The sequence below is a fragment of the Arachis ipaensis genome, chromosome B4 (genome assembly GCF_059453495.1).
Source record: "Arachis ipaensis isolate K30076 ecotype BB chromosome B4, ASM5945349v1, whole genome shotgun sequence".
In the NCBI taxonomy this organism is placed as follows: Eukaryota; Viridiplantae; Streptophyta; class Magnoliopsida; order Fabales; family Fabaceae; genus Arachis; species Arachis ipaensis.
This window is the reverse complement of record NC_142439.1, coordinates 37,592,161-37,736,339: the sequence shown is the minus strand read 5'-3', so window position 1 is coordinate 37,736,339 and position 144,179 is coordinate 37,592,161. Positions and strand designations below refer to the sequence as shown.

At 35.9% G+C, this 144,179-nt stretch overlaps 6 protein-coding genes and 1 pseudogene across 14 annotated transcripts; 3 read left to right on the top strand and 4 right to left on the bottom strand.

Annotated features, from left to right (window-relative positions):
- The first annotated feature begins 71,545 nt into the window (after nt 1-71,545).
- LOC148567222 (uncharacterized) lies at nt 71,546-72,591 on the top strand. The gene is made up of 2 exons (XM_088484538.1): nt 71,546-72,059; nt 72,176-72,591. Exons 1-2 carry the CDS (start codon nt 71,546-71,548, stop codon nt 72,589-72,591), a joined length of 930 nt encoding a protein of 309 aa, XP_088340664.1.
- An 8,625-nt stretch (nt 72,592-81,216) lies between these two features.
- On the bottom strand, nt 81,217-87,715 carry LOC107639259 (uncharacterized). 9 transcript variants are annotated; one of them, XM_088483309.1, is made up of 7 exons: nt 87,128-87,644; nt 86,840-86,969; nt 86,279-86,473; nt 85,922-86,192; nt 84,987-85,821; nt 83,490-83,625; nt 81,217-81,714 (listed from the first exon to the last, which is right to left on the bottom strand). In XM_088483309.1, the coding sequence occupies exons 5-7, from the start codon at nt 85,127-85,129 to the stop codon at nt 81,433-81,435; spliced, it is 561 nt and encodes a 186-aa protein (XP_088339435.1). In that variant the 5' UTR covers nt 85,130-85,821; nt 85,922-86,192; nt 86,279-86,473; nt 86,840-86,969; nt 87,128-87,644; the 3' UTR covers nt 81,217-81,432. The 9 variants fall into 9 exon arrangements, with proteins under 9 accessions (XP_088339435.1, XP_088339434.1, XP_020976782.1 ...); XM_088483308.1 differs by having other exon boundaries at nt 86,840-87,675; XM_021121123.2 differs by having other exon boundaries at nt 85,922-86,969; nt 87,128-87,715.
- On the bottom strand, nt 85,718-87,250 carry LOC148567221 (uncharacterized). Its single transcript, XM_088484537.1, has 4 exons — nt 87,128-87,250; nt 86,279-86,377; nt 85,922-86,192; nt 85,718-85,821 (listed from the first exon to the last, which is right to left on the bottom strand). Exons 1-4 carry the CDS (start codon nt 87,248-87,250, stop codon nt 85,718-85,720), a joined length of 597 nt encoding a protein of 198 aa, XP_088340663.1.
- A 2,310-nt stretch (nt 87,716-90,025) lies between the features above and the next one.
- LOC107639260 (phosphoglucomutase, putative / glucose phosphomutase) lies at nt 90,026-93,643 on the bottom strand. Its single transcript, XM_016342742.3, has 7 exons — nt 92,816-93,643; nt 92,260-92,523; nt 91,317-91,833; nt 91,034-91,239; nt 90,841-90,953; nt 90,467-90,607; nt 90,026-90,339 (listed from the first exon to the last, which is right to left on the bottom strand). Exons 1-7 carry the CDS (start codon nt 93,350-93,352, stop codon nt 90,258-90,260), a joined length of 1,860 nt encoding a protein of 619 aa, XP_016198228.1. The 5' UTR covers nt 93,353-93,643; the 3' UTR covers nt 90,026-90,257.
- Nucleotides 93,644-94,131: 488 nt separating this feature from the next.
- On the bottom strand, nt 94,132-95,897 carry LOC107639261 (protein C2-DOMAIN ABA-RELATED 7). Its single transcript, XM_016342743.3, has 3 exons — nt 95,640-95,897; nt 95,100-95,195; nt 94,132-94,653 (listed from the first exon to the last, which is right to left on the bottom strand). The coding sequence occupies exons 1-3, from the start codon at nt 95,748-95,750 to the stop codon at nt 94,348-94,350; spliced, it is 513 nt and encodes a 170-aa protein (XP_016198229.1). The 5' UTR covers nt 95,751-95,897; the 3' UTR covers nt 94,132-94,347.
- Nucleotides 95,898-119,374: 23,477 nt separating this feature from the next.
- On the top strand, nt 119,375-122,462 carry LOC107636411 (uncharacterized; annotated as a pseudogene).
- A 2,358-nt stretch (nt 122,463-124,820) lies between these two features.
- Nucleotides 124,821-130,048, top strand: LOC107636413 (uncharacterized). The gene is made up of 8 exons (XM_021122431.2): nt 124,821-124,973; nt 126,735-126,823; nt 127,070-127,177; nt 127,262-127,394; nt 128,810-128,939; nt 129,025-129,348; nt 129,416-129,517; nt 129,592-130,048. The coding sequence occupies exons 2-8, from the start codon at nt 126,745-126,747 to the stop codon at nt 129,946-129,948; spliced, it is 1,233 nt and encodes a 410-aa protein (XP_020978090.2). The 5' UTR covers nt 124,821-124,973; nt 126,735-126,744; the 3' UTR covers nt 129,949-130,048.
- The last annotated feature ends 14,131 nt before the right edge of the window (nt 130,049-144,179 follow it).

Sequence of the window (144,179 nt, the reverse complement as noted above, 5' to 3'; positions counted from 1 at the left end):
GTTGTACAGAGTGTGGGAATCCGTGCACCATGGCTCTTTACACATGAAGAAGACTCTAGAGGAGGCCAACGAACTTATTGAGATGGTGGCTAACAACCAATACCTATACTCATCAAAGAAGACCTTAATGAAAAGGGAGGACAACAGAGTCTCAACCAAATTTTCTATCAATAAACAACATGAATCGTTAGTCCAGCAGCTGAACATTTCACACAACAAGTGTTGAGCCTATAAAGTTCAGTTAACAACCCTCCTCCTCAGCCTCCACAACCTTGGAGTACTCTTGACCTGGTACCTGCAATAGCAGAACTTGTAAAGAGCTAGCAAGGCTTCTTGCAGGAGATCAAAGCCTCCATAAGGAATATGGAAGCATGGTTGAACCAGGCTAAACAACACTTGTCTGAACAAATAAGAGAAGAGTGCCAAGCTCTTCAATTAAGGAGTACTCTAAACACCCAGCCTCAAAACAGTAAGAGTTAGGGAGAAGAGCTGGAAGAAGATGAACAAGCTGTAGTTCAAGGCATTCATGAGAGCATTGAATGCCCAATAGGGGGCAGCCCAGGCGTCCAACGCCCAGAAAGGGATAGCCCAGGCATTAAACGCCAGTCCAGGGAGGCTAGACATGTGTAAGTGCTGAGAACACCTCTCCTAAGCGAGCTGGTAACCCTTCTATAGGCACTATAGACACTCACCCTGCACCACTCATGGCCCTTGAGTACAAGGCCAAGTTACCATACCCTCAAAGACTCCATAAAGTAGAAAACGATTGGCAATTTGCTAAATTCTTAGAAGCTTTCATGAAACTGGAGATCAAAATTCCCTTTCCAGAGGCTCTTCAACAAATGCCTTCACATTCTAGTTCATGAAGGAAATCCTGAATAACAAGAAGGATTGGAGGGAAGTAAAAATAGTGGTGCTTACTAAGGAGTGCAGTGCAGTCATTCAGAGGAACCTTCCCCAGAAACTTCAGAGACCCCCTAACACTCTTCCTAGAAACACAGAAGTGAATCTAAGAAAAGAGTGTAAGGCCCTCATTAGGACTAAGGAGATTGAGCCTAAGGTGGTATACACTGTTGAGAAACTAAATAAAGAAGAAGCTCAAGAAGAGGCTGGAAGCACACTATTACACGCCCGTCTTATGGGAAGAAATTCTGAAGTACCACACCCTCAGATGTCCTAAAAGGAGACCAAGGACAAGCACTGCTCACAATCCTTGGAAGGCTCTACAAAAATGTAAATCAATATTCCTTTTGCTAAGGTTTTGGAGCAATGGTCTCTATCTACTGGAAGAAACCTCTTTGATGCTGAGAGAGGCGAATTGGTGATGAGGTTACAAAAGGATTACATGATTAACAAGGTCCTTAAACCTCTACTACCCCTTGACAAAGGAGATACTTTCATGCAGAGTACAATACTAAAGCCTGCTCCCTTGGTGAAAAGTCATACAGTTTCCCCATACATCAAACTTAAGTTTGGTGTTGGGCAGTCACCACCCACCAAGGAGGAAGGTCCCAAGAGGAAGATGCATAGGGGATGGAGAAACAATATAACTCCTACCCTAACAAGCAAGGAGAATCAAGTTAATAACAATAGAAGAAAGCTTGTTAAGAGGAATTCAAATCCGAGGGCAGTGATCTTCTCATTTTCCCCCTTGGAGTCAGTTTTGCTAGCCAACTAGAAGAAGAGGAAGAAAGTCAGCATTCAAGTGTCAAGCTAATGACATTAAAGAAGCGCTTGTTGGGAGGCAACCCAACCATGAGTAGAGTATTTTTGTCCTTATTTCTTCTGTTTATTCTCATTTGAGTTTATTTTAGTTTATTTTCAGAATTTTTCCTTGCTTTTTAATGTTTGTGATCATGTCTAGTACTGAGAACAGTGATAGAGACAGTTAGAACTGAAAACAGAACACCCTGGAATGAGCCTCTTGCTGGCGTTGAACGCCAGACAGGGAGGCAAAAGAGCATTCAACGCCAGGGAAGGAGCACTCTGGGCGTTCAACGCCCAGCAAGGAGCAGCATTGCTGGCGTTGAACGCTAGGGAAGGAGTCCCTGGGCATTTAAACGCTCTACATGGAGCAGAAACTGGCGTTGAACGCCAGCCAGGGAACAAGGCTGGGCGTTCAACACCCACAAAGGGGCCAGGAAACTCGAAGTTTGGAGCCTCCTCAGCCAGTGGGTCCCACCCAACACCCCACCCACTTCAAATTCAAACCTGTCCCACTCATTCTTCCCTCCCATATTCTCTTTGCTTGAGGACAAGCATACTTTTTAAGTTTGGTATTGCAGAACAAGCTCTGGTTATCCTATCATCAATAGCACCAAAGGAAGGTGAATCATCTTTATGAAAGATTAGCAGCTGTGATAATTGAGGTGGTTAAGTTTCATTACCCCTTCCTTTACCTTATTTCCTGTTTTCTATTTCTGGTGCATGATCATGTTTAATAGGTTGTCCTTTCCTAGTTTTGTTTTGTCTTAAGCTATAAAATATCCTATGTATCCTTCACCATGCTTAAAAGAAAATTTTTCTTGAAAAAGAATAGTGAGATACATAAGCTCGAGTTATATAATAAGAATAGTCTAATTAATTGATGTGGTGGCTTTGCTTTTCTTTCTGAATGCATGAATTAACAATGCATATTTGATATTGGAGTTGAGTATACTGTCTCTTGAAAGAATGATGAAAAAGGAGAAATATTATTAGTAATCTGAAAAATAAAAAAAAATTGATTCTTGAAGCAAGAAAAAGCAGGAAAAAGAAAAAGAAAGAAAAAGAGAAAGAAAAAAGCAAAAAAAAAAAGCCAATAGCTCTTTAAATCAAAAGGCAAGAGCAAGGATCCAAGGCTTTGAGCATGAATGGTTAGGAGGGTCTAAAGAAATAAAATCTTGGCCTAAAAAGTTCAAATGAGCTACTTCCCCTAACTAAATGCTTGTGGTATGAAGGTGTCAAGTGAAAAGCTTGAAACTGAGCAGTTAAAGTCGTGATCCCAAAAACAAAAGAGTGTGCCTAAGAACTCTGGGTACCACTGTCTGGGGATTCTAGCAAAGCTGAATCACAATCCAATTGGGTTCACCCAGTTAAGTGCCTGTGGCGTTTATATATCTGGTGGTAATACTGGAAAACAAAATGCTTAGGGTCACGGCCAGGCTCATCCGGATTCTGAGTTCCTAAAGATGTCAATGCTTCTGAGCTTCAAAGGAAAGTCAGATGCCAAAACTGTTCAGAAGTAAATGGCTACTAGCCCCGCTCATCAATTGGAATTGAGCTTCATTGAAAACTCTGAGATTTATCATATCCTTCTCTTCTTTTTAATCCTACTTTGTTTTTGGTTACTTGGGGACAAGCAACAGTTTAAGTTTGATATTCTGATGAGCGGATATTTTATACGCTTTTTGGCATTATTTTCAGAGAGTTTAGTTATGTTTTGTTAAGTTTTATCATGTTTTAGTAGGTTTTAGTGCAAAAATAACTTTTTGGATGCTACTTTGAGTCATTGTGGTTTTTCTATGATTTTAGGTGATTTTTGGGTGATTCTGGCAAGTTTTGGAAAAGTCTGATTCAGAGATAGAGAAAGGACTGCAGATGTTGTCAGATTCTGACCTCTATGCATTCAAACAAGCATTTTTGGAGCTACAAAGGTCCAAATGACACGCTCTCAATGGCGTTGGAAAGCTAACTTCTAGAGCTTTTCAACAATATTAATAGTTTATACTTATCTTTGGAAATGATGGCCCAAAACGGGCGTTGAACGCTCAAAACACAATATTTTTGGCGTTCAACGCCCCAAAGGGAACAAGTTGGGGTTTGGACGCCCAAAAGGGATCAAAATCAGCGTCCAACACCCCAAGAGGAGCACTAGGACGTGGATTCACTAAAAGCTCAGCCCAAACACTCACCGAGTGGTCTCGGAAGTGGATTTTTGCACCCTTTAGCTTAGTTTATCACATTTTTGTAATTTTTAATTATGAGTAACATCTTTTAGGTCTAGTATTTTATTATAAATAAGAGACTTCCTTCCTCCTGAGGATTATGCGTCCCAGGAGGGGAGAAACACAGACACATTACTCCTATTACTTCTGTAAAGTATGAGTAACTAAACCTCCTAGGTTAAGGTTAGGAGCTCTGCTGATTCTCATGGATTAATAATATTACTGTTTCTATTTCAATCTATGTTTGATTCCATTCTAAGATGTATCTTCGTTCTGCAAACTAATGAAACCGGGTGGAACGAGAGTATGACCCATTTTCTACATGGGTTCTTGCGAGTCCCTAGCGGGATAGCATTGAATCACAAGCTTGATTATACATCTCTTAGATGGCTAATTCACGACTTTGTTGGGGACATGGGAACATCTGTTCAGCCGAGGTACAGGGCGATTAGGGCCTTTGTGGTACCGACTAGAATCATAAAGCTTCATTCTCCGATCCGGAAGATCCGACCATGTCTGTGGTGTTTTGAGTAGGATCACCAGGGATTGAATTGCTAGAGCTTCACCCTCGTTCAGATTGGATGATCATTAGCACCGGTGTGTGATCTGAAGCAGAGGAGATTAATGACCACTAGCCCCGGTGTTAATCGCTTACAGTTTGCCATGGAATGATTCATCCATTGTTGGAGTAGACAGGAAGAAAATTTGATTCAGAAAGAAGAAGCATCTCCGAAGCCTCAACCGATTTCTTATCACTGTTTTCACACCAATTCAATAATTCTTTCCTTATTCTGTTTTTATGCGTTTTTCACAACCACTATCTTTTCTATCCGCCTGACTAAGATTTACAAGATAGTCATTGCTTGCTCAATCTAACAATCTCCGTGGGATTCGACCGTCACTCACATGAGGTATTACTTGGACGACCCGGTGTACTTACCGGTTCATCTGTGCGAAGTTTGCAGAGTTCAATTTCGCGCACTAGGGATTGAATTACAAAATTTAATTTTATTTAGGGACCTAATTATAAATTTTTAAAATATAGGAACTAATTTGCAATTTTAGCGAAAGTATAGGGACCAACTATGTAATTTAACCTTTAATAAATGTCGGGAAGGAAATACGCACGCAACCCGACCTAGTTTGATAGGTCTATTTTTAAAAATCTAAATTTATTATCATATTAGGTTTAAATTTACAAATTAATCTAATTAGTCAGTTAAGTTTTAATGTGGTCTCTGAAATTGTATTCAAAGTTCAAAATAGTCCCTGATATTAATAGTTACTTAAATTTGTCCTCACACTTACATTCTGGAACTCATTGTAGTCCCTAAAATACTTTCTGTCATCGAAAAGCTGATTTAGACTTATTTCTATCAAAATGACGTTGTTTTGTATTTATAAAACAAAAAAAAAGGAAAAAACCATTAGCATTTGATACCCCCTCCCCAACTCCCTTCCCTCCTTCATTCTGACCATATCCCCAAACCATACTCCAAGTGGCTTTCCCATTGGAACTCTATTTTGCCACCCAAGCTCTTCAACAAGATCTTCAACTGCCTCAACTTCACACGCTCCATCAACTCCTCCGCTTTCACCCTCAGCCTCACCAACAATGACACCATCTCCAACACCTTCAACAGCGCCACCGTCTTTTGGGAACACATCATCACCCACAAAACCTTCTCCCCCATCTCATCGCTTTGAGGGACCACTTTAAGGCTTAACACTTAATTAAATCAGACTCAAATTAATTAACTATATTTTAAACCTAATCTATTACAAAAAAAACTATATTATAAAACTCTCTCTCTCTCTCTCTCTCTATATATATATATATATATAGAGAGAGAGAGAGAGGGGGAGAGAGTTTTGGGATGGTACCAAACAAAGCACTTTTTGTTTTGTATATTAGATTGATAATTGTGTTTGTTTTTTGGATTATAGATTATCAGGGTGTTAAATTCAAATGTGGCATCGTTTAATTTGGATACAGAAATTGGACCCTCCGATTTTTGAGAAATACAAAAATCAGACCATCCGACTTCTAGAGGACAAAAATTGGACCCTCCGAATTCTACTTCAAAAAATTTAAAAAAATTGAGGTATAGAAATTGGACCCACTAATTTCTGTACCTTCCACAGTTTTGAAAAACTCTCAAAATTATGATGATAAAGGAAATCACCCATCTCACGTCCACCCAAAAAAAATTATCCTTAAACAAAGCTAAGATAATGTCGCCTCCATAACCTGTCCCCGTCCCTGCTCCGTCCCCGCGACAGGAAATGGGGACCTCGTATCCGCCGGAGACCGAGTCTCTGCGGATTTAAAAAAAATAAAAAAAATTGAAAAAAATTAATAAAAAAGATAATCTTCAAAGACTTAAATAGCAACAACTAGCAAATATTATCTCCATTCAAATACTAAACATATTCATAAAACAACCAAACATCCAAAAACTAAAAAACATAATTCATCACATTGTAAAAAAAATTAAATTCTCTAGCCTTCCTTCATCATATAATGGTAGTGATGGTAGATTTCGATTTGTTTGAATCCGACATCAAAAGAAGAAACCAATCAAAAGTTAAAATTATATAACAAATCACAATAATATGAAAAAATAGTATCAAGTTCATTCCAAAGCCTATGTATATAGTTTACTTACATTAATTTCCTCTTTTGAATACCACTTGTAAAGTTTGTTGTTGCTTTATTGGTAGTTGTCGTATTGGTTTGGGGTTCCTGTGGTTGAGATTGAGGAGGCTCTTGAGTATTTTGATCATTAGTGGCGGCTATAGGTTCTTGCTATCGTGCACTTTTTTCAAGAGTATTACTCAAAGCATCGAAGAAGACATTTTGTCACATAATCTCAGATTCTCAATAAACTTGCAAACATTCAAAAATAAATACTATAGCTTCAATTAAAACAGAGACAATGATAAAAGCAAATCAATAAAATTCAAACATTCAAAGCAAATTCACAAAATTCTATAATAATTAACAAATGACAGCAAAATTACAGAAATCACATGAATAGTTCAAAAAATCACAGCAAAATTTAAAACAAATCCATAAGTCATAGAAAATCACAGCAAAATCAAATAAAACACATGAATAGTTCAAAAAATCACAGCAAAATCATAGAAATCACAAAAATTACAACAATGCTATAATCATTAACAAATTCTTTAAGGTAAAAGAAAATCACAGAGGCTGACTTATCGGATGGAAGAGTGACCAAGGCTGAAGGGCTGATAATGGCAACGTTCACGGAGACGATATCTAACGTGTAAGGACTGCAAGTTGGCGACGATCTTTGACGCATGAAGACGGTGAGTCGGCGACTTTCTCTGACGTATGAAGACGGCGATGCTCTCGTGAAGGCGGTGACGATGTTCTCTATCTCCTCAGCAGGTAATCTCGAGGAGAGCGGTGACCTTCAAGGGGAGGGGGAGAGGTGAAGGGAGTGTGACACTGTCACTATTAGAATGTCATGCTTCCAGCTACGCCACTCTAATAGTGAAAATATTACAATGACTCCCATATATTTAATAATAAGATATAGGCCTTTAACTCGAAACTGTATCGCTGTTTTCTCTGAAAAAATCGAAAATACTTTTTTTTTTATTTCAAATCACAATTTCATAAGATATATTAGGGGTGTTCAATACTGATCCAATCTGAACAAAATTGACCAAACAAACTAAAAAAATCAATAACCGAACAAACCGAAAACCAAAAAAATAAAAAAAAATGAGATTTTACATTTTTTTCTGTAATTCGGTTCGGTTTTGGTTCTGATAAGAAAAGCCCTAATCAAACCAGTTTTTTAAAAAATACTAAATTAAACCAACCCCCAAATGACCTAACAGCCGCAGCAACAACATATCCCTAACTCTTTTTTCCCCTTTGCCTCTAATCCTCTCAACTCTCAGCACCTTTTGCTCTCTCTTTCTCCCTTCCTCGTCCTCACTCTGATCCACGCCTCTGCCATTGCTGCTGGCCTACCGCTGGACAAAACCAACCCTGACTCACGTCCCGCGACCCTGTTCTCTTCCTCTAACTTCCTCGTAGCACCACTCTCTCTCTGTCGTCCTCCCCGGCACGGCTCAATGCAGCACGCCGTTGATAATGAGAATTCGTCGTGTTGGTCTAGAATTTCTCTTATAGAAATGAGAACTTCGTTGTAAGCATAGCTCCAAACTAACAAATAATTCTCACATAAAAAATTTGAGTTGTCACAAGTACAAACCCCAATAAAAATTAATCGAAGTATTTAAACCTCGGGTCGTCTCACAAAGAATTGCAATGAAGTGATCAATTATTGGCTATGAAGATGGAAGGGGGGTTTGATTTGGAAATTGACAAGAAAACATAAATGACAAGAACTAATAAAATAAAGGAAAGAACTCTTGGCTAGACATAGGTAATTAAGATCACCATCCTTATCTACAAACCATACATTGATAATTATGAGGGACCAACCCATTAAGTCTACTCCTATGCTTGAAGTAAGTGTAGTGTCTACCTCAAAGCATTAAGTATGTCAAATAGGCTTGATCAACATCAACCATAAGTCCCAACCTAGCTATTAATTAGCTTAATAGTAGGTTAGTGTCAATGGACATCAAATTGACCACATAGGGTTCTCAAATCACCAATTCAATGAGACTCAATGACTCAAGGTCACTCAATTCCCTTAGCCTAGGCCAAGAGTAAGAAAAACTACTCAAAAACTAGAGAAACCATTTCATCAAACACCTAAAGTGCAATAAAAGTAATCACAAAATGCAAGAATTAACAAAACCCATAACCATCATAAGCAAGAAATCACCAATAGTAATGAAGGTAAACATAAAAGACATAGAAATATAAAATTTCATGAGAAGAAATTGAGATCAAACAATTGTTCATAAACATAAAAGAGAGCAAAACAAGAAATTAACAAGAGAAACTAAGAAGATTAAGACAATAGAACACTAAAATATAAAGAGAATTGAAATCAAAACAAGAATTGAAAGATAAATTTGAGAGAGATTAACCTAACTTTACCCTAATTTCTATCCTAAATCTAGAGAGAGGAGAGAGCCTCTCTCTCTAGAATTCTATCCTAAAACATGATGAAAACTCAATTATGACTACTTGGTTCATTCTCCCTCCAATCCTTGGGTTCAATATATATATATTGTTTCTTTTATTTTTTCTATTTTTTTCTACATTTTTTTTCACATTTTTTCCGAAGTACATACAAACGTATCAATGCATATGGTTTTACATATTTAATGCATAAGCATGTACCCAATCCCATGATTTTCAAGAAAAATACAAAATACACTTTTATCTCAACCAATGTCCTAAGTTTTCCATACCCAAATGATACACACTCTCACTAGCCTAAGCTAATCAAAGATCCAAATTAAGGGACATTTATTATTTTTCACTTAGGGGTAGTGATGTGCTAAAATTAAGAACAAAAGGGATTAAATAGGCTCAAAATTGGCTAACAATGGTTGACGAAAGGTAGGCTATTTTGGTAAGTAAGCTAAATGAAATGATGGCCTCTATCATATAAATGCATTCATACATAGAATAATGGACATATAGAATCAAACAAATCAAAGATTACAATCATAGAAAGAGAATAATGCATACAAGAATGACAATAAGTCGTTATATGATGTAACCACGCAATTGGGCTCAAAACTCACATGCTTGTGTTCTTAGCTCAAAAATCATGTTCCAAAATAAATTCTTCAAGCAAGTTCAATAGAATTTTTTTTTAAATTGGTAGGGTACCCTAAAAACAGTTTTCTTGGAAAAGAAATCATCACCCTAACCAAGTAGTCCTAACATAAAAAGAAGTGGTAAAATATATACAATTTCTAACTAACATGCAACCTAACATGCAATGCAATAACTAACTACAAAGAAAATTAAGAATTGGTGTTGAAAAAGGAAATTGTTACCCATGGAGATCGGTCGGACGACCTCCCCACACTTGAAGATTGCACCGTCCTCGGTGCATGCAAAGAAGAGCAAGATGGACGGGTTGCTACAACTGATGAGCTTCCTCAAAGGATTGTGTGGGTAGACTTGTTTGTTGCCCCATTTAGAAGCTTTTTCTTTTCCTCTTTTGGTGGCCAACCTAAAAGGAAAGAAAAAGAAAGAAAATTAAGCCTACAACAAAGATATCAAAGCAAATGGAACATAGGCGGGGGCTAATGCCAAATAAGAGTAAGGTTCTCTACTACATAATAGCTACAACATGTGAGTGAGAAAATAATATAAGCTAAGGCATATTAACTAACACTTGATGCAAGAGTAAAGTCAAAGCATAAAGAGCACTCAGAAGCATCAAATTCAGATAGAAAGAGTGGGTCATGAAAGGCATGCAAGGTCATATCAATGCACAAAGAATATAAGAGTCATACAAGATTAAGCATTAATTTAAAAGTTTCATCACCCAAAAATATCAAACAAGTCAAGAAGTACCAAGATTAATCAAGAAATTCTCAACAATTTAGTAAGAGAATTCAACACCATTATTAAAATAAGAAACTTAGAAAAGAAAATAAGAACAAGCTATAAAAAAATTAAAATGCAATGAATAAAAGTATGCAAATGCAATAAACAAAAGAAAATGAAATATGAGAAAAAAAAATAGAAAGTGAAAAAATTTCTTTTTTTTTTGGAACATAAAAAAGAAGAAAGGAAGAAGAAAGAAGAAGAAAAGAAAAAGGAAGAAGAAAAAAAAAACAGGGTGCGAAGGGATGCATAAGCGTCGCCCATGCTTAAGCATAGATTGCAGGAAGAACAATCGACGCTTACGCGTCACCCACGCTTATGCGTGGATTGCGGCAGGGACAATCGACGCTTAAGCGTCACCTACGCTTACGCGTGGGTTGTGCTTTTCGCACAGTGCTCGCGCGATGTTCGCGCAACTCTTGGGAAAATGTACCAAGAGTTGCAAATGCACAATTGATGCGCACGCGTTCGTCATGCTTAAGCGTGGGTTGACCACTTTTTTTTAAAGAAGCCTAAAACAGAATTAAACACTCTCCTAACCTATGAACATTCTAAATCACCCAAAATTCAAATTTAACAATAGATCTTTTGGTTTTTGAAAAATTTTCAAATACAAAATAAACAAAAATTACACTTCAAGCAAAATACAATTTAACAACAACTAACCTACAACTCAAGGCATAAATCTAATCATACAAACTAGCAACCAAAAATACTAGAACAAGAGTATGCAAAGAAGAAAACTACCTAACAATGACAACTCAATTCATTCATTCATTATATATACAAGAGAATGGAAAGAGTTTACCATGGTGGGGTGTCTCCCACCTAGTAGTTTTAGTTTAAGTCCTTAAGTTGGACATTCGAGAAGCTCCTTATCATGGCGGCTTATGCTTGAACTCATCTTGAAACTTCCACCAATGCTTGGACTTCAAGTAAGCTCCAAAATTCAAAATCAATGGCACCAAGCTTTGATGAAGTTCCACACAAGCTAAGGGCTCCCAAAATTGATCCTCATATATTCCCGGATCCCAAATCTTGATTTTGCACTCATCTTCAAGTTGATCATCATGATTCCACTTGGGTGGTAGGTGATCCGAATTCTCACGTAAGCGCCAAAGCATCCTCCTAGACCCTTTCAATTGAGAACTATACCACCCATTGCACTTGAAATTTGAGTTTCCAACCATAAGGGACCTTGATTGGCATTTTCACCCACTACTAAATTCTCTTTTGCTCTTAACCCCAAAATAGCTCTAAGTTGCCCATCCGTCTCAATCAAACCATATTCAAGTGGGAAGGTAAAGATTAGAGATAAGAATTTTACCCACTCGAATGTTATGTTGGATGGTGACTTAGGAAGGGACGTCTCCAATGGTCTTGTAAGTTCCATTCCCTTGTGCTCTTCTTGGATTACCTCCACCTCTTGGCAAGCTTCTTCCATGTCCTCTTCTTGACAAAGTTTTTCATGTTCAACCACTTCTTCACCAACTTCTTCTAGCTCTTCTCCACTCTTCACGTCACCACTTGGAGGTAATGTGGAACTTACCTCAGCATTTACCTTAATTTCAATAGGAGAAGATTCCTCAAATACCCTTATCTTCAAGAGGACGATTTGTTATTTGCTCACATTCTTCCAATTCTCCATCATTCTTTATATGCCTAAGAGGTTGCGCATTATCCTCCTCAACATCATCTTCAAGTTCAATGGAAGAAAGTTCAACAACTTCCATAAAATCATCAACAACACCACTTGGTGTGGGAGTGTTTCCCAAACTTGAAATCTACCTCTTGTTCAACTTCGCCTAGCTTTTTAACCACTTCTTCTTCATTAACAATCTCTTCACTCTCCACTTGTTGCAAGACATACCCCATCTCCTTGTCCTCATGTCGAGATTCTAAAATCTCCTTCATGCTCCTTTCTTCGGTTGATTTCTCACATTCATCCATGGAGATACTTTGCTTGTTGCATGAGTCCCATGATTCCAAGGTAGCAGTAATTTTAACAAGCTGAGCCATGATTTTTTCAAATATGGGAGGTGATTCATCTTGTAGTTGAGAGTTCTCATACATTGGAGGTGGCTCATCTTGGTAATAACATGGAGGTAGTGGTTCTTGAGGGTATTGGGGGTTGAATTAGGGTGGTTCTTCATATGGTTCATAAGGTTCACAAGGTGGTTGGTATGGTGGATATGGGTTGGGGTCATATGGGGGTGTTTGGTGGTAAGGGACTTGTGAGTATGGTGGATAGCGATGTTGAGGAGGGGGTTCATAAGCATAGGTCGGTGGTGATTGTGATTGATAACTACAATAAGGATTATCACACACACTAGATCGATATGCATTAGGAGTGGGGTTATACCTATAAGTGTCCGGAGGAGATTGTTGCCAAGAAGGTTGATCAATCCCTTGAGGCTCCTCCAATCTTTGATCGTTCCATCCTTGATGCACATCCTCATTGAAGTTTCTATTCCCTACAACATCATTGCAACCAAACTCATAGCCAAAGGGATGAGAATTCATAGTAGCAAAGAGAAACAAAAACTAACAAAAATGAGAAGCAAAGTCCTAAACCTAACAAATACCAACAAACAAGCAAAAGACAAACATATTCACATATTCACAATAGCCAATAATATAACACCATTGCAATTCCCCGGCAACGGCGCCATTTTTATAATGAGAATTCGTCATGTCGGTCTAGAATTTCTCTTATAGAAATGAGAACTTCGTTGTAAGCATAGCTCCAAACTAACAAACAATTCTCACATAAAAAATTTGAGTTGTCACAAGTACAAACCCCAATAAAAATTAATTGAAGTATTTAAACATCGGGTCATCTCATAAGGAATTGCAATGAAGTGATCAATTATTGGCTATGAAGATGCAAGGGGGGTTTGATTTGGAAATTGACAAGAAAAAATAAATGACAAGAAATTAAATGAGAAGAACTAATAAAATAAAGGAAAGAACTCTTGGCTAGACATAGGTAATTAAGATCACCATCCTTGTCTACAAACCATACATTGATAATTATGAGGGACCAACCCATTAAGTCTACTCCTATGCTTGAAGTAAGTGTAGTGTCTACCTCAAAGCATTAAGTATGTCAAATAGGCTTGATCAACATCAACCATAAGTCCCAACCTAACTATTAATTAGCTTAATAGTAGGTTAGTGTCAATGGACATCAAATTGACCACATAGGGTTCTCAAATCACCAATTCAATGAGACCCAATGACTCAAGGTCACTCAATTCCCTTAGCCTAGGCCAAGAGTAAGGAAAACTAATAAAAAACTAGAGAAACCATTTTATCAAATACCTAGAGTGCAATAAAAGTAAACATCACAAAATACAAGAATTAACAAAACCCATAACCATCATAAGCAAGAAATCACCAATAGCAATAAAGGTAAATATAAAAGACATAGAAATATAAAATTTCATGAGAAGAAATTGAGATCCAACAATTCTTCATAAACAAAAAAGAGAGAAAATAAGAAATTAACAAGAGAAACTAAGAAGATTAAGACAACAGAACACTAAAATATAAAGAGAATTGAAATCAAAACAAGAATTGAAAGATAAATTTGAAAGAGATTAACCTAACTTTACCCTAATTTCTATCCTAAATCTAGAGAGAGGAGAAAGCCTCTCTCTCTAGAATTCTATCCTAAAACATGATGAAAATTCAATTATGACTACTTGGTTCATTCTCCCTCCAATCCTTGGATTCAATAGCATCAGAAATGAGTTGGATTGGGCCTAAAATGCTTCAGAAATCGCTGGCCACATTTTTCCCAAAAGGGTCCACGCTGGTCCTGCGACGCGTGCGCGTCACCTAACTCTAAGGCAACTATGGAAAATTTTATCTCATTTTGAAGACCTAGATGTTAGCTTTCCAACGCAACTGGAACTGCCTCATTTGGATCTTCGTAGCTTAAGTTATGATCGATTTAGTACGAAGAGGTCAGGATTGACAGCTTTGCAGTTCCTTTATTTCTTCATGAGTTCTCCCACTTTGCATGCTTTTTCTTCATTCCTTCAATCCAATCCTTGCCTTCTAAACTTGATATCACTTAACAAACATATCAAGGGATCGAATGGAATTAAAGTGAATTAAATTTAGCTATTTTAAGGCCTAAAAAGCATGTTTTTACACTTAAGTACAAATTAAGGGAGAATTACAAAACTATGCTATTTCATTGAATAAATGTGAGAAAAGTTGATAAAATTCCCTAAATTAAGCACAAGATAAACCATAAAATTGGGGTTTATTAGCCGTCGTCCTCTCCCTGCAGCACGCCATCGTCCTCCATAGCTCCACGAAGGCCACAGCAACACGCCGTCGTCCTTGTAGCGCCTCTCTCTCCGTCGTCCTCCCTGCACTCTGCCACTCTGTCTACATCAGCAAATAATCAAGAATGGAGCCTGAGTTAGGTTGATTCTTCTACTTTTGATCCAGTCTCTTGCTATTTTTGACTTCTTGATTTTCTCTGTCGTTCTATTATTTTTTACTTCTTGATTTACTGTTCTCTCTTCTTCTAATTTTTGTTGGCTGCTACTACTATTATCTATTTTTTTAATTTATTGATTTTAATTTGTTAATAAATCATTATTATTGCTACTGCTACTGTTAACTGTTATTGTTAACTGTTTATTTTTATTATTACTGCTGCTAAATTGATTTGAATTTGAATTTGTTAATCTGTTAATTAAAAAGTGGAGACTCCAAATGTGGTTTTGGTGGTATTTGTGTTGTTTTAATGGATTGGTGGTGTGATGAGGTTGATAATAAATATCCGCTGTTATTATGAAAAGTTTCACGGGTGGAATAATTCTAAATCTTTTTTTGAAACCTTTGAATATGGAGCAAATGGTACAATGAACATGACAAGTCTTCTTGCCTTATTGGTTTGATGGCTGCTGCTATTTTTTGCTTTTAACTTGTTATTGATTCAATAATTTATTGTTATTTTGTTTTTGGTTTTGATTCACTATTGTGTTGATATTTAATGTTGTATCTGTGATATTTTTGTAGTTTTATCATAGTATGAAGGATAACATTGGTGAAACTGAAGATGGAACTGGTGGACATGTAATGCTCCTCTAAACAAATCCGTAAATATAAGATCACCAACAAATTGATTGATTGAATCATTTTTTCATTAATCTATTTTTATTTTATAAATATTATTTGTTATAAGTGTTCATTGTTTTATAGAAGTTGCATCCACTCTTCATCCTAAAATTTTTTTATATCTTTTATATGATTCTTCCTTTTTTAAATTTTGTATCATTATGATGAGCTATGTGCTCATATTGTTCATTGTTTTTGTTTGAATTAATTAAAAAACCGAACAAACCGAACCAAAACAAACTAATTTTAATTGGTTTGGTTTGGTTCGGATGATCTTGACATAAAATCGAACCAAACCGAACTGCAGTTTTAATAAACCATAGGATCGGATGGCTTTTTCTTAAATAACCAGACCAAACCGCACTGCGAACACCCCTAACATATATACATATACAAACAAAACTTCTTATACAAGTAACTTATAAATATACATATATACATATCATTAGAACTCCTATCCCTCTTACAAATATAATAATAAAGGCGAGGAAAAACTATAACTGTACACACAATAACATAGAATCCAATCAGATGCTTGAAAGAAACTCCTTAAAATCTTCGTCCGTCCTAAAAAGGAAAACCTATAGGGGTTTGAGAACATTGTCCTCACCGGTTCTCAATATAGGATTTTTAAGAATTGTCATAAGAGGATATTTGAAAGAAAACTATTTTTTTATTGTAGTGATCATCACTCGTCTTATGAATCTTTTTGAAAATCAACTGTTCATCATAAAAAACCCAAACCTTTTTTAAAAAAACATTAGTTAATTACCCAAAATCATAATTCATATTTTTTGAATTTATAAAAACTCCGATTAAACACAATATCTCGTAACCTTTCACTACGTGTACCAAAGAAGCAATTTCATCAAACTTGTAAAACTCGGTTAATTAACGGCTAATTAATCCATAAATGAGAATTTATTCTAGAAAGCCAAAAATATGATTTTTATGGCTAAAGATGATAGAGGAGATTGAGACGAGAATTTCGGTACCAATTTTATAGAAATCGGACCAAGATTGGACCGAACGGGCCAAACCGGGCCAACCGGACCCAAAGTGGGCCCTTGACCCAACTAAACTAAGCCAAAACCCTAGTTTTCAGCACTCCCTCTCCTCATTTATTACACACACACGCTAAAATGGAGTAAGGGAGGGGAAGAACACTCTCTCAAACTTATATCTCTCACTTGATCTTCAAACTATCATAACTTTTGATCTAGAGCTCCGATCACCGCACTGTTTGCGGCCACGCGTTCATCGCGAAGAGCTTTATAAAACCCATATAATTAATCTTGAGGTAAATTACGTTTCGCTCTTCGAATTTCCAGCCTTGATTTCGAGTTTCATGAGCAAAAATGTTGAGATTTTGGGCTCTTTGATGTTATAGGACCCAACTTTCTTGAAGGAGAAGGTTAATCTTGTCTCTTTGGATCTTGGGTGTGGTAAGATTCTCAACCCTAGTGTAATTTGTTGTTCTATGATGTTTGGGTATTGAGATGTTGTGTATGAGTATGATGATTGTGGCTTAGGTTGTGTATATTGAATATTGGGGCTTGATTGAGACCTTGGAAAGCTTGAAAAGGGATTTTTGGTGGTAAAAATCTATTCTTGGAGGTGTTGAGACCTAGAGGACTTATGGACAAGTGGTTTGGAAGTACTCCGGTTGAGCTTGGAAAATCGGTTAAGGTATGGTCTCAGTTTCTCGTATCTAATATGTAATGTGGTAGGAAATACTTAGGCTAGAGGCCTTAAGATAGGCATTGAATTGATGATGTTGTTGAATGGTTGAGATATATGATGTGATCATATATGTGATTATGAATATTGATGCCTTTATTGTGTGATATATGAGAAACTGCATGTTGTGATATATGCTTGATGAATGATTGAGGTTGAATTGGTGGGTGGTACCATGTTGATGGTGAGTATGATGATGATTATGTATAATGATGTTTGATTTGGAAATGGTATTATCAGAAATTGGGATGAGAAATTATGTGTGATATGATATTGTGTTTGCCCTGTAGCCATTTGATTGAGAAGTGTTAAAATGGTTGGACGGTGGTTTTGAAAATTTTGGTAAAGTATCAATGTGTGAGTTGAGGATGGCTTGATGTTGATTTTGGTACATTTTGATTGATTTCGAAAAAGGCAAAATTGGCATGTTTTGGTTGATTTTGAAAAGAGTTGAAAATGGTTTGTATTGAAAATGGCACCTTGTGGTTTTGTATGAAAACATAGTTTTCGGGCATGTTTTGACGGGACATAACTTGGACTACGGATTCCCGTTTTGTACCAAACTTATTTAGAAATGAAATTGGATCCGGGATGTCCACGCTGCTGGAGGAACGGGCGAAAAACGATTTAAAATGAGAAAGTTATGTCCGTCGAAAGATTGGGGGTTGAATCTGTGAATTCTGCAGCTTTTAACTTAGAAAATTTTTAGCAGAATGATCCTCCGCGCGTAGGCGCACTTGGCGCGTACGCGCAGTTCTTCAAGAAAGCACTATCCACGCGTGCGCATGGTGTGCGCGGGCGCGTCGATGTGCTGCACCAAATGCCCAGCTATTTTCCCGAGAGTTGTGCCAGAGTTGTGCCAGTTTTGTGCCTGGGGCGCAAGAGCACCCACGCGTACGCGTGGCTGACACTTGCGTGTCGTTTGGCTATTTTTCAATCCGCGCGTCTGCGCGTATGACGCTTGCGCGTCGATGAGTTTTGTGGCCATCCACGCGTGCGCGTGGAGTGCACGTACGCGTGGCCCTGTTTTCATCCCAAAGTTGATTTTTGAGTTTTAAAGGCCAAATTTCATACTTCTAAGCCTCCGATCTCACCACTTATGTCTTAAATCATTATGATATGCCTAGCAATGAGACAAAGAGCTAGTGAATGTGGTAACTTGCGAGTGAAGCAAGGGAAAAATGAATGATCAATGAGGATCAAAGATGATTATGTGAGATGCGGAGGATGGCGGTGGAAGTGCTTGTTATGTCATGGGTTGAAGGGCCGTAATTGTTAATGAATTGGCTGGTTATGGATTTAACCGTGAGCCGGATGGCTGGATCATTGCCGTGTTACGGCGGAGCCATGATTATGGCTAAGTATAAATGCATATATGCTGTTGAATGAATTGTGAATGTTTGCACTTCTACTATTGGAGATGAGGGTTTCCCTGGGAGGAAGCAGTGGCTAGCCACCACGTGCTCCAGGTTGAGACTCGAAGCTCTTTTGACCTTATGTCGTCAGGGTGGCCGGGCACTGTGATAGCCCCGGATGAGCTCACCCCCATAAATATTCACCAGTGAGGGTGATGGATATGGATCATGATTATGATCACGATTTGTTGAGTATAACTCGAGTTGGGGAGACACGACAGAGGGACAGTCCAATGGTTAGCTACCAGGACTTGTCGGGTTGGCTCTATAACCGACAGATGATATCATCAGCCACTAGGGACAGGCATTCATCATATGCATACTATATGAATTGTTTGAGATTGCCTATTCGACTGCATATTACTTGCTAATTGTCTAAATGCCTTATTAGTACACGGAATCGTGATTACACTTTAATTATGTAAAATTCATCGCTCTTTCTTTCCCTGTCAATGGCTCCAAAAACGTGGTGCCAGTACCATGGTTCACAACTCCGTGTAACTGACCAGCAAGTGCACTGGGTCGTCCAAGTAATACCTTACGTGAGTAAGGGTCGAATCCCACGGAGATTGTCGGTATGAAGCAAGCTATGGTCACCTTGCAAATCTCAGTTAGGCAGATATAAATTGATGATGGTGTTTTCGAATAATAAATAATAGAATATGGATAGAGGTACTTATGTAAATCATTGGTAGGAATTTCAGATAAGCGAATGGAGATGCTTTTCGTTCCTCTGAACCTCTGCTTTCCTGCTATCTTCATCCAATCAGTCTTACTCCTTTCCATGGCTGGCTTTATGTGATACATCACCATTGTCAACGGCTACTTTCGGTCATCTCTCGGGAAAATGATCCAATGCCCTGTCATGGCACGGCTAATCGTCTGGAGGCATCACCCTTGTCAATGGCTTCATCTTATCCTCTCAGTGAAAATGATCAATGCACCCTGTCACGGCACGGCTATTCATCTGTCGGTTCTCGATCATGCTGGAATAGGATTTACTATCCTTTTGCGTCTGTCACTAACGCCCTGCAATCGCGAGTTTGGAGCTCGTCACAGTCATTCATTCATCGAATCCTACTCGGAATACCACAGACAAGGTTTAGACTTTCCGGATTCTCTTGAATGCCGCCATCATTCTAGCTTACGCCACGAAGATTCTGATTAAGAGATCTAAGAGATACTCATTCAATCTAATGTAGAACGGAAGTGGTTGTCAGGCACGCATTCATAGGGAATGATGATGATTGTCACGTTCATCACATTCAGGTTGAAGAGCGAATGAATATCTTAGAAGGGAAAAAAGATGAATTGAATATAAAACAGTAGTACTTTGTATTAGTCTTTGAGGAACAGCAGAGCTCCACACCTTAATCTATGGAGTGTAGAAACTCTACCGTTAAAATTACATAAGTGAAAGTCCAGGCATGGCCGAGAGGCCAGCCCTCAAATGTGATCTAAGATAGCATACAACTGATCAAAGATAGTCAAAAAGACTTATAAAAGGTCCTATTTATAATAAACTAGTTACTAGGGTTTACATGAGTAAGTAATTGATGCATAAATCCATTTCCGGGGCCCACTTGGTGTGTGCTTGGGCTGAGCTTGAGTGTTGCACGTGTAGAGGTCCTTCTTTGAGTTGAACGCCAGTATTTGTGCCAGTTTGGGCGTTCAACTCTGGTTTTGGCTCCTTTTCTGGCGCTGGACGCCAGATTTGGGCAGAGAGCTGGCGTTGAACGCCAGTTTACGTCATCTATTCTTGGCCAAAGTATGGACTATTATATATTGCTGGAAAGCCCTGGATATCTACTTTCCAACGCAATTGGAAGCGCGCCATTTCGAGTTCTTTAGCTCTAGAAAATCTACTTTGAGTGCAGGGAGGTCAGAATTCAACAGCATCAGCAGTCCTTCTTCAACCTCTGAATCTGATTTCTGCTCAAGTCCCTCAATTTCAGTCAGAAAATACCTGAAATCACAGAAAAACACACAATCTCATAGTAAAGTCCAGAAATGTGAATTTAACATAAAAACTAATGAAAACATCCCTAAAAGTAACTAGATCCTACTAAAAATAATGCCAAAAAGCGTATAAATTATCCGCTCATCACTTATCTATTCCTATTTGTATGTCTCTTGTTTGATTTAGCTGTGTTTGCTACATTATACTCCTGCTGGTGGTTGGGAGGTCTGAAGGAATTGGAAAGGGAAGTATTAGTTAGACTGAAGGATCTTTAGTCAGTTGCCACTTATGGTTTAGCTTATTTATAAGCTTTGATATTATCTGGAGGAAGTCCTAGGATTGCCTTCGGCTTTCCTCTATTATTACATGTTATATATGGGGAACTGTTACCATGCTGGGGACCTCTGGTTCTCACCCATGCGGATTTTGTGGTTTTCAGATGCAGGACGCGAGGCTTCTCGTTGAGGCATGCTGGAGACTTCTGGATTAGCGAAGATCCTTGTTCTCGGGACTTTGTTTTGATTTTATGATTTCTCTTAGATACTTTTATCCCCATTGAATAATACAAACTGTGATGACTCCTCTTAAAGGGGATTTTGGAGACTAGGTTCTCTGTTTTTGTGTCCCTTTGGGTTTTCTTTGGGGTTTCCTTATTTTATTATATGTATATATTGCTATGCTCAGACCGGTTATCTTCACATCCGGATTTGAGTTTTGATATTCCTGTTTTTGACACTCTTTTGTATATATATAATCTCGCATTAGCTTATCCCTGTTCGTTATCGATCGGAGTGTTGCGCTTTCGAGTTACGGTTTTTGTTTACCCTATTTTCTACAAAGGCTCCTAGTTATAATCAATCATTCATACTACTATACGTACTAAATTTTAATTCTAGAGGTCGTAATACCTTGCCATCTCAAAATTATGACTTAAGCATAAGACCCTGTATGGTAGGGTGTTACATTATGGTATCAGAGCAGTTCGTTCCTGTAGAGCCTGAGGGACGGACTGACTATGCTTCTGTGCATTCTCTGTATGTGTGTTATGTGCTGTTAGTATATCTACTTGATACAGTTGGCATAAACGTTCATGAGCATGCATTTGGGACTTTGAAGCACTAAACTTCTGATATTGAGACTGATCAACTTAATATCGATTGTTTGGTGTGTATAGGAACCAGATGGTGCCTCATGGACGCGGTAGAGGCCGTGGGAGAGGTCATACAAACGCTCGTGCGCCAGAGATTAACCCTAATGACCCGGTGAACTTTATGACTGCGTTGGAGAACATGGCTGCTGCTATGCAAGCCACTGCTGAGGCTCTTGGTCAACAGATGAACAACCATGGTAATGATAGAGGTGGAGTTCAGGGCCCGATGACACTGGCAAACTTTTTGAAGGTTAATCCACCTAAGTTCAAGGGAACCACTAGCCCGACTGAGGCCGATACATGGTTTCAGGCCATGAAACGAGCACTGCAAGCGCAAGTGGTACCTGAAGGGCAGCGTGTGGAGTTTGCTACCTATTTGCTCACTGGGGAAGCGTCGCATTGGTGGCAAGGAATCTGACGCCTCCTACAGCAGGGTGACGATTATATCACCTGGGATGTCTTCCAAGAGGAGTTCTATAAGAAGTACTTTCCGACTTCTGCTAGGACGGCCAAGGAGCTTGAATTATTGTAGCTGAAGCAGGGTACTATGTCCGTATCTAAGTATACTGACAAGTTTGAGGAGCTGTTTAGATTCTCTCGTATGTGTCAAGGGACTCCGGTGGAATATGAGGAATGGAAGTGCGTTAAGTATGAAGGAGAACTCCGGAGTGATATTTTCAGCTCAGTGAGACCAATGGAGATCAGAACTTTCTCCGAGTTGGTGAACAAGTGTAGAGTTGCTGAAGAGTGCGTGAAGAAGGCGGCTGCTGAGAGAGAGAGTCACAAAGGATCATTCCCACAGAACCGAGGGAAGAGCTTTGCACCTAGAGGTCCACCTTTCAAGAGGGGAGGTTCTTTTAGGAGGCCAACAACAACAACTCCCAAGGAAAAAGGTTTCGGATGCAGCCTCAGAATGATCAAACTTGTACTAGGTGTGGAAGTCACCATCCGGGAGCACCATGCAAGGCCGGATGGGGTTTGTGCTACAATTATGGAAAGGCGGGGCATAAAGCCGCAAATTGTCCGGAGAAGCAGAAACAAGGTGCTGAGAAAGCACAGCAGACTGGTCGGGTGTTCACCACTTCAGCTATAGGTGCTGAGGGATCTGAGGCACTTATCCGAGGTAACTGTGAAATAGCTGATCAAACTTTAAATGCTTTATTTGATTCGGGAGCATCGCATTCATTCATTGCATTTGAGAAAGCCCATGAGTTAGGATTGAAGATCGTAACCTTAGGTTATGACCTAAAAGTGTATAATACTACCCATAAGGCCATGGTAACTAGGCTAGGATGACCGAAAGTTTTGTTTAGGTTCAAGCAGCATGATTTTGTCCATAATTTAATCTGCTTACCGATGATCGGTCTTGACCTTATCTTGGGATTGGACTGGTTATCTGAGAACCATGTCCTGCTTGATTGTTCTACAAAGTCGGTGTACTTTATGCCGGAAGATACAGGAGGACCGGTCGTGGTGAATAATTATTACTTGAATTCGATGATGGTGAACTGTTCCGAAATCGAATGTCAGGGTATCCTGTTGTTAACCGCTGGTGTTTCGGGTGATGATCAAAGGTTGGAAAAGATTCCAGTGGTGTGTGAGTTTCCGGAAGTGTTTTCCGATGACATTGATGAATTTCCACCTAACCGAGAGGTCAAGTTTGCTATTGAATTGGTGTCTGGGGCGGGACCAATCTCAAGTGCTCCTTACAGAATGTCACCGTTAGAGATGGCCGAGCTAAAGTCTCAGTTAGAGGATTTGTTGGGTAAGAACTTTATCCGACCAAGTGTTTTCCCGTGGGGTGCTCCAATGTTACTGGTAAAGAAGAAAGATGGGAGTATGCGGCTCTGTGTGGATTACAGGCAGCTGAACAAGGTCACGATAAAGAATAAGTATCCATTGCCGAGAATTGATGATCTCATGGATCAATTACAAGGAGTTGGGGTTTTCTCCAAGATCGATTTGCGATCCGGTTATCACCAGATAAGGGTGAGAGGTGAGGATATCCCTAAGACCACTTTCAGGACTCGTTATGGTCATTACGCGTACACTGTAATGTCTTTTGGGTTGACAAACGCTCCTGCAGTATTCATGGATTATATGAACAAAGTGTTCCGTCCGTTTCTGGATAAATTCGTTGTTGTCTTCATTGACAACATACTAATTTATTCCAAGACTAAAGAAGAGCATGCGGAGTACTTGAGGATCATGTTGCAGATCCTAAAGGAGAAGAAACTCTATGTGAAACTGTCTAAGTGTGAGTTTTGGAAGAGTGAGGTGAAGTTTTTGGATCACGTGGTGAGTAAGAAGGGGATAGCTGTAGATCCAGCTAAGGTGGAGGCTGTGATAGATTGGAAGCAACCAACCACATTAACTGAGATAAGGAGTTTTTTGGGCTTAGCTGGCTATTATCGAAGGTTCATCAAAGGCTTTTCACAATTAGCCTTGCCGTTGACAAAGTTAACCCGCAAAGACACTCCGTTCGTTTGGACTCCTGAGTGCGAGGAGAGCTTTCAGGCATTGAAGAAAAAGTTGACCACTGCACCTGTGTTAGTGTTACCTGAGCCGAACGAGCCTTTTGAGGTGTACTGTGATGCCTCATTAAAGGGTCTAGGGTGCGTGCTGATGCAGCATCATAATATGGTGGCATATGCCTCATGACAGTTGAGACCTCATGAAGTTAGTTACCTTACGCACGATTTGGAACTCGCTGCGGTCGTGTTTGCCTTGAAGGTGTGGAGGCATTATCTCTATGGGGTAAGTTCTAAGTCTTCTCCGATCACAAGAGCTTGAAATATCTCTTTGATCAGAAAGAGCTTAATATGAGGCAGAGAAGGTGGATGGAATTATTGAAGGACTACAATTTTGAGTTGAATTACCATCCGGGAAAGGCGAATGTAGTGGCCGATGCGTTAAGTCGGAAGTCGTTATATGCGGCTTGGATGATGCTTCAAGAGGAGAAGTTGCTCAAGGGATTCGAGAGTCTAAAAATTGGTGCTCAAGAAGTATCTGAAACTTTGTGTTTGAGCCGATTAGAAATCTCAAGTGACTTTAAGTCCGAACTCCTAAAGGCCCATGAGAATGATGAAGCGTTATGGAAGGTGTTACCGGCTATTGAGCAAGGGAAACAGTGGAGAGTGTCGGAAGAAAAAGATGGGTTATGGAGATTCAAGGGTAAAATCATTGTGCCGGATATTGGCACTTTGAGGCAAGATATCTTAAAGAAGGCACACAAAAGCAGATTCTCCATTCACCCGGGAAGTACTATGATGTACCATGATTTAAAGGCGATGTTTTGGTGGTCGGGTATGAAGAATGATGTGGCGGAATATGTTTCAAAGTGCTTAACCTGTCAAAAGGTAAAGATTGAACATCAAAGACCTTCCGGAATGTTGCAACCTTTAGAGGTTCCGCAATGGAAGTGGGAAAGTATTACAATGGACTTTGTGTCAGGATTGCCAAGGACTAGGACTGGTTTTGATGCTATCTGGGTGATTGTGGACCGACTGACGAAATCAGCCCACTTCTTACCCATTCGGATGACTTACACCCTTGAGGAACTAGCACGGTTGTACATAACAGAGATTGTGAGACTTCATGGTGTACCGGCTACTATAATCTCTGATAGAGATCCTCGCTTCACTTCGAGGTTTTGGGGTGCATTTTAGAAAGCTTTCGGAACCCGACTAAGCTTGAGTACGGCTTACCATCCTCAAACAGATGGTCAATCCGAAAGGACAATCCAAACACTAGAAGATATGTTGAGAGCTTGTGTTCTGGACCAGCCGGCGAGTTGGGATCGATATATGCCGTTAGTGGAGTTTGCATACAATAATAGTTACCATGCGAGTATCGGAATGGCTCCGTATGAGGCTTTGTATGGGAGAAAATGTCAATCTCCGCTATGTTGGTATGAAGCTAGAGAGAAAGGCTTGTTGGGCCCGGAGATGATAGCTCAGACCACTGAACAAGTCAAGAAAATCCGAGATAGGATGCTTACGGCGCAGAGTCACCAGAAGAGTTACGCCGATCAGAGGCGGAAGCCCTTGAAATTTGAGGAAGGAGATCATATTTTTCTTAAGGTTACTCCAACCACGGGAGTAGGTAGGGCGATTAAAGCAAAGAAGTTGAATCCTCGGTACATCGGTCCATTTCAGATCCTGGAAAGGGTTGGACCAGTGGCATATCGGATGGCTCTACCACCTCATCTTTCGAACCTGCACGACGTGTTTCACGTGTCGCAGCTTCGAAAGTACACTCCTGATGCTAGCCATGTGTTAGAACCTAAATCGGTTCAGTTAAGGGAAGATTTGACGCTTCCAGTGGCTCCAGTCAGAATTGATGATACTAGTATCAAACGGTTGTGTAGAAAAGAGGTTTCATTAGTCAAAGTGGCATGGAGTCGAGGTGGTGTTGAGGAACACACTTGGGAACTTGAGTCGAAGATGCGATCGGATTATCCGCACTTATTCTCAGGTAATTTAATTTGAATTTTGTGGGCAAAATTCCCAATTAGGTGGGTAGAATGTAAAACCCGGTTAATTAACGGCTAATTAACCCATAAATGAGAATTTATTCTAGAAAGCCAAAAATGTGATTTTTATGGCTAAAGATGATAGAGGAGATTGAGACGAGAATTTCGGTATCAATTTTATAGAAATCAGACCAAAATTGGACCGAACGGGCCAAACCGGGCCAACCGGACCCAAAGTGGGCCCTTGGCCCAACTAAACTAAGCCAAAACCCTAGTTTTCAGCACTCTCTCTCCTCATTTGTTACACACACACGCTGAAATGGAGTAAGGGAGGGGAAGAACACTCTCTCAAACTTCTATCTCTCACTTGATTTTCAAACTTCTATAACTTTTGATCTAGAGCTCCGATCGCCGCACCGTTTGTGGCCACGCGTTCATCGCGGAGAGTTCTACAAAACTCATACAATCAATCTTGAGGTAAATCACGTTTTACTCTTCGAATTTCCAGTCTTGATTTCGAGTTTCATGAGCAAAAATGTTGAGATTTTGGACTCTTTGATGTTATAGGACCCAACTCTCTTGAAGGAGAAGGTTAATCTTGTCTCCTTGGACCTTGGGTGTGGTAGGATTCTCATCCCTAGTGTAATTTGTTGTTCTATGATGTTTGGGTATTGAGATGTTGTGTATGGGTATGATGATTGTGGCTTAGGTTGTGTATATGTGAATATTGGGGCTTGATTGAGACCTTGGAAAGCTTGAAAATAGATTTTTGGTGGTAAAAATCTGTTCTTAGAGGTGTTGAGACCTAGAGGACTTGTGGACAAGTGATTTGGAAGTACTCCGGTTGAGCTTGGGAAATCGGTTAAGGTATGGTCTCGATTTCTCGTATCTAATATGTAATGTGGTAGGAAATACTTAGGCTAGAGGCCCTAAGATAGGCATTGAATTGATCATGTTGTTGAATGGTTGAGATATATGATGTGATCATATATGTGATTATGAATATTGATGCCTTGATTGTGTGATATATGAGAAACTGCATGTTGTGATATATGCTTGATGAATGATTGAGGTTGAATTGGTGGGTGGTACCATGTTGATAGTGAGTATGATGATAATTATGTATAATGATGTTTGATTTGGAAATGGTATTATCAAAAATTGGGATGACAAAGGATGTGTGATATGATATTGTGTTTGCCCTGTAGCCATTTGATTGAGAAGTGTTAAAATGGTTGGACGGTGGTTTTGGGAATTTTGGTAAAGTGTCAATGTGTGAGTTGAGGATGGCTTGATGTTGATTTTGGTACATTTTGATTGATTTTGAAAAAAGCGAAATTGGCATGTTTTGGTTGATTTTGAAAAGAGTTGAAAATGGTTTGTTTTGAAAATGGCACCTTGTGGTTTTGTATGAAAACATGGTTTTCGGGCATGTTTTGATGGGACATAACTTGGACTACGGATCCCCGTTTTGTACCAAACTTATTTAGAAATGAAATTGGATCTGGGATGTCCACGCCGCTAGAAGAACGGGCGGAAAACGATTTAAAATGAGAAAGTTATGTTCGTCGAAAGATTGGGGGTTGAATCTGTGAATTCTGCAGCTTTTAACTTAGAAAATTTTTAGCAGAATGACCCTCCGCGTGTAGGCGCACTTGGCGCGTACGCACCGTTCTTCAAGAAAGCACCATCCACGCGTGCGCGTGGTGTGTGCGGGCGCGTCGATGCGCTGCACCAAATGCCTAGCTATTTTCCTGAGAGTTGTGCCAGAGTTGTTCCAGTTTTGTGCCTGGGACACAAGAGCACCCACGCGTACGCGTGGCTGACGCTTGCACGTCGTTTGGCTATTTTTCAATCCGCGCGTCTGCGCGTATGATGCTTGCGCGTCGATGAGTTTTGTGGCCATCCACGCGTGCGCGTGGAGTGCGCGTACGCGTGGCCCTGTTTTCATCCCAAAGTTGATTTTTGAGTTTTAAAGGCCAAATTTCATACTTCTAAGCCTCCGATCTCACCACTTATGTCTTAAATCATTATGATATGCCTAGCAATGAGACAAGGAGCTAGTGAATGTGGTAACTTGCGAGTGAAGCAAGGGAAAAATGAATGATCAATGAGGATCAAAGATGATTATGTGAGATGCGGAGGATGGCGGTGGAAGTGCTTGTTATGCCATGGGCCGAAGGGCCATAATTGTTAATGAATTAGCTGGTTATGGATTTAACCGTGAGCCGGATGGCTGGATCATTGTCGTGTTACGGCGGAGCCATGATTATGGCTAAGTATAAATGCATATATGCTGTTGAATGAATTGTGAATGTTTGCACTTCCACTATCGGAGATGAGGGTTTCCCTGGGAGGAAGCAGTGGCTAGCCACCACGTGCTCCAGGTTGAGACTCAAAGCTCTTTTGACCCTATGTCGTCAGGGTGGCCGGGCACTGTGAAAGCCCCGGATGAGCTCACCCCCATAAATATTTACCAGTGAGGGTGATGGATATGGATCATGATTATGGTCATGATTTGTTGAGTATAACTCGAGTTGGGGAGACACGACAGAGGGACAGTCCAATGGTTAGCTACCAGGACTTGTCGGGTTGGCTCTATAACCGACAGATGATATCATCAGCCACTAGGGACAAGCATTCATCATATGCATACTATATGAATTGTTTGAGATTGCCTATTTGACTGCATATTACTTGCTAATTGTCTAAATGCCTTATCTATTCCTATTTGTATATCTCTTATTTGATTTAGCTGTGTGTGCTACATTATACTCCTGCTGGTGGTTGGGAGGTCTGAAGGAATTGGAAAGGGAAGTATTAGTTAGACTGAAGGATCTTTAGTCAGTTGCCACTTATGGTTTAGCTTGTTTATAAGCTTTGATATTATCTGGAGGAAGTCCTAGGATTGCCTTCGGCTTTCCTCTATCATTACATGTTATATATGGGGAACTGTTACCATGCTGGGGACCTCTGGTTCTCACCCATGCAGATTTTGTGGTTTTCAGATGCAGGACGCGAGGCTTCTCGTTGAGGCATGCTGGAGACTTCTGGATTAGCGAAGATCCTTGTTCTCGGGACTCTGTTTTGATTTTATGATTTCTCTTAGATACTTTTATCCCCATTGAATAATATAAACTGTGATGACTCCTCTTAGAGGGGATTTTGGAGACTAGGTTCTCTGTTTTTGTGTCCCTTTGGGTTTCCTTTGGGGTTTCCTTATTTTATTATATGTATATATTGCTATGCTCGGACCGGTTATCTTCGCATCCAGATTTGAGTTTTGATATCCCCATTTTTGACACTCTTTTGTATATATATAATCTCGCGTTAGCTTATCCCTTTTCATTACGTTATCGATCGGAGTGTTGCGCTTTCGAGTTATGATTTTTGTTTACCACTTTTTCTACAAAGGCTCCTAGTTATAATCAATCATTCATACTACTATACGTACTAAATTTTAATTCTAGAGGTCGTAATACCTTGCCATCTCGAAATTATGACTTAAGCATAAGACCCTGTATGGTAGGTGATAAACCCCATTTTGACGGTTTATCCTGTATTGATTTTAAGAGATTTTATCACTTTTTACCCACATTTATTCAATGAAATAGCATGGTTTTGTGATTGTCTCCTTATTTGTGCTTAGATGTGAAAACAAGCTTTTAGACCCTTAATTTGATGGTTTTAATCCCCCTTTGATTCCACTAGATGCCTTGATATGTTTGTTAGTAATTTCAGATTGAAAAGGCTAGGAATGGATCAAAGGAGTGAAGAGGAAAGCATGCAAAGTGGAGAAATCATGAAAAGTCAAAGAAGTTGAACTCGACCATGGACGCGCGCGCGCACCTGGCGCTTGCGCGCACATGCGAATCACCCCATGGACGCGTACGCGCACAGTGCGTGTACGCGTCGGTGCTGGTTTATGATTTTTTAATGAAAACGTGACCAACGAATTCTCAAGGGTTGTGGGGCCCAATCCCAACCAACTTTGGCGCCAAAGATGCTATTTAAAGCCAAGGATTGAAGAGCAATGGGGATGGCAATCATACACACTCATTAGGATTAGTTTAGAGTTAGTTTCTAGAGAGAGAAGCTCTCTCTTCTCTCTAGAATTAGGATTAGGATTAGGTTTAGTTCTTAGATCTAGGTTTTAATCTTTGCTTTCTTCCACTTCTGTCTCTCAATTCTTTGTTGCTACATTCATCTTCTTCTATTCTTTTGTTATAATTTCCTTTATGTTGTTCTTATATTTTGTTGTAGATCTAGTATTGTTCCTTCTACATTCTTCCAATTCAATAAGAGGTAATTCATAATAATTGTTCTTCTTTGCTTTTCTATTGTTGATCTCTTGCCTTTGTAGTTGTAGATTCCTTTAATTCCTGCAATTAATAATGTTTACTTCTATTGCACTCTATGTGTTTGTTGAAATGCCTCTTCTAAATGTAGTGTAGATTTTGTTCCTCTTGGCCTAGGTAGAGTAATTAGTGACACTTGAGTTATCTAATCCCTTTGTTGATTGATAATTGGAGAGATTGCTAATTGGTTTGGAGTGCACTAAAGCTAGTCTTTCCTTGGGAGTTGGCTAGGACTTGTGGCTCAAGTCAATTCATCCACTTGACTTTCCTTTAATTAGTAAGGGTTAACTAAGTGGTAGCAATGAACAATTCTCATCACAATTGAGAAGGATAACTAGGATAGGACTTCTAATTTTCATACCAAACCAAGAGCCTTTATAGTTGTTAGTTTATTTTCATTTCCATTTACTTTTCATGCTTCTTATCCAAAACCCCAAAATAACTCATAACCAATAACAAGACACTTTATTGTAATTCCTAGGGAGAACGACCCGAGGTTTGAATACTTCGGTTATTAATTTTAGGGGTTTGTTTTAGTGACAAACAACTTTTTGTATGAAAGGATTAGTGCTTGGTTTAGAAACTATACTTTACAACGAGATTTTATTTGAGAAATTCTAAACCGTCAAGAATCCGTTCATCAAAATGGCGCCGTTGCCGGGGATTTGCAATGGTGTTATGTTATTGGTTATTGTATATATGTGAATACTGTGAATATGTTTGCTTTTGTTAGCTCTTGCTAGTTTTAGGATTTAATTTTCTTGCTTCTTATTTGATTTTGTTTTCATTTTCTTCTTGCTATCATGAATTCTCACCTTGGCTATGAGTTTGGTTCTCAACATGTTGTAGGAAATGAGGACTATAATGAAGATGTGTATCAACAATGGGATGACCAAAGGTGGGAGGAGTCATATGCATATGATCAATCCTCATGGCAACAACCCCCACCAATGCACTATGAAGAAGAGTCATTCTATGATGCATATCAATCCAATGGCTATGGTGAATCACCTTGTGACTTTCAAGAACCACCACCATATGCCTATGAAGCATGTCCTCAACATAACTCTCAACCATACTCACAAGCCCCTTCTTACCAACCACCTTCATATGACCCTAATCTATATCCATCCTACCAACAACCATATGAGCCATATGAACCACATATAGAGCCACCACATTCCAACATCAATATTTTCGTGAGCCACCTCCTCCACATTATTACCAAGATGAACCACCTCCAATATATGAAAATTTTCAACCACAAGAGGAATTCTACCTTCCACCACAACCTCACATGGAAGAATATTCATGTCCATCGATCCAAGACCCATATGATCCCTATCATGATATCCAAGCGGAACAAGAGTCAAGGAATCGTCTCAAGGAAGCATTGGATCAATTTCAAGCAACCATGGAGTGTGTTGTGCAACAAGTGGAAAGAGTGGAAAACATAGAACCACCACAACTCTACCAAGAAGAACCACCTTCCTACTATGAACCCTCCCCCCAATTTAATGAACCCTTCCACCCACCCCAATCTCTAATGGATGAAACCTTTGGTGTTCTTGTTCAAGGGCAAGAAGAGATGAGAAGGGATGTGCAAAATTTCATGGCCACCTTGGATGCGGTAACAAATCAATTAGCCTCCCAATGCTTGAACACTCAAGGAACTCCCATGGCTACATGTGGAGAATCGAATGAAGGACATAGCATGAAGGAGAGATTAGAAACTCCGGTGGGAAATGACAGAAGTTGCTTTGTATTGGAACAATTGGAGGAAGCTTTAATTATTGAAGACAAGGAAGAAGTGGTAGAAGACTTAGGAGATGCGGAGCCTCCATGGGAACAAAACCCCTCCAAGATTATTGAAATTGATGCTAGGGAGGAAAGTGCACACCTTCCAAGGCATATCCCATATGAAGACTTGGATGGGATAGAGAAAGAATTGAGTTCCCTTGGTGATGAAGATCAAGCATCAAGTCTTAGTGGTGAAGAATCCTTTAAACATGAAGAACCTTCTCCGGTTGGATTTGAAAGCGTTGAGGAGGTAAATTTCTCTCACCCTCCCTATTATGATTTGAGTAAAGGAAAAAGTTTAGATAAAATTGTTGAACAAAGGATTGAGATTAAGAGATCTTGTGAAGAGGTGGAAGTCCCTAGAAATAGAAGAACGAGGGTTGGTTATGCTTTGTCAAGATCTTTGGAAGCATCCTTGCCTAGGTTGTCATCTACTCCTTCACTTGAGCGGGTAAAATTCATTTCTATTAGCTTTATTGTCCCACTTGAGTATGGCTTACTTGAAACGGATGGTCAACTTAGGATCCTTTGTGGGATGAAGCGTAAGCGAAAGATGTTTCGTGGTTGGCGTTGCAAATCAAGGCTCATTATGGTTGATGCATCAAACATGAGATATAAAGGTTGGAGTAGTGCTCAAATAGATGGGTCTAGGAGGATTGTTGGCCACTATATAGAGAATTCATCTTGTTCACCACCCGGATGGATTAATAATGATGATCAACTTCAAGACGGGTGTGAAAATAAAGTGTGAGATCCCGGATTACAAGAAGAGGATCAACTTTGGGAGCCCCAAGCTTGTGAAGAACTCCATCAAGACTTGGCTCAATCCATGAAGAATCTTGGGGCACAATGGAGAACCAAGCATTGGTGGGAGTTCCAAGATGAATACGAGCACATGCCACCTTGATGAGGAGCTCCCCATCAGTCCAACTTAAGGACAATAAACAAAAGTGCTAGGTGGGAGACAACCCACCATGGTAAAATCCTTTCATTTTCCCTTTTGTACATATTGATAGAATTAGTTTAATTTCATGTTTTGTTTAGATAGTTGAGTTTAATTGGTAGTTTAGTATGGTAAATAAGGTTTTATGGTATTTTGGTAGCTGTTTGGAGGTTTGGAATGCTTGTATTGGTGCAAAAACATAGCAAAAACTTTTTGAAAAACAGAGCACCATCCACGCGCACGCGTACATGGCGCGTACGCGCACTTCAAGCATTTTCGACCATTTACGCGTCCGCGTACATGGCGCGCGCGCGTAGATGCAGAAGTTCCACTCCCAGCTAGCAAACCCGAGAGTTAGGCCTTCACTGTGCGAATGTTGAGCCCCCGGCCCAACACCATCCGCGCGTCCGCGCACCTGGCGCGCACGCGCCCATCATGCTGAATTCGCAACACACGCGCAAGCGCACATGCCGCGCGCGCGTCGATTAGGCCACTTGCACTTCTGGTACTTTTACCAGAGAGTTGTGCCAATTCTGGGCCAACAGTAGGCGGCCGGCCTGGCTAGCCATTCATGCAGATGCGCAAGGTACGCGTCCGCGCCCATGCCCACAACCCCATCTACGCGTGAGCGCAGAGTACGCGTCCGCGCCTCCCTCTCTATTCCACCACCTGCGTGCGCGCGCCATGTGTGCGTACGCGCGGATTTCTTTCTCCTATCCACTTTTCTTTTCTTCTCCTCTTTCCAATTCTTTCCTTCTCCTTTCTTCTTCCCTTCTCCTACCCCTCATCCAACACTTCCAAACACCATGGATAACCATTTATTTTAGTTAGTTAATTAGTTAGTTGGTTAGTTAATTAGTTAGTTTTAGTTTAGCTTTCATTTTATTTTCTCTCTTTTCATTATATGTGTTGGATTATTGACTTTGTTTATTATATGTTGCTGCCCTTATTGCCTAAATACTATTTTAGCATGAATGTTTTTAGATCATCTTTGTTGGATTCTATGATTGAGGTTATATTTTGTTACTTGGTTTTGAGTTCTTCATGCTTACCTTTTGAAAAATACCAAGTGATGAGAATTGTTTTCGAGCTTATAACTCTTGTGAATTACATGTTGTAGCTAGCCATCATGTGATTTGAACAGTATTCTTTGATTAGGCAATCTCTTGATGGATGATGTTGAGCATTTACCTTAATGCATTGTATTTCATGATTATATCCATCCATATGTTTGACTTGAATGCTTTCATGCTTCTCTAATGCTTGTCTTACCTTACAAGCTTACTTAAAGCATCTCAAGCACACTAGGATAAGTAACGTGCATTCTTCTTTTGTGACATAGCTCTTTATACTAATGTGTGTTCTAAACCGCGCAATTTAGAATTCACACACCTAATATTTCTTAATGTCACACTAATTCACTCACTCAATTCTAGTGATTTACCTCATTCCAACAATGTATGCTTCCTTGCTTTTATATCTTCACATCTTATGGTGTTGTATTTTTGTTTTTCATGATAAATGCACCACAAGCAAACATGGAAGCAAGACTAAGAACACTCAGCAATCCAGAGACTCGCCGTACCCCCTTGCTCATCTTTGAGTGCACCGAGGACGGTGCAAACTTTTAAGTGTGGGGAGGTCGTCCGACCGGTCGGCGATTTTGGGTGACAAATTTCTAATCCCAACACTTTTGCATTTCATTTTAGGTTTTTAGGATTTTTACTTTCATTTTCTTATTTTTTGCATATGTATACACAATAAGCTTAGTCAAAATAATGAAATTTTTCAAATAATGAAATTTTCCAAGATTTCTATCTATAGGGCATCTCAATTGATTTGAGTGAAAACTTTTCATAGAACTTGCTTGAATTATATATTTTGTAGAACATGATTTATGAGCTAAGAACACAAGCTTGTGAGATTTGAGCCTAATGGTGTGGTTACATCTTATAATCATTTATTTTTTCTTCTTGTGTGCATTATTCTCTTTCTATGATTGTAATCTTTGATTTGTTTGATCCTTTATGTCCATTATTTTGTGTATTCATGCATTTATATGATTGAGGCCATCATTTCATTAGCTCACTTACCCAAATGGCCTTACCTTTTATCTTCCTTTGTTAGCCAAATTTGAGCCTACGCTTAACCCACTTATTCTTTAATTTAGCACATTACTAGCCTTAAAGCGAAAAACAATAAATGTCCTTAATTTGGATCTTTGATTAGCTTAGGCTAGTGTGTGTGAGTATCATTCAAGTGTGGGAACCTTGGGACATTGGGTGAATAAAAGGGTAGTTTTGTAATGTTATTGGAAATATTGGGAATTGGGTACACACTCATGTATTGATCAAATGTAAAACCTTATGCATTGAGGTTCTTGTATATAAAAAGAAAAAAAAATAAGAAAAACAAAAGAAAAAAGAAAAGAAAAATAATATAGAAAAGAAAAAAATAGAAAAAAAAAAAGAAAAAAAAGAAGAAGAAAAAAATAATAAAAAGGGGATAAAATGCCCCAAAGCAAGGTCCAATAAACTCAATGCATAAGTGTTGCGAAATGAAAAGAAAATGCATGAGTATGTGAAAAAGTGAAGAATGGGTAGTTAGGTTAGAACTTAATTGTATAGGATGTCATAGGTTAGGTGGGAAGTCTAAGCTTATCAAAGATTCAAACTTCAAGCTCACTTGACCATATATGCATCCTACCTTGACCCTAACCCCATTACAACCTAAAGAAAATACATCATGATACTTGTATGCATGCATGAAATGTATGTCGATTGTTAGAAGAAAAACAAATCTTGGAAAGCATGATTAGGGGAGAATTGAGAAAATCGACCCTAAACACTTGAGCGAATAGAGTGCAAACACTACCGGTGAGGGTTTGATGCTCAATTACATGTTTTCACCTATGATCATCTCTTTTCATACAAGTTTGTAAAAATATTTAATAACTCAATTCAATTGTGGATTAGGCTTGCTGGTCCTTAGCCCTTGTGCATATATACTTCTTGGGAATTGATTTATTTTGACCAAGCAATTGCATTCATTTAGATAGTTGCATATAGGTAGATTGCATTTAATTAGTTTCCATTGAATAAATGCCATGCCCTTTGCTTTATTCTTGGTTTAAGCATGAGGACATGCTTGGTTTAAGTGTGGGGAGGTTGATAAACCCCATTTTGACGGTTTATCCTGTATTGATTTTAAGAGATTTTATCACCTTTTACCCACATTTATTCAATGAAATAGCATGGTTTTGTGATTGTCTCCTTATTTGTGCTTAGATGTGAAAACATGCTTTTAGACCCTTAATTTGATGGTTTTAATCCCCCTTTGATTCCACTAGATGCCTGGATATGTTTGTTAGTGATTTCAGATTGAAAAGACTAGGAATGGATCAAAGGAGTGAAGAGGAAAGCATGCAAAGTGGAGAAATCATGAAAAGTCAAAGAAGTTGAACTCGCCCATGGACGCGCGCGCGCACCAGGCGCTTGCGCGCACCTGCGAATCACCCCATGGACGCGTACGCGTGCTGTGCGCGTACGCGTCGGTGCTGGTTTATGATTTTTTAATGAAAACGTGACCAACGAATTCTCAAGGGTTGTGGGGCCCAATCCCAACCAACTTTGGCGCCAAGGATGCTATTTAAAGCCAAGGATTGAAGAGCAATGGGGATGGCAATCATACACACTCATTAGGATTAGTTTAGAGTTAGTTTCTAGAGAGAGAAGCTCTCTCTTCTCTCTAGAATTAGGATTAGGATTAGGTTTAGTTCTTAGATCTAGGTTTTAATCTTTGCTTTCTTCCACTTCTGTCTCTCAATTCTTTGTTGCTACATTCATCTTCTTCTATTCTTTTGTTATAATTTCCTTTATGTTGTTCTTATATTTTGTTGTAGATCTAGTATTGTTCCTTCTACATTCTTCCAATTCAATAAGAGGTAATTCATAATAATTGTTCTTCTTTGCTTTTCTATTGTTGATCTCTTACCTTTGTAGTTGTAGATTCCTTTAATTCTTGCAATTAATAATGTTTACTTCTATTGCACTCTATGTGTTTGTTGAAATGCCTCTTCTAGATATAGTGTAGATTTTGTTCCTCTTGGCCTAGGTAGAGTAATTAGTGACACTTAAGTTATCTAATCCCTTTGTTGATTGATAATTGGAGAGATTGCTAATTAGTTTGGAGTGCACTAAAGCTAGTCTTTCCTTGGGAGTTGGCTAGGACTTGTGGCTCAAGTCAATTCATCCACTTGACTTTTCTTTAATTAGTGAGGGTTAACTAAGTGGTAGCAATGAACAATTCTCATCACAATTGAGAAGGATAACTAGGATAGGACTTCTAATTTTCATACCAAACCAAGAGCCTTTTATAGTTGTTAGTTTATTTTCATTTCCATTTACTTTTCATGCTTCTTATCCAAAACCCCAAAATAACTCATAACCAATAACAAGACACTTTATTGTAATTCCTAGGGAGAACGACCCGAGGTTTGAATACTTCGGTTATTAATTTTAGGGGTTTGTTTTAGTGACAAACAACTTTTTGTATGAAAGGATTAGTGCTTGGTTTAGAAACTATACTTTACAACGAGATTTTATTTGAGAAATTCTAAACCGTCAAGAATCCGTTCATTTGTAGGGTGTTACAAAACTTACCACTGGTTCATTTGATCATGGCCTCCAGCCCAAACATAACCAAACACGGCCTCAAGCCCAACATAATACATAATATCAAATCACACTCGAACCACCATAATCTGAAACAACTGTCACAATCATAAGTAATGCAATTCAAACACAATCAAGAGCAATTACATCAAGTATAGCAATTTGCAGTTAAACAAAATTATTCACATAGGCAAACCAAGTACAATATACACACGTAAACAATGTCATATAGATGCATATGATGCATGCTTGTCCTACTGGCTGTGATATCACATTGTTAGCTCAAAGTTGCCAACCTGACACATCCTTTCGGATGTAGTCTTTCTACCACGCCCAGGGATATAGTGCCCTGATCACTCTTGTGCACCCAAGGATAGAGTGTCCGACTCACTTTCATGCGCATCCCAGGGATATAGTGCCATGCATACTCTTGCGGCAGAGAAGGTTATGTGAGCAGGATACTACCTTACTCCTCACATCTGAACGTAGGCAGGAGACTGCCACACCTCCTACGCCGGCCCTACTACCTCAACAAGCAAGATTCACCACTGTCCTTGCTCAAGGCGCATAGCGACTTACCAAAACAATTTATCATCATAATTCAACCCAGGAATATAATGCCCTGCACACTATCGTTCGAAGGATATAGTGCCTGGCACACTAACAACTCATCATAGTCATCCTCATATCTCAAGTTCTTTCAAGCTCATAAACCATTTTCCAATTTAAATCTCTTTCAAACGACTCAAAAGATCATTTATTTTAAATTCACTAAATACTTTTCAAAACAGAATCTTTTCATATTGAATCGGATTCAAAACATAATTTCTTTCTTAGACAATTCAAACTCAAAACATAAACTTTTCCTTGGTAAATCAAATTCAAAATAGTATAATCCCTTTCTTAACTAAATACAACTCAAAACATAATTCATTTGCTTTTCTTAATAAATTGAAATCAAATAATATAATTCTTGAATACAAACTATTCTAAATAACACTTCAAACCAAATCTCCAATTTTTGTAGAAATTTCGGCAGTAATTTCTCTAAAACTCGGACTATTGCAATCCTTCAAGGGCCCCAACCAAATCATTTCTCGACCTTTTTCCAACGGGTTCAAAACCCAACCATTCCCAAATCTCAAATTATTTTGCAAAATCAAACCAATTCTAACATCAAATCATTTCCAAATCTCAATTCATTTCCAAAACCAAATTATTTTCCAATCAAATCATTCTTTAATAAAACATATGAATCAGATTTCCAAATCAATCTTTCATTCACTACCACAAGGCTAACTCAATAATCAGAAATAACCACAATCCAATCATCACCATAACAACCTTAAATCAATTACAAAACCCAACTAAACATCTTTAATCGATCAATAAACCAACCAAGCAAGCAATCACATTCATTCAAGGCAACTCAGTTCAATCCATAAGACTCACATAATTACCAAAAATATATTATTTGCATCAATATCAATTTATAACAATTCTTGAGAATAAAATGGGTATAATGAAAGCACCCCTACCTCGTTCGCGACTTAACTACGCGACAAAACCCTTAAAACTCTGATTTCGCAGCGGCGGCGTCAAATCCGACCATCTCCACTGTCAGTAACAGTCATCAAACGTGTTGTGCAAAAACTGGAACTCGACCTAACATTACCAAAACCTCAGAAAGAAATACAGAAAAGCGAGTAAAAGAGTTTTCAAAGCGAAAGCAACTTACTGCATAAAAAGAAACTAAGACTGGAGCAGCCGCAGCTCTGGTGACGATTTTCAGAGAGCAGAACGACAACTGAGCTCCGGCAGAGGTGCTTACACCTGAGGCAGATGCAACCATCAGCAGGGAACAACCCTATGCGGCGGTGCATAGCTCGATGGCGGCTTGGTAGTGGCGAGGAATGACGATGAAGGTGGCTGGCTCCAGCGACGGTGACAGGTCACGATGAGGACGATGATGGCGACAGCGGCTTCCCTCGGCGGTGAGCTTTCTGTAGACGCGATGCCTCTCCCTCTCTCCGGCTGGTTCTCCCTCATCGTCGTGCTCTTACTGTCTGAATGCTCGTGACAACGACGGTGACCCTCCAGCACGACGATGACAATGCGAACTGCTTCCCTCTCCCTCGTCGTATTCGTCCCCCTCTCTTCCACCATTGGCAACAAAGACGGCAAGCTGGACGTGGCTGGGCATGACGGGGTGCGGTGGCGACACGACTCCTCCTCTTTCTTCTCTCTTCTCCTCCCTCACAGCGCAGCTCTGCTCCATTTTTCCCTTTCCTGGTTCGTGTGTGTGTGGGTTTGGAAGGGGGTGGCGGCTGTTGATGGAAAAAAGGGGAGGTGTGATGTGTTGTGTTTAGTTTTATTCGGGGTTAGGATTAAAATTAGGATTTTTTTTTGGAGAAAAAAGGCTAAGGCTAGTGTAGGTATTTTTAACAAAATTAGGAATAATAGTGTAATTGAAAAATCAATTTTTAATGCAACACTAATATGCATAAAAAAATACTATTTAATTATCAACTTACAAATTATTTTAAAATAAATACTCTAATTCAATAATTAGAGATAATCGAATTAATTACTTTTAAAATTATGAAATAAAATTTAAAATCTAATTATTAAAATTTAAGGCATATAAAATCCTCATTATTTTTCAATCGCTAAATCTTTAAACTGATAATAAGCGTAATATAAAAATTTCTGAAAATAATATCTCAAATAAGTGAAATAAATCATAAATAATTTATTATTTAATTTCCAAAAATATGGGTCTTACATCCTACCCCACTTATAAAAATTTTCATCATCGAAAATTAATATAATACACAAAACATTATAAAGTCTCAACACTTTACTTTTAAACATCTTATGGAAGAACAAAAAGTCTTATATATATACAGTTTCAAATACTAATATATTCATATGGCATAAAACATTTATAGGAAAAAAGTATGGTACAAAGCAGAAGATACAAGATAGGCTCAATGCAAAACAGTTACAAGGCAAACTAGTATTAAAACGACGGGTATATCGTCTGTACACCAAACTCGTACCAACTTCAGAGCTTTAACTTCCCAAACTTTAACTCCTAACATTTTCCCAAACCCCTCGATATGCGTTATTGGTGTACGGAATTGTGATCACACTTTTTACAACTCCGGTACAACTAACCAGCAAGTGCACTGGGTCGTCCAAGTAATACATTACGTGAGTAAGGGTCGATCCCACGGAGATTGCCGGCTTGAAGCAAGCTATGGTCATCCTGTAAATCTTAGTCAGGCGGATTCACATGGTTATGAGGTTTTGATAATTAAAAGATAAATAAAACATAAAATAAAATAAGATACTTATGTAATTCATTGGTGGGAGTTTCAGATAAGCATTTGGAGATGCTTTGTTGCTTCTGAACCTCTACTTTCCTATTGTCTTCATCCAATCATGCGTGCTCCCTTCCATGGCAAGCTGTATGATCCTCTCAGTGAAAATGGTCCAAGTACGGTTTCTGCACGGCTAATCAACTGTCAGATTTCTCGTCTCGGATGAAAAATACCAGGTACAACTACCGCACGGCTAATCATCTGTCGATTCTCACTTGTGTCGGAATAGGATCTCTCTATCCTTTTGCACACTGTCACTACGCCTAACATTCGCAAGTTTGAAACTCGTCACAGTCATCCCTTCCCAGATCCTACTCGGAATACCACAGACAAGGTTTAGCCTTTTTGGATCTCAGAAATGCTGCCAATTGGTTCTAGCCTCTACCACGAAGGTTCTAATCTCATGGACTCGGTCCGTGGATTAGAGACCAAGAGATTATACTCCGGCTGTCATCCAATGACTACGTTGAACATTATGTAGACCGCTTGTGGTTGTCAGGCACACGGATCTTGGCTAAGTGAGTAACGAAGATAGTGGGTGATTGTCACGGTCACCCCTTCATTCTGACTTAACTGAATTAAGTACGAGAGTATATCTTGGAGAAGAAGTAAGCGAGAATTGAAAGAAAAACAATAGTACTTCCATTAATTCATGAAGAACAGCAGAGCTCCGCACCTTAATCTATGAGGTATAGAAACTCCACCGTTGAAAATACATAAGAGAAAAATGTCTAGGCATGGCCGAATGGCCAGCCTCCCAGAATGTGAACATAAAAGTCCCAAGTGTTAAATTCTATATATGATAAAAGGTAAAAAGTGCTATTATACTAAACTAGTTACTAAGGATTACAAAAAATAAGTAACTAAGTGCAGATAGTGCAGAAATCCACTTCCGGGGCCCACTTGGTGTGTGCTTTGGCTGAGCATTGAGCTTTACACGTGCATAGGCCTTTTCTAGAGTTAAACGCTAGCTTGGATGCCAGTTTAGGTATTTAACTCCAGTTCTGGTGCCAGTTCTAGCGTTTTACGCCAGAAAAGGGTCTCTGGTGGGCGTTTACACGCCAGTTTAGGCCATCAAATCTCGGGCAAAGTATGGACTATTATACATTTCTGTAAAACCCAAGATGTCTACTTTCCAACGCAATTGAGAGCGTGCCAATTGGGCTTCTATAGCTCCAGAAAATCCACTTCGAGTGCAGGAGGGTCAGAATCCAACAACATCTGTAGTCCTTTCTCAGCCTCTGAATCAGACTTTTGCTCAGGTCCCTCAATTTCATCTAGAAAATACCTGAAATTACAGAAAAACACACAAACTTGTAGTAAAGTCCAGAAATGTGATTTTTGCATAAAAACTAATAAAAATATAATAAAAAGTAACTAAAACATACTAAAAACTACCTAAAAACAATGCCAAAAAGCGTATAAATTATCCGCTCATCAGTTATCTATGAGTTCTATCTTGTATATGATAACCCGTTAGTGCTCTCATGTACATAAACTATTAGCGTTAAGCTGGCCAAACTTAATACCATGAAGTATGCAATGATAGACTAACAGCATTAATCAATAGACAGTCATATGCATAAAGCTCTAACTCATCATTAGGACAAGACCTACAACATGACAGACACCCGGCCCAAAGTATGCTACTGAAGCATAATCAGTCCATTTATCAGGCTCTATAGGAAAGACTACTCTGATACCATAATGTAACACCCTCACTATCAGAATGTCACACTTCCGGCTGCGCCACTCTGATAGCGAGAATATTACGACGACTCCCATATATTTAATAATAAGTTATGAGCCTTTAACTCGAAATTGTATCACTGTTTTTTTTTGTTTTTTTTTTGAAAAACCGAAAATTCTTTTATTTTTATTTCAAATCACAATTTCATAAGATATATACATATACATACAAAACTTCTTATACAAGTAAATTACAAATATACATACAAATATATCATTACAACTCCTATTCCTCTTACAAAATATAACAATAAAGGCGAGCGAAAACTATAACTGTACACACAATAACATAGAATATAATTAGATGCTTGAAAGAAACTCCTTAAACTCTTTGTCCGTCCTAAAATGGAAAATCTGTAGGGGGTGAGAACATCATCCTCGCTGGTTCTCAGTGGAGGGTTTTTAAGAATTATCATAAGAGGATATTTAAAAGAAAACTATTTTTTTATTGTAGTGATCATTGCTCGTCTTATGAATCTTTTTGAAAACCAACTGTTCATCATAAAAAAAAACCCCAAATATTTTATAAAAAAACCATTAGTTAATTACCCAAAATCTGAATTCAATATTTTGAATTTATAAAAACTCCAATTAAACACAATATCTCGTAACCTTTCACTGCGTGTATCAAATAAGTAATTTCAACTACCTCACCACTGGTTCATCCGATCACGGCCTCACCCAAACATAACCAAACACAGCCTTCGGTCCAACACAATATCAAATCACACTCCAACCACCATAATCTGAAACAACAGCCACAATCACAAGTAATTCAATTCAAACCCAACCAAGAGCAATTACATCAAGTATAGCAATTAGTAGTTAAACAGAATTATTCACATAGGCAAACTAAGTACAATATACACACCCAAACAATGTCATATAGATGCATATGATGCATGCCTGTCCTACTGACTATGATATCACATTGTTGATTCAAAGTTGCCAACCCGACACATCCTTTTGGATGTAGCTTTTCTGTCATGCCCAGGGATATAGTACCCTGCTCGCTCTTGTGTACCCAGGGATATAGTGCCTTGCATACTATTAATCCAGGGATATAGGGCCTGGCTCACTTTCATGCGCATCCCAGGGATATAGTGCCCTGCACACTCTTGGGCAGAGAAGGTTATGTGAGCGAAATACTACCTCATCCCTCACATCTGAACGTAGGAGGGAGACTGCCACAGCTCCTATACCGACGCCGCTACCTCGACAAACGAGATTCACCACCGTCTTTGTTCGAGACGAATAGCAACTTGCCAAAACAATATATCATCATAATTCAACCCAGGGATATAGTGTCTGGCACACTATCGTTATAAGGATATATTGCTTAGAACACTAACAATTCATCAGAGTCATCGTCATATCTCAAGTTCTTTCAAGCTCATAAACTATTTTTCAGTTTAAATTTCTTTCAAACGACTCAAAAAATCATTTATTTTAAATTCACTAAATACCTTTTTCAAACAGAACCTTTTCATATTGAATCAGACTCAAAACATAATTTCTTTCTTAGATAATTCAAACTCGAAACATAAACCTTTTCTTGGTAAATTAAATTTAAAATAGTATAATTCCTTTCTTAACTAAATATAACTCAAAACATAATTCATTTAATTTTCTTAATAAATCAAAATCAATCCATAAGACTAACATAATCACCAAAAATATATTATTTGCATCAGTATCAATTTATAACAATTTTTTAGAATAAAATGAGTTTAATGAAAGTGTCCCTACCTCATTCAGACTTAACTATGTGACAAAACCCTTAAAATTCTGATTTCACAGCGGCAGCATCAAATCCGACCATCCCCGCAGTCAGTAACAGTCATCAAACGTGCCATGCAACAACCAGAACTCGACCATACGTTACCAAAACGTCATAAACATTTATAGAAAAGCAAGTAAAAGAGTTTTCAAAGCAAAAACAACATACTGCACACAAAAAAACAAGAGCAGAGCAGCCGCAGCTCTGGTGACAACTTTCGGAGAGTAGAACGGCAACTGAGCTCCGACGGAGGTACTTACACCTAAAGCAGATGCAACCACCAGCCACGGCGCTAGCAGGGAACGGCCCTACGCGGTGGTGCACAGGTTGCGATGAGGACGACGATGGCGACGGTGGCTTCCCTCAGCGGCGAGCTTGCAGCAGACCCTATGCCTCTCCATCTCTCCAGCTGGTTCTCCTTCAGCGCCGTGCTCTCACCATCTTAACACTCGTGATGATGACGGCGACCCTCCAGCTTGACGATGACAATGCGAACGATTTTCCTCTCTCACCTCGCATTCGTCCCTCTCTCCTCCACTGTTGGCGACGATGATGATGACGAGCTGGACGCGGCTGGGCGTGATGGGGTGCAGTGGCGGCGTGGCTTCTCCCTCTTCCTTCTCTCTTCTTCTCTCTCGCAAAGCAACTCTCCTTCATTTTTCCCTTTCCTGGTTCGTGGGTGTGTGGGTTTGGAAGGGAGGCGGTGGCGACTGTTGATGGAAAAAAGGGGAGGTGTTGTGTGTTATGTTTAGTTGTATTAAGGTTAGAGTTAAAAATTAGGGTTTTGTTTTGGGAAAAAATGGCTAAGGCTAGTGTAAGTATTTTTAACAAAATTAGGGATAGAGTAATTGAAAAATCAATTTTTAATGCAACACTAATATTCATAAAAAACCTATTTAATTATCAACTTAAAAATTACTTTTAAATAAATACTCTAATTCAAGAATTAGAAATAATCGAATTAATTCCTTTTAAATTATGAAATAAAGTTTAAAATCTAATTATTCAAATTTAAGGCATATAAAATCATTATTTTTCAATCGCTAAATCTTTAAACTGATAATAAGAAAATACTCAATTAATATAAAGATCTCTAAAAATAATATCTTAAATAAATAAAATAAATTATAAATAATTTATTATTTAATTTTCAAAAATATGGGGTCTTACAGGGAGCGCGACGGTTAGGAAATTTAGGGGACGGTGGACGACGTTGAGTAGGAGAGGTGGACTGGAGTTTGTAGAGGTTAGGGTTTCTGAACTTGGAAGAAGAGAGGGAGAGATTAGGCCATTAGGGTATTCATTGAATCACTGATGGCTTAGGTTTTTCCAATATGTCATGATCATACTAGAAGTAACATGTTACTAACTTGTTTACCTTAAAATTTTAATATAACATATATGCCTGTGTCATTGTTAGAATCTGTGTGCATTTTTCGAGTAATATTTTTTGTATATTTATTTATTTATTTAAAAAAATTATTGAAAAGATGAGGTAGACCATACAAAACAATTAACATCATACTACCAAAGAAAATGAATACAAGTATTAAATAAATACAATCCACACACACACAGAGAGTGCAACAGTTCACAAATTCGTTAACTAGATTCAGGTACATACACACATGTATATTACAGAGTACCGTTATTCACAAATTCGTTAACCAGATTTACGTACTCTACATCCTTTCATAATAGATATGTAATACATACATATATGTACATCCGGCATCCCAAGGCCTGGCCTATCCAAAAAGCCTCTAAGTTGGCGCCCAGACTAACCTAGCCGTCTAAGTATCTCTAGTCCCTCCTATATTCTAACAAAAGTAGGGGTAAATCTTTTAAGATTCTCAAGTCGTGCCTAATCGGATGCCATCAAATAAAAGTGTGGTGCCATCATGGTCTGACTCCAAGATCACACATTACCATTGGGCAGGTTTGCAGGTGGCTCGCCCACTGGCTGTACATCTTCCTCAACCCATCCAAGGTCCTCTTTTGGATCTTTCTCCTTCTCCTCCTCTAGGACCTCCTTACTAGCAGAGTTGCCAATGTCTCCATTCACATGAATGGGTCCATTAGCATAGGCTGGTGCAAGGGCCTTACCCAGTGGCCCATACTGGGCGACTAACTGATCCACAGGAGAAAGTGGAGGCTATGGCTTCGGAGGTGTAGCTACCTTAGGTGGAGGCTCAGGAATATGCACACCATCTTGGTCGGGCTCAGGTGAAGCCTCATGTGCTAGATGAGTAGAAAACGCGTGTGCAGGTCCGTCCGGATGTAACCATGATAAAGGGAAGTCGTACATCATATCTGGGTCAAAATCGGGACTATCTAGGGGTGCAGAAACAGTCTGTTATGTAGTATATAAAATCTAATATGAGGTATCGCACAGATAAAATAACTCCCAAATATAGGATCCTCGTAAATGAACGACTCATATATCTCATAGAACACGGTGCCCATCTCCATCTATGGGGGAAAAGAGAATAAGGGGTGAGAACTTGGGATTCTCAGCAAGGGTTTCACACAATAATATTTCTTTTACTTTCTTTGAGATTGACAATTTATTTCTTCTCATTTCTAATAAAACGCATTTAAAATCGTCTATTCCAGACATATTATAGAATATTACAAAATCTCAAACAAACAGAGAGAAACATGAACACACACATAGTAGTATCATCAGAGAAGTTATGCAGCAAACAAATATGATGCATGTCTATCCTTATATAGGCCATGAGCTCACGTGTCAGTTGATTGCTTGTAGCCCGACAAAATTTTTAAGATTGGCGTTACGTACCGCCATCCTCATAGAGAAACCATCCTTCCGGTCTCAAGTGGGAGATACGTATCACTGTCCCTACTGAGCCTTATCCTTTGGGTCTCAAGTGGGAGTTACAAATCGCCGTTCCCACTGAGCCTCATGCACAATATCTCAATTGAGTATTATGTTTTGCCTTCCTCACCAGATTGTTCTCAAAATCAAATTCTTTAATTCAATTTATTCTGTATTTCTCAATCTTTTACTTAACATCTATTCCTTAAACCTTAAATCTTATTCTCCTAAACTTTAAACTTTAATTCCATAAACCTTAAATCTTTAAACCTTAAACCTTAGACCTTAATTTTTTAAACCTTACTATTTTTTTTTAAACTTAAACTTTTATTCCTTATAACATAATTATAAAATAAACATGTTAATCACATTTTATAAAGTACCATTTAAACCCAAAATATTATTTACCTAAATTAAATTGTACAAGTTTTCATTATTTTTCATCACTAGAACTTTAATTTCAATTATAGAAAATAACTAATTATAATAGAAATTTTACAAAAATATTAATTGACTTAAACTCAAAGTATTCATAAATTATATATCCAAAATACAATTCACATAAGTTAATTTAATTAAACTCTTATCTTTTCTTAAGTTTAAAATTGGTTTTCTTCTTGGAACTTCAACACTAATTTCTTACCTAGTTTTCAATCAAAATAGTCAAAAAAAATCAAATTTTCTCTATACATTACTTCAGAACCAAAACTATTAAGGAGAAAAGAAAGAAACAATAATCCTACGTCAAATTCCTTCAAAAAAAATTGGTATGAAATTGAAGAGGAAGATGAGAGGAACACTTTAATCAATTTAAAATTTTATTAAAAAATTTGGTTGTGAAGTCAACCGAACATCGGATTGGGAACCATGAAAGTTTTTGGTGTAGACATTCTATCCTGTTTTAATTTTCTTAACTTTCATTAAGAAGATGAGTTTATTTAAGGAGGACATGACTTTTACTATGAAGCTGTGGCATTTAAATAGGAGTTAAAAGGATTGTTTTATTATTAAAATATTATTTGGTAGATAATTAGTAAAGCTAGCTAGATATATTAAATCACATGTATTTATTTTATTAGATTAAATATGAGTTATTAATATATTTAAAACTAGAAACATAATTATCTCGACCACGAAGGATTTATTTGAGTGTCTTAGTATAGCTGAGTTCATCGGAGAGTGCTGACCTTACTCCGTATCGATAGATTTCGGACTCGATTATTATATTAATAAACTTATCTCAACTTGTATTAAACCAGGTAAAATAATAACATAATAATAATATTATATTATTATTAGTTTAGATGCCTGCTCCACTATATTTTCAGTAAAAAGTTGCTTCGTCGCAAAATCTAGATGTTACACCCACAGGGGAAAATGATCCCCAAATCCGTTCCTCGGCAGAAAAATCCCCGCAGGTATCCGCTCGCCGGAAAAAATTGCCATCCCTATGAATTCGGAGCTTTTTCATCAAAGAAAGTGTCATTAAGTTGATACTGACCCCAAGATCACATAGAGCTCATTCAATAGTAACTTCTCCAATGGTACAAGGGATCAAGAAGCTCCCAGGATCTTTCAGTTTCTGGGATATCTTTTTTGAGTTATTGCACTACACGCCTTGGTAAGCACCATTGTCTCATCCTCCTTTCAGTTCCTCTTCTTTGCCAATAATTTATTCATGAACTTTGCATAAAAGGACATTTGCTCTAAATCCTCTACGGAAGGAATATTAATTTGAAGCTTTTTGAAAACCTCTAAGAACTTTGAGAATTGATTGTCCTTGACTTCTTTTTGCAACCTTTGAAGATATGGAATTATGAGCTTGTATTCTGGCATTTCAACCTTCTCCTTGGATTGCTCTTTTGAAGCTTAAATTGGTGGTACTTGAGGGGTTGTGGTCACGTTCTCCTCTTGAGGATTGACTTCCTCTTGGGCTTCTTTCTCTTGGTTGTCAGTGACATCTTCCTTGACTTCTTTTCCTAATACCTTTCCTATTCTCAAACTGATAACTTTGCACTCTTCTTTTAGATTCAGAATTGTGTCACTAGAAAGGGCCATTTGTAGAATTATGAGCACCTTGATTTGTTAACTATCCCAATTGAATTTTTAAGTTTCTAATGGAGGTTTGGGCTTCATGCATGAAAGTAGAGGTTTGCTAGAAAAGTTTTTCTATAGCAATTTCCATCGAGAAAGGCTTTTGAGGAATTTGGGTTGGTTATTCTGTCTGTGGTGGTTGTTTGATTGTGAGAATTGGTGGTTGTAAGGATGTTTGTTGAGTTGATGATAGGGTTAAAGTTATTTAGGTGATGGTTGTTGTTGAAATTATTTTGCCTCTGTCCTTGATTACATTATCCAAAATTGGAATTATTTCTCCATCTGAAATTATAAGTCTCAGAGAAAGGATCATTCTTAGGTGGCCTAAAATAATTCTCCATATAATTCACTTGCTCCAGAGGAGATTGGCCATACTCAAAGCTTTCAAATTGAGGTCTTCCACCACTCATGTCATAGGAAACATCTTCGGTTTCATGGCTGAGACTTGCATGCCTCCTAATTGTTGAGTAATAGCATTGATTTATTTGGACATGACCTTGTTTTGGGCTAAAAGGGTATCCAGGGCATCAAATCATGACTCCCTTCCTCATTGTTCTTTCGAAAGAATATAGATACTAATTGTTAGCCACCATCTCAATCAACTCCAATGCTTCATTAGTGGTCTTCTTCATGTACAAAGAACCTCCTGCTGAATTATCCAATGAGATCCTTGAAGTGGGGGTAATTCCATTATAAAATATCTGGAGTTGCACCCAGTCAGAGAATATGTCCGGAGGGTACTTTTGCAGCATCTCCTTGTACCTCTCCCAAGCCTCATAAAGAGACTCTCCTTCTTGCTATCTGAATGTTAGTTCTCAGCTTTGTCAACCTTTGAGGTGGGAAGAATTTAGTTAAAAATTTACTCACCAAATCCTTCCAAGTTACTATACTCTCCTTAGGTTGTGTTTCAAGCCACAAAAATGGGAACAACAATAGCCGGTAAACATCAGTAAGGATCCCATTCGTCTTGACCGTGTCACAAATTTGGAGGAAGTTAGAGATGCGTTGGTTGGGTTCCTCTTCAGGACTTCCACCAAATTGACAATTTTGTTGAAACAAAGTGATGAGTTGATGCTTGATGAATTCATATTTGACGATATATTTTGGTTTGATTTGAGTGGATTTCATCACTTAAACCCACATTTATTCATCCAAATAGCATACTTTTGTGTTCTCTCCCTTAATTGAGCCTAATTGTGAAAACATGCTCTTTTGTGCTTAATTTAATCAATTTTATTCCATTTACATTCTATTCGATACCTTGATGTTGTTTGTGAGTGATTTCAGATGTAGAAGGTAGGAAAGGCTTGGTAAAGATGGAAGAAGAGCATGCAAGAGGGAGAAAACATGAAGAAAACAAAGAAGAAGCACATATTGGAGTGTGCATGCGCACAAGAAGAAAATCAGCATGTGTGCGTAGCACACACCTGTGCGTACACACAAGTCCCAGCACGTGACTCACTTAATGCAAACCGCTGGGGGCGATTTTTAGGCCTCCAGAGCCCAGTTTTGGGACTTTCTGAAGCTGATTCTTGCTATATCAAAGGGGCATCATTCCATGTGAACTAGGGTTAGTTTAGCATTATGTAGGTTGTTTTCTAGAGAGAGAAGCTCCCCCTTCTCTCTAGAATTAGAGTTTCTTAGTTTAATTTCCTTGTAATTTCTACTTTTAATTCTTGTTTTCATCTAGTTTCTTCTACCTTTCTTTGTTTTTTTGCCTTAATTTTCTTATGTTATCTTGTTAATTTCTCATTTTTTTCTTTTTATGTTTATGAGCACTCTTGTTATTTTGATTTACATTTAATGCAATTTATGTTTCATGCCCTTTTATTGTTGAATTGAGTTGCTATTTTTACTTTCCTTGCTTAGTAGTTGTAGCATTTATTATTTCTTGTTATTTTATCATGCTTTCTTTTCATGCCCACCAAGTGTTTGATAAAATGCTTGGTTGGGTTTTTGCCTAGTTTTTTCCACTCTTGGTTAGAAAATTGGGTAATTGGGTGAACTTGAGTGGTGGATGTCCATTCCATATTGTGTGAGGATTGTTAATTGATTTTGTTTCCACTAACACTAAGCCTTCCATTAATAGAGTTGGTAAGGACTTGTGGATTGAGATCAATTATGCCCTTTTGACTAATTCTCGATGTTAGGATTGACTAATTGGGATTAATTCCACACAATTACCATGTTTGTGGTCTATAACTAGGATATGAAGCCTTAGTTCCCCAATTCCTACCAAAAGTCCTTTTTAGAATTTAATTTCCATTTTTATTTCTTTTACTTGCTTACCATTTAATTCACTGCATGTCTTTTTAATTTATTGCCATTTTTATTTCTTCCCTCTTTCAACCAAAACCCTAAAAATCCCCCATAACCAATGATAGAACATTTCATTACAAATCCTAGGGAAGACAACCCAGGAGTTAAATACTCTCGGTTTATATATTTGTTTTGAATTATGACATTTTTAGATTGAAATTTGATGTTGAGAGTTAGTTGTTGATTTGGCTATACTTGCAACGAAGTGATCCTATTTTGAGAAATTCTAGATCAACACTATTTTGTTCCTTATCAAATTTTTGGTGCCATTGTCGGAGAGTTGCAATATGTGCTTATTGTTGGCTATTGTGCATATTGTGAATATATTGAATAGCTTATTTTTGGTTGATTGTGCATATGTTGCTTGCTTATTTTTTGCTATTGTGAATATGTTGATATGTGAATATCTTGTTTTTTGTTTGCTATTGTGAATATGTTGATATTGTGAATGTGTTTTTCTTGTTTGCTTTTTGTTTATCTTATTGGGAGCTCATAACTTGTTGGACACTCCATCCAAGCTTGGTGCAATCAATTGGGAATTTTGGAGATTCAAGCATTGTTGGAAGCTCCAAGATGAATATAAGCACAAGTCTCCATTAGAGCTCTCCATAAGTCCAACTTAAGGACATTAAACCAAAGTGCTAGGTGGGAGACACCCCACCATGGTAACATTGTTCTTACTCTTTCCTTGTTCATAATTTTGGTTTATTGCATGTTTGTTTAGCTTGGTTAGCTTAGAATTAGTTTAATTTTGAGTTTATATAGGTTAATTTTGGTTTAGATCATGAATTTATGGGTTCTTGCATGTTTTGGTGTTGAGATTTTAATTGAGCTAAGGTTGAGTAACTTAGGAATATTGAGAAAAATTTTTGGAAAACAGGACATCTGTGCGTGCGCGCACCCAACTTCTATTTTCTGCGACCTGTGCGTGCTTACCGACCTGTGCGCACGCAAACTAATGGTTATGCCCTCTGTTCGCAGCGCCAGCACAGCTTGTGCGTGGGCGCTCCCCTCTTTTTCCTTGAGCCTGTGTGTATGCACACAAACCTTTTTCGCTCATCCTAAGCGTACGCACCCCCTTGTGCGTATGCACACCCCCTTACACCCACTCTGTTGGGAGCGCTGGCACAGCCTGTGCGCATGAACCCCTACCCCTTTTCGTTCCTATGCGTGCGCATGGACCTGTGTGCACACACACACATGATCCTTTCCCAAAATAAAAAGTCGTCTATGAGTGCGCACACCCTTGTGTGCACGCACATTTCTTAATTCCTCTTCTTCCCGGAGCGCTCGCATAGAGTGTGCGCTCGCACACCTCTTCTGTTTTACCTAGTGTGCGTATGCACACATGCTTGTGCGTACGCACAAGTGCTGTTTTGGGCAAATTTTTATTGCACTTTTTCTTAAACCCTAACACACTTCCACACCCCTCCATCCCTCCCTTCTCTTGCTCTTCCCTTGCTTTTCTGCCTGTTTTACTTAGTTTCCATTGCATCTCTTTTTCATTTTTAGTAATTTTATTAAGTTTGGTGTAGTTATTTGTTAATTAAATAAATTGCAAGTGTTTGATTGATGTTGATTGGGTTGCTTCTTGCTTTCTTAAATTTTGGTTTAATTTTTTATGAATATGTGCACTGAGCATTAAGTCTTTGTTTAATTGCCTAAATGAATTATGAGTTTGATTCATATATTGTAGCTACCATATGCATTAGACTATATCCTTTTGTGGCATCTTGAATTGTGCATTTTAACTTTAGTGAATTGAGTCGAATTACATGTTCATCGTGGTTTTAAAATCAATACAAGCACATTACAAGGAACTTATTTCTTGTTAATACTTTGCATTTGTTTGAGTGACTTGACTTGATTCTTATCTAGCTTGTCACCTTTTGCAACAAGTACCTTTATTATGTGACTATTGCATCATGTTTGAGGATGAATAAGTAGTCTTCTTTTCATCAATGAATTGGTTATTATTGATTGTGCCATTTTCTATTCACCTTGCGCTTTCACTTGCACAACTTCAATATCCAATATCAAATGTTCAATTCACTTTAGTTGTAGTCACCTAGGTTTGTTTGTGCCTTAACTTTTACTTATTCTTTACTCGCAACCTAGGACTACTTGATTGAGGAACATGCTATTTTTTATTGTGTGATTTCTATTTTTTTTTTTTTATCCAGCCAAGGTGTGTGTTCTAAATCGTGCACACTTCGAATACACACATTGTGTTTTATTATACCACACACATATGAATTCTTCCTCAATTGTTATTTATGTGTTTATACAGCAACCTTGAGCCCCAGTGCCCACCAGCTGAAGGTGAAACCTCACATCTCTTCACCCCCTAGATTGAGTGCATGCACGGAGGACCGTGCAATGTTTAAGTGTGAGAGAGGATCCGCAATTTTCGGGGCATAAATTTCTCTTTCTCAACACTTTGCATTAATTTTTAGTTCTTAGTTATTAGGTGTTTTGTGAATGTTTTTTTATTATTTCATTGCATTTCATTTTTCTTAGTTGCTTGTATATATCTTAGTTTGGTTATAGTTTTATTGTAGTAAATATTTGCATGTTGCTTAGTATAGGAAATAAAAGTGGTAGAAACAACAAAAAATTTTCAAGAAATCTTTTTTAGGGCGTTCCATTGATTAGATTTGAAAACTTGTTTTTGAACTTGGTTGAAGTATTCTTTTTATGGAACATAGAAAAGAGCTTGAACAAAATACCAAGTGAGATTTGAGCTTTGATTGTGTGGTTATACATTTTCAACCACAAATTTTGTTCTTGTGTGTTATACTCCTTTCATGATTATGATCTTAAATTTGCTTTAGTCTATATGTCCTATATTTGATGTTTTAAATGCATTTAGTATGGTTGAGGCCATTTTTTTTAATTGAACTCACTTAACCTATATGGCCAACCCTTATATCTACCTTTGTAACCACTTTTGAACCTTTTAATTCCCCTTTTGTTCTAATATTAAGCACATCTTTTGCCCTAAGTGAAAAACCATTAATGTCCATGTATTGTATCTTTGATTAGCTTGGGTCTGGAGAGTGTGTGTCAACTAAGTGTGGAGGGAATTTGTGTGAAATATTGGTAATAAGTGTTTTGGGTTCTCATTGTGAAATTTTAGGAAATGGGTAAACACTCATGCATCTACTACTTAAAATATATGCATCTCTTTTTGATAATAAAAGAAAAATTCTGGTGTACATACTTTGTTCAAAAAAAAAGAAGAGAAGAAGAAAAAAAAAGAAAAAAAAGAAATGATAATAAGAATGTTAAATAAAGGATGCATATGTGTGTGAATTAGAAAGAAGATGCATGAGTGAATGTGAGAAAAGAGGATAAATGGGTAGTTAGGTTGTTTTGTTATGTATATGAGATGATATGGGATTAGGTGGGATACTTGAGCTAATCAAAGATCCAATCTACTAGTCCACTTAACCATATTAATCCTACCCTTACCCTAACCCCATTACAACCCTCCAAAGACCTCATGATATTTGCATTCATTCATCAAGTATTAGTTTATTGTTAGATAACTTGCAAATCTTTGAAAAACATGATTAAAGGAGGATTGAGTGATTAAGCCCTAAACACTAAGCGATAAGAGTGTATACACATCCGGTGAGGGGTTCGATCGCTCAATTCTATGTTTCCATCCCTTATTTTGTGTCTTCTTGCAAGTTGCTAAGTTGATTTTTGAAAATTTCAAATCAAATCTTTGGACATTGGTCATATTGCTATGTTTTCTTACCTTGGCCCTAAGACTTGTTTTGGACTGATTGAGATCCTTTTGTTTGTTTTTACCAAACTCAGTAGGAACCTTAGTATAGATATAGATAGATAGCATTTAGCATAGTTGTATGCATGTAGTTAGATGCATTGAATAAATTGCTTACCCTCCTTATCCTTCTCCTTTGATTGTGATTAGCATGAGGACATGCTATTATTTAAGTGTGGAGAAATTGATGAATCCATATTGAACGATATATTTTGGTTTGATTTGAGTGGATTTCATCACTTAAACCCACATTTATTCATCCAAATAGCATACTTTTATGTTCTCTCCCTTAATTAAGCCTAATTGTGAAAACATGCTCTTTTGTGCTTAATTTAATCAATTTTATTCCATTTACATTCCATTCGATACCTTGATGTTATTTGTGAGTGATTTCAGATGTAGAAGGTAGGAATGGCTTGGTAAAGATGGAAGAAGAGCATGCAAGAGGGAGAAAACATGAAGAAAACAAAGGAGAAGCACACATTGGAGTGTGCGTGTGCACAACCCCCTATGCGTACGCACAAGAACCACACAGCCGTGTGTGCGTGCGCACATCAGCCTATGCGCGCACAAGAAGAAAATCAGCATGTGTGCGTACGCACACACCTGTGCGTACGCACAAGTCCCAGCACGTGACTCACTTAATGCAAATCGCTGGGGGCGATTTCTGGGCCTCCAGAGCCCAGTTTTGGGACTTTCTGAAGCTGATTCTTGCTATATCAAAGGGGCATCATTCCATGTGAAAAGGGGAGAGAAATTAGGGTTAGTTTAGCATTATGTAGGTTATTTTCTAGAGAGAGAAGCTCCCCCTTCTCTCTAGAACTAGGGTTTTTTAGTTTAATTTCCTTTTAATTTCTACTTTTAATTCTTGTTTTCATCTAGTTTGTTCTACCTTTCTTTGTTCTTTTGCCTTAATTTTCTTATGTTATCTTGTTAATTTCTCATTTTTGTTGCTTTTTATGTTTATGAGCACTCTTGTTATTTTGATTTACATTTAATGCAATTTATGTTTCATGCCCTTTTATTGTTGAATTGAGTTGATATTTTTACTTTCCTTGCTTAGTAGTTGTAGCATTTATTATTTCTTGTTATTTTATCATGCTTTCTTTTCATGCCCACCAGGTGTTTGATAAAATGCTTGGTTGGGTTTTTGCCTAGTTTTTCCCGCTCTTGGTTGGGAAATTGGGTAATTGGGTGAACTTGAGTGGTGGATGTCCATTCCATATTGTGTGAGGATTGTTAATTGATTTGGTTTCCACTAACACTAAGCCTTCCATTAATAGAGTTGGTAAGGACTTGTGGATTGAGATCAATTATGCCCTTTTGACTAATTCTCGATGTTAGGATTGACTAATTGGGATTAATTCCACACAATTACCATGTTTGTGGTCCATAACTAGGATAGGAAGCCTAAGTTCCCCAATTCCTACCAAGAGTCCTTTTTAGTATTTAATTTCCATTTTCATTGTTTTTACTTGATTACCATTTAATTCACTGCATGTCTTTTTAATTCATTACCATTTTTATTTCTTGCCTCTTTCAACCAAAACCCCAAAAATCCCCCATAGCCAATGATAGAACATTTTATTGCAACTCCTATGGAAGACGACCCGAGAGTTAAATACTCTCGATTTATATATTTATTTTGAATTGTGACATTTTTAGATTAAAATTTGATGTTGAGAGTTAGTTGTTGATTTAGCTATACTTGCAATGAAGTGATCCTATTTTGAGAAATTCTAGATCAACACTAATTTTCTCCTTATCAATGCTTTAACTCAAAGTTATTAGCATTCACAGTTGGAGTGACAATGTGATAAACCCCAATTTTAGGATTTATCTTGTGTTGAATTTGGTGGATTTTATCAATTCTTTTCACAATTATTCATTTAAATTGCATGCTTTTATGATTTCTTCCTAATTGTGTCTTATAGTTCAAAACATGCTTTTTAGATCAGAAAAAAATGCTAATTTTTAATCATCTCCTATTATCATTCGATGTCGTGATGCGTTTGTTAAATGATTTCAGGATCTATAGGGTAAGTATGGCTTAGAGGGTGTACGTGTACGTGTGACTTCCGCGTACGCGTGACATGCAGCACATGATCTCATTACAACTGCACGTGGCAGCAATTTCTAGACCTTTCTTGGGCCCAAATCAAGCTAATTTTGAAGGGAGAAAGGCCAAGAATTGAAGGGGGAATGAAGGCAACCAAGCATACACACATTAGGATTTAATTTAGCTAATTTTTTATTCTTAGCTCTTCTAGAGGGAGAAACTCTTACTTCTCTCTAGGTTTTATTGCTCTTTGATTGTCTTTTGCTTTAATTTCTGAATTGGAGCTTGTTAATTCTAGTTTTATTGTCTTAATTTTTGTTTTCCTAGTTCTAATTTTGCTTAATTCCTTTGCTAGAATTGTGTTCTTCTCCTTAGTTTTCTCTTATTTCTCATTTTGTGTACCTTGTTAATTTTGAATTTTCATTAATACATTGAGGTTTTTATGTGTTATAGGTTTAGTTGAGTTTATATTATTGATAATTATTAGTTAGTAGCTTTAATTTCTATTTAATTTTACAATTTAGCTATGTCTTTGACTATTGCACATCAAGTGTTTGATGAATTATTTTCACTAGTTATGGAGTAGCTTCCTACACTCTTGGCCTAGGTTAAGGGAATTAAGTGACCTTGAGTCATTGGGTCTAATTGGATTGATGATTTAGAAACCCTTGTTGGTCAATTTGATACTCATTAACACTACTAGTCTACTACTAAGTTAATTAGTAGCTAGGTTGGGATTTATGGATTGATGTTGATCAAGCCTATTTGACATACTTCAAGCATAGAAGAAGACTTGATGGGATTGGTCCCTCATAATTGTCAATATATAATTATTAGACAAGGATAGTGATCTCAATTCCTATGCCTTAGCCAAGAGTTCTTTTGCAATTCATAATTGAAAATCCAAATTTTAATTATTCAATTCTTGCTTTAGTTAGTTTTAGTTGTTTAATTAGTTCTAGAATAGAATTAGATTCATATATTATCTTATTAGATTGTCATTTTCTTAGATATTGCTTTAATTATCTTGATTTAATTTCTTGCGATTTAAGTTTCTTGCATGTTAAGCTTTGCTAGTTTAAATTCATACTTATGTCTTTCAACCCTGAATTTCTAACCAACTTTGATACACACTATTGCCCATTCTCTTTAGGACGATCCGGGAGCAATACTCTGGGTTAATTTTTATTGGGTTGAACTTGTGACAACCATAATAAACTTTTATTGAGAGCTAGTTGTTGGTTTGGAACTATACTTGCAACGCATTTCTCATTGATAAATTCTAGACTGACATTCGCCCTCCATCGAGATTTTAGCGGCGTTGCCGGGGAATGGTTGCATTGTGTGTTTTAATGTTGATTATGTGAATATGTAGATATTGTACATAGTTTACTTGCTTTAGTTTGTTTTTATTTTAAGTCTTTTTAATGCATGAGCTTATGGTTTCCAAGTTGAATTCCTCGGTCACAACCGGATCCTAATTTAGCCAAATTTGATCATAAACTTGAAAGAACTTTACTTCACATTCGGCAAGCTAGACATCGGTTGGATTATACAGCTAGTGCATCGTCCTCTTTTGAGGGACCTTCTGAAACACTAGTTCAATCCGAGAGTGATTTAGAAACGTCATTCAATGAAGAAACATATTATTCCTCTGTTGGGACTATTGACATACCTTTGAGTACTGTAGGTGATAATCATATGGCGAAACCTTGAAGGATCACCTTGCATGAGCAAGGAGCACCGGATCTTGTTCTTCAACCACTACAAGCACGGTATCCAAATTTATATGCTAATTTTGAATTAAAGAATAGTTTGATCAATTTGTTTCCTAAGTATCATGGATTGCCAGGCCAAGATCCTATTAGACACTTAAGGGATTTCCAAGTGGCTTGTTCTACTGCTAGGAGACATGGCTCCGATGAAGTTGCGATTATGGTCTTTATTTTTTCCTTCTCTCTTGAGGAGCAAGCAAAGGAGTGGTTTTATTCTCAACCTGACGAAGTGGTAACTGATTGGGATTCATTGAGAAGGGAGTTCTTGAACAAGTTCTTTCGGAAAGAACTAATTATGTTCAGAAGGAAATCTCTGGTATTATGCAAAGGGACCAAGAATCACTCTATGAGTATTTAACTCGTTTCAAGAGATTGCTAGAGTCTTGTCCTCATCATAGGATGGATGACCATTTGCTTATTAGTTACTATTGTAGAGGCCTTTGTGCACAAGAAAAGAGGCTCCTTGATGCATCTAGTGGTGGCTCTCTTGTTAAATACATGATGGCAGATGAAGCATGGAGATTGATTAATGATGTTGCCTGATGAGCGGATAATTTATACGCTTTTTGACATTGTTTTTAGTATGTTTTTAGTAGGATCTAGTTACTTTTAGGGATGTTTTCATTAGTTTTTATGTTAAATTCACATTTCTGGACTTTACTATGAGTTTATGTGTTTTTCTATGATTTCAGGTATTTTCTGGCTGAAATTGAGGGACTTGAGCAGAAATCAGATTCAGAGGTTGAAGAAGGACTGCTGATGCTGTTGGATTCTGACCTCCCTGCACTCAAAGTGGATTTTCTGGAGCTTTCCCTTATGTATTTTCAACGGTAGAGTTTCTACACTCCATAGATTAAGGTGTGGAGCTCTGCTGTTCCTCAAAGATTAATGCAAAGTACTACTGTTTTCTATTCAATTCATCTTATTTCGCTTCTAAGATATCCATTCGCACCCAAGAACGTGATGAAGGTGGTGATTATGTGTGACGCTCATCACCATTCTCCCCTATGAACACGTGCCTGACAAACACTTCCGTTCTACATGAAATAAGCTAGAATGAATATCTCTTAGATTTCTTAACCGGAATCTTCGTGGCGTAAGCTAGAATGATGGCGGCATTCAAGAGAATCCGGAAAGTCTAAACCTTGTCTGTGGTATTCCGAGTAGGATTCAATGATCGAATGACTGTGACGAGCTTCAAACTCGCGAGTGCTGGGCGTTAGTGACAAACGCAAAAGGAGGGTGAATCCTATTCCAGCATGATCGAGAACCGACAGATGATTAGCCATGCTGTGACAGAGCATGTGAGCATATTTTTCACTGAGAGGAGGGGATGTAGCCACTGACAACGGTGATGCCCTTGCATAAAGCCAGCCATGGAAAGGAGTAAGACTGATTGGATGAAGATAGCAGGAAAGCAGAGGTTCAGAGGAACGAAAGCATCTCTATTCGCTTATCTGAAATTCTCACCAATGAATTACATAAGTATTTCTATCCCTATTCTACTAATTATTATTCGAAAACACCCTTATCAATTTATATCTGCCTAACTAAGATTTGCAAGGTGACTATAGCTTGCTTCATACCAACAATCTCCGTGGGATTCGACCCTTACTCACGTAAGGTATTACTTGGACGACCCAGTGCACTTGCTGGTTAGTTGTATCGAAGTTGTGAAACATGGTATTGGCACCATGTTATGGGCGCCATTGCCAGGGAAAGAAAGAGCCATGAATTTTACATAATTAAAGTGTAATCACGATTACGCGTACCAAGTTGCTCACGCTGCCAGGGATTGTTCGAGCCTGGACATCACAATTTCGTGCACCAAGTTTTTGGCGCCGTTGCCGGGGATTGTTCGAGCCTGGACATCACAATTTCGTGCATCAAGTTTTTGGCGCCGTTGCCGGGGATTGTTCGAGTTTGGACAACTGACGGTTCATCTTGTTGCTCAGATTAGGTAATTTTTTTATTTTATTTTCAAAAAAAAAATTTTCAAAAATATTTCTAAAATTTTCTCATCTGTTTTCGAAAATAATATAAAAATGTTTTCAAAAATTTTATTCAAAATTTTTAAAGAATGAATTCTAGTGTTTCATGAAGCATGTTGAAGCCTGGCTGGCTGTAAAGCCATGTTTAATTCCTTTGGGAATGAGTATGTTGGGCGTGTCATGTCTGAATTACATGTTGAAGCTTGGCTGGCCATTGGCCATGTCTAGTGTTTTGGACTGGAGCTTTCATTGAAAGCTTGGCTGGCTAGTGAGCCATGTCTAATTCCTGGACTGAAGCTTTAGACTAAGAATGCAAGATTCCTGGAATTCATATTAAAAATTTTGGAATCCTTATTTTTTCTTTTTCATATAATTTTCGAAATAAAAATCCAAAAAAATTAGAAAATCATAAAAATCAAAAATATTTCTTTTGTGTTTCTTGTTTGAGTCATGAGTCATGTTATAAGTTTGGTGTCAATTGCATATGCATCTTGCATTTTTCGAAAATTCATGCATTCATAGTGTTCTTCATGATCTTCAAGTTGTTCTTGGTAAGTCTTCTTGCATGTTTTCTTTGCATTAAAAAGTTTTCAAAATTATGTCTATGATGTCTATCTTGACATTCAAAGTGTTCTTGGTGTTCATCTTGACATTCATAGCATTCTTGCATGCATTCATTGTTTTGATCCATAATTTTCATGCATTGCATCATTTTTCTGTTTTCCCCTCTCATCATAAAAATTCAAAAAAACAAAAAAATATCTTTCCCTTTTTCTCTCATCAAATTCGAAAATTTGAGTTGACTTTTTCAAACATTTTTAAAATCAAGTTGTTTCTTATGAGTCAAATCAAATTTTCAATTTGAAAATCTTATCTTTTTCAAAATCTTTTTCAAAAATCAAATCTTTTTCAAAATTCTTAGTTATTTTTGAAAATTCCAAAAATCTTTTTCAAAAATCTTTTTCTTATTTTTATATCAAATTTTCGAAAATAACATAATCAATTAATGTTTTGATTCAAAAATTTGAAGATTGTTACTTGCTTGTTAAGAAAGATTCAAACTTTAAGTTCTAGAATCATATCTTGTGATTTCTTATGAATCAAGTCATTAATTGTGATTTTAAAAATCAAATCTTTTTCAAAAACTAATTTATATCATATCTTTCTAAAATATCTTCTTATCTTACCTTTTTCAAAAAGTTGGTTCCAAAATCTCTTTTCTAACCTCCTAACTTCTTATCTTTTCAAAATTTGTTCCAACTAACTAACTAACTTTTTGTTTGTTTCTTAACTTTTTCAAAACTACCTAACTAACTCTCTATCTCTCTCTCATTTTCGAAAATATCTTCCCCCTTTTTCAAAATTTCTTTTTAATTTATTAATTATTTTATTTTTTAAATCTTAATTTTCGAAAAACACTAACATTTTTCAAAAACCATTTTCGAAAATCACTAACTCTTTTTCAAAAATATTTTTCGAAAAATTCTCCCTCTCCCATCATATTCTATTTATTTATTCATCTACTAACATCTCATCTTACATCTCTGCCATCCTCACAGTTTTGTTTCTTTCTTTACATCATACTATTTGTCTCCCTCTTTTCTTCCACTCACAAAGGAATCCCTATACTGTGGTATAAAGGATCTCTATTATTATTATTATTTTTCTGTGCCTTCTTCTTTATCATATGAGCAGGAGCAAGGATAAGAACATTCTTGTGGAAGCAGATCCAGAACCTGAAAGGACTCTGAAGAGAAAATTAAAAGAAGCTAAATTACAACAATCCAGAGATAACCTTTCAGAAATTTTCAAACAAGAAGAGGAGATGGCAGCCAAAAATAATAATAATGTAAGGAAGATGCTTGGTGACTTTACTGCACCTAATTTCAATTTACATGGAAGAAGCATCTCCATTCCTGCCATTGGAGCAAACAACTTTGAGTTGAAACCTCAATTAGTTTCTCTGATGCAGCAGAACTGTAAGTTTCATGGACTTCCATCTGAAGATCCTTTTCAGTTCTTAACTGAATTCTTGCAGATATGTGATACTGTTAAGACTAATGGAGTAGATCCTGAAGTCTACAGGCTCATGCTTTTCCCTTTTGCTGTAAGAGACAGAGCTAGATTATGGTTGGATTCTCAACCCAAAGACAGCCTGAACTCTTGGGATAAGCTGGTCACGGCTTTCTTAGCCAAGTACTTTCCTCCTCAAAATCTGAGCAAGCTTAGAGCTGATGTTCAAACCTTCAGATAGAAAGAAGGGGAATCCCTCTATGAAGCTTGGGAAAGATACAAACAGTTGACCAAAAAGTGTCCTTCAGACATGCTTTCAGAATGGACCATCTTGGATATATTCTATGATGGTTTATCTGAGCTATCAAAGATGTCATTGGACACTTCTACAGGTGGATCCATTCACCTAAAGAAAACGCCTGCAGAAGCTCAAGAACTCATTGACATGGTTGCCAATAACCAGTTCATGTACACTTCTGAAAGGAATCCTGTGAGCAATGGGACGCCTATGAAGAAGGGAGTTCTTGAAGTTGATACTCTGAATGCCATATTGGCTCAAAATAAAATATTGACTCAGCAAGTCAATATGATCTCTCAGAGTCTGCATGGAATGCAAGCTGCATCCAACAGTACTCAAGAGGCTTCTTATGCAGAAGAAGCTTATGATCCTGAGAACCCTGCAATAGCAGAGGTAAATTACTTAGGTGAACCTTATGGAAACACCTATAATTCATCATGGAAAAATCATCCAAATTTCTCATGGAAAGATCAAAAGCCTCAACAAGGCTTTAATAATGGTGGAAGAAACAGGTTTAGCAATAATAAACCTTTTCCATCATCCACTCAGCAACAGACAGAGAACACTGAACAAAACACTTCTAATTTGGCAAACTTAGTCTCTGATCTGTCTAAGGCCACTGTAAGTTTCATGAATGAAACAAGATTTTCCATTAGAAAGTTGGAAGCACAAGTGGGCCAGCTGAGTAAAAGGATCACTGAAATCCCTCCCAGTACTCTCCCACGCAATACAGAAGAGAACCCAAAAGGAGAGTGCAAGGCCATTGACATAAGCACCATGGCCGAACCTACAAGGGGAGCGGAGGACGTGAATCCCAAGGAGGAAGACCTCCTGGGACGTCCAGTGATCAATAAGGAGCTTCTCTCTGAGGAACCAAGGGACTCTGAGGCTCATCTAGAGACCACAGAGATTCCATTGAACCTCCTTATGCCCTTCATGAGCTCTGATGAGTATTCCTCTTCTGAAGAGAATGAGAATGTTACTGAAGAGCAAACTGCCAAGTTTCTTGGTGCAATCATGAAGCTGAATGCCAAATTATTTGGCATTGATACTTGGGAAGTTGAACCTCCCTTGTTCATTAATGAACTAAGTGATCTGGATCAACTGACATTGCCTCAGAAGAGACAAGATCTTGGAAAGTTCATAATACCCTGTACCATAGGCACCATGATCTTTAAGGCTCTATGTGACCTTGGTTCAGGGATAAACCTCATGCCCCTCTCTGTAATAGAGAAACTGGGAATCTATGGGGTGCAAGCTGCTAGAATCTCATTAGAGATGGCAGACAGCTCAAGAAAACAGGCTTATGGACAAGTAGAGGACGTGTTAGTAAAGGTTGAAGGCCTTTACATCCCTGCTGATTTCATAGTCCTGGATACTGGAAAGGAAGAGGATGAATCCATCATCCTAGGAAGACCTTTCCTGGCCACAGCAAGAGCTGTGATTGATGTTGACAGAGGTGAAATAGTCCTTCAATGGAATGAGGACTCCCTTGTGTTTAAAACTCAAGGATCTCCCTCTGCAACCATGGAGAGGAAGCAGAAAAAGCTTCTCTCAAAGCAGAGTCAACCAGAGCCCCCACATTCAAACTCTAAGTTTGGTGTTGGGAGGCCACAACCAAACTCTAAGTTTGGTGTTGAACTCCCATATCCAAACTCTAAGTTTGGTGTTGGAGAGTCTCAACAAAGCTCTGCACATCTGTGAGGCTCCATGAGAGCCCACTGTCAAGCTATTGACATTAAAGAAGCGCTTGTTGGAAGGCAACCCAATTTTTATTTATCTAACTATATTTTTTTTCTTTCTTAGTTATATGTCTATGTAGGTTCATGATCATGTGGAGTCACAAAATAAATATAAAAATTGAAAACGGAATCAAAAACAGCAGAAGAAAAATCACACCCTGGAGGAGCATCTGTCTGGCGTTCAGCGCTAGAACAGAGCATGGTTCTGGCGCTGAACGCCCAAAATGGGCAGCTTCTGGGCGCTGAACGCCAGAAATGGCACACAAATGGGCGTTGAACGCCCAAAATGGGCACCAACCTGGCGTTGAATGCCCAGAGTTATGCGCAAAGGCATTTTTACATGCCTAATGGGTGCAGGGATATAAATCCTTGAACACCTCAGGATCTGTGGACCCCATAGGATCCACTCAGGATCTGTGGACCCCACAGGATCCCCACCTACCTCCACTCACTTCTTCTCACCACTCTCTTTCACACAATCCCATAAACACTCCTCCCCAAAAACTCTTCACCAATCACCTCAATTTCTCTTCCCCATCACCTCTTTACCACTCACATCCATCCACTCTTCCCCATAAACCTACCTCATAAACTCCACCTACCTTCAAAATTCAAAACCAATTTCCCACCCAAACCCACCCATATGGCCGAAACCTTTCCCCCCTCCCTTCCCTATATAAAGACCTCCATTCTTCATCAAATTCACACAACACACCCCTCTACACTCCTCTTGGCCGAAACCACATCTCCCTCTCCCTCTCCATATTTCTTCTTCTTCTTCATCTATTCATTCTTCTATTGCTCGAGGGCGAGCAAATTTCTAAGTTTGGTGTGGTAAAAGCATAAGCTTTTTGTTTTTCCATTACCATTGATGGCACCTAAGACCGGAGAATCCTCCAGAAAGGGGAAAGGGAAGATAAAAGCTTCCACATCCGAGTCATGGGAGATGGAAAGGTTCATCTCCAAAGCCCATCAAGACCACTTCTATGATGTTGTGGCCAAGAAGAAGGTGATCCCTGAGGTCCCTTTCAAACTCAAAAGAAATGAGTATCCGGAGATCCGACATGAAATTCAAAGAAGAGGTTGGGAAGTTCTAACAAATCCCATCCAACAAGTCGGCATCCTAATGGTTCAAGAGTTCTATGCCAATGCATGGATCACCAAGAACCATGATCAAAGTAAGAACCCGGATCCAAAGAACTATGTTACAATGGTTCGGGGGAAATACTTAGATTTTAGTCCGGAGAATGTGAGGTTGGCGTTTAACTTGCCCATGATGCAAGGAGATGAACGCCCCTACACTAGAAGGGTCAACTTTAATCAAAGGTTGGACCAAGTCCTTATGGACATATGTGTAGAAGGAGCTCAATGGAAGATTGACTCCAAAGGCAAGCCGGTTCAACTAAGAAGATTGGACCTCAAGCCTATAGCTAGAGGATGGTTGGAGTTTATTTAATGCTCAATCATTCCCACTAGCAACCGGTCTGAAGTTAATATAGACCGGGCCATCATGATCCATAGCATCATGATTGGAGAAGAGGTGGAAGTTCATGAGATTATACCTCAAGAACTCTACAAGGTGGCTGACAAGTCCTCCACTATGGCAAGGTTAGCCTTTCCTCACCTCATCTGCCACCTATGCAATTCGGCTGGGATTGACATAGAGGGAGATATCCTCATTAAAGAGGACAAGCCCATCACTAAGAAGAAGATGGAGCAAGCAAGAGAGCCCATTCATGGAGCTCAAGAGGCGTATGAAGCTCATCACCATGAGATCCCGAAGATGCCTCAAATGCACTTTCCTCCACAAAACTATTGGGAGCAAATCAACACCTCCCTAGGAGAATTGAGTTCCAATATGGGACAACTAAGGGTGGAACATCAAGAACACTCCACCATGCTTCATGAAATAAGAGAAGATCAAAAAGCAATGAGGGAGGAGCAACAAAGACAAGGAAGAGACATAGAAGAGCTCAAGGACATCATTGGTTCCTCAAGAAGGAAATGCCACCATCACTAAGGTGGATTCATTCCTTGTTCTTATTTCTTCTGTTTTTCATTTTCTATGTTATGTGCTTGTCCATGTTTGTGTCTTCATTACATGATCATTAGTAATTAGTAACTATGTCTTAAAAGTCATGAATGTCCTATGAATCCATCACCTCTCTTAAATAAAAACTGTTTTAATTCAAAAGAACAAGAAGTACATGAGTTTCGAATTTATCCTTGAACTTAGTTTAATTATATTGATGTGGTGACAATGCTTCTTGTTTTCTGAATGAATGCTTGAACAGTGCATATGTCTTTTGAAGTTGTTGTTTAAGAATGTTAAATATGTTGGCTCTTGAAAGAATGATGACTAGGAGACATGTTATTTGATAATCTGAAAAATCATAAAAATGATTCTTGAAGCAAGAAAAAGCAGCTAAGAACAAAGCTTGCAGAAAAAAAAAATAGGCGAAAAAAATAGAAAGAAAAAGAAAAAACAAGCAGAAAAAGCCAATAACCCTTAAAACCAAAAGGCAAGGGAAATAAAAAGGATCCCAAGGCTTTGAGCATCAGTGGATAGGAGGGCCTAAAGGAATAAAATCCAGGTCTAAGCGGCTAAACCAAGCTGTCCCTAACCATGTGCTTGTGGCGTGTAGGTGTCAAGTGAAAACTTGAGACTGAGCGGTTAAAGTCAAGGTCCAAAGCAAAAACAAAGAGTGTGCTTAAGAACCCTGGACACCTCTAATTGGGGACTTTAGCAAAGCTGAGTCACAATCTGAAAAGGTTCACCCAATTATGTGTCTGTGGCATTTATGTATCCGGTGGTAATACTGGAAAACAAAGTGCTTAGGGCCACGGCCAAGACTCATAAAGAAGCTGTGTTCAAGAATCATCATACTGAACTAGGAGAGTCAATAACACTATTCGAAATCTGAAGTTCCTATAGATGCTAATCATTCTGAACCTCAATGGATAAAGTGAGATGCCAAAACTATTCAAGAGGCAAAAAGCTATAAGTCCCGCTCATATGATTGCAGCTATGTTTCATTGATAGTTTGGAATTTATAGTATATTCTCTTCTTTTTATCCTATTTGATTTTCAGTTGCTTGAGGGCAAGCAACAATTTAAGTTTAGTGTTGTGATGAGCGGATAATTTATACGCTTTTTGACATTGTTTTTAGTATGTTTTTAGTAGAATCTAGTTACTTTTAGAAATGTTTTCATTAGTTTTTATGTTAAATTCACATTTCTGGACTTTACTATGAGTTTGTATGTTTTTCTGTGATTTCAGGTATTTTCTGGCTGAAATTGAGGGACTTGAGCAGAAATCAGATTCAGAGGTTGAAGAAGGACTGCTGATGCTGTTGGATTCTGACCTCCCTGCACTCAAAGTAGATTTTCTGGAGATGCAGAACTCAAAATGGCGCGCTTCCAATTGAGTTGGAAAGTAGACATCCAGGGCTTTCCAGCAATATATAATAGTTCATACTTTGGCCAAGAATAGACGACGTAAACTGGCATTCAACGCCATCTTTCTACCCAAATCTGGCGTCCAGCGCCAGAAAAGGAGCCAAAACCAGAGTTGAACGCCCAAACTGGCACAAAAGCTGGCGTTCAACTCCAAGAAGGACCTCTGCACGTGTAACATTCAGGCTCAGCCCAAGCACACACCAAGTGGGCCCAGGAAGTGGATTTATGCATCAATTACTTACTCATGTAAACCCTAGTAGCTAGTTTATTATAAATAGGACCTCTTACTATTGTATTAGATATCTTTGGACGCCTGGTTCTTAGATCAGAAGGGCTGGCCTCTCAGCCACGCCTGGACCTTTCACTTATGTATTTTCAACGGTAGAGTTTCTACACTCCATAGATTAAGGTGTGGAGCTCTGCTGTTCCTCAAAGATTAATGCAAAGTACTACTGTTTTCTATTTAATTCATCTTATTTCACTTCTAAGATATCCATTCGCACCCAAGAACGTGATGAAGGTGGTGATTATGTGTGACGCTCATCACCATTCTCCCCTATGAACACGTGCCTGACAAACACTTCCGTTCTACATGAAATAAGCTAGAATGAATATCTCTTAGATCTCTTAACCGGAATCTTCGTGGCGTAAGCTAGAATGATGGCGGCATTCAAGAGAATCCGGAAAGTCTAAACCTTGTCTGTGGTATTCCGAGTAGGATTCAATGATCGAATGACTGTGACGAGCTTCAAACTTGCGAGTGCTGGGCGTTAGTGACAAACGCAAAAGGAGGGTGAATCCTATTCTAGCATGATCGAGAACCGACAGATGATTAGCCATGCTGTGACAGAGCATGTGAGCATATTTTTCACTGAGAGGAGGGGATGTAGCCACTGACAACGGTGATACCCTTGCATAAAGCCAGCCATGGAAAGGAGTAAGACTGATTGGATGAAGATAGCAGGAAAGCAGAGGTTCAGAGGAACGAAAGCATCTCTATTCGCTTATCTGAAATTCTCACCAATGAATTACATAAGTATTTCTATCCCTATTCTACTAATTATTATTCGAAAACACCCTTATCAATTTATATCTGCCTAACTGAGACTTGCAAGGTGACCATAGCTTGCTTCATACCAACAATCTCCGTGGGATTCGACCCTTACTCACGTAAGGTATTACTTGGACGACCCAGTGCACTTGCTGGTTAGTTGTATCGAAGTTGTGAAACATGGTATTGGCACCATGTTATGGGCACCATTGCCAGGGAAAGAAAGAGCCATGAATTTTACATAATTAAAGTGTAATCACGATTACGCGTACCAAGTTGCTCACGCTGCCAGGGATTGTTCGAGCCTGGACATCACAATTTCGTGCACCAAGTTTTTGGCGCCGTTGCCGGGGATTGTTCGAGCCTGGACATCACAATTTTGTGCACCATTGCCAAAGCCACTCAACATGCTAGAGTGAGAAACAATCCTCCAAAGAGTGTGACGGAAGTGTCTTCTTAAAAAACAATGTACTTGGGAAAATGACTACTCTTCTCAAGAAAATTCATCAAGGACAAAAATTATCTTTATCCATCCAAGCCATTCAAGCCTCACCTCAAATCCTACAAATTGAGGGACCTCCAAGGGTGTGTGGTGTGTGTTCTTCCACTTCACACTACACCGATCAATGTCCTCAAGTCCAAGGAGATTACACTCTTGCGGTAGCTAACCCTTGCAACAACCATTCTTCCTACCACCCTCAAAATCAAGGCAATTACTCTCATGGTAATAACTATAATCAAGGATGGTGGGACAACTCTCAAGGAAATAACTACAACCAAAGGTGGAATCAAGGGCCATCCAATCCTCCTTCCCAATACCAACACAATTACCAATCCTCTTCTTAACCATTATTTAGCAACAACTCTTACCAAGGCAACCAAAATCACCACAATCAACCATTTCAACATCCACAACAAAGCCAACCTAATAACCAAAGATACCAACCACCTCATCAAAGACAACAAGCCCTTACCAACAAACCTTCTTCTTCTTCTACAACGTAACCATCTATTGAAGAATCCCTTCGTCCATTCCTCCAAGAACAAGAAAGAATCCGGTCTATGGTGGAGAGACAAGAAACCTAAATGGCCTCTATAGTCGAGATGCTCTCTAGAATGTCCTTGCCTTCTTCTACCAACACTAACAACACCTCCCAAACTTCTAGTTCTTCTAGTCTTCCTTCCCAACCCCTTCCTAACACAAAGGATGGCCTTAATGCCATCACTTTAAGGTACAGAACCATGTTGGAAGAAGTGACTCCCAAGACTATGGAGGACATCCATGAGGAGGAGATAGTTATTGAAGTACAAAATGATGATGAGGAAGAGGAGACAAGGCAAGAAGAAGATGAAGTGAACCTCAAAGAACCTAAAAGGAAGGCCGTGATGGATGAGTCCATCCCTATTCCCTATCCTTCCATGGTGAAGAAAGCTAAGAAGACTCCGAAATTTGATCTCAATATGTTGCAAGTCTTCAAGAAAGTTGAGGTAACAAATCCCCTCCTTGATGTTATTCAAAAAATTTCTAAATATACCAAGTTCTTGAAAGATTTGTGCACACATAAGGATAAGATTGGTGACCTTAAAACTTTGTTTTTGGGTAGTTTATATCTTCATTAATGAACTCCATTCCAGAGAAATGTAGTTATTCGGGGCCAAGCTTGGTTTTTTGTTGGATTGGTGGTATTGCATTCTATGATTGTATGTGTGACTTAGGAGCATGCGTGAGTATCATGCCCCTTTCCGTGTTTGCAAGGTTGAAGTTAGCACCATTGAAGAGGTCGGCCGCTAAGTTTGTTTTAGCCGACAAAAGTGTCATTACTGTGGTGGGTATAGTGGAGGATGTGCTTGTAAGGATCAAAGACTTGGTATTTCCGGTTGACTTTTACATTCTTGAGATGCCTCCGATGGATAACGGGAAATCCTCATCCGTATTACTTGGTAGACCCTTTCTAAAGACCTTAAAGTTCAAGTTGGATGCCTTTACTGGCATATATTCATTTGAGGTGGGTGACAAAACCATCAAATTCAACTTGGAAGAAGCAATGAGGCATCCATCGGAAGAGCATTCTATTCTCCGGTGTGATATTATTGATGAAGTAGTGACAGAGATGCAAAGAGAAGCCCATTGAAAGGTGTGTTTTCCCAAGATTCAAGGTGCAGATAAACATGAAAAAATTGATGAAATTATTTTCCATGATCATGGTGAAAAGGAACCACAACTTGAATTGAATACTGAATTGAAGCCTTTACCTTCTCATTTGAAGTATACTTTTCTTGGGGACAACCATGAGTTTCCAGTGATCATAGCTAGTGAGCTCTCAACTCAAGAAGAGGAGAAACTCCTTAAAGTCCTAAGGAAACATAGGAAGGCAATTGGTTGGAGTCTAGCCGATATTGTCGGGATTAGCCCACACACTTGTATGCACCAAATCTTTCTTGAAGATGGAGTTTGGCAGGTAAGACAACCACTACAAAGGCTCAATCTAACGATTTTTGATGTTGTGAAGAAGAAAATTACTTGATTGCTGGATGCGGACATCATCTATCCGATTTTGGATAGTGAATGGGTGAGTCCAGTCCAAGTTGTTCCTAAGAAGTCGGGCATCACCACTATAAAGAAGGAAGATGGTGAGATGGCCACAACAAGGGTGCAAAATTTTTGCCGGGTTCGTATTGACTATAGGAGACTAAATACTGCAACAAGAAAATATCACTACCCTTTGCCGTTCATAGACCAAATGTTGGACCGATTGTCTGGTCAATCTCACTATTGTTTTCTTGATGGTTTTTCTGGTTATTTCTAAATATACATTGCTCCTGAAGATCAGGAAAAGACTATTTTCACTTGTCCTTTTGGCACTTTTGCTTACAAAAGAATGTCATTCGGTTTATGCAATACACCCGCTACTTTTCAACAGTGCATGACTAATATTTTTTCTGATCTTATGGAGAGTTGTTTGGAGGTATTTATGGATGACTTTAATGTGTACGAAACCTCCTTTGATTGTTGTTTAGACAACTTAGCTAAGGTCTTGGAAAGATGTGTTAACGCTAACCTTGTCTAAAATTTTGAAAAGTGTCATTTTATGGTAACGCAATGTATAGTGTTAGGACATGTTATTTCTAATGAAGACATTTTAGTTGACCTAGCTAAAGTTGATGTTATTGCTAGTCTGCCTTACCCCTATTCTGTGAGGGAAGTCCACTCTTTTTTAGGACATGCAGGTTTTTACAGGCGATTTATCAAGGATTTTAGTAAGATAGCCTTACCTCTGTCTAATCTATTACAAAAGGATGTTGAGTTTGAGTTTAGTGATGCTTGTAAAGAGGTGTTTGAAAAGCTAAGGGAAGCCCTCACCACAACCCCATTGTGAGAGGACCTGACTGAACACAACCCTTTGAGATCATGTGTGATGCCTCTAATCACGATGTGGTGCCGTGCTTGTACAGCGCGAGGGTAAGCTTCCTTATATCATTGCTTACACTTCTAATACATTGGATGCGGCACAATCCAATTATACTACTACCGAGAAGGGGATTCTAGCAGTTGTTTTTGCATTAGACAAGTTCAGATCATATTTGCTAGGCTCATCCGTTGGATCATGCTCTTGCAAGAATTCGATGTTGAGATTAGAGATAGGAGTGGATCACAAAATTTAGTTGTAGACCATTTGAGCCGTCTTGAGCATATTAAGTATGATCCATTCCCTATTGATGATTCACTTCCGTTAGATGATTTGCATGCAATCTCTAATAGCACCCCTTGGTTTGCTCCTATGGCAAATTACTTTGTCGCAAAAATCTTTCCTCCTAGTTTTTCTAAGCACCAAAGAGACAAATTGAGGAGTGATTCCAAATATTATATTTGGGATGACCCTCACTTATGAAGACGTGGGGCCGACCAAGTAATCCGTAGGTCTGTTTCGGAATCGAAATTCTAATCTATCCTTGAGTTTTGTCATTCATCCACTAGCGAAGGCCACTTTGTCCCCCCAACGGATCGCTAAAAAGGTATTAGATTATGGATTCTGGTGGCCGATATTATTTAGAGATGCAAATCAATATTGTCTTTTGTGTCACCAATATTAGAAATCAGGAAATGTATCCCAAAAAGATGAAATGCCTCAACAACCTATACTTTTTGTGAATTTTTTTATATTTGGGGTATTGACTTTATGGGACCGTTTCCTAATTCAAATGGGTTCCTTTATATCCTCTTGGCAGTTGACTATGCACCAAAGTAGGTGAAAGCAATTCCAACCCGCCTTGATGATGCTAACACAGTTGTTTCTTTTATAAGAAACAACATTGTTTGCCATTATGGGTCACCATGAGCAATCGTGAGCGACTAAGGGACTCATTTTTGTAATAGAAAAATGGAAGCATTGCTAAAGCGATATGGTGTGATACATAAAGTTACAACTGCTTATCACCTTCAAACCAATGGTCAAGCGGAGGTATCTAACCGGGAGATAAAGAGAATTTTAGAGAAGGTGATAAATACACAATGAAAAGATTAGAGCTCTCGGTTAGGTGATGCCTTATGGGCTTATAGGACAGCATATAAGACTCCGTTAGGGATGAGTCCCTTCCAGATTGTCCATGGAAAGGCGTGCTACCTCCTGGTTGAAATAGAACACAAGGCGTATTGGGCAGTTAAGCAATACAATATGGATTTTACAAAGGCGGGAATTGCAAAGAAGCTACAATTGGAGGAACTAAAACGCCTTAGAATGGAAGCATATGAAAATGTAAGAATTTATAAAGAAAGAACTAAGGCATTCCATGATCACCATATCCGCAAGAATGACTTCTAAAAAGGCGATGAAGTTCTCCTCTACAATTCAAGACTTCGTTTCATGCTGGACAAGCTTCGTTCAAGATGAGATGGCCCTTATAAAGTTAAAGAAGTGAAGCCTTATGGCGTAGTGGAGCTTCTTCATCCTCATAGTGGGGCAACTTTCAAGGTGAATGGTCACCGAATGAAGAAATATCATGGTTATAAGTCACCAAAGGAGTTGGAAGTATACCTCCTCAAGGATGCACCCAAGGGAAACAAGAAGGATAAGATGGATGTCCTTGAGGATGTCCCAAAGAGATGAACATAAGCTCATGACCATCATCCAACTTAAGGACGTTAAAGAAAAGTACTCGGTGGGAGACACCCCACCATGGTATGATCTTCCTGGTATATAACTTTTTTCACTTAGTTTTAAACTCTTTGATTGAATTTCTTGAGTTTGTTTAGTTGGGTTTGAATTATGATTGTTTTATGAGGCTTTCACTATTGTTAGCTTGGTTAGTTTTGCTATTTTGGTTAGTACCATTGAATTCTAGGTGTTTTTTGTGCTAATTTGCTTGCATAGATGCTATAATTGCTTTTCTTCATGTTAAAAAAAAAAAGATGTCCCGCATACGCGTGACCCCCAAAATTTGACCATGCGTTAATGGTGCGTGGACTGTGCCACTGCATGGCCTGGACAGAGAGTTGTGCCAGGACCATGCGGGTAATGTGCAATGAGCACGAGCACCAGCCACGCATACGCGTGACCTACGCGTACGCGTCGCACCATCAACTTTGATAATGTGTTTGCTATGCTAGAACTGTACTACCGCATGGCCTAGACAGAGAGTTGTGCCAGGACCATGCGGGTACTCTGCAATGGGCATGACTACACATCACGTGTATGCGTCACCTCCCATTTTTCTATGATCCGCATACGCGTGACCCACGCGTACGCGTCGCCTTCGCGCCCTCACCTGCAGGGTGCGCTGCCCTGTTTCTTTCCCTCCCACACCTTTGTTTCTTTCTTTCTTTCTTCTTCTTCCTTCCTTCCTTGTCTTTCTTCCTTCCTTCTACCTCCGGCGCCACCTCCACCAGCGGCCACCACCACCGGTGGTCTCACCTCCTCTCTTCTCTCCCCTCTCCTCATTCTTCACCTCCTATTCTCACTTGCAATTCTTCTCATCTTCTTCTTCCTCTTTTCAATGTCTCATTTCTCAATCTCTTCTACTCTCTAATTTTCTTTTGATTGTTGCATTTGAATAATTTAATTATTATTAGTTGCATATTTGTTTTGTTTTTTTTAGCTTCTTCTTATTTCTTTTTCCTAGGCTTGCTATTCTTACATTGGTGTTGGATTTTTAAATTTAATTTTTGTGAATTTAGTGGATTGTTTTGGTACCTCTTGACTTGTTTTATATTGTTTGGTGATGCTATGGTATTTGGCATTTTATTTTGGGTGCACTACACACTTGGTTTTGTCAATTTACTTGTTCATAACATGCACACCAAGTGTTTGTGAAAAGGAACCAATGAGACTTTGCTTTATTTTTGGTCTTATTCTTTCAACTCAATGCTTCTTTTTTTTATCATAACACTTGCATTCCTTGTGCATTGATCCAATTTTCTACTCTTTTTCATGATCAAAATTTTATTGTTTATGGCTTGCTATCCTTGTAACATCATGCAAGAATTAGTGGTTTAATCCTCTCTAGCTCTATATTCTCCAATTTTTGTGTTTCATTATCTTGGAGTTAGTTTGAGATAGTACTTTTTTCATGTCCTAACTAATCTTGCATGTGTTCATCATTGTTGACATTGATGCTTGAGGTTGCTCTTTTCATGCTTAATACTTATATACTTCCGTCACTCTTGCATCAAGTGCTAGTGATATGCCTCAATGCTTTTGTTGATTTCTCACTTACATGTTGTAGCTACCATGTACTTGAGACCCCTTACTCTTGTTTGGCATTATTTTCCACTTGCACTTTCTTAATGTTAATGTCTTTCTCTCTAAGCTTAATGTTTCTTCTTTTTTTCTTCTTTTCAGGATGGCCACCAAAAAATGATAGAAAAAAGCTTCCAAGAAGACACCTACCAAAGCAGCAAATCAGAAAGCGCCTAGCAAGGTGCGAGCTCCCAAGCCAACCGTCAATTCACCACCTCCTAAACGAACGAAGATGGCTAACTGCATTGATGAGGCGGAGAAAGACGTCCTCGCAATCAATCCCGCAAGATTTGTCAACCGCTATTATGAGCGGATGTACTCCAAGTTGCTTGATAGAAATCCCCACTGTGAGCACCACCTACTTGTTTCGGAGAACTTAGCTCAATTTGTGGTGGACCGCATCGAGAGACAACGTTGGGGGTTCTTAAACTGGGATGTAAGCGGAGCCAACCTATCTTAGGTTGATGAATTTTATGCCAATTATCACACACCCACTCTTGAGTCAATTTATTTACGTCGGGAGCAAGTCCCAATTTCTGAAGCCGTTATTCAACAAGCACTTAACCTTCCACCAAGTCCGAATAGGATGGATGCTTATCAACAAGCAGAATTTGACCGCAAGAGATTTTTTTTGACTGGGATGTTGTCCTTAAAGTCATTGCTCATCTTGAAAGTAAGTGGATCTATGTGGCAAGCAAGTGTAAACCCAAGTGCATCTCGGTGCATGCGTTGACTATGGAGGCTAGAGTATGGCAACAAATCATGTCTCATTTTGTAATACCAAGTACTCATGAGTCTACCATCACTATGGATATGGCCGTCCTTGTTTGGTGTATTCTGACAGAGAAATCTCTCAACCTCCCAAGATTCATCCGACAAGCTATGGGCCGAGTTCAGACAGTTGACAACCTCTCGTTTCCCACTTTGGTTACGGAATTAGCATCTACGGCTGGCGTTCCACATGAGGCTAATGATGTGAAGGCAAAAATTTTTCCGGGCGAAGAATTTGTTCCGCATGGGAAATGGATTAAGCCTCAAGTTATAACCAAGAGCAAGGATAAAGATCCACACTCAGATGTCCCAACACCATCAGCTCCACCATGACAGCTGTCCACGAATTGTTGATTGAGCTCACTGAGAACATAGACCGGCAAGGCCGAAAGATCAAGCAGAGTGAGCGTCACAACAAGCGACGCTATGAATATTTAAAGAAGCTCATCAACTGTGCCAACCTACCCTTGGAGGAGTCCGACAATCCGGAGTCCACTTCGGATCTTGACGAAGAAAGCAATCAAGAGGTGGACATGGAGGCGCCCCTATCACACCATCCTAAGGCTATTGGAAGTGGCAATGTTTAAGTGTAGGGAGGTCGATGACCGACTTTCATGGGTAACAACTCCTCTCTCCAACACCTAGATCTTAATTTCTTTTGTTAGTTAGGATAATTTGTATTTTGTAGTTAGTTGTTTACATTTAAGTATCTAGAATTCATCTTTAAGTACTTTGTGCATGACAGTTATTTGTAAATATCTCTAGAGCTTTATACATATTTTACCTCTCCTTGTTAAGTGATTGGATGCATACGAATTAGATGAATTATTTTTCTTCCAACCACTTCTTACTAGGACTACTTGGTTGAAGTAATGATTTCTTTTTCAAGAAAACTATTTTGAGCCTAGTTGATTGGTTGCATCTTTTCAACCAATATTTTGTTTGGTGTGTGTTGTTCTCTCTAAGATTATAATTCTTGGCTTGCTTGATTCTATATGTTCATTGTTTAATTTATAAATGCATTTATGTGATTGAAGCCTTTGTTTCATTAAAGCTCACATACCCAAATTGGCCTTACCCTTTTATTAACCCTTGTAAACCAATGTTGAGCCTATTTAACCCATTTTGTTCTTTATAATAGCACATCACTAACTCTAAGTGAAAAATAATAAATGTCCTTAATTTAAATCTTTGGTTAACTTAGACGAGTGAGAGTGTGCATGAATTAAGTGTAGTGAAATTGGAATTGGGAACATTGGTTGGGTGAATTGGGTATTTTATGATTCTTGTTGAAAACTTTTAGAAAATTGGATACATATTCATGCATTCAATATTTAAACCATATGCATTAATATCTTGTGTATATATCATGTAAAAAAAAGAGAAAAAAAGAAAGAATAGAAAAAGAAAAAGAAAAAGAAAGCAATAAAAAGAGGGACAAATTGCCCCAAAGTAAAGTAGTGATGACAATGCATATGTGTTGTGCTTAAAAATGGGATGCATGAGTATATAGAAAAGGATAAATAATGGATGGTTAGGCTTTACATTATAGTTACATGGATTGTCTTAGGTTAAGTGGGAAGTTTAGGTTAATCAAAGATTCAAACTCTAGTCCACTTGACCAAATACAATCCTACCATGACCCTAACCCCATTACAACTCTTGGAAAGACCTCTTGATATGTGTATCCTATATGTTGATTGGTAGAACAAGAACAAGCCTTAGAAAGTGAGATTAGAAGAGAATTGCGAGAATCGACCCTCACACTAGAGATATTAGAGTGCAAACACTTCCAGTGAGGATTCAATGCTCAATCATATGTTCCTAACTTTCATAAGCTCTCATCTTGCAAGTTTATTCATACTTTATTTTGAAATTTGAATTAGTAGAATTTCTTGATCATCAAAATATTTTAGCCCTATGTGTTCATATATATTCTTGGAAATTCATTTACTCTAACCAAGTGAGTAGAAGTATTTGCATTGGGTACATTAGTTGCACCCATATAGATAGGTTGCATTCCATAAGTCTTCCCAATCCCTATATTCTTTGGTCTTCTAATCTTTAGCATGAGGACATGCTAGTGTTTAAGTGTGGGGAGGTTGATAAACCCGAATTTTAGGGTTTATCTTGTGTTGAATTTGGTGGATTTCATCAATTCTTTTCACACTTATTCATATAAATTGCATGCTTTTATGATTTCTTCCTATTACCATTCGATGCTGTGATGCGTTTGTTAAGTGATTTCAGGATCTATAAGGCAAGAATGGCTTAGATAACATAAATGAAGCATGCAAAAGTGGAAAGAACATGGCGAATAGAAGTTTTGAGAAGCTAGTTCTCGCGTGTACGCGTGGCTTGCACGTACACGTGACATTTGCAAAGTTTGACTGACGCGTATGCGTAACTTCCGCGTACACGGGACATGTAGCACGTGATCTCATTAGAATTGCACGTGCCAGCAATTTCTGGACCTTTCTTGGGCCCAAATCAAGCTAATTCTGAAGGGAGAAAGGCCAAGAATTGAAGGGGGAAGAAGGCAACCAAGCATAAACACATTAAGACTTAATTTAGCTAATTTTTGCTCTTAGTTCTTCTAGAGAGAGAAACTCTTACTTCTCTCTAGGTTTTAGTGCTCTTTGATTATCTTTTGCTTTAATTTCTGAATTGGAGCTTGTTAATTCTAGTTTTATTGTCTTAATGTTAGTTTTTCTAGTTCTAATTTTGCTAAATTCCTTTGCTAGTATTGTATTCTTCTCCTTAGTTTTCTCTTATTTTTCATTTTGTGAACCTTGTTAATTTTAATTTTTCATTAATAAATTGAGGTTTTTATGTGTTAGAGTTTTAGTTGAGTTGATATTATTGATAATTGTTAGTTGGTAGCTTTAATTTCTATTTGATTTTACAATTTAGCTATGTCTTTGACTATTGCACATCAAGTATTTGATGAATTGTCTTCACTAATTATGGAGTAGTTTCCTACACACTTGGCCTAGGCTAAAGAAATTCAGTGACCTTGAGTCATTGGGTCTAATTGGATTGATAATTTGGAAACCCTTGTTGGTCAATTTGATACTCATTAGAACTAGTCTATTACTAAGTTAATTAGTAGCTAGGTTGGGACTTATGGATTGATGTTGATCAAGCCTATTTGACATACTTCAAACATAGAAGTAGACTTGATGGGATTGGTGCCTCATAATTGTCAATATATGGTTATTAGACAATGATAGTGATCTCAATTCCTATGCCTTAGCCAAGAGTTAAGCTTTACTAGTTTAAATTCATGCTTATGTCTTTCAACCCTGGATTTCTAACCAACTTTGATACACACTATTATCCATTCTCTTGAGGACAACCAGGAGCAATACTCTCGGTTAATGTTTATTGGGTTGAACTTGTGACAACCAAATTAAACTTTGATTGAGAGCTAGTTGTCAGTTTGGAACTATACTTGCAACGCAATTCTCATTGATAAATTCTAGACCGATGATCGCCCTCCATCACAATGCTACTGCCACAATACCTAGGATTTGTGGTAGTGAAAGATCCAAGAGTCCATCTAACTAGCTGAGCATTGAGAGCATTGTGGCTAACATCATTATTGTTCTCTGCCATGTCAAATTCAATTTCTTCAATTTCTACTTCACTATCTTCTTCAATCCTCTGTTCTCTAGCTTGCTTTCTTTGTCGCCAGAGAGTCCTTTTAATTTCAAGATCATAGTGAAGAGGCTCTTTATCTTTATTTCTCTGCATAAACACAAAAACAAAAAAAAGTGAAATTTCCTACGTCAAATAAAGGGGAATTCCAAGTGAGGTAACTAACGAAAATTAAATAAACGGAAATAAAAGAGTCTAATATAGGTAATCAATTAACGGGGAGTTGTTAATCTTAATTAATCCCCAGAAACGGTGCCAAAAACTTGATGCAAATTTAACAAAACCACAAATAATCAGTAAGTGCACCGAGTTGTACCAAGTAATACCACGGGAGTGGGTTATCATTCCCACGAGGATTAATAAATTAAGCAAGCAATAGTCACTTGATTAGCCTAGTCAGACAAGCACAACTTAGGGTTTCAATAGCAAATAACATGAAATAGAGAATTAAATAAGAATAAATTGAAATCGGTTTAAAAAGTAATATGATTAAGAGAGTTAAGGTTTCAGAGATGTTAAGACTTCCGAAAAAATACTTTTCACTTTCCACCTTGATCATGCAAAGATGTATCTATGGAAAATCCTTAGTAATCAAATCCCAATCCCTTGAAAATTCAATTTCTCTTTAACCTAATTAATCGCTAATCCCTTAGTCAATTATTTAAAAAAAGAGGTGAAATGCTTTCACTGATTTAAGAGCCACACAATTCACAAGAATTATTCCTAGTTGATTTGATGTCACATATCAAGTCTAATTTTCAAACTCAAGAACTGTGAGAAGAAGTTTCAAGCTTAATTGAATTAATTAACTTTTCCAAGAAATCAAGAGAATTCAAGTTAGAGAAAGAATTATTTTTCAACACATTCAAATCCTTTGGAAGAAGAATAAAAATTTTTTCTTAAGAAAACATCAATGCCTTAATCAAAGGTAGAAAAGCTAGAATATTAGTCCATAGGAATCAACAGAGCTCCTAACTTTAACCAAGGAGATTAGTAGCTCATGCTTCAAGAGAAAACCTAAAAATTGTCAATTGTAAAAATTGCTGAAGAAAAAAAAACACGTATGTGACTTCTCTCCTTTTATATTAACCCTCAAACAAAACCTAGAATTTGAAACTTAAAACAGAAGCAACTTAAAATGAAATCAAATCTATCTCATTAATGTTTTTCTTTCCAAATCAGGCTTTAGATCTTTCTCCTCATAATTCTCAATCAATGATAGAATTCATGGGCTTATACCGAGTCTTGAGTAGATCACTTAATTGTTGAAGAATTGGAGAGCTTTTGTAAATTAATTGAGGTCCCTGGGAGTGCACCATGTCATCACTTAATGTTTTTCCCAACATGCCACACCTAGGGTGCCACTTTCCACGGCCATTCTTCTTTATTTCTACTTTGTTTGTCCAGGGAGCTCTCCTAAAGAACTCTCTGTTCGACTCCCCTTCATGTGCTTCTTGCTCATGATGAATCCTAGCCTCTACTTTTTTCTTGATTTTTGCCAATTCTCTTCCAATTTTTTTGTAACAGAAGAATTCAACTAATTCAAAGTATTGCTCATTTAACCATGAAATCTAATAAGAATTTTTAGTTTATTGAATGAAATTCTAAAGAAAAAATACTAAAGATATGAATGCATCAAGTGTGGCCACATTTTTCACACTCATATTTATTGCCAAATGGGGTTTCTACTCTCTTCGGACATTTGCGGCACGCTTTATAAAACCAATCATCCTTTCCAGCGTTTATTGCTATAATAGACCCAAAAAGTCAAGTAGGTCCTTCCTAAAAATAAATGTTCTAATAAAAAAAATCATAATTCTTTTTTAGAATCTAATGAATGGGATGAAATAGAGAGAATTCCTTACCTGTGTTAAGTTTAGCACTTTTTCTATTGTATTGACCACCAGATCTCCCATTTTTAGTTCATCCACACCAAACTGAGAACCATGAGAGAAAACCTGACTAATCCTAGCTGAATTTGAAGGTTTTCTCAAAAGCCTTCTACAAAATAGCACAATTAAGACATGAAATCGTAAGTAATAGGCCTATTTTTATTTGCATATCCAAAGATCGTGAATGGCATCCAAATTAAATCTGCTACAAAATTTTTTAGTCTCTTTCATATCAGGATTAATACGTAACTTCAAAACATTGAAATGACTATGTACCAATGTTATTTTTTTTTAAGTGACATATTCCGAACATATATAGTTTATTCAATTGTAGTTAATTATAAAATCTATGAACATATAACACAAATAGTGATTTTCATTCTTACCATTCACCTACTAGGCTTGAAAATTTGTGCTATAACTAAGGTTTTGAGAATCGGACCGGCTATCAAACCGCTCTACTCACTGGTTCATTGGTCCAATCAGTCTAACCGGTAGTTCAACCGAAAAAACTATTTTAGAATAAAATATTAAATAAATTATAAATAACATTCTAAAATATAATTATAGTCTAATATAAATCTTAAAATATCTTCCAAATTTAAGACACTACATAAAATATCATCAACAAAATCTATATGATCTTATCAAAATACAATCTCAAAAGTTAAACAGTAAAAAGAATATCTAAATATTAAATGTCAACATGAAGATTTATCAATCATCAAATGCATTGTTATCAGGAGTATTAGGATTGGCAGCATCATTCAAAATAGGAAGATTAGGATTGGCAGGCAAGTTATTATTCACAGATGCATTGTTATCAGCAATTACTTCTTGATTAATACTATCATCCATAACTGAAATTAATAAATTATTCACAAAATTAAAAATAGCAGCAGCATAGCCAAAAATAAAAAATTATCATTTAGCACCAAACAGGACATTCAGCAACAAAAATACCATTTACCAACAGCATTCAGCATTCAGCATTCAGCAACAAAAATTATCATTCAGTAACAAATAGCATTTGATTTGATTTCCATTTTTAGCATTCAGCAACAAACATTACAAAATAGCAACAAGTAATCCCTAATCACACTAAACCTGAAATCAATAAAGCTACACAAAAATTTCAATAATGATTTGATTTCCATTTTAGCAGCAGCAAGAAAATTTCAACAAAAATTTCAGGAATTAAAAAAGGAGTAGCAGCACAAAATTAATTATTTAATTTCCATTACAAAACAGTAACCAATAATTACACTAAACGTCTAAACCTACAACCAGCAACCAGCAATTACAAAACAGCAACAAACATTACAAAACATTACAAGAAAATTTTAACAAAAATTTCAGAAATTAAAAGGAAGAAGAACCGAGCAATCAGCCATCAATAAATAGAGCCATCAGTAACCATAGCATAAAAGGAAGAAGAAGAACCGAAGAAGTGAAAGCAGGGCCACTAACCTTCGACGGAGACATGGACAACAACGGACAAGACAATGACAAACGGGGACCAGACGGCGAGCTGCTCCAAGCCTCGAACAGAGAAGCCAAGGAGGATGGGGATGACGTGCCGAGCTACAAGAGGGCGCCTGGGTTCCGGACATGGAGAAGAGGAAGAAGCGGAGGTGCCGACAACATGGACGGTGGCGGCACTGTGGCACACATGATGAGGAGGAACCTAGGGCTAGGATTTTGGTTTGGTACTAATTTGCTTTGCTTTTTTGCTTGCTACACTTCACGCGTGAGAACAGCAATTGAGGAACTAGCGCTTCGCCCCTTCGCATAAAGCAGTTTCCTGCCACCTAATGCATGCTCCATCGAGTAGGGTACGAGAGAGAATGGCTCTTTGAGGGGAAGAAAAGAACAGGGGGTGAGTGCATAAATGATAGGGGGTGTTGGGGGAAAGTGGGTGCTGAGTTGCTGACGGGTTGGTTTTCTTTATTTTTTCGCTTAAAAAATACAAAACGGCGTCGTTTCTTTAGAACCAACCGGTTACCGGTCCAGTCCAACTGGCCGATTCCTGGCCAGTTCAACGGTTTCTGAATGGTTTGCCATCGAGCGGTTATAGGCAGCAGACCGGACCGTTTTCATCACTAGTTTCCAGTTGGACCGATTCGATCGGCCGGTTCGGTCCGATTTTCAGAACATTGGCTACTACTATTAGTGGCTCAGTTCTTACTTTTCCGATTAACTTACTCAAGGTCTTCAATCATAACAGCCAGTCTTTTAGTCCCCCTTCCTTTGCGAGTTATTAGTTCTCTTGTATCTTCCTTACCAACCACCTCCCCTATCACATCTACACCAGATCAAAAATTAATAAAAAAAAATTGAAATACTATAACTTTGTAGTAGCATTTAACATCTCTTATGTCCACAATGCATAATGAGTAGCATACCTATTAAGATAGCATCGCTGAGCTTGTCAGTAGCCAACAGCTCCAGAAATGGCTTGAAGAGTAAAGCTTCAAGAGAAAAACTTGGTCGAGATACTAGAACGACAATGGTCCTATGTGAGAAATTTATGGACCATCTATTTGTGGTTGTCCTTGTTTTCTCCTTCTTATCAACCACTATAAAATTAGTCATAATGTACATGTTGAACTCCACAATATTTCCTCTCCACATTCGGACCAAAGGTTTAGAAATAAAAGCTTGTATTCTCCTACCCTACAAAAATAAAAGATAAAGGCACGAGAGTATAGTTTAAAACCAAAAACCACAAAAAAAAAGACTATGTGTTACTACAAACTTACCTTAATGTCTTGAAGAACCATTTCTATGCCATTGATCTCATTGGCATTGAACTTGCTTGGAACTTCCCATAGATGGACAACATAAACCTTGAAGTTCCACTAAATCTTTTTTGCATTAACATCCATTAACATATCAAACTCCTCTGCCCTATATGCAGGGATTAATTTGCTCTCAAACAGTTTGTGCTTACTTAGCTGCTTTCAAACACTCGGGTTGTTACAAAAAGAAACTTCAGCCCCTTATATAGGGATGTTTGAAATTTGAAGCTCAATAGACCATGTTTTATCACGCTAGAAAGTCAACTCATTTTCAATAATAAAACATTTCCAAATCTCAAGAAAATCAATTCGACAACCGCCAATTTAACAAAATCAATAACTTACAATATTCAACCTTCTCAAACAGTCAATAATTTCACTAGACAAACAATTACAATCATCTAGAACAACTCAATTCAATCCATAAGACTCACAAAATCATAAAATAAAATATATTTTTTACTCCAATATCTATTTATAACAATTCTGCGATATAAAATAAGTTTTAAAAAAAATTCCTACCTCGACCGCGACTTAACCACACGACAAAGTTCCTTTAAAACCCTTAATTCGCAACAGCAGCGTCAACTCAGTCCATCCTCGCAACAGCAATAGTTCATCAAACATAGCATGCAACAACCAAAACTCAATCCTGAGATAATAACGTCGCGTAAAACTCAATAACTTATAATAGAACACATATTCGCAAGCAGTAAGGATTTCTAAATAGGGGTACTTATTGTAACAAAGGAAAAACGTGGAAACAGAGTAGCAGTGGCACTGGGTAGCAAGGACGTGATGCCGGTTCACCTCCAGCGGTGGCGAGCTCCACCAATGACAATAGTAACGAGAGCAGCGGCGGCAGAAACGGCGGCGGAACCACCTCGCGACGCCTTCTCTCTCTTTGCACGCGTTCTGTCTCTCTCTCCTCATGTCGTTCTCCCTCTTCTCCTCTGGTCAGATCGGCATCGATGGCGATGAGGGGAGCTTCGGCGGCGGTGCAACCAGCAATGAATGGCACGGGTTCGACGACGACGATGGTAGCGGTACCGATGGCGAGATGGTGCGATGAAACCAGAAATCAACACGCAACGGTGGCTTCTCTCTCTCTCTCTCTCTCTCTCTCTCTCTCTCTCTCTCTCTCCTTGTCACGATGGTGGTGCGCAGTTTGGAGACAACGGTGGCGGCACATGAACGGTGGCTGCGGCAAGGCGGGCTGGACGACGACAGCAGCACGTCCCCTCCCTCTCTCTTTCCTCCGCTCTCCGTTCTCTCTCTTCCCTTCTCCCATTTCTTTGTTTCTTTTGGTATTTGCTGCTACTGGGTTGTGTTTTGGAAAGGAGGAATTGACGGCTATAGTTATGTTGGAATGTTAGGGTTAGGGTTTTTGAAAGGTATAAGGATGGTTTTGTAATTTCTAATAAAAATAGGATAATTTAGTAATTAAAAACTAATTTTAATCCAACAATAAATATATATAAAAATATCATTTATTCATCAACTTGTAAATTTTTTTTAAATAATTACTCTAATTCAAGAATTAGAAATAATAAAAATCAATTTCCTTTAAAATTATAAAATAAAATTAAAAATCTAATTATTCAAATTAAAGCATATAAAATTCTTATTATTATTCAATTACTAAAGTTTTAAATCATAAATAAAGAATTGCTTAATTTGTATATAAAATTTCTTAAAATATAATCTTAATTAAATATAATAATCATAAATAATTTATTATTTAATTTTCAGAAATTTCAAGTCTTACAAAGAGAACTAAATTCCGATTAACTTACTCAAGGTCTTCAATTTAGTCTCCCTTCTTTTGCTAGTTATTAGTTCTCTTGGATCTTTCTTACCAACCACCTCCACTATCACATTTACGCCAGATCAAAAATTAATAAATTAAAATGCTATAACTTTGTAGTATATGTCCATAATACATAATGAATAGCATACCTATTAAGATAGCATCGTCGAGCTTGTTAGCAGCCAACAGCTCTGGAAATGGCTTGAAGGGTAAAGTTTCAAGAGAAAAACTTGGTCGAGCTATTGGAACGACAATGGTCCTATGTGAAAAATTTATGGACCACCTATTTGTGGTTATCCTTATTTTCTCTTTCTTATCAACCACCATAAAATTAGTCATAATGTACATGTTGAACTCCACAATATTACCTCTCTACGTCCTGACCAAAGGTTCTGGGATAGAAGCTTGTATTCTCCTACCCTACAAAAATAAAAGATAAAGCCATGAGGGTACAGTTTAAAACCCCAAAACTACCAAAAATGACCATGTGTTACTACAAACTTGTCGTGGTGTCTTGAAGAACCATCTCTATGCCATTGATCTCATTAACGTTGAACTTGCTTGAAACTTCCCATAGATGAACAACATAAACCTTGAAGTTCTACTAAAGTTTTCTTGCATTAATATCCATTAACATATCAAACTCCTCCACCATCTATATGCAGGGATTAATTTGCTCTCAAACAGTTTGTGCTTACTTAACTGCTCTCAAACACCCAGATTGTTACAAAAAGAAACTTCACCACCCTTACATAGGGGTGTTTGAAATTTGAAGCTCAATATACCATCTTTGACCGCGCTAGGCTCTAATGGGTTTATTCAGTATCACCGATGTATTTAGCTCAGGACACTTGTCATTCAATTGCAACGTCCACTTGTCGAGTAATAAACTATCTACTACATTCTTATTGTCTATTAATAGATGTGATTTTGAGCTTCTAATATTTAAATTCCTTGAGGAACATATATAAAATTGTATCGATATCTTGTTTATTATTGGATCTACAAAGTGATAATTATTGTTTTACCATATTTAAAACCATGAGATAAGACAAAAACAATAAACAAAAATTTTTTATTTGAAATTGTTATCCATTACCTTATAGCTTGGTCTTTATTGTGCATTATGAGTTATAACTCGACTTTATTTGCCTTCATTCTAAGTTTGTAACGGACAATCTTAATAATAACCATTATTCTAATTTAATGACTAACGGTCATAACATCAACTTTATTCATCAACTCTATACGCACCAATTTCTATATCTCAACACTAACACATGATAAGTTCTATTTCATGTTTTACATTCTATAATCATAGAATTATTATAAACATACACACACATGATAAATTCTATTTCATATTTAACATTCTATAATCATAAGATTCTTATACCTCTTAAACACTTACTGATTTGAGCGTCGGAGTGTCTTTTTCAGGTACCCACCTTCCGTGTTCTTTTTGCCGAAGTATATATTCTTTGGAAACGAAGAGATAAGTTCAATTTCCTCTAAGACGATATATATCTCGAAAGTTCATCCACACAAGAACAGAAATAAAAATGAATTGTCTATAAAAACTTTAAAAAGAAAATAAAGAATAAGAATAAGCAAATAAAGAATTAACCAAAACTTAGGAGATTATACTTGAAAAATCAACCTAGGCCAAGCTGTTTTTTTTTTTTTTTCCGTGACGGGGACGGGAGAGAAATTCGCATGAAATTATAAAAATGTTATTTCAACAAAATGAAAGACCGAACATTTGTTATTGTTTTAATGAGAAGGTTTGCAGATATTGGTGACTGGCATTCGGTTATCAATCTCTTCATTAAGAAGATGCTATAAATCTGACAAAAAGAAAAATAAAAAAGTGATTATCTAATGAGGATAATGTAGAATTTTGTCATGAACTAGTGATTGGTACTTTCAGGTTTCATTATTGTATATAAATTGGTGTTCTAAATCCTTATTATTTGATCTATAGAGTCTAACATTATTCTCATATCTTGTTACATTTTATATGTACTCAACTGCAGTGGTATACTTATATTTTATTTTTCTTAATTTTATGGTACAAATGTACAATAATTCACTGTAAAATGGTGTCACGTTGGAAATGCCATTTCCAAATTAGGCCACGGTGCCATTTTCAGCAAACTTATCAATTTGAGTAATGTCAAGGAATGCATCAACTCCACTTGATTTAAGGAAACTGCAAAGATTGAAAAAATTACAAAAATAAAAAAAAGAAGAAGAAAGAAAATCAGATAAACAAATTACAGGTTCAATAAAATGCTTTCAAAGAGATAAATTATAAATAGTGTTAATATGTGACATACTTATCTCTAAAAGCTCTTGCCATGGACCAACATCCTCCTTGAACAGATGATTGCATGTTCACGGCAATGTTTGGATTGTGAATACTCTGCCTCATGTGAACCCAACCATGTTCTCCATGCTCATCATTAGATACTTTTGCCCTGTATTTTCCACAATCAGGTTAGTTAGTTTTCATTAAAAAAAAACAGCTTAATTTGGTTCTTTTACAAAAAATGCAAAAGACAAAGCCTTCCTTCAGAACTAAAAAAAATAATAATTTTATCCTTCCTTAATATTTTTAAATCTTAGAAGACTAGTTTGCTAAGTTAGAAACGAAAATTGTGCCCAAAAAATTAAATCAAACTACTAGAATTATTCTATACGAGGTTTTTACCTGTACATGTAAGCATCAATGGGTGTAGGAGTGTGATTTGAATCAAGCAGACACCCTTCACTCACCCAACAGTCACCACATGCATCCAATTCCCACCCTTTAAGCTTCCCTTCCTATTTAACAAGAATGAACTCCATGAAATCTCAATATACGGATCTTCAATTTATTTAAAGCTTTAAACATATACACATACCTCAATATACTTTCTAAATGTTTGAATAGCCTCTGATCCTTTTGCTTTGGCATCTCTAGCTTCAGAGATTATATTTATTCTTAGCTCTACGGATTCACAAGGCTCTTCAAGATCTTTTATGAGAATACCAATTCCTTCATCATCATCCGATCCGGCGAGCTTCATTCGCACCATTTCGATTATAATCTTCACCACCATGTAGGCGCCTTCACATACAAGATGTCTAAAAGTATTAGATAGATGTTTGAAATTCAAAATACACATTGAGAATGAGTTAACTAACCATCGTCGAGGAAATGATTCTCTTTAAGAGCACCATGGCCAGATGTTTCCATCATAAGATGCGTCTCGATTCCTTCGTCGTTGAGCTGAGCTCCCTTATCAATAACATTCCGGTATCCAACTCGGTAGAGGCAATGGTGACCTCCTCTTTCAGTTATGAATCTAGTCAGTCCCATGCTTGTTCGAGCATCGGTCACTATAGTCGAACCTGGATTTTCCTTTAGAACAATTGCAGCCATGAGAGCGATTAACCTGTCACCATTTATTGGATTCCCTTTCTTGTCAACCACGCCACTTCTGTCCACATCGGTGTCGAACACTATTCCAAGGTCCGCCGAGTTGTCCAGCACGGCGGCTCGTGTCAGCGCCATGGCGGTTTTGTCCTCCGGGTTCGGGATGTGGTTGGGGAACATGCCATCAGGGTTGAGGTGCAGAGACCCAAAGGTATCTGCTCCAAGTTTGTCTAACACATCCCATGTAAAGAATCCTCCTGATCCATTTCCAGCATTTACAATTATCTGCATATTTTTATTTTCTAATTTTAATACATTTTTCTTTTGGGTTTTGTGCAACAAAATTTACAACTTGTCCATTTTAGTCATAACGTAGCGCGTCTTACTACGTAAATATTTTCGTAAACATTTTAAAACACGAGGGTCAGTAGTTAGTCAACCATATCTAAAGATATTTGTTAAAAATATAGTATTAACCTGCTGAACAAAAAGTGTTGGGCTGCTAGTAAAAGTAATGGCAAATATAAATTAAAATTATTGATCATTAAGCATTTTTAAAAAAATATTTGTTTGTTAAAAAGCATTGTATTTCTTGAAGTAATATGTACCGAAATTTGATGTACTATAATGACATATGTCAAGAGCGAAGAATCAGATTGCAAAATAGCATAGTGTAAATATAGAAAAAAGATCCATGTTAGTGAAGTTAACCTGAAATCCCTGGAGTGGAGTGTCATAATGCAAAGGATGGTTGACCCTCTCCTTGATGATTTCTCTTAGATGCTTTGCATAAGTGCTCATGAAGTCAACCTTTGTTGGAAGAACGTTGAGCAAGGTAGATACTTTGGCCAACCTATTTGCATATTTATGAGCAGCTTTGTCACATATCTCTTCTACCTGTTGTGAAGTCAATCCCCCTCTCTTTGTAAAGAACTTGAGACCATTTCTTGTGTAAGGTAAGTGAGATGCTGTCATCTGTGGGAAAAAAATTATACCCATGATTTTAATTTTCGTTCTTTTAATATATGATTATTTTTGCTCATGTAAATTATTTTACACGAACAAAGTATCAAAATTAAATTCGTATTCATGTTAACATATCAAGCAATATAATACTTTGTTCACTGTTATATTCTATTTTCAACCTTTTATATTGATAGAAATATATTCTAATACAATTTATATATAGATATAGATTGATAATTAATCAAGAATCAGCAAAGAAATGGTAACAAGAAGAATCAAGAAAATTATATGTGGCATATACCATTATTGAGGCATCATACATAAATGGTGGCAACAATGTACTCATGAAACAAGCCGGTGTTGTGGCTAGTCCCATGTCATAGACCATGCAACCGGCGCGAGCAAGGCCAGCAAACACCGCCGTGCTGAGCTTAGTGCCGGAGATTCGAGGATCACGGCCTAGTGAGACCCTCACATTCTCCACAGGGTGTCCTTTTTCACTCTCCAAACCACTTATGACCCACTCTCCAAAACTCTCTACTATTGCCTCCACGGCGGGGGGAGTAAGGTCGACTGGCCTTCCTTTCTCGCCCTCCAACGCCACCCCTCTAACGTCCGAGCCGTTCTGAAGCCTCCTAATCTTGTCCATCTCTTCATCAACCACAACCTCGTCGAATTTCGTGGCGCCAAATGATTTTGCTCGAATAATGGACTTGTTGTATGACACATAGAATGATGAGAAGCTAAGTTTGGTATTCAAACATTTAGGGAATGTTTTGAGGTTAATGTTATTATGCAAAGGTGTTGAGAAGTTTGGAGAAGTAGAAGCAGCAGCCATTGTTTTTAGTAGCTTTTAATTTTGTTTGGCGCTCTTCTTTCTTTGTTTGAATAAAACTGAAGTCTTGTGAAGATAAGGCAAACTCAGAAGCATTAAACCATAACCTTACAAATTCATATCTTAGGAACGAAAATGCAAAAAATGAAAAAGAACAAAAGAAATATCTCCACCCAAAGAAGATTTTTGTTTATGGTTTTTTTGTCTATATTCCAATTATGATATTTTCAGAGCCAAAATGAGAACCTCTGGCATATTCTTTCATATTGCTTGTCTATCTAAATTAAACGTGCTAAGAGATTTATATTTCTTTGTCATTACTTGTTTGGGTTTGATCAAAGAGAATTGACCATGTTTTGTGGCTAGTGTCAGTTGAAGAACCAAAACAACTACTCATTATCAGCATATCTGCTGGCAGCTTCTAAAGTCTTCTCTTTACTGGGTTTTGAACATAAACCCTGGATTCAAGAACCGATTATTTAAAGTTAATATATAAATATTTTTTTAGAAAAAAAAATTTGATTCGACATCACAAAATGAAAATGATAATTTGGGTAATAGCTAAGTAAGAACGAAGATAATTCTAGTATAGTTATATAGTTACATGGAACGCAATATGACTTCTGATATTATGTGAAAAGTATATCCATGGTGTTTTAATTGTTTTAATTTCTGATACCTAGATGAACTGTAAATTAGTATACAAACTGGTACACAGTACATCACCTAATTGATAAATTCATGAAACTATGAAATACGGAAGGGGATAAACTTAGAAGATGTTGTAAAACATGAATATAAATATTTGAAGATCATCCTTATGATCATAAATAGTTAAATACCAACAAAACTTGATATTTCAGCAACTCATCCTAATTCTCACTCCATAATAAGAAGGGTTATATGTTAACAAAATCTTAGTTTGTGATAACAACATGATAAATACATAACACAAGTACTACTAAAGCAAGGGAATGATAATGAAAATGAAAACAGATCTAAAGTGGAACCCCAGATAAGCCCTTGGATTCAGGAACATCAAGCCACTTAATTTCCACATGAAGCTCACCAGTGTTAACATTTCTCAATTTTAGAGTCATATATTGGATTACTTTCCCATTAGTCCATATGATCTTGCTCTCTTCAGCAAGGCAGTTAGAGTCATTTGGTTCAATCCTCTTCACCACATGGCCCTCTGGCAGCTCGCTTAATCCCACCTTCACACACAGAAGATATGGCTTCAAGTCGATATCCGCTTCCCCCATCTTGTCGTCCTTGGTGAAAGTGTCTTTGTCACAAACCGTCTTCAAAGAACAACAAAATTCAAACCCATCAACAAAGTTATTTTGGCAAGTATTTAAGGGCAAATGCTAATGCGTTTTAGAGAAAGTAAGGAGTGCAGTGCTCTCTGAACTGTATTCTAAACCCTAAACCTTAAATTATAAGTTCTAAATCTGAACCATTGATATAAAATATAATAAATAAAAAACTAAGATTTGTTTAACTCCTCACTTAGTAAGAAATGTTTAAGGTTAAGGGCAAAACGCAAAAATTTTACATTCCTACACTCCAGTGCCTTTTCTTTAGTTGGACAAAAAATCTGAAAAATTTTTTTCAAGACAATTGCCCTGTTTCTGTTTCAACATTCAACCATTTTGTACAACAAGCACCCCCTTTTAGCATTGCTTCCAAGAGCATATATCATTCTACAAAAGGTAAATCCATTGATAAAAATCGTTATAATACTTACAAGATGAATGGGAATATTAACATCCTTAATATAGAGTGTCAATTCTTCATTCCACTCAGGATTCAAGCTATCTTTCTCATGACGAGTTTTCAGTTTCTGCAGTAATTAAAACAAGTTAAAATATTCAGACCAAGTAGTTTAGAGCATTAGAAAAATTGAACTATTGATAAACATTCACGTCCAAGCTCACTTTAAACAACATCATAAGCCAACAGGGTATATTATTATGTCTTTTTTTTTTAAAAAAAAAAGTGCGACACATATGGAAAACAGGAAAAGAAATAATCATATGAATGCACATCTTAAAATAGAATTAGAAAGCATCATTAAATAGACCCAGATGCTCATTTCCACATATGGCTTAAACAGAAAATGATAAAATTAGAATAACATAACATAAATAACAAGAATCAACATCCACATGATGATAATATATGATCTCAACTGAAACCAATTAATCAAGGTTCAGGGGTGCATGCAGCCATAAAAAATAAATTAGAAATTAAAAAAATAAAAGAGAAAAGGGTTCTAAGTTCTAACCGTTTCCTCCAAGGTGACAAGGACATAAGGGTCACTGGAATCACTATCACAAGGTTTGAGGTTAGTGCCTCTTTTGATGCGTAGTTTGATGAGACCCAGAATGTTCTCCATTGAAAACCCACCTTTGTCTATTCGGAATTGCTATGTGCTAATGAAACGATGAAGAATATAATAAAAAGTTGCTATTCTTATTATTTTTCTTATTTTTTATTTGTAACACTTACACACCCTGCACAATTTGATTTGTTTGTGTTATTATTATATATATGAATCTGAACACTTACAACTTTGTTAAATGCAAGCATCTTAAAACAACGCACACGACAAAAAACCAATCCTCAAACTTGGTCCACACCTAAAAAAGAATTGTCCTTTTTTTCTCTTTTTCTTGTGGTAGATAAACAAGTTACAGGGTCAATAATAATTGTCAAAATTTATTTACACGTACTGGTAAAAACATGTGGCTCTCATGGATCACGGGTTTTTTCATCTCTCAATCTCTCAATTTTTTTCAGGTGCATGTGTTTCGTTTGGTCAACTGAGCTTTAAATGTACCGTTTAAATTAGAGTTATTACTCAAAATCGTCCCCGAAAGATACCTCGATCTCCATATTAGTCCCCGAAAGATAAAGTTAATCAAAAGAGTCCCCAAAAGTTACACGAGTTAATCACGTTTGTCCTTCCATTAACTGCGTTGGTGACCTGGCTAACTGTTGCTGATGTGTGTGGTTAGCCTCCAACGTGGAAGAGGCCCACGTGTGATGACGTGTTGCTGACAAGGTAAGTTTGAGAAAACAGTTCAAATGAGTCCCTAAGTGTTTGAAACCTAATCCTAAATTCCACGATAAATAGGTCGCCTTCATCAATCAGATGGCCATATAGCTGGGTTCGTGTTCAAGTTGGTGGTTTGGGGCAACGATGGAGGCCGGAAATGGAGGCCGTGGTGGCGGTGTGTCGTTGTTCTCGAACGGGAGTAATGGTTCCAGCGCCTCAATGCGAAGCCGGAGGAAACCCCATGAGGAATCATGTTTCTGTGGGTTGAAGGCTGCGATAAGAAAGTCTGGGACAGCAGAGAACCCAGATAGACTATTTCGTGCATGTCCAAGGTACCGGGTGAGTGTGGTGTAAGATTTTAAGGGTTTTTGATGTTGTTTTGTGTGTTGGGATTTTGTTTGATTTTTTGTTTTGTGATTTCTGAATTTTCAGAAGGGCAGTCACTGCAACTACTTTAAGTGGGTTGAGGATGATGAGTATGAAGGGATGGGCCAAGGTGCAACGAAGAAAGATTTTGGGGCTGAGCTGCAGGTTGATAGTGACTATGATGAATGGAGGTTGAAGGTGGCATGGAGACTGGGCAGCTTGGAAGCTGAAGTAAAAGCATTGAAAATGTTAATAGTTTTCCTGTTTGTGGTAGTTGTGCTTAATGTGATTGTTTGTAGTTTGTTGTGTCGTTCCAAGTAAAGCAAATTCCAAACACTTGATGGTGCAATGAGATGAATCCATTGAATGAGAATAGATGTTTCATTTGGTTGTTTTATATGAAGACAACACAATCCAATTGAAAGGTTCCAAACCAATTCGGTTGACTATTAAAGTAACATGTACTAAGGAATGGACATAATTAGTAGTGAAAGTAGTGTTAAACATTGAGTAGATAATGTAAACATAGGAAACAGACCAGATCAAAGTCATAAGCTTTTACATGAGGATACATAACCTAAAGTATCCTAGACCAAAATAAAAGGGCATAGTACAACTTGCATTGACATAGATAACGAAAATGTACATAATGTCACTCCAACTGCCCTGTGCAAAATAACAGAAAGTATCCTCACACAAAAAAACGAGTTCAACGACAATACAATTCAACACTAATCAAAGTTGTTTATCAGTCTTTCTTGGGGGCTTGAAGGCCGGAGTAGGAACGAAGGTCATAAAGTCGGCCAGTTTTTTAGCAGTGGCTGAACTAGTCCCCTTGATTGTCTCAGCAGAGATAGCAACTGGTGCGGCTACAGTAGCTTTAGGAGACGACTGAATTCTGGCTTTCCCTTTAATGACCTTTAGCTTCGATGGCCTAGCAGCGAGTTGTTCCTACACAAATTAATGGTACATCTAGATTTAGATTTAGCTTATTAAATAAATGAGAGTTATGAAATAGCTAATGTTTAAAATGAATCACATATGGCTGATTACCTGTTGTGTTTCTTGTGTTGGTGGTATACTGTCACACTGGCTAACATCAATAACTGTCGGGGTCTGTGTTGGTGCTGCAGCTGAATTAGGTTTAGCTGGGACAGTGGTTGCTTCAGGGGCAGCCCCTTCTGCAGCAGGGGCAACCAGAGCTAGTTGCAGCTGCAGCTGCCTAGCATGCTCCTCAGCTTCAGTTGCTTTCTTCTTTGCGCAGCTTCGCTTGTTGTGTCCTATCTCACTGCAATACATGCATCTGATAGGGTTGTATTTCCTCTTCATCTTTGTTTTTGACCCAGTGGGTTGTTCGTCCTTCTCTCTTCTCCTTTTCTTGGTTGGTCTTCCAGGCTTTGCCTTAAATGGTGGTGGGACGGGTGCTGGGTGTGGAGTTTTTTCCCACAGATCCTGACCTTTCACTGGATTCACATTGAAGCAATAAGTCTTCCTGTACGCTTCCATCTTCAACCAGTCGTGACAATAGTCTTCAGCATGTTTGTCATTCTTATCTTGTATAGCTGAGATTGCATACATACACGACATCCCTTACATAGAGAAACCAATCATTATTTTAAACTCGTGCATAAAAGTAAATTATAGTAACTAAATGTTGAATTTTTTACCTGTTAGTTGCCAAAAACGACAGCTGCATGTATGCTTTCCCAGGTCAACCACCATATTGGTTGGCCAGCCATGAACTTCATACAGTTCTTCCTTCTCATCACCAGACCATTGAGGAGCCCAGTGGCTAGACAACGCTGTCATGGCTTCGAGTCTGCTCTGCTGAACAGGGGGGAGAATCCCTTGATAATTCTCTAGCTTCTTCCGATTGTCAACAATACTCTTCATTATTATTCTTCTTACTTCCTCAGCTAATGTCAGAATCGGCTTGCCCCTATCATGCTTGATTTTTGCGTTGAAAGACTCGCAAGCATTGTTGCATATGTTATCCACCTTTGGTAGTTCACTGAAGTGGGCCTTTGTCCATGCATCTTTTGGCCACTTCTCGAGATATTCCCATGCTTTTTGATTAATGAGCTTCACTCTGTTCATGTTTCTGTTGAATTCAACTGTTGTCCTAGACCGAGCACATTCCCAAACCATATCCTTCAGTTCAGTACTAGACCACTGTTTTGAGAAATTGCGCCATAAATGCCAGACGCAGAATCGATGGTGTACCCTGGGAAATACTTCCTGAACAGCTGGTATTAATCCCTGCAAGTTGAAACAAACACGAGAAGATAACATGTCAAATTCGTCCCTACGATAACTTCATTAAATCAAATACATCCCTCAATGTTACTTTATTAAATCAAAATAGTCCCAGTATTGTCTTATCAGAATCAAGAAAGTGCTAACCTTCTGCATGTCTGAAATGAAGCACTACTTGTTCTCCCTGTAGTCTCCCAGATCATTGTGCAGTAACTCAAGGAACCACTTCCAGTTGTCCTTATTTTCAACACTGACTATGGCATAAGCAATCACAAGTATGTGATTGTTAGCATCCTGCCCACAAGCTGTTAAAATCTGACCCCCATGTAGTGTTTTCAGAAACGCTCCATCAAGACCAATTAAGGGTCTGCAACCAGCCTTAAAACCCCTCTTGCAGGCATCAAGGCAGACATAAAAGCGATCAAACAGGGGAGGACTCTCAGGCATGGGGATACAGACACTTGAACTGTGGATCCGGGGTTACTAGTCAGCAACTCATTGGCATAGTCCCACACCAACCCATATTGAGCTATCTCATCACCCTCAACTATTTTCCTAGCGGCTTTCAAAGCTCTTGTAATGCAAGTGCTATTGAGATAGACGTTGCACTTTCTAACAAACCAGTCATAAACCTCTCGATGCTTCATGGTTGGGTGTTTTCTAAGCTTAGGAACTAGTTTACTCAGAGTCCAGGTTTGGGTTGTAGCTCTGTTTTTCCTCCTTCTAGGACAAGTGTGATTATCTACTAGTGTCTTAATTTGCCAAGAACCATCTTGCTTATTACATGCACAGTAAACTACCCAGGGACAATCTTCGGACTTGCAGACAGCCCTAACTCTAACTTTGTCATTTTTTGAAAAGAAAATATTTCTACCCCACTGGATTGTATAATCCCTAGTTGCTTGCATGAATTCAGACTTTGATTTAAATACCATACTCACCTCGAATTTCAACTCTCCAAACTTTGTTTTTTCATTGAACTGAGGGAACACAGCTGGTGCTTCTTCATCAGACTCCAACACCTTATCAGAATCCTCTGAATGCCAGGAGTCAGCATCTGAGGCAGCATCACTATCTTCTAAATCTGCTAACAAAGAAGTTTAACACATTAGAAACCGTAACATTTGCATAATAATTTAGGAAACAAGTAACCCTAATGGAATTAACATACCAGACTCAGAACTTTCTTCATCCTCAGACCCCTCATAGTTGGAATCATCGGTGTCTATCTCTTTATCAGCTAGTCTTTTCTTAGGGGGCTTCTGCTTTTCTCTGACTTCAGACCTGCTGTCCCTTTTTCTACTTCTTTTTCCCTTTCCAGAGTCACTGTCACTCTCACTGCTATAGAGGTTGTCTCCTACAACCTTTGGAGGCCTATACAGTTCATCTTCAGTACTCTCATAAGAGTCATGAGAGTCAGTGTCATCTTCCTGGAGTTGAGCTTCCTTCACTTGTCTTCCAGATCTTGTGACTCTGCATCCACTGCTAGTTTGTTTGTCCTTTGCCCCTTGTGAGTTATTGCCTGCCTCTGATGATGAATTTGATTGAGGTGGGACTGATTTGGCCTGATAACTGGTCTTCTTGGCCTCCGAAACAGGCTTCATGGGCTGAGCAGTTGTCTTCTTGGGCTGAGATGTTGTCTTCTTGGGCTGCTGGGCTGCTTTATTGGGCTGAGACATGGGCTTCACCTTTGGTTCACTGGACTCAGATATGGGCTTCATTCTAGGATTGGGCTGTGACTTGGGCTGTGACTTGGGCTGTGACTTGGGCTGTGGGTTATTCTGTTGGGGTGACAGGTTTGCTTCTGGGACTGAGGATCAATTCTTGTGGGTTTCTTCACAGGTTGGGAGCTGCACTTCCCCTGTTTCAACCCTGCTGCTTCCACATTCACTACTTCATCCTCAATCTGGTCTACTATACAAGGCTGAGAGATACAATGCTCCAGGTAGATATTGATCAGATTGTGGTTTCTCCTGCAATCCCTGCACATGGCAACCAAGTCTGCGTCTGTGACCAAGCTTCTCAACCCTGATGAAAGAGGAACTCCAGGATCTTTCCACCAACAACTTCCAGCTTCAATGTAACCCAACTCCCTATAATAACCCCTTACAAAGAAGACGTCAAGCGTGTCTCCTTCAACCCCCGTCAGCACCTCTGTATTATCGGGTTCGTATACCATATCTCCTTCAGCATTCTTCTTAAACAGTCCCCCATGGTGAAACACAAAGGTCATCGGAGGACCTTCCATCTACAAGCAGAAACAAGAAAACCTCCTTAGCCCACACAGATTGCAACTGCCTATTCTCAATCATAACATAAGAAACCCTAACCCCAAAACAAACATGCAACAACGAAAACTAACTCCCATTAACATCAAACACCCATAACACAATATCATCACAACGGCATTCAAAGCAATGTATTCTAACCTTAAACAACACTCACACAAACCCCTACCCCTAAAGACAGAGATATACAGAACGCCACCCCTAACACATCAGCCTACAAACTGACTTCAAAAAAAAGGAAAAAACTTTAATGCTTACCTCTAACCGTCACGCTTGCTTCTTCCACAAACAATGTTGCTAACAGCTGACGACCGCTCTTCTCAGTACCTACAGCTACTCGGCTTTGATCGTCAGCCAACGAGGACAAACGTCGATGGCGATGTTCGAATGCAACGTGAAGGGGTTAGGGCATGGCTTGACGGAGACGAAACAATTTTGGAGCCAAACGTGGAGATACTCGTTAGGGAAGAGGGTGACTCCATTCTGCAACGTTTTGAATCCACTATCTCCACGAAACGACGCCGATTCATGTCTATCTGGACATTCCCTCAAAACGGCGTCGTATTCCTTCTTTGCCAGCATGGAAGTTAACGTGCCACGTGAGCAGACGTTAGCCATGTCATCAAGCAAATTGACGGAAGGATGAACCTGATTAACTCGTGTAACTTTCGGGGACTCTTTTGATTAACTTTATCTTTCGAGGACTAATATGGAGATTGAGGTATCTTTCGGGGACGATTTTGAGTATTAACTCGTTTAAATTAATTTAGATTGGTCAATATTCGATTAAATGTTGGTAATTCAAATCTTACTTTATAATAACAATAATTTATTAATTAATAATAAATTCTTAAATAAAATTCTAATTCACAACGAATTATTTTTTACCCAATTAAAAGGTACCTTGAAAAATAAAAAATTATACGTTTTAAAATTATTAGTCAACTCATTTATTTTTATAATTTATTTATTTTACTTTTTCCCTTTTTTCTAACGAAAAATAATAAAATTAATCGAAAAAATGACCAAACTCCAAACAATCAAATAAAACATGCAAGAGATTATTCATTACATATTTACATATTTAAATTGCACCTTTTTTTGGTAGTATTTAAATTGCAGTTTTATTTTTATGTTTTGTTCATTGTCAATCGCATTTTTTTTTTTTGGTCAGGGGCCTGACCAATACCTGGCCCAGACCCAAGACAGACGCTCCAAGCCCCCAAACTGACCGGAAATCAAACCTAAGATTGAAGATTAGGATATTTATGAGCAAGGCCCCTTTTAGTTTTTGGTTCGAATGGGCTTGCCTTTGATAGATGAATATAAGTTGGTCCATGCAAATTGGATATGCCCTTCTGAGGTTGCTAGTGGATCAGCAATGCAATCAGTCCAGATGATACTTTTTTCTTTTGACAAAGAATTTGATATTAAAGGTCCCGGGCTCAACTCCTACCCTGCAACCGAGGAAGAAAAAAATGGTAAGTATATGAGGACTGTGTGGGTGTGTGTTGTACCTAGGATTGGGGGTTGTCCAATCCATTTGAGGTACCTAGAATTGGGGGTTGTCCAATCCACCGACCAAAAAAAAAAAAGAATTTGATATTTTATTTTAGGATTTTACTATTCTATGTTATAAGGATATTAGTTAAGTATATTATAAAAAAATATATTTTAATATTATTTATTACAAGAATAAATTTTTTTACGTTTTTAATACATTGAATATATCAAAAATATTAAAATATTTTTTTATGAGATGCTTAATTCATTTTATAAAAATTTAGCTGAAAAAATGGGTAGTACTTATTCAGTTGTTTGTATTTAATAGCTGAAAAATGTTGATATTTTGTTTGTACGAAACCCAAAACTGATTTTGTTAATAATTTAGAGAACCAAAATGTAGTTACTAATATAAACACTAAATCGTGAGGTTGTGTAAAATTATTAGATTGTGATGTTTAGTAATATATAGATTTTACTGATATTCGAATGCATAATAATATTATATACACACAAAAAATTAATTATCAAATCAATTACTTATATAAAATATATATTAAAATATAAAATATATATTAAAATATATGTATATATATTAAAAATTAACTATTAAATCAAACACTATATATTTGTATATATATGTATATATTATTTAACTTATTTCATATATTTTTAATTTAATGTATATTTTATATTTCAATATATATTTTATATAAATAATTAAATTAGTGGTTAATCTTTTGTATACAATTAATATAGTTGTTTTATTTTCAAATTTTAGTGGAAGCACTTGCCCCACAATAAATAGAGTTGATTTATCTTTATCCACACAAAAAATGAAACTAAATTTATACTTATTGATATGTTCATTATAAATCAGTTACACATTATAATTCGACTCCATGCGTTATAGATCGACCATTAATATCAATATCATACAAAACGTTCTAAATATTTTTATTTGTTATTATTAGCGTGATTGTAATTGATAACAGCTAATCCATATACTCTAATTATTGAAAAGGGTAAATCAAAAAGAAAAAGGTAAAATACGGGTCTAAAATTACTTTTTTAAAAAGAGTTTATGATTCACATATTAACTTGAGTGTTAGAGTATTTTTTATAGGTACTCACTCTTTTTGTTCTTTTATAATTGAAATATACCTCGTATCATTTGAAAGCTAGAAGATAATAATTTAGAAATAAGCTATATCAAAGTCCAACCACACAAGAAATTTCGTAAAAAATAAGTATCATATGATAAAATATCCAATCCTTCGGTTTTCATTGAATTTTTAAAAAATTAACCAAATTTTTTAAATTATTTTTATCCATTTATCCTTGACCACTAATACCATAACTACTTTTTTCTCAAATTCCAAATTTTTATAATTTTCCATCATTATTACCATCACTATCAGCACTAAACATTCTAGATAGAAATAATTGTTATATTGATTGATTTGCTAATTAATTTTTCACATGCACTAATATTTTTGAAGAGGAATGTTAGGGGGACAATAATTTTGTTGAACAATACGAACAACTACCAATTAAATAAAAACACATTATACCTCCAAATTAACCCTCTAAATTTTAATATTAAAATAATCATCCGTACACTAGTAAAATGAACTTTCAATATATCTATTATTTACATTGTTTAATATTTTTATTGTTTACCTGTACTTTTCCATTTTTGAATTATTCCTAATTGTGGAAAATGCAAACAAGACATACATTAGATTGGAATTATGTTGTTCCCTTTTTTAAAATTTTGCAAGGCCGGGTTAACTGGTCCTATTACATTAAACAAAATAAAGGGATATAATCAACTTGGTTCCAGCAGAAAATGTTCATCATATTATTGTACTCGTACATAGAGAACAAGGAAAAGACATTAAAGTATACAACTTTTTGTTAGAGGACATAGACATGGCTTTATCAATATTTACCATCTAGACATGCTTGCTTGATTGATAGTGATAACACATCTTCACAATTGCTCCTCTTCTTCAGGAACTTTCACTTTTGATCTTCAAGTGGAGATAGGATAAAAGTTCTTACCAATTATGAGTGACCCTATATGAATACCTTAACCTTAATTGGAAGATGCTCGCACCCACATGCCCAATAATGTTGCGGCTGCTTCGTCCTCAAGTAATTTGCGGTTATTGGATACAAATAAATTCTATGATCAATCTGCATGGATTATATAATTTCACAAAATAAAATGTAACAGGATAAATGTTTTGAGATCTTAATTGAACTATCAGTACTCGGGTCTTGTTACTATAAATTCGACTAATTTGACTCGACATCCTGTATAGAAAATAGAGATTGATAAGATTATTTTCCATTCTCAAAATTCAAACTCTTATCTATTGATTAAAGGATTAAGTTACCATCTTAATGAATTCCCATTGTTATGAAATAGTGTTTGAAACTTCTTACTAACAAAACTTTTCCTGTTAGCTTATCCCAATGTGCCACCTTCGGGTTTCATTTACCTAGAAAAATATCCTACTGAGAATATATATATATATATATATATATATTGTTTTTCAAGCAAGAAAAGTATATATTGTTTATTTGAGTTCAATTCGTTAATTAGTAGTAAAGTTTGAAGAGAATTTTTAGGAGACCGATATATAATTTGAAAAATAACAAATAATATGTCAATCATCAATCTAGATATACTGAAATTATTTTGAATGATCTTTACTAGATAAAGAATAATTGTCTAAATATTTTTTATATGAATTTCATTTAAGATAAGATCTTTTAATCTCATCGTTGTCGTTTGAATGATGTTGTTAAATTTAAATTTGTTTTTAGGATTTTTTTTTTAAATTAAGATCAAACTCATAAAATGTGACTCTTTGAATATTTAAAAATTGTATCAGATTATTTTTTTATAATTTATTGAAATATTAAAATTATAAATAGATATTGATATTATAGAAGATGTATTTTTTTCTTACTTGAACATTAGCCTTCTTTTTAAAAAGTATCAATTATTTGAATTTTTTTAATCATTATAGTTGTGAAAAAATTAAAATATATAACATGTTAAATATATAAAAGAAATTACAGTTACAACGATAAATATTAAAAATTATAATATATACTTATTGAATATTTGAATTTTTTTTACTAGTAAAAAAATTTAATTAAGGAACTAACAAATATAAAATAATATTAAATTATAGATAAAAATTTACTTAATTTTTTAAAAATGATACATGAAATTATAATTATTTAAAACTTAGTTTGGAATTTGAAATATTGAAACTTTGAATATAATAACACTAATACTTATTTAATATTTTAATTTTATGTCTAAAAGAATTAATTTAAAAATTAATAAAACATAAAATAATATTAAAAGAAACAAAATTGATAAAAAAAATTAGACAATAAAAATAAAATTGCTAATATTTTTTTCAACTTGAAAGACTTACCAATTAGATAAATAACCAAAGTCCAAAGCCCATTATATACGTTAATATCTTAATTTTGTGTCTAAAAAATCATTTAAAAATCAATAAAACTTAAAATAACATTAAAATAAATTAAATTAATAAAAAAAATTTGGCAATAAAACAAAAAATTGCTAATATTTTTTTCAACTTAAAAGGCTTACCAATTAGATAAATAATCAAAGTCTAAAAGCTCATTATGCGAAATTTAAGATGAAAATTATGTTTGGTTAGAAAGAAAGAAATAAAGAGGAACGAAATAGAAAATTAAAAAAATGAAAAGAAAGAAATTGAATGAATTTTTATTTTTTATTTTTTTAGATGTGATTAGATGAAAGGAAAATAAAAAAAAAATATTATAAAAAATAATTTTATTTTTGTATTATAAAATATATTAAAAAAGAGATAATATTAAAAATAGAGATACATAACAAATTTTCTCTTTCTTTTCTTTTTAATATTGAGAGAAAAAATTGGTGAGTCTCATTTATTTTTTTATACTATTCAATTTTTTTCTTTAATTTCTCTTATCAATCAAATAATAAAAAATATTTATTTTTTTTAAATTTTCTTTCCTTTATTTTTTTTTGTCTTTTCATTTCCTCTCAAATAAACATAGGTACGTGCCAATGAGTTATAACTCAAATAGCATAATTTTTCTATACTTATTTAGAGATTGTAGGTTCGAATCTCTCTATTTTTGGTAAAAAAAAAAAAATACATAGGTATGTAAATGAATTATGTGAGTTTCAAACGTATACAATTGAGTTTGCAATGACAGATGGGCCAGTTACTAACTTATAACCTTTGAAGAAGCACTACTCATTTTTCTAAAAATATATGGGGAGTCATCGTTCCATTGCCAATGACAAATGCCAATGAAAAGTTTTGTCATTGTCATTACTCGTTAACAAGAGGATAAGTTAAGGTTTTGAGTTTGAGATGAGTCAAACTTAAATCAAATTTAAATTTTAATAAACTCATTAATTTATTGGCCTAATTTGATTCAGCTTGATTTATTTTCAGTCTAATTGATAAATTAGTCATTTTAATTTCAAATATAAATATATTTTTTAGATTACACTGATGAAATTCGGATTAATATACATAATATAATTAAAATATTTATACAATTATAATATTAAAATTTTGATTTAAAATATCATGTTTAACTTTTTTTTAATAAATTATTTTAAAATAATTCATTAATTTAAATCTTTATAAATTTTAGGCTTGTCTAATAATTTTAAAAAACATTAATCATCAATCCATATTTCCACCCCAACCCTAGATTGTTGCATACTATTCTAGAAATGATTAATCCTTCTCATTGATAATAATTAATCGTTTCTAACTAATATATAGCTATCCTTAAATATATACTTTCTAAATAGTATATATTAAGTATAGCAACATAATGTGCCTCATTTTTTTTTATATGGATCGTTGTTTATATGGAGAGTTTGTGTATTTTTAATTAATATAGAGTCAATTTTTTTTAAAAGAATTCTAAAACACAAATCGAAGATATTGAATTGGAGGGAAAAGAAAACTGATGATCTGATTCGAGAAAAATTGAATTCAAATTTTGGAAGCTCACAAATTAAAGGATTAAATTTGTATTTTAAAAATTTTAAAAAATTAAAGTTCACAAATTATATGGTTAAATTTGTGTAAATTTATAAATTAAAAAATTAATTTTGTATTTTAAAAATTAAAAAAAGTTAAACTTTACAAATTAAAAAGTTAAATTTGTGATCTGTATATAAAAAAATATATTAAATTTTATATATTATTAAAGAACATTACTAGCTATAAACCCAATATCAAAATTAAAAAATGACAAAATGTGCATAGAATTTTTCTTCTAATATTTAGCATATATATCTTAGATGCGATATCATCGTTGTTGTCAAGCACGGATATTGAGTATTGAGTAATGGGCTAATGGCCTTGGTTTCTTCAAAATTTTAAAGAATTATATTTATACATAATATATATATTTATGAAAATAAAAAATATTATATAATTTAATAATTTTATATATATTATTTTTTATTGTATAATAAATTTATGTTCTAATTATTTTATTTATTATTATTTTTTATTTAATTAATTTAATATTATATACTTAAATCTTTATATATACTTTTTAAATTAATTTTTATAAACTCATCTCTATATTTATTTTTAAAAAATTCATTTACTTTTTAATATCAACATATTTAATATTTATATTATAATCTAGTTAAAATATCAATAATGACTTACATAATTATATTTTGATAATTATATTATGAATTTTAAAATTCTTTTTATAAAAGACATTCATTTTCTTTTAAATTTATATTCTTAAAAGAGAAAATTACCTTTTTTTTTATTTTGACTTATCTAATTTCAGCTATAATTTATTTTAATTTTTGTATCTCGTATTTTATAAAAATGGTATGTCTTTTAAATAATTAATAATTTATAATTTATTTTTAATTTTCTTAAAATTGTTAAAAGAATTAATGTTAATTAATAACATATGTGATCATTCTTTAACTAAACACATTATAAATTATTGATATTTTATAATTTTATAATGTATTATTGATATTATTGTCTCTTTTATATAATTATTATGTCAAAGATAAAATTATAAAAAAATTAAAAAAAATTTATATATGAATAAAATCAATTCAATAATTATATATTATGTTTAAATTACTTTTATGTAATAAAAAAATATAATAAAAAATAATTTAAAAAATTATCTAAAATTTAATCTCCCTGTATCAAAATTTTTGAAATTTTTTAATCTATTCCTAATTGTTCGTTATACTTGTACTTAGACTCAATAAATGTAATTTTATTAGTAGATATATTTGGATTGGAAAGTGTTATGGACCCAATTTTCGAATCCCACACCTAGAACGGCCTCCCAATCCAGCTATCTGAATTTAGCCCGTTCTCCCCTACTAGAAGGCCCCAACCGGCCTGCTAGATTTTCTAACCAACATATTCAAATTCAAATACTCCTTAGACCATTGGGGAGACTTTGGAGAGGAATCAAGTGAGCTTGCTTTCTTTGATGTGGGACTTTTGTCGGAAAGACTTTCGATACTTCACCTTAAATACTCCTTAAAACCAGACCGATTAAATCATCGGCTCTAATACCACTTGTTGGGCAAACCGTGGGGAACTCTCAACCATCAGGAAGACTTCGGGGAGGAATCAAGTGAGATAACATAAGATAAGAAGACACCATATCCAACTCAAAATCTTAAGGTATCAAGTTAATGGGTCTCTCATCTTATAAACTTCTCACTCTTCCTTGCTTTCTTTGATGTGCGACTAACTTCAACACTTCTCACACTTGCAACACTAACACTTATCTTAGCCAAATAAGATAAGATAAGATAACTACCATCACCTATATAAAGGGGAGCTCTAAACGCCCTTTGGTACGTCACTCATTCCACTCACCTCATACCTCTTAGATCTATTCTAACTTAAACGTCTGAGTGTTTTTGCAGTACTAACCCCATTGCTCCAATTAGACGATTTGGCCACCGTTTCAACTCGCAAGTCTTCGATTCATCTCACAACTCGTACCGAAAACTTCCAGTACAGAAAGAATAAAGATCGCACTGATTTTCCAACCCACTAATCTCAAAGATTTCTTAAGAATTCTCATGCTAATAAAAAGAAGAACAATATCTTTGGACAAACACAAACGTGTTTTTGGAGTGCGGAACTTCCTTTTTAGTGCAGGGCAATGAAAAAACCTCCCATCCCATGATGCTTCCTTTAACAAAAGCTATATGCATGTTTTTTTATTATTGCAAAATTCATCTTTAATTTATATGAAAAATATTTAATAACCTGCACGTACAGATTCATATCTCATAAAGTATAGGGGAAGAAAAAGAAGATACCATTTGACTATCTAACAAAAGACTTACATGGAGTGGCCCCCCTTAACACAATTTCTCTTCATTGCTTAGTAGATACTTACTTGCAAATAACTTTATATATTTTTTAAGAAGTAATCAATGGCAGAAATACGCATTCCTCCAACTAACTCAACTAATACCAATTTTTTTACTGACTGCATGCTTCTACATACATTTACATAAAAGTTTGGATATCTATCTAAAATGTAAAATTAACAATTAGTGACTGAATAATTATTAGACAGCTTAATTAAGATTATAAATAATGTTAGAAAATTAATATTATGACAATCAATTTCAATCAATATTGTAGCAGATTGGTAAATAAGTTCAGTACGAAGTACACTAAAAATAAACTTTTGTTGATGTTTCTTTAATTGACTTTTAAATATTTTTATTTTTAAAAATTTTATATTTTTTTCTTACATTAAATGTTAGCAACAATATTCGTTTTCAAGACTTTCTTTAATTCTTTTAACATTAGAGTATTATAGCCATATATAATTTTAAGAAATGTGTAAGATTTAATAGTCATATCTTTATTTAAAGAATGTGATGAGACTATCTTAATTATTAGAATGAGATTGAGAACTTTTGAATCTTTCATTTGTAGTTTTCAGATGATTAAAGATTACGTAATAAAGCAAGTAGAATATTTTCTACCTTTAATTGGTTCATGTCTATTATTATTGTTATTTCAATAAATTCTAAAACTTGTAAGCGAAGGATCTAACATAAACCAAATTAACAATTCGAGTAATAATTTCACAGGTAGATATAGATAGAATCAGTGATCTGTATTCGAGTCAAAGACCCTTTTGAGACGTAAGCTTTGCCTTTTTTATTTTTCTTCATATCTTTTTGCAGTGAGATCACATGCAAGGCCTGGGGTGATTAGAAGCCAATCTTAATGTTAGATGCGGGTTGAAAAATTTTGTATAAAATTTATTTTATTTTATTTATAAATTAAAAATATTCTATTTCTAATTCTATTCGTTTTTAATTTATGGGTACTCGATTTTATTATTGGGTTATAAAAAGAATATAATGTTATTATATAACTTGATGATAATTTAAAATAAAATTGATTTTATGTAAAAAATAAAAGTATTAAATTATCAATTAGTAATCTTCTTTTAGTAGCTAAGGATCTTTTATATTTAATGAGAGATCTTTAATTCAGCATCTACTTAAAACATGTTTTTATATAAGTATATCCTTTTTAATAATTAAATCTTTCTAACGGTCCTTTAGAATAATTTTTCCTATATATATATATATATTCTGTACAGGTTGGTCGGATAGAATTATATTGAGATTCAACTCGCATCCTATTCAATCCGCACAAAAATTTTATCTGCACTCTATCCTATCCAATGCAGATTAGTTGACAATCTTACTCAATCGAATAGAATCGAATTGGACAAGTAGGACACATGCTACCACCCATAAGGGTATGCCATTTAGTTTCAAGTAGGGAAAAAGAAGTTGAAAAATAAAAATGAAAAGAAAAATAATAAAATATCTTTGTTAGGCTCTGGATGAAATTAAAAGTGAAGTCCAAAAGGTACCAAATAAAATTAAAACCCTATCTCGCATTGTAAATGTTTATTATTGATACACAGCTAGCTAGATATATTGATATGATGCATGGTTGAATCAAAGGAAGGAAGGTTAATGGTTATCTACACATATTGTCTATATGCCCTCCAATGCTTTGACAAGACAACTTGTTGATTTCGTTAGATTTGCTATTCATTTGACAGTGACAAAATTGATTACTCCTTCAATTTTATTGGGTGATTTTATATGCCTAAGTCGTACGGTAAAGGTTTTGTGTCACGTAGACTAATTAAAATTATTTGAGAAGATGCATGCATGATAGATATATATAGAAACGATTTATAAACTTAAACTTTGCTATTATATTATAATTTTTTGGATTTTTCTTTGATTGTTTTAGAGTGTTATATAAAATTACATGTAGGGATGACAATGAGAGAAGTTATAGTAGATTTTTATTGTATCTGATTCTATCTGTTCTATTTTAATATATATATATATATATATATATATATATATATATATGTATAATTCGTTTTATTTTTATTTATGGATAGTAAAAATTTACACTCTAATGTACTTCATTTTTATAACTTTAATTTTAAAATTTAATAAATAAAATTAAAATTTAAAATTTATATAATCATTGATCATTTTTAAATATAAACTAAAATTTATACAATGTTAAACTACATAAAAAAAACAATAGTATCTAGTCACGGAAAAGTGAGGAGGTGGTGTAGCAGGGAGTTGAGTGAGGATGCAAGGCTTAGGGGAGGAGGTTTGACGGCAAATGGAGGATGAGACAAGGTTGGGCGAGGCTAGGTCACTGGGAGACGAGCATGAGCAGGGGAGCAGGCGAGGCTGCGAGACGGCAAAGAGGAGGAGGGAGGAGCTGAGGCCTGCGAGACTAGACTGTGTTCCCGTAAAGTTAAGTTACTTAATTTCTTTGTATATATAAGAGTCTCTTTTGACTTTTGAGATTAGGTAACTTTTTTTTATATATTAAGAATCCAACTCTATCTAGATTTTTTGGCCTAAAGAAATTGTAATATAATATCATAAAATTTTTTATTTTAAAAACTTAAATTAATAAAAATATCTATATAAATAATTATATCTTTAATACATAAGCTTCATAATAATCTTTTGCTCCTAGAATTTAGAAATATTTTTATTATAATTTTTTTTACACTACAAGAAAATTGCTGAATACCGTCGAAGTTTATCGTCAGATTATTTTGTCCAATGTTAATTACCAGCAAATTTTGCGTCGAATTTTACAATTAATATGATAAAAATAAGCGGTTGGTTACCGTCGAATTTTTTTTATGATAATTTTAGCGCCGTATTATGTTTTATGGCACCCATTTACCGTCGGATTATTCCGCCAATAAATTCGACAGTATGCAATTTTTTTTTTGCACAATTAGTAGTCAAATTAATTTTTTTTTTACAAAATTAGTGCACAAATTTTAAATACCAGAAATCAACTAATAATTTTATTAAATATCAAGTATCTGAATGTAATAAAAAGTCAAAGAAATAAAATACAATGAAATAGACATAAAATAAATTAAATCCCTAAACTCTACGGATCCTGGTAATCGTCGTCATCTTCATCTTCCTCCTGCTGAGGCGGCGGACTAGGTGCTGATGTCGATGCCCCATTGCCTCCAGTGTGCATTTGCTTGTAGTACACCGTCAATTGGTCTCACAAATGCTCTAGCCGTTCCAGCTTCTCTGTCAGCTCCGACCTGATGGCAACGGTGTCTCCCACGCGTGCAAGAAGTTTGTTGTATCTCTCCTCAGACTGCTAAGCTTGTTGGTGAAGCTCCTATGTGAGCTTCTGCACCTCTTTTCTCAAGTCGATAACTTTTTCGGGATCAGCAAGGCTGGTGGCAGAGGTAGAGGCAGATGAAGCCACCAATGTGGAGGTGCGGAAGCTGCTGGTGAAAAACGACCCTAACCTGTTGACGCAATTCTTGTAACACCCTTACTACCAAAATGTCACGCTTCCGTCTCCGCCACTCTGATAGTGAAGAGTATTACGACGACTTCCATACTTAATAATAAAATAGGAGTCTTTGCAAAACTTGAACCATATAAACTATTCATTTTAAAAACCGGAAATACTTTTTATTAAAATCAACAAGCATATATAACCAGAACTCACACTACAAGAATTTGACAGATTAGCGACGAATTTTTGCGAGAAATATTTTTTGTCACTAATCCGTCACTAACTTGCGAGGAAATAGTGACGTACTAACGACAAAATTAATGAGCGGTCACAAAATATCTGAACTTGAGAAAAGCGACTGATTAGCGAGAGATTTACGAGTAAGTTTGTTTCTCGCAAATTAAGTTTCGTAGCTAAAAAAAGAGCGAGAATAATTTCCTCGCTAATTTGTCACAAAATAATTAGCGAGTAACAATGTTCTAGCAAATCAGTCACTTGGAAGTTCAATCGAATAAAAGAAAAATAGCGAGGGATATTATTGTCACTATTCCGTCGCAAGTGTTTGATATACAATTAGCGAGAAATAATTCACATACTAGTTCGTCGCTAAATAAACTTTGTGCGAAAAGGCTAATTAGTGAGGAACAATGTTACTAGCTAATCCGTCACAAAGACTTGAAATGCATTTTGCGATGGACAAATTCCTAGCTAATTTGTCACCAAAGTTTTTATTTTTAGCGAGCAACTAGTTTCTCGCTAATTTGTCGCATAATATTGTAAAAATTCAGTGACAGAAAACAGTCATCGCTAACCCGTCGCAACGGAAAATCATTCAGCTACGGAAGTGTTCCTTGCTAATTAGTCGCTAAAGGGGAAATACAGATATTGAATGCCTAGAACCTAAGTAGTGAGAAATTTGCGACCGTTTAACAACCGACACACTTCGTTCGCTGATTTCAAGTCGCTGATTAGCGAGCGAAATACATTTGTCGCTAAGTTGTCGCAAGTTTAATTTAGCGAGCGACTTGGCAACGGCAATATTGTCGCAAAGCAAAATCTATATCCTACCTAATTTGTAGTAAATTACTCGCTAATCTCGTTGGAAATCCGTCGCAGAATCGTAGTAAATCCAAAGCTAACCGAGAAAATGTTAGAAGTAATTGGTCGCAATTGAGTCACTAATCAAAAGCTTATTTAGTGAGGAATTAGCTGCCGCTTAACAACTGATAGACTTTCCTCACTTATTTCATGTTGCTACTAATTTGTGAGGAAATACGTTAGTCCTTATTCTCTCACTACTTTAACTAGTGGCTCACGTGCCTGTTCAGCCGCTTTTCTATTGAGTTTAAGAAATTAATTTTATATTTTTATTTTTAAAATTAGTTGATTTAGTTTTAATAATTAAAAATAAATATTAAAAAAATACATTCAGTTATTTAACATGTAAATTGTGTAAAATAAATAAATTTTAATGAAAAACAAGATGAAAAAAATATTTTGTTATTATTATATGTAACAAAATGAATATAAACACTTATTAATATTATATATAGATTAGTCATTTATAAATATTATTAAATTTATTTATTTACTCAATCTTGTTTTATTAGAAACAAATTTAAAAATTTATATCGAAATTATCCTTTATCTCCATCCATAATTCTAATAGCTAAAAAATCCTATCGAAATCATTTTTTTAATTTTTTTATTTTTAAAAATTATTTAATTTTTATTTTTATTAAATTATCTCATCATATTATACACTACCATTTTCTCTTATCCTTGTATATACATATATAACTATTATTGTCTCTGATTAATAGAACTAGCATTTTAAAAATTGGTCAAAAATATAATTATCAGTTAATTTTTCTTCCTTATTTTTACCGTTACCTTTTTTATTTTATACATAACTTCTATTCTTGTCCTTTTTTTTATTCTAATGAGTACATGTAGTACTCTTTTCTATCTTTTTAATGCTTAATGAAAAAAAGATAACGATAGATATGTGTATGAAAAATGGTTAAAAAAATTATGAAAAAAAATTAAAAACTTTAAAAGAATAATAAAACTAAAGATAATTTAAGATATTAAATATAAAAAGGTATTAAAGATGATTTAAGATATTAAATATAAAAAGGTTCCGGGGAAGAAGGTGCCGGGTGCTCTCTGTCTCGTCATCCCCTCGTCCTCATAAGCACGCCATCCTTGTGCAAGTCGTCGCCGGCAACAGCGGTAGTAAGTTCCGGTGGGCGGGTCTTCATTCGTCGTCTTACTTTGAGCCTCGTCGTCACAGCTTCCTGTGGCGCACCCGATTTGGTCAGTTCCAATATAATTAATTTTTTCTTTCTTTTTGTTTTAGTTGTGTTGCTGTAATTCATCATTGTACTTTGATGATGTCGTTGAAAATTGAATTTGTTGTTGATATTTATTTTTGAAACCTTTTGAATTTGTTGTTGTTCTAAAATGATCACTCAAATGTGTTCATAGTTGAGATAATTTGTTACTGATTGGACTTTGGGCTATAAAGTGTTTGTTTTGAAAAATAATTTATTAAATTAGTTTTTAAAAGATAATTTTTAAATAAACTTTTAGCACTTAAAAAGTTATTATTATTATTATTATTATTATTATTATTATTATTATTATTATTATTATTATTATTATATGATCAATTTTTTATTTATTTTATCTAAAAATGATTAACAATTCATGCATAATAATCTTATTATTGAGAGTACCTAAAAAGAGTACTTAAAAAAAAAAGTCTCATAAATATTTATAACATATAAAATAACATATTTTAATACTCTTTTTAGGTACTCTCAATAATAAGATTATTATGTATGAATTGTTAACTTTTTTGTACAAAGTAAATAAAAAATTGATCATATAATAATAATAATAATAATAATAATAATAATAATAATAATAATAATAAAATTATTGAGAATACTTTAAAAGAGTACTAAAAGAGTATGTTGAGTGAATAAGTCTATAATAAAGTGGGTATAATATATTTTTATTTCTCTTTCTTATAGAAATATTCCTGCAAGTTATTAATTTGTTCTTATTGAAATTAAAAAATTTAATTTTACTTTATATATTGATAAATATATAACTTTATTTAATTTTTATATATTTATATTTGTTATAATATTTTTAAAATTAAAAAACTATTATTAAATATAAATATTATTAGTTGTGCTTATTGAAAATTATTTTTAGTTTAATTTATCAAAAATAAATACTAAAAATTTATTTAAAAATTATCTTCTAAAAAATAATTTAATAAATTATTTTTCAAGACATAAACTTTATAGCCAAAATTTCATGCATCTATTAGATTCGAATTAGGGGAGACGAAACAAATATGTAAATCGAAGTCAATCCATTTAATTTATTAACATTCTAACCATGCACTTAATTCGAATCCACTTGATTCGAATTTCATTCCATTAACGTTTTTCACCTGATTCGGAAGGATTCGATTTACTACGTGTTTCATTAAATCGAATTTAATCAATTCGATTTATATAGAAATATCCTTTTAGAATTTGACTTGTATTTTCTGATTATTTGAGACATTCAGGTAACATTGATGTGTATTTAGTTTATTGAGGTGTTTTGCCCAAAAAATTAAATAACTCATAAAAAATTTATTTTTATTTTTATTTTTTATTTATTAATAATTTATTATTTATAAAATTGTTATTCTTTATTTTAAATTTATGATTTAAAAAACATAAAAATTAATTTTTTATTCTTACCCATCCTGATCTGAAAGAGCCCCAACGTCTCTCTCCCTTAAGCTCTCTCACCTTGCTCACGCCACCTCTCCCTCCAGCTCTCTCACCTCGCTCACACCACTCTCTCCCTCAAGCTCAGTCGCCGCCGCCAGTTGGTTAGCTTTCTTCACTGTCACCGTCTCACACCCAGCCGCGGAAGAAGGTTCCGGCGCTCTCTGTCTCGTCATCCCCTCGTCCACAGAAGCACGCCGTCCCTGCCGCTGTGCAAGTCGTCACCGACAGCAGAGTAGCAGGTCCCGGTGGGCGGGTCTTCATTCGTCGTCTTACTTTGAGCCTCGCCGTCAGCTTCTTGCGGCGCACCCCGATTTGGTCAGTTCCAATATAATTAATTTCCCCTTTCTTTTTGTTTTAGTTGTGTTGCTGTAATTCATCAATGTACTTTGATGATGTCGTTGAAAATTGAATTTGTTGCTGATATTTGTTTTTGAAACCTTTTGAATTTGTTGCTGTTATGAAATGATCACTCAAATGTGTTCATGGCTGAAATAATTTGTTACTGATTGAACTTGAATGCACTTTGATTTTGTTGTTGAAAGTCGAATATGTTGCTGAAATTTGTTATTAGAACTTTGAATTGGTTGCTGTTCCAAAATGATTACTTAATTTTGTTCATTGCCGAAAGAATTTGTCACGGATTGAACTTGAATGCAACTTGATTTTGTTGTTGAAGGTTGAATTTTTATTGAAAGTTGAATGTTCTGCTGAAATTTGTTGCTGGAACCTTGAATTTGTTAGTGTTCTAAAATAAAATGATCACTTAAATTTACTTTCTTGCTAACTGATTGAACTTGAGTTTTTTGCTGTCTTGCTTCATATTGTCATAAATTTTAAGTTCCTATTTTCTTGATGTTATGATAGTTCTGTCAATCTTTTGGATTCTTATTATATTAAAAGATATAACTGATATTCTGATTATTGAACCCGGCATATCTCTGTACTTTTTAACCTCATGAGTTGAAGTTCTTGGCATGAGATTAATGATACCCAATTGTTTTTGGGCTTTCTAATGGTTCAAATTATTTATTACAATTTCCTTCAAGCTTTGTATATTATCTTTTTATGATTTATATCTTTATTTTCAAATTGAATGTATTAAGTTTGTTACTTTATAACTTGTAGAAGGGGTTATTTAATGTGATTGTGAATAAAAACACGCATTAATGAAATTTAGGAAAAAAATACACGAGACTATGTGATTTATATGCATGTTAAACATTGGTATTACAACTAAAATGAAACTTTAGTCCAGATAATCATGGCGCCTGATAGGAGTTGGATGTCACGAAGGCAAGATTGCACTGGTCATCTAAGTGAGGAATTTAAGAAAGGTGTTATGGAATTCGTAGATTTTGTAGAAAGAAACCCGACAGTCATTGATAGTTTAGGTCGCATTCTTTGTCCATGCACAAAATGTAAGAACAGGATTAGGGATGAAATATTTTGGGTCGAAAAGCATTTGTGTGATCGTGGGTTTATGGAGGGTTATATAAACTGGACTGCTCATGGTGAGGAAAGATGGGTTGAACAGGACGCAACAAATGTTACCCAAGAACATGAAGAAGAGATTACAAATCCATATGTAGACATGGTTATTGATGCTGCAGGTGATAACTTAAACGTAATGGAAGGTTTAGAAGAGGATCCAAATCCATCAGCGTCGAAGTTTTATAAGTTGCTGAGGAGTGCTGACGAACCTTTGTGGGATGGCTGCACCAAGCACACAATATTGTCAGCTGTAACCCAGCTAGTGAACTTGAAATCAGAATTCAACATGAGTGAGAGTTGTTATAATCGAATGGTTGCCATAATCAAGAGCATGCTCCCAGAATCAGAGAAGTTGCCAGAAGATTTCTACCGGTCAAAGACAATGATTCAAGAATTGGGATTAGGATATGAGAAAATTGATGCTTGTCCTAATCACTGCATGCTATATTATAAAGAAACAAGTGACAAGACTAGTTATGTAGCCTGCACAATGTGTGGACACCCACGATTTAAGCCAAAGGCAGGGGATACAGTTAATAGCAGTAGAGATGTGCCATACTCAATATTGAGATATTTTCCTATTACTCCAAGACTTCAACGTTTGTTTATGTCTAAAATTACTGCGCAATATATGAAGTGGCACGTGGATGGAGTACGCCACGATGAATCGGTTATCACACATCCGGCTGATGCTGATGCTTGGAAACAATTTGATGCCACCCATGAAGTATTTGCCCAAGAACCTAGAAATGTTAGGCTTGGACTCTGCACTGATGGTTTTAATCTATTTTCTGGCTCGAAGACTCCATACTCATGTTGGCCTGTGTTTGTTACACCTTACAATCTTCCTCCAAGTATGTGCATGAGAAGAGAGTACATATTCCTCAGTCTGTTGATCCCTGGACCGAAGTCTCCCGGAAAAAGATTAGATATTTATCTTAGACCGCTGATTGACGAGTTAAAGGTTTTGTGGGACAATGGTGTTACTACTTACGATGCATGGGAAAAGAAAAATTTTAACATGAAGGCAGCATTATTGTGGACTATAAGCGATTTTCCGGCTTATGGAATGTTGTCTGGTTGGAGTACTCACGGCCGACTTTCATGTCCGATTTGCATGAAGAACACTAAATCGTTTCGACTACAACATGGTGCTAAACCCTGTTGGTTTGATTGTCATCGACAGTACTTGCCTGTTGGTCATGCATTTCGTCGTGATCGATATTCTTTTAAAAAGTCAATTGTGGAAAAGTCTTTTCCACCAAAACGAATGAGTGGAGTTGAAATCTTAAATGAGTTGGACAAACTCGATGAAGCTAACTTTGGGGCAAATTCGAGAGGAAAAAATGGTGGCTTTGGTACCATTCATAATTGGGTGAGAAAAAGCATATTTTGGGAGTTGCCTTATTGGTCAACTAATTTGATAAGACACAATTTGGACATTATGCACATTGAAAAAAATATTTTTGACAACATCTTTAATACTGTTATGGAGGTAAAGGGAAAGTCAAAAGACAATGCGAATGCAAGAGAAGATTTGAAGCTAATATGCAAACGCCCTAACTTGGAGTTGGTATTCGAGAATGGAAAATACAAAAAACCAAAAGCCACATATGTCCTAGATTCTCAACAAAGGAGGATAGTATGTGAGTGGATAAAGCAATTAAAATTTCCGAATGGTTATGCATCAAATATTTCACGATGTGTTAATCTAGCGGATGGGAAGATATAAGGAATGAAGAGTCACGACAGTCATGTTTTCATGGAAAGACTAATTCCGTTGGCATTTCGAGATGTGTTGCCAAAATCCATATGGGGAGTGCTAACAGAGCTCAGCTTGTTCTTTAAAGAAATTTGTGCTACTGAAATACGCCCTGATGCTGTGGAGAAGGCAGAGATTTCCATTATTAAAACAGTTTGTAAGCTAGAAAAGATTTTTCCGCCGGCTTTCTTTGATGTGATGGAGCATTTAGTTGTCCACATTCCCTATGAAGCTAAGGTTGGAGGACCTGTGCAGTATCGATGGATGTATCCATTTGAAAGGTGTATGTTATACTTAAAACGAAAAGTTCGAAATAAGGCAAGAGTTGAAGGATCTATTTGTGAAGCATATATTTTGGAAGAAATTTCAAACTTTACTTCCATGTATTTTGAGTCAACAGTACAAACAAGGCGGACTCAAGTTCCCAGGAACGATGATGGTGGTTCAAATATGGATGAGAATCACTTGTCTATTTTTAGATACCCATGCCTTTCCATCGGGCGAGGTTCAAAAAAATACTTAACTGATGAAGAGCTTCATATCGTCCACACATACATTCTTGTCAACTGCGAAGAAATAGAACCTTATCTCCAGTAAGTTAGAACTAGTTAATATATTCATATTATATACACACTAATTTTACAACTAAATTGAATGTTAATTGATTACTTTATTTATTAGACAATTTAAGGATTCCCTGAAAGAGTTAGATCCAAATATCTCCGACGATGAAATACTAATTGCCCGCGATAAAGACTTTAGTAGATGGATAAAGAATCAGGTGAGTGATTTTTGAAGTTAAATATTTATAACAATTAAAATTATTTGTATTGCAAGAATGTATAACTTTCAATTGTTATTATATTCATTTGTAGGTAGATACAGGTCACATTGAAAGTAGAATGATTCAACAGATAGCTCATGGTCCTTCCAAGTCTGTCACTTCGTATAACGGCTTAAAAGTTAATGGATATAGATTTCATACTAAGGATCACGACAAAAATAAAGCTACTATGAATAGTGGAGTATGTGTTAAAGGAAATATTTATGGGGAAAATGACTTAGACTACTATGGCATTCTTGAGGAGATCTTGGAACTGTCATACTTAGGCTATGGAAATACTGTATTTATCTTTCGATGCTGCTGGTTTGACCCAATTAATGGAGTAAAAGTTGACGAGAGATATGGGTTAGTTGACATAAAGTATAAATCAAGACTACAATCAAACGAGCCATTTGTTTTGGCTGAGCAAGCACAACAGGTATATTACACAAAATACCCACATAGTGGGTATAAATCTAGTGGGGAATGGTGGGCGGCTTGTAAAGTCAGAGCCAAGCTCTTTATGATTGAGACTTTGCATGATCCAGATGAAGAACCCAACAATGAGCATGCTGATAGTAATGATTTTTATCAGGAAAGTGTATCTGATTTAAGAGCGCAAAGTGTTGTTTTGGAGGATGAAGTTATTACATTGTTTGATGCAAATGCTCCAATGGAAGAAGTAAACGTAGAAGATATAAATTGTCCAATTGACACTTTGCTCAATGATGAGCTCATCAACGATGATGAAGATTTTGATAGTGAGGATAGTGAAAGTGTCAGTTCCGAAGATGAGAATGAAGACTAATTTCGTATAGATTTGGTTTGTTTGCTGGAAAATCAGAATTGCAAATATTTTGCTTGATAGATGAGATTGTTGGTGGGGGGAAAGAATTGGCTAGAGCTCTAATTGGATAAAAAATTAATTTTATTTTTTTTGTTAATATAATTTTTTGTTTCAAAACTATTTGATAAGTATTTTTTTATTTTAATATTAATGTGATCTTATTTATATCATATTTTGTTAAAATTAAAATTATTATAAAAAATCTTTAAAATGTTAAATTATAAAAGCACACAATAAAAAGGTAATATAAAATTGTCCTAGTTTAAAGTTCTAGATAATATACGAGGTGAAATATTTGATAGAGTAGATTTTTATTCTCAAATATGCTTAAATATATAAAGCGTATTTTTAGAATGATAATGCTTCTATTGTATTTCTTTAAAAGCTTTGAATGTCGTCTATTAATTTATAATACAATTAATTTAATTTAATTTAATCTATAGTTGTTTTAATTGGACTTTATACTTATTGAGTCATATTTTTTTTAACAAAAAAATAACTATGAAGTCATTTTTATGTTTTTACAAAGGGACATTCATTATGTCATAATTTTAATAATTAATGTAAATTTTAAAAAATTGAATAAATTTATATTTATTTTGATTACATTCAAGAGTAAATGATATGAATTCTTACAGTCGAGAAATAGATTTAACTTGTTCTATAATAAGTAAGTTTTTCAATAATTTAATTTATAAGAAAAATTCTCATATTTTATTTATTCTACAAATTAAAAATTAAAATTAATATTCATAGTTTTGATTAACAAAATTAAATTTTTAAAAAGATAACAAACCTCTCTCTCGCTAATAACCATATTGGAACTTAAATTTGAATGCTAACTGATATTATATATTGTGTAGGTACTTAGAGTATATTAAGAAAGTACGTTATTAATTTGAAAGTAAAATTATTTTGTGTAAATTTATTTTTAAGAAAGATTATTCTTGTTGAACTATTTTACTTTTATTCCTTAAAAATATATCCTAATAAAAAAATCTGTAACAATAATTTATATTTAATAAAAATATTTTAATGAGGTTACTCTAAAAAAAATTGGATAAAAATTTTTTTATTTAACGTAATTGACAAAAGAATTTTTTTAATAATAAATCTTTCTTTAAGAATAATATTGGAAGTTAAATTTAGACACCAATTATAATTATATATTGTATAAGTATCAAGAGTATATTAAATTAAAATAGTATGATAATAATTTAAAATAAAAAATTATTCGTTCTATATTTTATTAAAAAAATTACTTTAATTGGAGCCATTTTTATAATCTTACTATTGAGGGTGAGCAATCTTTTTTAAAATTATAAAAACGAAGGTAGAATAGAAAAAAGAAAATGGATACTAAACCTTTCATATTTCTATTATATATAAATAATATATATTTGTCTAACTTAATTTAACTTTCTAATAAGCAAGTCCTAATATGTTCTATATTCATCTACATTTTAAAAAAGAAAAAAAAAACAAAGAAATGTAGGATATACTATATTTAATGCGGTGCCGTTTTATATACAAAGAAATCTGATAAAAGAAGTCGTGAAAAATCAGCCACCTAACTTCTCCTGCCTTCACCTTTGTGACCTCAGTGCCAAAAACCTAGAAGGGCATAACATTCTTTGACTTGCTTTCGAACACACCATAGAAGAACATGCAACCTCACCTCGTCGTTGTTCTTCTACATGCCCAGCCACCACCGCCGTCGCGTTTGCTCCACTGTCGTGCGCGCTGCTATGCGTCATCCAAACTCCTCTGCTCGGTCGCGTGTTGGAGCCTCCACTCAGCCGCCATTTTCCTGCCGTTCACCTTCTCAATTGCCGCTGTGATTTCCCCAGGTTCAACCATCTCCATTGAGTATGAAATCTTCATCTCCCTCTCCTTCCCATGTTGATTTTCAGAATGTGTGAAAACTAAGGTGATTTATTGTTCTTGTTCAATATTGTATTAATTGTTCCGTTAGTATTTTAGTTGATATTTGTTTTAATTATTGAGTTGCTATTTCAGTTCAAGCTCTTCCATCCTTGTGCTTTTCTGTTCTTGATGGTTTTTAAGTTGCCCTTTTGTTTCCTTGTTTTTTGTTTTAAATTTTATTAAAAATATAAATTTTAAATTAAAAAATAGGAACATAAATTTAAAACAATTATATTATTTTTAATTTAAAAAAAGCGGTAAGCCAAACACAAAAAAAACCCGCGCAGCACCCTTTGCAATTTGTAATATTTCAACTTAAAAATTAAAAACCCCACTATCCCCACTATCTCCTCTTCTGCCATAGCTACCGTACAAAAAGAAAAATAAGGATTTCTGGTTGTGGAGAAGGAAGGTTTTCATATTGTTGGTGCTGTTTGTTTAAAGAAGGAGGCTCGCTAAAGGAGGTCCAATCGACGACACCGCTCAAGGAGGTCTGATCCACGACATAGCTGAAGGAGGTCCGCTTCTCCTTTCCACAAATCGCAGGTTATGATAATCTCTTCCTATGTTTGTTCTTATGTATAATTTAATATGATTGTGATGGTTCTTACATTCAAAATTTTCTTGGATTATTGCTTTTTCGTGGAATTAGATATTTACTGCTGTGAATTTTATTGTTCATGGAGGCCCTGCATGCCTGAGATTGAAAATTTTTTTTAAACCTTTGAAATCATCTGTTCCCAAACCCAAATTATTTTTTCTCAAACCCTTAAAGAGTACAATTATATTCCATACTAAAATAGTCATATGATTAAATAAAATAAATTGAGATATTATGTTATTTTTGCACTGTTATTTTTTATTCAGGACAATGCATCAATATTTCACAACTTATATTCCACTAAGAATATAAATTTAAGCTACCACCTTAGAATTCTGTTTCCAATCCCATAGTGCGTGTTCTTTTTCCTTTTTGTAAATTCAATTTTAAATTAATATTTTATTTTAAAATAAAAATTTATATAAGTATCTTTTCTGAGTTAGTGCGTTATAACCTCAGTGAAAAAAATTTGGTGCATGTTTACATGAGTCACGGCCTTATACTTATTGCCTCCAATAATAGAGTTGTAATTTGCAATAGAAACCTGTATATTATTGGCAGTCAGGGTTTGGAACTTTCTCTTATAATAGAATCATGTAAGTTCACGGTTCATCTATGCAAATAATCCAGAATTTCTTTCACATTTCTTCACTTCTCTGTTATTTTACCTATCATTCTAGATTTATAATATTATATAACTAATATAATTTAAAAGTCTCAACATAATGTCCTTTTCATTCAGCAGCTTTCACATACCACAAACTGTTAAAATCCATTTTTTGAGATCATAATTTAGATGTTGTCACTTTGTGTTGTGTTCTTTAAATACCATGACAGTTCTACCAGCAGCATAAAGTCGTGTATTAAAATTGAATTCATTTTCCTATACTGATTTCTTTCTTTTTCTTGTTTTTTTTTCTTTTTGTTTATTTATTTATTTTATTTCTTTTTTATGATTATTGATTAGAATGGTATATCCTATCAGTTTTTTTACTAATTATTCTCTAGAAGATATTGGTTATGCAAGTAATAATTAAGAACACGCACTAGGAGGATCAAAGAGCTTTAACTGTGACTAAACTCCAAACCAGGTTAATAAGTCCCTAGTAAATTAGTAATAGGTTAGGATAAACCAAAACTAACATTAAATAAACCTAATTATTTGGATTAGTAATGCACTTCAGTATATGGAAACTAGATAAACTCCAAGCCTCACTCGTATATATTTTTTAAAAATGAGTTATTAGTGTCTTATAATATTGTAGGAATGGTGGTCTAAAATAATAGGATAGATAGAACCTACAGAGGTCATGATATATGGTCAATACAAAGTTTATCCTAATAAGCAATAAATCAATATGCATACACCATAGTACATAGAAGAATTGAACACATAATATGGGGTAGATTTCAAAAGCAAAACCAATAAGCATTACGTGAGTCCCTCCCAAGACACAAAACAGATGCAGGTTAATTATGCTATGAAATCTCCCTCAAAAAATCAGTAATATGTATTATTCTTGCTAGAAATGTTGTTTTGTTCTTGTTAATTATGTTAGAGTCAGGTATTAATTATAAAACAATTCTGCATATCACAAATAAATTAGTAATTTATGCTGTTGCAATTTATTTTCCAATTCATTATTTTAATAGGTTGTATTGAAAATATTTTAAAATCACTTTCTCTTTTATTTATTTTTTATTAGACAGATAATCATGACACCAAAAGGTAGAGGTGGACGAATGGTACGAAACACTCATATCGATCAATCTCAACTTTCCTCGCGTATGCCAGGTATACATTTGGCGTTGAATTTAGTTTACCATTATCGGCTCTTGATTTATGAAATATGATGTATGCTTATTTCATTAAGTTTATGTGAGTAAACTGTTGACATTGATTCTTCTCAACCATTGATACACGTATTAAGTATCTAATTGTACTATACACTTGAGTTATATGGCTTCATTGTGATTTAATTAATCCTAGGTTAGAAAGTGATTTTATCCTATCTATTTTTTTTTATCTTTTTTACTGTAGGTCAACAGAACGATAATAACGATGAACCTCATCTTACACAATTGAATGAGGGATCAGCATCACAACCATCTCCACAAGCTTTATCACAACCGTCACCACAATTAGATGGTATGATCTACTTCAGCTGCTAAATTTTTACATATTCATTAACGAGTACATATCTAATTGAAAATTATCTCTTATTCATTGTAGGTGTGAATTCGTCTGACGGATCTGTTTTAGACGCAGAAGATAATGAGCTACCTAATGTTGGACAATCAAGTGCACATACTGAAACTAGGGGTAACAGGAAGTTGGTAATAGCTGTAGAGAAAGGCGATAACCCGTAAGTAGTTATAATATTATTTTGACCTTGCTATATCTGTATCCTTTCTACCTAAAATAAAAAAGAAGGGTATCACTTAGTAAGGTACCTTTAATTTTTACTAGTTTATTACTAGATTTTACACCTTATTATGTTGAGACTTTTATGTATATTTATTTCACACTTTATCATGTTGAAATTATCACAAAGGTAGAATAAATGGATCTGATTTTCCTGTTCATTCATTAATCTTGTTAGTAATGCATGTGCTATATTTTTTAAAAGAAGTATAATAACATATGAGAATTAAAGAAGGTCAATGCTTGATTTCAAAAATAAGGGGTAAGGTTTTTATTTCATCAAAAATCAAAAGGGGTGAGTCATGTTTGTAATTTGTCTTTGGTTTTATGATGATACTTTTGTAGTGCATTTGATAAACTTGATTTTTATTTGAAAAACTGCCATTAGCTGAACCCATCTAATGTGAACAAACCTTTTTCTCTTTATGCACTTGCTATTTGTAGTTGCTAATGTTGTACAATATATACCATAAACAATACTGACTAAAAAAGTATATGTTTCACTACTGCAACCAATCTGAATTATAGAATAAAAAATTTGATCCAACAAGTCTTAATGCAAGGCTTTAATGCTCAGATTATTTAAATGTTAAAATTATTATAATTTACTCAATCTGCACCTACTTTTTTTTCATGCAATCACAACTTATCACAAAGATTTGCTGTTAGAGTCCTATATATGTGTCATTTATGTTATAATGTTTATTAATTTATTATATTTATTTTTATAAAATAGACAGAAAAATAATTTTGCATATGTGGATATTCTTCTTTGCAAAACATTGATATTAATCTAAGCCTAAATTCACAACACAGGAAATGCATTTCAATAAATACCGAAACATATGGCCATTTTAGATTACTATGGAGAAAGCTATCAGTAAATAGTTTCAAAGAAATAAATCATTACTTTTCTTTTATATCCTCTCATCCAGTATTATAACTTCTGCTCAATTAGTAACTCAATCCCTGCATTTACTTTTATATTGGATGAATGGATGTGCATATTTCTTGTATTCCTATCATTTTATTTTTGTCAAAACAGAAAACATAAATACAGTTAACAGTAGTTTCATAAAAATGGTATGTGACCAGCAGTTAATACATGCCGCATGAGAGAACTAAATATTATATTTGATTTTTTTTCTGATTTGATCTTAATTTAATTGATGCGGTTTTTTTTTTAATTTAGTTGATGCACTCTTGGGAGCTTTACATACTTATGATCTATGTTATTTTCATAAATTATTTTAAAGTTGCGAGTAGTATAGTTAAGCCTAGAATTTGTTGTTGCTTTGATGATCTATGTCGTTGTGTGTTAAACTATTTTTGATAATCGTGTATTTTTTAATGTAGGAAGAGATTTACAAATCATACAGTAACTCGTGACATTACAAAAGATTTGTTAAGTAGGATGCCTTCTCCAGCACCAAGATGGCAGGATTATTGTCCAAACATGAAGGACGAGTTGTTTAAAGGTTTCCTGGTAAGTGATTATAATGTTGCCTCAATGCGATTTTAATAGATAATTGAATTGCGTAGTTACTAAGTCTTTTAATCTTTAAATTTAGGAAAAACATGAATTTGCATCAAATTATGATAAGGCTATGGCAAGAACTGTTTGGAATAGGACAATGCTTGATCGCTATCCAGATATTTTGAAAAGAGCAAGGGAAAGAGCTTTTAAGGAGGCAAACTCAACTAGTATTGCTGACATTAAGGGTCATGGACCTAAAGCAATGAAAGTTGATGTTTGGAATGGCTTAGTTGATCACTGGTTAGATTCAAAGTGGAAAAATAGGTCTGTGGCTGGTCAAAAAAATAGGGCTGCTATGCCTGCTCATAAACTACACACTGCAGGGTCTATCAGTTTCGGCGAACACAAGAGAAGAAAGGTATAAAGAAAAATATTGTCTATCTCAAATGATTTATGATAGTATATTCTAATAAATGTTGTTACAGGAAGCTAAATTGAAGCGTCGTGTATCTTTCCTTGAAGTATATGATGATGTTCATAAGAAGAAAAGTGGAGAATATGTTTCTGAAGTATCCAAGGAAATTATTGTAAGTGCCATTAATTTTGTAGTTTAATTTACTTTCGGTTTTCTTAATAATATGTCCTTATTTTTCTGATGTAGGATTTATATGGAGAGGCAATATCACAAAAATATGGAGAAGATTTATTAGATCAACCTGAAGTTGATCCTGACGTGTGGACAGAAGTTGCAGGAACTAATAAGAAAGGACGAGTTCATGGGTTAGGCCGCAGTCTAGATATTGGTATTCGTGATCATAGAGATGTGCCATTACCAGAAGATACAAGTGTTTCTACAGTCAAACCGGTTTCACAAGCGGACATCACTCAAGCTATTAAGGAAGCATTGCCTAGTGCTATAAATGAAGTGTTGCCTAGTGTTGTAAATGAAGCTATACAGAGTAATCTACTGTCTCTCCTTTCTAAGATTCCAGGATTCCCCCAAGAAAAGGACCATTAGAGTGACTTTGCTGGCTCAGATATTGATTAAGTGGCTTATGTTAATGCATTTTGTTAGGCTTAGCTTAGTTAGGTAGTTAATTTGTTTGATAGATAAGTAATTGGGCAATTTGTTTCATTTTCAGGTTTTATAGAAGTTAGCTTACTTTTATTGGTAGTTTACTTAGTTAAAAATTATATAGATTGATTTTTATAGTTATTGATATTGTTAGATTTAGCTTGTTTTGGTATTTTATTTGAGAAGTGTCTATGCTGGAGATGTTACAATAGATTTTTATTTTAATCAATATATTTGGTTTGAATTTTTTTAAAACATGTATAATTTTGATGAACTAATTTTATTTGTATGCATTATAATCTTTTAGTTCAATCACTAAAATAAAAAATAGTATGATGTTTATTTAAGTATAGTGACAAAATTGGAATACTAACCGATATTCTAGAAAAATTAGCGACATACTCGTTGTTGACGATAGTGACAAATTAAATATTTTATTGCGACTGAAATATTTGTCAGATACCTAAAGATTTGTTACTAGTTTAAAAGGAATTTGCGATGACATTTTGCGATTGTATTGCAACTAATTGACTACATATTGTTTCCTAGCAAATTGGCGACTATTTCATAACTTTACTTTCTCATTTCGAATAGCTTTGGTTTAGCGACAACATTCCTACAAATTTAATTAAGGATTTTCAAAGATTAACTATAGATTTACTACAAAATGTGACAGATTTGCGATCATATTTGCGGACAACTTGCGACGAGTTAGGTTCAGAAAAATTCCTTGCTAATTAGCGTCAACTAAGCATTCTATTTCGTCTACGAAGTTAGCTTGCATTTAGCGATGAGTGTGCTGTAGTAGAATTTGTCGCTAATTAGTGACTACCGTTTAGTGTATTTCTTCTATGAAATTAGCTTTTACTTTAGTGATGGATTTGCGACTATCTATTCGGTAGTTAAAAAACTTTCCGATGAATTAGCGACTGTTGTGTTTGCGTCACTGATCTGCGACTTGTAATTAGCGAGGAAAGCATTAGTTGCTAGGCGGTAGCTAATCTGTCACAAATTATATTTTGGGTCAGATTAGCGACGATTTTACGACTCTTTTTGTAGTAGCTAATCGACCAAATTCTTGTAGTGTCAATCACATTACTCAAATACATACATACATACATACATACATACATACATACATACATACATATATATATACATACATATATATATATATACCACACTTCTTATACAAGTACTTACAAATATACATACATGCATTTCGTTACAAAACATAATTTCTATCCCTCCTACAACAATATAATGTTAATGGCGAGGGAAGAATAATATCTAAACTAAAACATCGTATAAGCAAAATGCAACAAAATTCTTCGTAAGCTTCTTTCTCCGTTTTCTGAAAAGATAAAACTATAGGGGGTGAGAACCTAACCACACGGTCTCACCACGGAGTTTTAAAGTTGTCATAAGAAGATATTTAAAGAGAAAACTATTTTCAAGCTCAGTGATTATCGTTGTCTTATGAATCTTTTGAAAACATTTAAAGAGAAAACTATTTTCAAGCTCAGTGATTATCGTTGTCTTATGAATCTTTTGAAAACCGATGGCTTAACCACCTGAAAATCCAAAACCTCTTTAAAAGAAATCAATTAATTATCCAGAAATCCAAACTCACTTTTCTTATAAAAGAATCTTAAAAGTTTCCTAACAGTATGAATGACCAACCTGTTTCAAACATAGGTTCATTAATTCTATGCTAAACCAGTTTGAAATTTCATACTTTACTAAGTCTTAATCAGAAACCAATGTCATGCAATCAATCAACACTATCACCAATTCAGCATCAAAACTCAATCTCAAAAGTATCACACCAGAATAAATACAGGCAAAATAGACAAGGAAAACACAAGTATAAATAGCAGTTACAACAAGTAGCTCAGATAGCAGTTAATAACAGTTAAGCAATTAGGCAAGTCAAAACAAATTCAAACCAAAACAAAGCATGCAAATGCATATGATGCATGTCTGTCCTATGGTCGATGAGTCTCATCTGTCGATTACAAAGGCAAACCTGACATGTCCGGTAGCTAACCTTGGACAGAACACCAAACACGGAGCAAGTGGGACAATGCCGCAACCCTTGCATCTTACCCACGTACCCAGAGCAAGGGACAACTTCACCCTGCCTCTTACCTAGTTGGTGTTACAGCTCTCAACTCGGAGCAAGCGGCGACAGAACTCAACTCTTGCATGTTACCCGGAGTCTCGAACTCTTGTCCGAAGTAAGTGGATAACACCACTGCATCTTATCCAGAGTCTCAACATATACTCGGAGCGAGTGGACAATGCCACCGCCTCTTACCCAGTCACATATATTTCAATCAAATTCAGTTTCATTTTTAAATTCATTCTCAATATCATTCAATTCAATTTCATAATTCAAACTCAGTTTTCATCATTCTCCTTCCTCATTTCTTTCCCGGAACAAGTGAATTTTGCCACTGCCTCTTACCCAGGATCACATATCTCATTCATTTACAAATCATCATTTCTGCACTTTCTCAACCACAATTCATTCCTTTCTAAATAAAGCAAAGACTCAAAACGTAATCCTTTTCTGAATAACTCAAAATCAAATTATAAAATCCTTAAAAAAATCCAAATCGTTCTAATAAGCACTTCAATCGAAATCTCCAATTTTATAAAAATTTGGGCAGCATCTCCTCTAAAATTCAGATTCTACCACCTTTTCTGGGTCCCATCCAACATTCCTCAAACCCTTCTCATCCATTTCCAATATCAAACAACTTTTAAATATCAAATCCTTTCCAACTTTTAAACCAATGCCGATGTCAAATTGGATTCAATATCAAACCACTTCAAACTTCAACTATTTCCTATATAAATTCATTTTTCAATATCAATTCAACTCCAAAACCAAGAAAAATCACTTTTTATCATACTCAAACGAATTAATCTTCCAAAATCATTTTTATCAACAACCACATACCACTCAACAAATAATAATTCAATCCAGTAACAATCACGTACATAAGACTCATATAATCATAGAAATATATTTTTCACATCAATATCTATTTATAACAATTCTATAATATAAAATAAATTTTAAGAAAAACTCCTACCTTGATCGCGACTTAACTACGCGACAAAACCCGTAAAACTCTGATTTCGCAGCGGTGGCGTCAAATCCGACCATCCACGCAGCAAAAACAGTTTATCAAACATAACATGCAAGAAGCGAGACTCAACTCTGAGATATTAACGTCGCGTAAAACTCAATAACTTATAACAAAATAACAACGGTAAGGATTATGGGATAAGAGCAACTTACTGAACTCAGAGAAGGTCCAAAGAACGGAGCAGCCCTTCTTTCCATCGCCTTTTGCTTCTCTGATGACGGATTCTCCAACGGCGAGCACGAAAGACGGTGACGCAGTTGGAGGCGCGAATGGCGGCGACGGCTGGGCATGACCCTCCCTTTCTCACCCGCGTCTCTCTCTCTCTCTCTCCCTCCCTCCCTCCCTCCCTCCCTCCCTCCCTCTCTCTCTCTCTCTCTCTCTCTCTCTCTCTCTCTCTCTCTCTCTCTCTCTCTCTCTCTCTCTCTCTTTCTCTCACGGTTCTGCTCTCTTGGCGGCGACGATGAAGTCTGACGGCACAGCGGCGGCTTCCTCTCCTGGTCGTGTTTGCGGGTTCAATGGCAATGGGTTCTTCGACAGCGGCAACACGAACTCTCTCTCTCTCTCTCTCTCTCTCTCTCCCCGTGTCGCGTCATTCTCTTCTTTGAGCAGCAGTGTCAATGGCAGCTTGGCGGCGACGGAATGGGCTGAACGGTGGCGGCGCGATGGCGAGCTTGATGGTGGTGCTGTGGACAAGCCCTCCTTCTCGGGTCACCCTTCTTCCTGTTCTCTCTCACTCTTCCCTTTTATTTGTTCCCTTTCTTTCTCTGGTTTTTCTTTTCTGAAGTATGCTGAATGTTGGGTTTGTTTTTTGTGTGTATTGAGGAAGAAGGGAAAGGAGAAATGGCGGCTAGGGTTAGGGTAAAATAGGGTTAGAGTTAAATTTGAGAATATTTGAGTTAATTAGGGTTTTAATAATTTTATTAAAATTAGGGCATAGAGTATTAATTTAAAATCTAATTTAATCCATTAAAATTATTTTAAAAAATATTACTTAATTGCCAATTTGCTAATTGGATTTTAATCAAATATTCTAATTTAAAATTAGAGATAATATAATTTATTTTTTTTATTTATAAAATTAAAGTATTAAATCTTAAAATCTCAATTATTTAAACTAAATCATATAAAATCCTTATACTTTTAAAACTATTAAGATTTATAATTTAAATATAAAAAATTATTTAATAATTATAAAATTAAGTATAATTTCTAATTTAATTATCAAAACTTGACTTATTTACTTTTAATAAAATAATTTCTGAAAATAAAGTCTTTAATGAATAAGTAAATTGAAATTAGCTCATAATAAGATTTTTTCAGAAATTCTGGGGCTTATAATTCTTGTAGGGCTCCGAAGCGGTCTCGCGCCAAACCCTATCAGGATCAACGATCGAGGCATCGGAGTCGAGATCGTCCCCATTAAGCTGAGATTGCTAGGTCACGACCTCTAATCTCTGCGTGAAGTCCTCCTGTGTAACATACATTGTGATTAGGATGACAGTTGCTTGACTGCAAACTAAATACATTTCAATCATAGAATTAATTGAAACTCACATAATGAGCCTCAGACTACTCATTAGTAAATCTTGCCTTGTTGGCCTTCAACGATGGGTATACTACTTGAAGGTCTCCGCCAATGTCGCCTCACGCTCCAATGATTTAAACTACACACATTGAAACCAACTAATAAAATAAATCAAGTAACAATTAATTCAAGTAATAATTAACAAAGATTATCAAACTACATACCAGCCTTCTCTTTATCTTCATGAAAGTCACTGACTTACCGGTATACTTTGACGACTTCGGTGAAGCCCTGTCAGTTCTGTTCGTTAGACAGCGACGCTTGAACCGCTCATCAGTACTAAAACGGATGTCCATTTCCTTCTTAATATTTGGACGGAGCTAAATCGTGAGGTGGTTGCGCCCCTCATGAATGTCCTGCATCATCTGCTGAAGTCGCCTAGCTATCCGGTGGTCGTACATCTCCCTGATCAAAATATCATATTTTCTATCCCATATAAATTTCTCTTGCACAAAGTAATTCAACAACATTAGTTAGTTGAAATAAAATACAATTAAAATACAGTTAATTCAAGAACATTGGGTTCTTTCCGTCCACTTCTGAAATCATCACTCTCTAGTCTCAACAGGGATCGTCGTGTTGTTCAGTCATGGGTTGTCGTACATGGACTTAATCACATTGGAGATTTTCTGTGTACATGCATTGTTGTTTGGTGCAAACCTATCAACGAAAAACTTAAGATTAGCAAACACATTAAAATATATAAAACTTAACAAATTCAAAATAGATTGCAGATAAAAAATATTAAAATAGTACTCACGCCTGCATGCCATCAGGTCAAATCCTCATTCGTATGATGGACGGTGGTGGAAGAGCATTTAGCTGGGACATATTAGAGGAATCACCCACCACAGTCTCTGTCATTGGAGTTGGAGGGGGCATAGCAGAAGGAGGCACGTAGTTGGGTTTAGGACCATGATGAATTGCTGCTCTGGTGGATTCGCCTGTGACGTCACAGGGGTCGATGGGGTAGTCGGGTTAAAGGGTGATAACTGAGAAGTCCCTAGGATACCGATGGAAACCTTCCCTCTACCACGATCACGAGACCGACTCGTGACACCTCTACTACCTGTCGTCATATCTGCAAAGAGAATACCAATTAACACTAATCAATATATATACAATACAGATCCTTCAACATTTATATTCTTTCAGAAAAATTTTGATATAACCTCCCCTAAAATTGGACATATATCCACCTTTACAGTTCCTACAAATCCAACCAAGCTCAATTCATAACATCAGTCAAAACTCAATTAAATTCACAATATTTTCAGTAGAATATATTAACTTGTTTATACTGTTGTATACATTTATAAGGGCATCATATATATTGATATTTAAATCTCAAAGAATATCATTATATGTAATGTTAATCATTATATATTTATTTGAAAATATAAGAAATTAAGTTAAATTTTACCAAGATTTAAAAAATAAGTGTTAATTGTTGCCTTAAATTAAATGATTTCTTTAATAACTATATATATGAATTAGAATGATCCTACAAATAATGTACTTATATTGATATAGTAAATCAGTAGAACCTAATACTTTAAATCTAGCCTATCTTAATAACTTAAATTCTCTAGCTAAAACTAAAAATTAAAATCTAACTTAAGGATAATACTAATTATCAGCTAAAATATAAATTAGACATAGAGACATATAATCAAGCACTTGGCGTGCAAAAGTATCAAACAACAACAAATAGCACAACCAAGTATTTCTTTAACATCAATTCACACAAATTAGCATCAATAACACAACAATCTATAGCATATTGCAGAAATTCAGCAGAAAATCAATTAATATAGTCCAAACAAATTTAAATTTAAATTTAAGAAAAATTCTAATCCTAATCCAAATCTAAATCATCTAACCAGCAGAAAACAATGATAACCAATTTCACTTACTAACTAAAAATTAACATATAACTAAATCCTAAATTAACTTAAATAGAGAAAAAGAGTGATCATTGAACTTGAGCTTCGAACAGAGGAAGAGGAACTCAAGGGAAGAAGATGTAGTGACAGCGACAACCGCTACTGGTGGAGCGCTACGGCAGTGCTAGATGGCGAGACAAACAGAGAAGGAAAAAAGGAGTCGTGGTTGACGCTGGGTTGCAAAGAGGAGAGAATGAAAGAAGGGACTGGTTTTGGTGAGGCGGAGAGGAAGCAGCGAAAGGAAGCACACGGCAAAGGCGTTGTTGGCGACGGTGGGGCTGACGGAGCAGCAGAGAGAGGAGAATGTTAGAGAGAGTGTGGGAGAAGAGAGGAGAGAGAGAGGGGGAGAATTTGAAATAAAGGGGGAGAGGATTTGCTCTTCGAATTTTAGGGCTCGTTACCGTTGGATTTACTGGCGAATAAATCCGACGATAACGCATTGCGGGTCATCAAAACGCAGCATTCCACTAATTGGGTTTATTGGCAGAATAATTCCATGCTATATTTCGCACCTGTTTTTCCTGTTTTTCCTCCAATTATTACCGAGGAATTTACCGTCAAAAACAAAAATTTTCCAGTAATGATTTGACCTCACAAATTTGACACCTAAACTATTAATGAATCCACCGATAAAACCAACGCTAATGTGCGACGCTAAATCCGACGGTATTTAACACTACATGAAATGCGCCGAGTACCGTTGGATCTAGCATCTCAAGTTACCGTCGGCTTTATCGACGAATTTATGGAAGGTTTGTGATAGAATTCGTTACATCAAATAGTTACATGCAGATTAACTTTTCTGATGGTAAATTCGTGGGTAATACTTGGAAAAAAATGGGAGAGAATAGGTGCGAATATTAGCGTCAGATTTACCGTCAGTAAAATTCAACAGTAAGTCATTTTAGTTAAACGTTGCGTTTTGGTGACACGCAAGGAGTTACCGTCAGATTTATCTTATGGTAATCAGCCCTAAAATTGAGAGCGCCAACGTTGTCCCCCTTCATTTTGAAAAGCCTCTCTCTAAACCCCTCTTCTTCGTTTCTCTCTCTACCTGTTTCTGCCGCCGCCGCTCCAGCTCCACTGCCACCACTCCAACCCTGGTCTTTCATCACTGCCTCTCCCTCTCATGGAAACCATCGAGTTCTCTATCACCGTACTGCCCGCGTAGTCGTCCAGCAACGCACTGCCGCCGTTGCCGTTCAGCACTACTGCCACTACATCTCCTTTTGTCGCTGTCAGGTTCCATATATCTCCCTCTTCTATAAATTATGATTTAAAATTTATTTAGATGTTAATCTAGGAATTAGTTATATGTTAATTTAGGGATTTAGGATTTGATTATTATATGCTAATTTAGGGTTAACTTAATGTAAGATTTGCGTTTTGGCTATCATATGGTAATTTAAGTTTTATTCGTATTTGTTATTAGTTATTATATATAAAATAGTATTTGTGTTGATTATGTTAGATTTGTGTTGATTATTATGGTTATTGAAATTGGTTTGATGATGAAGAAATTAAAATAAATTATATGATTTAATGTTTGTTTATTTTACGAAGTTAGATTGCTTTAAATATCTATTAAATGTACTATACATTTAAGTTGATTAGTAAAAATGATTAAAGTCTCTTGGTGGGTGGATTAGGATTTCAACACTTGTATGTTGGTTTGGATGGATATTTGGTTTGGATGGAACCCTTGAGGAGTGGAGAAATCCAAATTTTAGGGGAGACTCTATCGAAATTTTTATAAGATTTTGATTGAAATTAAAAAATTAAAATTATGTTTTCGAAAGTCTTAGAATTATGTTTAGGGTTAATATTATTTGTGTTAATTGTAACATGAATTTGTTCCTCCTTAAAATTCTTATTTTAAGTGTTTTAGGTTATTTGTTATAATTATTTATTATTCATACCTTTTCTCATATTTGTTATAATTATTTGTTATTTTTTGAGTTTCTTCTTATGCTATTATTTATTGGTATTTGTTATGTTATTAATATGTTTAGAGTTGGTGAATTTAACTGTGTTTTGATTAGTGTTAGTAATATACTCACTGTGCATATATGACGACAGATAGCAGTGGTAGGTCGAGTGAGTCACGTGGTCGTGGTAGAAGGCGGGCTTCCACCGAATCTCCAAAGACTACCCAGTCATTGCCCTCTATCCTGAATACCCCGTCGACCCCTGTATCATCACAGGCGGGTCCAATGGACCAGCAATTCATCATGGTCCCAAACCGAACTACGTACCTCCTTCTGCTATGCCCGCCTGCAGATCCAGAAACGACAGAGCTGTGATTCCTTCAATGCCCCCAGTAGGATGCCCCTCCACCACCGTCCGTCATCTGACTGAGGATTTAGCACGATGGCATGCAGGTGTAAGTACATACAATTTTTTAATCTTAAGTTTGTTAATCTTAAGTTTATGTGTTTCTATATGTTTGTTAATGTTAGGTTTTTCTCTGCTAGATTTGCACCAAACCCCAATGCTTGTACACAATAGATCTCCGATGTCATTAAGTTGATGTACGACCACTTGTGGCCAACCTAGACGCAGATCCCAGCTGAGACCAGAGATCGACGATTTCAGAAGTGGGTGGTAAGAACCCAATAATGTTAAATTAATTAACTATATTTTATTCCGATTAACTAATGTTGGTGAATCACTTTGTGCAGTTGAAATTCATATGGGATGTAGAACATAATCTCATTATCAGGAAGATCTATGACCACCGGGCAGCTAAACATTTTCAGCAGATGATGATAGACGTTCGTAACGGGCGTGACCACCTAACGTCGTGGATCCGTCTAACCATCAAGAAGGAACTGGAGGCCTATTTTACTCATGATGAGGGGTTTAAGCATTGCCGTTTGACTAACGTCGCTAATAGGGTTTTGCCCAGGTCGTCAAAGTATAAGGGTGGGTCGGCGACCTTCATGAAGACGAAGAGCAGACTGGTAATAATTTTGTCATTATTTAATATTTTAGTAGTCAATTGAATTAGCTGTTTAATTTATTTATTTATTTTATTGGTTGATATATTATTTTGTAGTCTGAGTCGTTAGACCATGAAGCAACATTGGCGGAGACCTTCAAGTATACCCATATTTTGAAGGCCAACAATGAGAGATTTGCTGACGAGCGGTCAGTGGCCCATTATGTGAGTTTAAATTAATCCTAAATTTCAAATTTATTTGGTTTAAAGGTAATCATTTAACTGTTATCCTAATCACGTCGCGTAGGACACAGGAGGATTACACGCATAGGTTGGAGGCCGCAACCTAGCAATTGCAGCCGCCTAGTGGGAATGACAAAGTCGATTCCGAAAACTCTGTGGTTGATCCTGATAGGATTTGGCGTGAGACCGTGTCTGAGCCCCACATGAATCACTGCTTCGGGTTGGTGTCGTTCTTCGCTAGTGGCCTTCGCTCTTCTGTGTTGACGGTTTCCTCTGCCTCTATCTCTGCCACCAGCCCGGCTAATCCCCAGGACGTTGTCGACTTGAGGAAGGAGGTGCAGAAGCTAACATAGGAGCTTCACCAGCAAGCGGAGCAGTCTGAGTAGAGGTACAACGACTTTCTTGCACGCGTGGGAGGAGCCGTTGCCATCAGCTCGGACCTGACGGAGAAGCTGGAGCAACTCGATCGGTTGCGAGAGTTGATGGAGGAGTACAACTAACAGATGCATGCTGAAGGCAGCAACGCTGGAGGTAGCGAAACTGCTGGTCCCAGTGGCAAGGCTGCTGGTGGGGCACCGACGTCAGCACCTACTCCGCTGCCTCAGCAGGGGGACCACGATGACGACAACGATTACCGAGGTCTGTAGGAATTTCATTTTCTTGTTTGTCTACTTTATTGTATTCTACTTTTGTGATATTTTATTGTATCCAGACCATTTATTTTTAATAAAATAATTTGTTGATTTCAGTTAATTTTTTATTTCTGCTAACAATTTTGTTAACAAGAGTTTTAATTTGACTACTAATTATGGCTTAACTATGCCAGAAATAAAAAAAATATTACTGTCGGATTTGGCATCTAAACACATGAAATGGCGCCAAGGTAATCTGACGGTAATCATATTAACTCAGTCTCGACAAATCTATTGAAAATACTGACGAAAAATTCGCCGGTAATTAATGTCGGACGAAAAAAATTCGCCGATAAGCAGTTTCCAACGACGTTTATAATATTAACTGCAGGACGATAAAAAATTTATTACTAAAAGATTTATTTAATGAATTTGACAATAAATCTGATGGTACTCAACATCCGTTCTTTTTGTAGTGTTATGTAATGTAATAAACTTACCGTACTGCTATTATACGTATAGGTGTTCAAGACGTAATTAACCTAAAATCTAATCCGAACTTGAAGCATATTATGTTAGGTTCAAATTTTTTATTTTTACCCAATGTGATTTTTCGGTTGGTTCTGGTCATGTTTTAGGTAGTCCGACCCAAATGTTTTAGATAAATTCACTTTACATTTATTAAATAAATAATTTATATTAATGAATTTAGGGTTAAGTATGATTTTGGTCCCCAACGTAGAGGTTGAAAATCGATTTCGTCCCCAATATTTTTTTCAGTACAAAATGGTCCTTAAAATTTTAGTTTGTTTTAAAATCGTTCTTTTTACCAATATTATTATTTTTATTACCTAATTATTCCTCATTAAAAAAATTATAAAATAAATATAAAATAAATAAAAAAAAGAAGAAAGAAAGAGATACAGGAAGCCGGAGAGGGTGGGGAGAGAAAGAAAGGGGGGAGGGGGAGGAGGGAAGAGAGAAGGGGGACCGCCACCCTGCCGTCCTGCCGCACCGCACCGCACCACCGCACTACCACCATCTTCTTCTTTTTCTTCGAACTGGATTTTTTGTGAAATTTTTGAATTTTTTTGTGAAATTTGTTGTGGAATATTTTTGTTGCTGAAATTTGAATTTGGAATATTGTTGTTGCTGAATTTGTTGATTATTGTTCAAAATGCACGTTGCTTGAATTTTCTGATGATGATGATGATAATGGTGGTGGTGGTAGTGGGTTCTTGTTCAGCTTGGGTTTCTTGTTGATTTAAGTTGATTTTGGTTGATTTTGGAAAAAGTTTTGATGATGATGATGATGACCATGATGATACTGGTTCTAGTTGGGCGTAGGCTTCTGTTCTGGTGGTGGTGGTTGATTTTGGTTGATTTTGGGATGAAGGGAGAAGGATATTTTCATCCGAATGACGATTTTAAAACAAACTGAAATTTTGGGATTATTTTGTAGCGAAAAAAAAGTTGGGGACAAAATCGATTTTTAGCCTCTACGTTGGGGACCAAAATCATACTTAACCCTATAATTTATGATATTCTATAATATTTCAAAAAATAATTAAAAATAAATAAATAGAGATATTTATACTTTATTTTATGATAAGGATAAATATTTTATCTTATATGTTGGTTATTTAATTTTCTATCTTTTTATTCTCTTTTTTATTTTTTCTTCATCCAAATAATATAAAAAAAATTTTCTTCTTATTTTCTATTCTTTTTATTTTTTCTCTTCTTATTTTCTTTATTTATCCAAACAAAACATTTATTAATTTATTATAAAATTTAAAAAATTATATATAGTAATTACATATCGTATCGACTTGGTTTAACCCAATTTCATGTAAGGTTAATTTAAAGAGAAGTACTACACATACAAGTCATTTTTATTTAAAAGTCATACAAGTTGGGCCAAATTCAACAAAAAGGACGCTCACCCAAACGATCGTATCAACGCACGCGCTACTCTCATAGCGCGCTTCGCGTTCCTCCTCCTCCTCCTCCTCCTCCTCCTCCTTTGCGTTTCTCCTCCTTTTTCTTCACGTGTTTCGTCTTTATCGTTGTTTTTTACTACCGTTGTTGTTACTGCATTTTTTCCCTCCTCTTTCTATTGATTTTGTAACATTATATATTTTTTTTTTGTTTGATTTTTTCCTCCCAAGAAGAATTATGAGAATATGAAATAAGAAGATGAGAAAGAGGAAGAGGAAGAGTTTTGAATTATGAAGAACTTATCAGAATAAAAATACACCCAAATATCTTTGTGTTATACCCAAATTTGCTATAAATATAAAAAAATATTTTCTCTAATGCTGCATTTTTTTCCTTATTTCTTTCTTTCTTTTAGTTAAATGAATGTAAGTTCATCCTCTTCCAAGTAATTTTGCAGCATTATGTGTTTCTTCTTCTTCTTTGCTTGATTTTTTGTTTTTATTCTTGTTAAAAGAGTAAAACAAAAAGAAACTTGAGAAAGTAAAACAAAAAGAAAAAGACAAATAAAAAAAAAGCAGCAGAAGATGAGAAGGAGGAAGAGGAAGAGTTTTGAATTATGCAGAACTTATCAGAATAAGAATACACCCAAATATCTTCATGTTACACCCAAATTTGTTGCAAATACAGAAAAATGTTTCCTCTAATGCTACATTTTTCTTCTTAATTGAACCACACATCAGCCACTTGATTGGATTCAAAATAATAATCAATTTCGTTCTGATTCAATTGACAATTTGAACTTGAATTATTCATTATTTTCAACAACGAGATAACTGATGATGGAAGAAGAAGAGAAAAAGAAAGGAGGAGAGAAGAAATTCCAATAAAAAAGAAGGAGGAAGAGGAGGAGGTGGAGAAGGAAGAGGTGGTGTTGATGACGACGATAACGAAGATAAAAGAACGTGCAGTAGCAAGAAGAACGTACAATAATAATACAAAATGTGTAAATATATATGATTTGTAAAGACTTGTATAGAAAAACATTTGTATGTGAAAAATAATTCTAATTTAAAATCGATTTTGAATCTTTAAAATAGACCTAGTAAAAATTAGATCGAATTTAATTCAAATTAATCGTAGTCCAACTCAATATATATATATATATATACGTACAAGTTAGCATGTGTTATTTAATGTGACTTAAACATTTCTTAGTTTCAGGTAGTTATTAATATGAAAATTTAATTAAGGATCGGATACGTACTTTTTTATTTTTTTTAATTAGTTTTTTTTGTACCATATATTGGTTGCATGAATTTAAGAATGTTTAGAAAGTCACAAAATAATAAATCTAACTCAATTTTTAAAAATAAAAATATTAAAAATTTATTATAATTTATTATTTTTAATTATTAATATTTAAAATTATAAGTTAAAATATATTATTAAATTATTAGACTAAAAAAATTAAATTAATAACTAAAAATAATAAATTCTGTTAGTCTTTTAACATTAAAAAAAAAAAAAACACTATTCTTACCATCATGCATACTAATTAACTGCTCCCTTGTTTTAATCAAGCTCTGCATTTTTTTTTGACAAAAGGAAAAAAAAAATCTATCAAAAGAATTTATATTTTATTATTACTAACACCTCATCAGATACTTCACCTCTATCAAGAGTTTTTTTATAGGCATTTTTTTTTATATTTTAAGCATAAAAACT

Coding starts and splice junctions, on each gene's coding strand:
- LOC107639261 (XM_016342743.3), bottom strand. CDS start 95,750: ATGGAGAACATTCTGGGTCTCATCAAACTACGCATCAAAAGAGGCACT. Junction 95,196..95,639: donor TTGTCACCTTGGAGGAAACG/GTTAGAACTTAG, acceptor TAATTACTGCAG/AAACTGAAAACTCGTCATGA. Junction 94,654..95,099: donor TTAATATTCCCATTCATCTT/GTAAGTATTATA, acceptor TGTTCTTTGAAG/ACGGTTTGTGACAAAGACAC.
- LOC148567222 (XM_088484538.1), top strand. CDS start 71,546: ATGGCCTCTATAGTCGAGATGCTCTCTAGAATGTCCTTGCCTTCTTCT. Junction 72,060..72,175: donor CCTTAAAACTTTGTTTTTGG/GTAGTTTATATC, acceptor TGTGTGACTTAG/GAGCATGCGTGAGTATCATG.
- LOC107639260 (XM_016342742.3), bottom strand. CDS start 93,352: ATGGCTGCTGCTTCTACTTCTCCAAACTTCTCAACACCTTTGCATAAT. Junction 91,240..91,316: donor GAATCATTTCCTCGACGATG/GTTAGTTAACTC, acceptor TTGTATGTGAAG/GCGCCTACATGGTGGTGAAG. Junction 90,340..90,466: donor GCAAGAGCTTTTAGAGATAA/GTATGTCACATA, acceptor CAATCTTTGCAG/TTTCCTTAAATCAAGTGGAG.
- LOC107636413 (XM_021122431.2), top strand. CDS start 126,745: ATGACACCAAAAGGTAGAGGTGGACGAATGGTACGAAACACTCATATC. Junction 128,940..129,024: donor AGTTGTTTAAAGGTTTCCTG/GTAAGTGATTAT, acceptor CTTTAAATTTAG/GAAAAACATGAATTTGCATC. Junction 129,518..129,591: donor AAGTATCCAAGGAAATTATT/GTAAGTGCCATT, acceptor TTTCTGATGTAG/GATTTATATGGAGAGGCAAT.
- LOC107639259 (XM_021121123.2), bottom strand. CDS start 85,129: ATGTCCGGAACCCAGGCGCCCTCTTGTAGCTCGGCACGTCATCCCCAT. Junction 83,626..84,986: donor TGTCCATGTCTCCGTCGAAG/GTTAGTGGCCCT, acceptor GCTATTTTGTAG/AAGGCTTTTGAGAAAACCTT. Junction 81,715..83,489: donor AAGTGCTAAACTTAACACAG/GTAAGGAATTCT, acceptor GTGTTTATGCAG/AGAAATAAAGATAAAGAGCC.
- LOC148567221 (XM_088484537.1), bottom strand. CDS start 87,250: ATGAGGAGAGAGAGACAGAACGCGTGCAAAGAGAGAGAAGGCGTCGCG. Junction 86,193..86,278: donor TGGTTCTTCAAGACATTAAG/GTAAGTTTGTAG, acceptor TTATTTTTGTAG/GGTAGGAGAATACAAGCTTT. Junction 85,822..85,921: donor CAGCGATGCTATCTTAATAG/GTATGCTACTCA, acceptor GATCTGGTGTAG/ATGTGATAGGGGAGGTGGTT.